Source organism: Pseudochaenichthys georgianus, chromosome 8 (genome assembly GCF_902827115.2).
Source record: "Pseudochaenichthys georgianus chromosome 8, fPseGeo1.2, whole genome shotgun sequence".
NCBI classification, from domain to species: domain Eukaryota; kingdom Metazoa; phylum Chordata; class Actinopteri; order Perciformes; family Channichthyidae; genus Pseudochaenichthys; species Pseudochaenichthys georgianus.
The window spans coordinates 21,467,941-21,611,670 of NC_047510.2; the positions used below are offsets into that span (position 1 = coordinate 21,467,941).

At 40.7% G+C, this 143,730-nt stretch overlaps 9 protein-coding genes across 15 annotated transcripts; 8 read left to right on the top strand and 1 right to left on the bottom strand.

The window, feature by feature from the left end:
- The first annotated feature begins 14,509 nt into the window (after nt 1-14,509).
- notum1a (notum, palmitoleoyl-protein carboxylesterase a) lies at nt 14,510-19,894 on the top strand. The gene is given in 11 exon segments (XM_071204140.1): nt 14,510-15,071; nt 17,639-17,691; nt 17,808-17,903; nt 18,253-18,313; nt 18,400-18,458; nt 18,547-18,576; nt 18,579-18,648; nt 18,727-18,927; nt 19,038-19,135; nt 19,610-19,757; nt 19,843-19,894. Coding segments are annotated over 11 exon segments (1,194 nt in total). The 5' UTR covers nt 14,510-14,745.
- A 3,898-nt stretch (nt 19,895-23,792) lies between these two features.
- LOC117450771 (myeloid-associated differentiation marker-like protein 2) lies at nt 23,793-26,286 on the top strand. Its single transcript, XM_034088728.1, has one exon. The coding sequence runs from the start codon at nt 24,625-24,627 to the stop codon at nt 25,534-25,536; it is 912 nt and encodes a 303-aa protein (XP_033944619.1). The 5' UTR covers nt 23,793-24,624; the 3' UTR covers nt 25,537-26,286.
- A 738-nt stretch (nt 26,287-27,024) lies between these two features.
- On the top strand, nt 27,025-31,723 carry pycr1a (pyrroline-5-carboxylate reductase 1a). The gene is made up of 8 exons (XM_034089105.2): nt 27,025-27,160; nt 27,382-27,453; nt 27,572-27,642; nt 27,785-27,964; nt 29,653-29,874; nt 30,048-30,140; nt 30,478-30,641; nt 30,948-31,723. The coding sequence occupies exons 2-8, from the start codon at nt 27,387-27,389 to the stop codon at nt 31,114-31,116; spliced, it is 966 nt and encodes a 321-aa protein (XP_033944996.1). The 5' UTR covers nt 27,025-27,160; nt 27,382-27,386; the 3' UTR covers nt 31,117-31,723.
- A 28-nt stretch (nt 31,724-31,751) lies between these two features.
- On the top strand, nt 31,752-47,679 carry LOC117451027 (transcription factor MafG). 2 transcript variants are annotated; one of them, XM_034089106.2, is made up of 3 exons: nt 31,752-32,097; nt 43,462-43,534; nt 43,612-47,679. In XM_034089106.2, exons 2-3 carry the CDS (start codon nt 43,499-43,501, stop codon nt 44,062-44,064), a joined length of 489 nt encoding a protein of 162 aa, XP_033944997.1. In that variant the 5' UTR covers nt 31,752-32,097; nt 43,462-43,498; the 3' UTR covers nt 44,065-47,679. The 2 variants fall into 2 exon arrangements, with proteins under 2 accessions (XP_033944997.1, XP_033944998.1); XM_034089107.1 differs by lacking the exon at nt 31,752-32,097 and adding an exon at nt 32,105-32,835.
- Nucleotides 47,680-50,091: 2,412 nt separating this feature from the next.
- Nucleotides 50,092-59,638, top strand: LOC117451358 (ethanolamine-phosphate cytidylyltransferase-like). The gene is made up of 13 exons (XM_034089626.2): nt 50,092-50,409; nt 54,563-54,651; nt 55,515-55,676; nt 55,813-55,879; nt 55,962-56,046; nt 56,128-56,169; nt 56,689-56,821; nt 57,013-57,095; nt 57,198-57,275; nt 57,380-57,445; nt 57,533-57,598; nt 57,713-57,801; nt 57,926-59,638. Exons 1-13 carry the CDS (start codon nt 50,279-50,281, stop codon nt 58,038-58,040), a joined length of 1,206 nt encoding a protein of 401 aa, XP_033945517.1. The 5' UTR covers nt 50,092-50,278; the 3' UTR covers nt 58,041-59,638.
- Nucleotides 59,639-60,523: 885 nt separating this feature from the next.
- LOC117450528 (guanine nucleotide-binding protein G(o) subunit alpha-like) lies at nt 60,524-70,415 on the top strand. 2 transcript variants are annotated; one of them, XM_034088345.2, is made up of 11 exons: nt 60,556-60,642; nt 60,762-60,839; nt 61,158-61,287; nt 61,387-61,478; nt 61,595-61,687; nt 62,316-62,476; nt 64,358-64,486; nt 68,252-68,381; nt 68,516-68,587; nt 69,532-69,619; nt 70,098-70,415. In XM_034088345.2, exons 3-11 carry the CDS (start codon nt 61,164-61,166, stop codon nt 70,286-70,288), a joined length of 1,080 nt encoding a protein of 359 aa, XP_033944236.1. In that variant the 5' UTR covers nt 60,556-60,642; nt 60,762-60,839; nt 61,158-61,163; the 3' UTR covers nt 70,289-70,415. The 2 variants fall into 2 exon arrangements, with proteins under 2 accessions (XP_033944235.1, XP_033944236.1); XM_034088344.2 differs by lacking the exon at nt 60,762-60,839 and having other exon boundaries at nt 60,524-60,642.
- Nucleotides 70,416-70,826: 411 nt separating this feature from the next.
- Nucleotides 70,827-72,422, bottom strand: LOC117450529 (neuropeptide B-like). Its single transcript, XM_034088346.2, has 2 exons — nt 72,068-72,422; nt 70,827-71,142 (listed from the first exon to the last, which is right to left on the bottom strand). The coding sequence occupies exons 1-2, from the start codon at nt 72,323-72,325 to the stop codon at nt 71,014-71,016; spliced, it is 387 nt and encodes a 128-aa protein (XP_033944237.1). The 5' UTR covers nt 72,326-72,422; the 3' UTR covers nt 70,827-71,013.
- On the top strand, nt 72,361-75,789 carry LOC117450527 (B-cell receptor CD22-like). Of its 3 annotated transcripts, none has more exons than XM_034088341.2 (10): nt 72,361-72,459; nt 72,938-73,122; nt 73,205-73,552; nt 73,636-73,893; nt 73,984-74,238; nt 74,477-74,564; nt 74,982-75,036; nt 75,292-75,419; nt 75,505-75,560; nt 75,645-75,789. In XM_034088341.2, the coding sequence occupies exons 2-9, from the start codon at nt 73,068-73,070 to the stop codon at nt 75,533-75,535; spliced, it is 1,218 nt and encodes a 405-aa protein (XP_033944232.1). In that variant the 5' UTR covers nt 72,361-72,459; nt 72,938-73,067; the 3' UTR covers nt 75,536-75,560; nt 75,645-75,789. The 3 variants fall into 3 exon arrangements, with proteins under 3 accessions (XP_033944232.1, XP_033944234.1, XP_033944233.1); XM_034088343.1 differs by having other exon boundaries at nt 72,377-72,459; nt 75,292-75,396; XM_034088342.1 differs by lacking the exon at nt 72,361-72,459 and having other exon boundaries at nt 72,927-73,122.
- Nucleotides 75,790-81,285: 5,496 nt separating this feature from the next.
- rnf213a (ring finger protein 213a) lies at nt 81,286-112,317 on the top strand. 3 transcript variants are annotated; one of them, XM_034088799.1, is made up of 67 exons: nt 81,286-81,381; nt 83,340-83,458; nt 84,213-84,346; nt 85,108-85,788; nt 85,925-86,079; nt 86,173-86,343; nt 86,766-86,971; nt 87,099-87,388; nt 87,485-87,744; nt 87,824-88,039; nt 88,121-88,310; nt 88,401-88,456; nt 88,647-88,818; nt 88,909-89,064; nt 89,171-89,269; nt 89,350-89,472; nt 89,597-89,780; nt 89,985-90,158; nt 90,281-90,433; nt 90,516-91,135; nt 91,252-91,411; nt 91,499-91,716; nt 92,010-92,147; nt 92,261-92,425; nt 92,690-93,974; nt 94,083-94,261; nt 94,373-94,516; nt 94,619-98,227; nt 98,320-98,444; nt 99,027-99,143; nt 99,223-99,347; nt 99,429-99,551; nt 99,636-99,715; nt 100,798-100,948; nt 101,031-101,163; nt 101,254-101,445; nt 101,534-101,664; nt 101,753-101,910; nt 101,997-102,203; nt 102,346-102,533; nt 102,630-102,750; nt 102,868-102,968; nt 103,065-103,247; nt 103,365-103,531; nt 103,783-103,885; nt 103,984-104,098; nt 104,217-104,424; nt 104,541-104,740; nt 104,841-104,963; nt 105,061-105,171; nt 105,314-105,556; nt 105,636-105,711; nt 105,796-105,830; nt 105,952-106,052; nt 106,158-106,314; nt 106,496-106,673; nt 107,145-107,239; nt 107,335-107,586; nt 108,068-108,200; nt 108,753-108,836; nt 108,915-109,095; nt 109,296-109,497; nt 109,585-109,662; nt 110,085-110,282; nt 110,479-110,568; nt 110,664-110,842; nt 111,392-112,317. In XM_034088799.1, the coding sequence occupies exons 2-67, from the start codon at nt 83,359-83,361 to the stop codon at nt 111,546-111,548; spliced, it is 15,639 nt and encodes a 5,212-aa protein (XP_033944690.1). In that variant the 5' UTR covers nt 81,286-81,381; nt 83,340-83,358; the 3' UTR covers nt 111,549-112,317. The 3 variants fall into 3 exon arrangements, with proteins under 3 accessions (XP_033944690.1, XP_033944692.1, XP_033944691.1); XM_034088801.1 differs by having other exon boundaries at nt 104,544-104,740; XM_034088800.1 differs by lacking the exon at nt 81,286-81,381 and adding an exon at nt 83,039-83,146.
- The last annotated feature ends 31,413 nt before the right edge of the window (nt 112,318-143,730 follow it).

Below are 143,730 nucleotides of genomic sequence, written 5' to 3' on the forward strand. Positions count from 1 at the left end.
GACCCGTTCTCACTTCAAAGAGCCAGAGGGATGCTTTTAAAAATCATACCGGCAATAAAACGACAACAGAAGTTCATCGCTTTTCCACAACATGAAAGGGATTTTTAAAGTGACGTCTCCTCAAGTGGCTCCCTCTCTCACTTTCCCCGAAACAAAGTTCATATCAGTGGATTGCTGGTGCATGGAGCTGAGGCTGTTGACATGGGAGATGTTACCATGGCAGCGGCACAATTTTTTACATCTCAAAGACAGGGGACAACACAGTGATGTTTAATGTAAGGATAGAACAAAGACAAGGCCTTAATTCTTAAACATCACTCACAAGCTAACAACTAATCGTAATTGTTTTGAATAATGGGCCGACTTTTGATGCCTTTTATCTTGTTAATCCCGGTTGAAATGCCAGGAATTGAAACAATAAATATACTGGGCTAACTACTACTAGTATATTACAGCAATTACATATCAGAGCAGCCTGACCCCCCCCCCCCCTCCCTCATATAACTTTCTGAGGTAATTTCAGGCAGGAAGTAAAAGAGGTGTATTTTCCTGCAAACAAAATACTTACATTACATAATACGATCTATTCACTGATTTCAAAAGGATAAATATGAAAAAGAAATGGTGACACAGGTGTAGAATTACACATAATGTGGACAGCAAAAAGTAAGACACAGTTTTTCACCTGGAGGAAGTCTTCCAGCTGGTTTTCAAAGTCAGACTCTCTTGTCATGGGAGCACACAACGGGCCAATAACAGAGAAGGTACTGGCAGGACAAAAGAGAGAAAAGAAGATCTGATGTGCTGTCAGACTGCTGTCATTTTATTTGTTTCTAACCATACAAGCAATGCTGTTGCTTACATTGTATAATGGGAGAGGGAATTAGGCGGCACGCACAAAGGTGAGCAGGTCGAGAACAAGGTGACAGAGCCTGCCGTATAGCTGTATCTGAAATTAGAGCAGAATCCTGAGCAGTTGCAGCTCCCTCCTGAGGTCGCTGTTTGAAACAGCATAAGCTGCTTGACACTATTACTTTCTATTTCATTTGAGATCCAGCATCAGGAAATTAGAAAATAACTTTAAGAAGTGATTTTTAAGACAGTATTCTATCTGTGTTATGAGGTGGAGGGCTGAAGTCCTGCAGGGTTTTGTTGAATACAAGATATATATATGGCAATTGCTTTAAATGTTAATGAACGTTCATGATGTAGACATGTGCCATTGAGAACTGGTTATATGTAAACAAATATTTAGACCAAAATGTTATCATTCTGATAAACTCAAGGGGGGAAGGAAACCACCTGTTGTAGAGACAAGTTGTTAAAAAAACAAATTTTTTGAGATTTGGGAATTTTCTTTCCCCATACGACAATGCAACCTTTACTTCTGTTTCATTTTGAAATGCTTGCGGCAACTCAATCCATCCCGTATGACAAATTCATTATGAAAAGATGTGAATTGAAAATCATTTGAGTAGGAAATGAAGAGCAACGACACACATAGTGAGACCAGCGGTCTGAGCACCCGTCATTCACTCTTGTGTTAAATTTTACCCTGCCGCATTCCACGGCTTCCTTTGATTCCCGCTCTTCATATGTGGCAGTCACTCTGTGCCGAAAGAGAAATTAGAGGTAAAGATGACAAAAGCATTCTGCAAATTACAAGGCTTTGTGTTTACTATTCTGAGCTCAAACATGACATTCGGTCCAGCAGCATGCTAGTCTTTTGGCTTTTTCTTTGCTTCACAAAAAAACAAAACAAGAAAATACCACAGCCGACTGGAAGTACAGAGTGAAAAAAAGAAAGGCCATAATTATAGCAGAGTATAAAGAGAGAGAGAGTGAAACTCTCATCTGCTCATCTTCATTTGTCCCTCACACGAGAGCTCTGGTCTTGTTTATCGGAACTTGTCAACAGTCATTCCAGTAATGACTGTATACGCCGATGTCACAGTGTTGGGCCCTTGATGGCAAACTCTGAAGAATGAAATACACTCACTCAGTCAGATAAATACAAAACATGATTATAATAGCTTTGTAACACCATTCTCAAAGAGCCAATCAGATGAGAGCGGGTTTGGCTCATGAGCCAAATCTAGATCGAATATTTACAATTGTTTACAGTTTTAAGCATGTTGTCCAATCAATTTTGTTTATTTCTAAGTCTGCCATCTGGACACGGATAAAAATAGTCATGTTGACTAAATACTTACAGCCGCAGGAATAAATGACATCTGCAGGGACACAAAAAGTCCACTCAATGACAACACAGACTCTTAGCTCTCCCATCACTGTTGCATGTGTTAATGATGAAAGTTCAATTCTTTATTCCTACTTTTTCATTTATTTTATTTAAACTACCCTTTTTCTAACATACCTCTACAATTCGCTCCTGCGAGAAAGTAACCAACTTCTTTTTTGTCTCCATGACTTTGTCTCATCATCTCAGTATTGAACTTGGATGGTTTTACAGCCTTTACTCAGGCAAAATATCTGAGTGCAAGCAGACAACACTGAGTTATCCAGGTACAAACAGATAATGCTATTGATTTGAAATTAAAAACAGAAGATGTTATGAAAGACAATTCTAAAATAATCTCTTCATCAAGGGAAAGTGACCACTTATATATTTACAGTTAATACAAAGCGGCAGCCAGCAGCCTTAGCTTAGCTTTGCTTAGCTTAGCACAAAGACTGGAAACGTGGGAAACATCTAGCCTGGCTAAAAGTTACCTGAAATCTTAATTATTCATATATTATTTTCCTTTGCAATGTTTGAATCTGTCAAAAACGTTGTATGTGTAAATGTTGTGTTTCTACAGGCAAGCTACACAGTCGCTACTTAGTTAATTGTAGTTATGTCGCTAACCCTAACTGGGAGATGGCTATCAGCATTTGTTTTTTATAGAAAATACAATTTTAAACTAAAATATATGATTGGTTGATGCATAACTGAGTTATTGGAGTGCTAAAATGATTTAGCTCAATTAGCGCAAATGTTTAATGAGCTTTAAAGTTGATGCTTTGTGGATTTTGTTACGACAGAGACAGGCTAGCTGCTTCTACATTTCTTTTTTTTTATTAAAACAAAAGCTTGACACAGAAGGAAGAATTGAGAAGCGTTCATCAGCAGTCCTCCATAAATGTTTCCTGAATTGAGTTCTGAGAGGTTAAAATATCATTGTGTCACAGCTTTTATCAGGAAGTCATAACCATGTTTCCTTGACCTCTGCCATTGGTGCCTTGTCTGTCTGTCTGTGTGCACACACATGCTAAGATGCCTGACCTTTATTGTATTTCCCTTCAGGCTCAACCTCCCGCTCTCAAGCAGATATCAAAGGCCTGCATTTACAGTTATCTCTGCTTGGCTGCGCCACGGAAGTAATCACTGGAGGTCGGGGGTCAGTGCTCTGGCTCAAGACAAAAACATCAACTGACTGACATCGACTTCAAAGGAAAGTGATCCTCTGACAGACTGTTGTTTTAGCCGGGAACTGTAGATATCATAATCAGGAGCGTGGAAAGGGACAGTAGGAAGAGAGAGCGGTGGAGTGTGTTGTCAAAATGGGTTGGGGGACTTGTGTCTCAGAAGAGAAGTACAAGAGAGAAAGGCTATATTTGAATAATTATAGCGAATAACATCAAAGAAAAGCCTCAAGTTTGGTCTGCTTAACCTCTGTAACACAGAAACGGAGCAACAACAAAACATTTTTTATTCCGTCCTGTTTGCTCTATTTCTCTGGTTGGCGAAACCCAAAACCATGTCAAACATAATGGGAAATAATTGAGGTCTTCTTTTATTAACCAGGATCAGCTTTGATGTTTGACGTCTTTATTTGTTTTAGAAGAAGAAAGGAAAGGGGCAATATGGCATGCAAACGATCTTCTTTTGGAGAGAGCACACAAGGAAGGGGAGGAATGAATGATACAGAGCAAACCAAGCTTGTTCATTCTACATAATCAATTAAACATCATTATCGGCCCTTTCAAGAGCACCAAGATCAAAGACCAGTAGGAAATGATCAAAGTGACACATTTTGTTTGAGCCCTAACCCCTTCCTGCTACTGTCTCTCACTCTCCATCAAGCTTTGCTACAGATGCGATGAAATTACAAACGTCCAAAAGCTGCTTTGCTACAGTGTGTATTTAAAAGGGTGTTGATGCTGCAAAGATGATGACTGAATAAATTGATTCAAATGTGCTGTACCATTTGCATGCATGTGATTTGTTAGTTCTTGGCATTGTAAAAACTAAAAAAGTCTAGAGAATGTTGGGAATTGCAGATTTCAGAAATCTGGCCAACTGATTTGGTTGATTTTACAAAGGCTCAGGGGAAAACAAACTGCTTTATTATTGTAGAGTGGGAATTATCCACACCAGTTTTGACAAACTACGGGCACAGTGTGGAGTAGGTGGCTTTCATCACCTCTATTTGAATTGCAATTAAGCAAAGCTTGGTGAATTACAGCAGGTTAAGTGGAAAAATGCGATGAGAAGCAACGCTATACAAAGCCACTCTTATTCTGTAAAACTGGAAACTAAATTGCCTTAGGGTTTGGTGCATTCAGACCTGTAGCTGTGTAAGAAAATACAAAACAGCATTCCAGCTATCAAAGGCACAAACCACAGACCATCTTGGGTGTATGTTTTCAGCAACTGGACACTTCAAATGCATAGCAACGGCATGAAAAGGAGCCTCTTCAGCTTGCTGGGTGTGAAAACAGGTGGAGGGGGGCGAGAGGGAGTCTTTCATGGACATCCTGTCAAGAGAGAAGGGTGCACGGGTGGACCAGCATCCCAGCGGGCGTAAGAAAAGTCAGCATTTCAGGGTGGTCAGCTGGAAAGTTCAGGAGGTCGGAGAAACAGTGTGAACTATTCTACAGCAGGCTACACCATCCAGGTCTTATCACTGCTTCCTTGTTGGCTTTGAGTTTCCTAGCTGATGGGGGGCCATTGACTCTGTGACAAATCTAAAAAATTGACACTTATATGGCACCTGGTACTAACACGCTTCCTCGGGTGATCCAATCACAAAAGGACAGCTTTCAGTTCACACCTGCCGTTTAATGTATCGCCACATCATTTCCAGTGCATAATTGGGATTGAAATCTCTCTTCAAATAAACCCTTCGCAACTGCAAATAAAAATCGAAATAATTGCCATTCGTAAGACCTAATGTGTAGTTGTATTTAAACAGAGGGAGGCAGAAATGCACTTCATTTCTGGAAATTTAAAAAAGAATAAAAAGAATACAGACTGGGTCTATTCCTAACTCCATGGGATCCTTTAAAACTGTTCAGACCTTGTGGATACACCAGCTTACATGATTTGAGAACTAACTTTAAATGAGAAAATGGAGAAACAAAAGCAGAGTGTCTTTGTTTGAGCATTTGGATGCAATAAAGTTTACACCACAAAAGAAATGTGGTCAAATGCATCCCAGACCACCTTTGCAAATGGTTTGAGTGATCAGATAACAATGTGTCGTGATTATTTGTGTATAATTGATCGCACAAAGACGCATCTAAAACAACATTTATTGTCAGTTTTAGCTCTGCTTTGTCACAGTGGTGGAGCTTGAAGAAAGCTCTAACCCCATATTTTTTTATTTAACAATTATCCTAAACTTCCGCACTCCTTTTTGTGATTGGACTGATTTTATGTTTTTATCTGTTTGTTTTTATCTGTTTAGCTTTTTATCTTATTTATTGATGAGTGTTTTGTCTTTTTGTGATATGGACCTTGAGTCTGAAATAAAGATTGGATATTGACTGCATTCTGTGTCAGGCTGCCAAGATGACAATATGTGGCTATGAGCGCTATAAGTGAACAATGCAATGTGGGCCTTTCTCTCACGCTTTGTCTTCATTTTCAGATGTGCCTTTATTCTTGTCAGGTTAAATAAGATCGTTCCTTAAAAGTGAAGCTCAGTTTTCCAAGAGGCTTGTGTATCCTTAAAGTATCCACAATTATTAATGTGTAAAGTTATTTGTAGCATTGAAAATATCAAATTACAGATGTAAACGTCCAAGTAAATTAATACAGCAACCTTTTATGGGAGCCAATGATATGACAAGGAAAATATCTTGTGGGTTTACCAAAGTCAGGTCAGATCATCTGCTGTGTAAACCTGTCAAAATAACATTGGTTGTACTTTGGTGTTGCTTTAGTGCATAAGCTCTTATGCAGTGCATTATAGGAGCACAAGAGGGAAGACATTTGATCTAAATCCCAAGTGGTGGTCTCTTTTGTCTGTAACAATTCACACACATACACATTCATTCCCGAACATAAGGATACTGCTGAATCATTCCAAAAAGGCTATTTGATCAGCGTCAGACCCGGGAGAGGTGACGTCCCATTCAACAGGATTCACACGCTCCCGGCTCTTCAGCACAAAAGGGCAGAACAACAATATTATGGTGTCCACTGAGTGCCTACCCCCCAGTAAAAACATTTCTGTGAGAGTGGGCTTGACCTACCTCTTCTCTCATATAAAAACACAAAGCCGAGTGTATTCCGACAGCTGCTGCCCGGGTGCCCTGTGGAGAACAGAAGGAGTGCTTTGAAGATCTTGACCTTCTGGAACAATAAAACGCAATCATCAAACACTCTCCTGAGACAGACTGCTGACCCACGGATCCAAGTGTCTGCTTGAGATCATTCATATTAAACTGTAAGGATCACTGTGCCTGTGTATATATGGCTCTGCATGTGTGTTTGATGCCTGCAGGGGCACAGGCCATGGAGATCTGGAGCTGTCCAACCGACAATATGTTAAGTATCGTTCACTACTGCTACCTGAATCTGAATTGAACCACCTTCTTGTGCTTTTACATGATTATCTAATACATTGTGAATTCAGCATCAAAGTATCAATTTTTTACCAAGAAATGTATCTTCCCTAAGATAAGATTTACTTTCATTATTTTCCTACTAGAATCAGAGTTCACAATGACCCAAACCAACACATGTCCAAGCAAATAATCATTGCACCAGCAATCATGAGGCTTGGTTATAAGGGTACTTTTCAACAATGAAAATACCCCATTACTCCTAAATTATAACATGGACTTTATGTTGTATTTATTATATATTATCCCTTGATTTTGGAAAAGGATATTAAAGGAACAGTTTGGGGAATATTCATATTTATTTTCTAGCTTAGAAATCATACCACTCTCTTCACTGTACAGTAAACGTTGCTTAGCCTAAAAACTGCAAACTAGGATAAAACTAGTCTGTCTCTACCACCAAGCACCTGTAAACTATCCACCACGGGCCAAGACCTCAAGGACACTTTGGCCGTGTCCAGGAAGCAAACTGGCACCTCTTCAGGTAACAGTCCACTCTCTGTACTTGATCTGTTCAGGGACTTGAACCAGTGGATCTCCAGTTCCCAACAAACTGTCCCCAGGTTACATGCTAATAAAGTACAACAGATTGCTTTTGGTTACATTTGTTTTGCCCGTTTTGCTCTCCACATGGATTGTTAACCTAGCCCACTCGAACATAATTCATTTAAATGCAAATATCTGTTGTCAGAGATTAAAGTTTTGCTTATAAAACAGAATGTATAACCAATGAAACAATGATGGTATCAGAGTAATCACTTACGTGATGTATAGGATGCTACACAGGTCACTGCAGTATCTACTGGGAGAGAGATCAGAGGGTTTTGGTGGGAAAAAGCGGCTCAAATATCTTTCTTTTGATGGCAAAAGAAGAGAGAAAGTGCAACGATTTACCTCGAGAAAAATATGCCAGGTTGTAGGGTTTAGAACAAAGTAAAAGTGTGCTTCAAAACATTAAAGCAGAATATCCAAAAAAACTGCTCATTGTGATGAATATTAAGAAACGCCTTTCTGATCTCCACCCACTGCTGTTGCACTTTTAGTCAGAAAACCTCAGTAAAAATGAATAAAACAGTCCTTTGATCTTACATAACCTCTTATATTAGCATAATGGGCAAAAGGTGAATCCCGGCAGATGCCAGCTAGGTTCTCTTGCTCATCGCGCAGGGGTCCGCAGGCCCCCTGTCTCTGTCCACATGTTCATCTTTACAGGGCACTCAGGGAAGTGGCGTTGACAGCCTAGATTTGAGGTCACGAGGGGGCCAGGGGTCAAGCACTTCCTGCTGACATGAAAGCACATCCAAGCACACCTTGCTCTAGGTATCTGTCGTCCGCCCCCCCTGACCATCTGTACCTACATAATCTGGGGCTCATCGGGCCCAAACAAAAGCCATGTGTTAATTACCTTTGAAGGTGTAATGACTTCAGGGCTGCAGCCGATCTTCATCTGGTTTCAAAGCTAGGGCCGGAGAACAGGTTACGCTTCAGACACGTTACAGTTGTCCTTTCCTCTACCTGCCCAACATGCTTTCATTTTAGAGCAATAACCATGCATTTCAGGTTTCCTAAAAATGGAATATTGTCCCGTATCAAATCCAGAGGTACACAAACCACTTCCCTCTCGCTTTTGTGGATTCTTAAATAAGTAAATTAAGGAGAAAGTTCTGACACGTGAATTAGGCTGACACCTGTCCTCCAGATGTGAGAGCATTCGCTTTGAAGGAATTTTATTTTATTTTCCCGGCTTAATTGTTTTCGTAGACCTTACTTTAGGAATATTACTTGATAGAAGTATTTAGCTCTACTTTTTCTTTATTTTCATTCGAAACTTTCTAAGTTTTAGAACTACAGGGAAGAGACAAATGTGGAATTACTCATAGATTGACTAACAACCTATATAAAGTCCACATGCATTGGCCTCTCTACCCTTTTTAGAAGAGTGTCCAAAACAAGCCCCCTTTCCCTGATTCCAGTGATGGGAGTTATTAACAGATCAAAACCAGATAGACATAGCGAAGGTGCTGGTAGTAATTGCTCATTATTCATCACAAAAACAAGATGTGTGGCAGTGACAGCTCTTCATAAACCCTTTGTGAGTAAAGCCTGAGTAACACTTTCTTCATTCCATAAATGACCACCTTCTTCCTGCCGCAAGAGAAAGGGAAGTGGGTGTTGCATATTTCCAAACAGATATGTTACCTTGTTTTGAAAAGGCCGACCACATGTGACCTCATGAGCAAAGAGGACATCTTTGTGGGAAGACACCCAGATTTCAATGGCTTAGGTGGTACTTAAGAAGTCTCTATTTTACCTCGGTTAAATCAACTTTCATGTATCTCAGTCAATGTTTCTAATTACATCGCACAGTGATAATTATACCAAATGTTGTTTGTAAGAGGATATGTGCTGTATGCATCCGACTACATCAAAGAGCAGTACAGCAACATGAGTTATGTAGCGTCATTCTCTGCATCCTTCCTTTTTAAAACAAACAAACACACTCTCTAATCCTTTGGAAAAAAAAATGTCTCTAGGAAATCCTTAACTCTAGTTTCCAGTCGGAGAAAGGACGCTCAGGGGCTGCACACACCTCTTCATGCTTGGGGAATCCACAGGAGAGTGTGTGATGTGGGGAGGGCGTCTGCTCGTGACCTACAGGTGAAAACAGAAAGCGCTCCTGTGAAGCCGACGCTGGGCAGAGTGGTAAAGCTGCCAGCCAGAGAAGTTGGATATAAATATCCACCACACAGCAGTTTCCTCAATTTCTTCCGAAAGCAAACACTTCAGATTCAACCTTTTAATCTATCACGTCTCTCTCTTCCCCTTTGAACAGAAAATCAGGGAGTGCAAAGCTTCCTCTATTTCCCTAGCATCTCTATATTAAAGAGTCTTAAGAAATGCCTGGCAAAATCTTGGGGCAACTAACTCACACTGCTAACAGTAACTGTACAATTACTTTCTGTATGTATGCCACACAAGCTTATGTATGTCTCAGATGTGTGTTTCTTTTATTTTGAGACTAAGGGTGTAAAGGCGTGGGATGACGATTTCAGATTCCTAGGAGAAAATTCCCATGCCTGGAAGAGCCTTTGGAAAAAATCAAGTAGAAGAGTGATGTCATTCTGATGAAAGGCAGCCTGTCAGACAGTTGGCGACTATGGGTGCTTTTTGGCATGGGCCACAGCCCGCTTATACACCAAAATATGACATCAAAGCAGGTACCAGGCCAGGCCATGAGGCTGGCACTGATCATTGTCTTCTTCGATTACAGTAGTCTCATCTTCTTACTGAGAGGATAAAAGAAAGCGGCTGCTTGGTGTTAAGAGAGTGTCAAAAATAATAAGGCCTGCGCCGTGTTCTAATAGTGTCCCAGTGGCTCGGTGGAGGGAAGACATACCGTGTGCTCTCACAACATTATGGGCAGAGTTCCCAGACAGGGATTAGTACTAAGACTATGCCACTTTTTAGTTGATAATTCCAACAAATGTTGCCTTTAGTGTAGATCAGGTCTTATTCCCTGTTTGAAAAACTGGCACCAGGAGTTTTGACCGAACATCAATTTAGATTATTTTTCTTTTTTATATCTGTATTTTCCACAAAACAGAAATGTTCAAAAACATAATGGAAATCCTCGATTCCTTTTACACAGATTCTGAAAACAGCCTCAAATACAGCTCTCACATAACTGAATAAGTACCATGTTTTACAGCAGGGTGTGGACTTCAAAAGCATTTCCACATAGAGACAACTAGGTTAAAGGATAGAAAATGAATCGTGTGTTGTGGCTCTACTGTCATGACCTGTAATAAGGGCTTTTCCATGTCCTTTGGCACATCTCTGGCATAAATAAACATTTCCGAGACAAAAGGGCTTGATTCTCATCCTGTCTCGCTAGAGATGAGAATAGGCGCAGGGGAAGGAGGGCTGCCGCCTCTCTGATGATGATAATAATAGCAGGTTTCCAATGGTAATTGGTCTCTGCTCCCTGCTCTGTCGCTACCTGGCAGAGGGCATTGCAGAGGGTGATTCAGTCTCGAGGCATGGATGGAAAACGCCTCCAGAGGAAGGCCGAACACTCGCGCACCGTTACCTCTGAGGAGGTTCGTTTGACTTCACTAAATCTCCGGTACAACAACACATTCCTACAAAAATGCAGGAAAACATGCATGCACCCCCACCTTGACACACACAACAACATCTCGTTTAGTATGAATGACATGACAGAACTGTTTACAGGCAACAACAGCTATTTTGTGACCATCATTCCGGTGAAAGATCAGCAACAAACAGCTGACCTGTCAGCTGAACGATTTGATTACCCCTTGGTGCCAGGGAGCCCCTAATGCAAGTCGTCCTATCTTGAAAGATTACATTTTTATCAAACAGGGCATCATCTGTAACCAATACACAGCCTCCTCTACGAAATGAGAGCCTGCTCGACAGATGTCTCCAGCCTCTCTTATTCTCTCTTACTCTCCATTTACATCCACATCTTAGATGGCACCTCTTGACTTAAGTCAGGATCAAGGTTGTTTACAGATTCTCTGGGTAATATCAGGAACATGTGGTGGGGGCACATGAAAGGAACTCTACAGTGTGTTGACACCCAAAACCTCTGTACATGTTTCCTTTGCGTTTTAAACAATAGTTTCAACATGAAATTAAGGGGACCTGCTTCTGAAGGTTTGCGTCAAAGTGACAGAGAACAGAAGCTAAAATGCTTTAACAGGGAAGGAAAGCGGAAAACGTCACAGCTCTCTAACATTTAAGTCAGATTTACCTGTTAATGAGGCTGTCTTTCAAATAATGCAAACGAATAGTTTTTGCTTGAAAAATATCTACAATATTGAATCTAAACCTGAGACAGGCAATACAGAAAACATCTAAACCTGGTACTTGCCACAGGAGAAATGACTACAATATACTCAAAACCTCTGAAGGTTTCAACAACTTTTCAACTAACTCAGAACACCTGAGTCGTATCCCATGCATTTCCAGTTCCTTTTTTGTCCTGGCTTTTAGCAGATTTCCACACTTAAACACGTTGTGGCATGATACCACTAAGTCTCAGGCTTTGCTGTGTGACCTTTATGGGCTTTAGTGCTGCGGTTGAGTCCCACAATCCCTAACCTGATATCTTATGTTTTATGCTGGTGCTGACTAGTGCTAATGCTCTGTGTAGGAGAGGGGTGGCAATGTAACGGAACTTAAAGAAAGTCTTCTATGAAATACAAACGTTTTATAGATGGTGATCTCTCCTTTGTTCTTCCAATGAGGACCTCCACCTGTTTCTGATGATATGAGCCAGAGCCTGTCCCTTTCAAGAGGCTGATCCCTCCTGATCTCTTTGATGTAACCTGACCTAACAGTTCCAATAGCGGGATTTGATGATCACGGATGGACCCTCGACAACAGCATGTGCAAATCAAAACTAACAGGCATTGGGAGACGGACGATGGGGATGTGTGAGCAGAACTGTCAGGCTGTGGAGACAGAAAGAGCGCTCCCAGAGCTATGATGTGTCTAAACGCTAGGCAGGCAACGGTCACATGATCAATGCTGCCAGCCCAGACTTAAGCAGTAAAACCTGTGGATCTGTGAGGGCACATGCAACTGATCGGAGATGAAAGACAGGCTTTGACTTTCACAGGAGGCCTGGAGTCAGGGTGGGGGCTACAGGGGCACTTCTGAGGGACTGCCATCAGAACAGCTGGGTCATTTTCAAATGACCTAATTCTGGGATTAATCCGTTCGTACTTGCATGGTTACATTTGTGTCTGCGCTACACACAAGCGATGGGAGGCAAAGAAAAAAGGGAGAGAGAGAGAATTACCAGTGAAAGCCAGAAGGGCTTAGCACTTGGAGTTCAAACAAGGTGCACAGTAGAGAACAAACCACTGTGCACCAACAGTAGCAAGGCTAACCAGCGTTTCTGTCTCCAGCCTCATACTGTATGGACATGGACACATCGTCTACACGTCTAGTTCAGTCGAAGTGCAGGCATCTCCCGCTCACACTTTTCACTCACTGGGTTGGTGGACGTTTCCACACACCGCCGGGGCATCTCTTCATGGTAGCGTGTGTGTCAGAGGCCAACGTCCATCTGCAAGTGATTTAAGGGTTACATTTTTGGGGATGACGTGTGATAAAACAGGGAGGTATGGGTCAAAGTGACTAGACTCAATCTGTGACAGAGCCTCTCCTCCTGGGCCCTACCACATGTTTTAATCTATACAAGCATCCGTTTGAAGTTCCCAATGAATACCATCGGCCCTGCAGCTGACTTCATATCCATCTTACCTGGTTCAGAACAGTTTGCACCCTTTAGGACCATCGATTTACCACGGGCCAAAAGGATATTTTTCTAAGAAGTTGTGAAACTGTTTTTATGTTGTTGAGCTGACAACTATGTGAGCATGTTTAAACATTTCCAAATGTGTGGTAGATTTACTATCAATGTTTTTGACAGACAGCACACAATAGATATCTGAATAAACAGTCCTACCCCCATATCAGGCCCCAGGGCTCTTTCCAATCTCACTGCCAAAACAGAGACCGCATCAATAAGACATTATCAATAAGCTTTGAGTCTGTGTATGACAGCAACTTTACCACTGCTCAGAGATACATGACACAAGATAAGAATTATCCTCTTAAACTGTTCGCATATTGTTGGTTTTATACATGTACAGGTAGTGACAGTAATGCCCAGTCTGTTACAACTACACTAATTCAAAAAGTTAGTCCGTCTCACATGAGAAGAATGAGCTCAATCAAAGACAAAAGTCACCACAAAGTGTCACAGTGATGAGTAATCACTGTTATTGTTATGCAATCACTGCGGGCTACTCTTTTAACTTAAATGTGTCCTTAAAATGAGAGGTTGTTCAAGGGAAGCCTACCTCAACCGTAACAAGGCATTCCTGTGTTAAAAAGTTGGCTCCCCATCAGGATGCTCTGCTCGACTTAAAATATACAGTAGAGGAACGTTTGGAAGAGACTGAAGTGGGAGGGAGGAGGCGAGGAGAGGGGGGAGAAAGAGTGATGGTTGCTTTGATCTCTGGAGGCCCCGTCTGGATACAAAAAAAGAAAAAACAAGTGTCCAAGTCCCTTTTTCTAAACCTTAAGAAAACAAGAGCAACTCAACTATGTCAGAACTCCTTTTAAGGAGGAGTTTGTGGGGTTTTTGTAAGGTGTAGGAATCTCTGATGGATTTAAATGCCTTATAAAATAAATGAAATATACAATAATGATAAGTCTGTTGAGATTATTATTTATTTTCTCGGTCAAATATTGTTGGATCTCAGCACGACTCTTGTTTTTCCCCACTTGATTTTCAGGAAAGTGTGTAACAAGATGACTATTCTCACTTCATACATTTGTGGTGGAATGGGAAATGGGCATTTCAAGGCCAATAAAAGCCACCACATCAAATAAAACATCGCGGATCAAAAGAACCAACGCATGGACATTTTTTTTCCCTCTATAAATTAAAAAAAGGGGGGTAGTCTGCCACGCTTGATCATGCCCTGAGTCCTTCCCCGCGCCTGCGATTGGCTGGACGGACACACAAGGGGGGAAAGTTTGAATAAAATACAAGAGCATGGCACTAGTGTTGTCGTTCAAGCTTGTGCGCTTGGTCCAGCAGCGCTTGAGTTGTACTAGATAGATGGGCACATATTTGTAGGCTCTTTGAAAGTTTGAAATATATCCAGATAATCAGTTGATGACTGTGTTGCTCTAAAACGACTTCAGTTAACATTGCTTGGAGTTGAAGACAAGAGTTGAGGCGTATTTTAAACCGTGCGTAATTTATTTCTCAGCTCCATCAGTAAAAGTTTGAGTTTCCCTGATGAGACATTGCATTTGGACATTTAACACCGGGATAAGATGACAGCGATCAGAATGATTTCATCAATGCTGCTGCTGATGCTGATGCAGTCCGGAGTTCTTTGCGCACGGAGGTTCCGGGGTGGCCGCAACCCACAACCACGCCGCACACCTCCTCCCACATACCGGGCGGACCGGGGGGACACCACGGAGAGCTTCCCTCTGGATTTCACCGCCGTGGAGGAGAACATGGATAACTTCATGACACAGGTGAAGAACCTTGCGCAGTCCCTCTACCCGTGTTCGGCGCAGAAGCTCGACTATGACATGAAGCTCAACTTTTTGGAGAATACATCAGTCACCTGCAACGATGGGAGTCCTGCGGGGTATGTACCAACTGTGATCACAGTGTGATCGATCATGATTCCCATGTGATTGGATCACCGGCAGGTCAGAGCAGGGTCAGGTGTGCGCCCTGAGGCTAGAATGAATGGTTATGTACTTCAGCAGGGCGTCTCGCTGGTCATCCTGCTACCCGAAGTAACCCACATGTATCTGGCCAGAGGCGGCGAGTGTGCGCCCTGGTTTATTGCTTATGTTCAAAAATGGTAATCTTGAAAAAGAAATAGAAAATATGTACAATGACAAAAATAAACAAAATAAATGGGGGGGGGGTTAAAAAGAGAGCAATGTCCTAGGACAGTATAACGGAATGAGATAAACAGCTGCTTTGTGTCAGTGAAGCATGACATTTGCGGATAGCCATGGCCTATGCTTCATTTCCTTTGCTTCAAATTAGAATGCAGGATTTGCTCTGCAGAAAGTTTAAATGCAACCTTTAAGACCCCCGCCCATATCTATTCTTTGTTGCCATTTGACAGTATGTCTTGTCTACTTGGCTACTTTAGAATTTGATGTCAATGGCTCCTTGTAGTTTTTGATTGAATGGGGTAATCAGTACATTGTTTGCCATATCCATAATTTTTCAGCAGAAATCCATTTCCCGGCAACAAAGCCTGCATAATTTGTCAATATGAAAGCAGGATGACACTAAAAGCATATCAAACAGATGCACTGCCTCTCATATTGCATAATGCTTAGTACTCTATGTTATGTTCAATTTGAAATAAGTCAAATCAGGAGCTGAAATTTCAAAATATATTTTTATAAAAGTAATATTGATAGGCACATTTAGTCATGGAAGGAGGGGGTGAATCAAATAAAACGCTGGTGTAAAATATATAATTAATCTTAGTTATTATACTTCTTAAATGACTCAAACTGCCAATGTATTCCTCTGCATCACAAGAAAAGAGTTTGAAAGCCTCATAAAAACTGTGATGAGCCCCTAATTTAGTATTGATATAGGAAAATATAAAGCACTGCTGAATTGTTATCATAGGTATTATTATTTGCAAGTATTATATAAAAGCTTTACTGTTAATGTTGTATCTGGTGGCTTTGATGTCTGTGCATCAGAAATGATCTAGGACCTGTTCAGTGATGGGCAGACCTGACTAAAAGGGGTTTTCTCTATACATTTCTCTTTATGGATTTACTAGTCTAATTCCTGTAAAACCTCAAAGTGCCTGGTGGAAAGAGAGGTCTGTTGGCGGGGTAAAGCTCTTAACCCTCTAGATACGCAGCTAGGGATGGTGACTGGCAGATGGCGTTTCAGTCACTTGTCAGTCAGTTTAGATGCTTATCCATCAGCTGCTAACAGTATTTTGCGAGAGGTATTTTATCACATATGACAGATTAACAACAATGCAATGAGAAAATAATTCACTGTTTGACTCTGATGTTCCGGAGTTGTACTTGTTACCGTGAGTGGGTTGATCTAGCATGCCTTCACATTGTTATTGGAAGTAGTGAGTAGAGTATACCATCCTCAGCCTACATTAATGACTGTACAAGATATTATATGCAGCCAAAGTGTGATTCAGAGTCTGGGCATACAGCTCAGAACTCCAGCCAAGGCTGTTTTTTTTTTTTAAGTAACTCACATGTTTTTGGCAATCCGTGGAGTTTAGTCATTGGTGAAGTGCGGTGAATACTCATCCGTTAGAATCACAGAAGCACATTTGTAACATCTGGATTATGTGGCTAAAGCTACTCTACACATTAGAAAGTCCTGTGATCTGGTATTATTATTTGAAACAAAATCCTGTTGCAAATAGGATGATGTGTCAGCCTTGAGAACATCCATCAGTATGGGAGAATCATGTTAGCATTGCCCTCTCCTGGGCTGATAACATACAGCACACATCTTATATTGTGACATGTATTCACTTATTTGTATAGACAGCCTGGCAAAATAATATCACTTACCCAGGTTGGATCTGAGGGGCATTTTGGGATAAAGGTTTTGACAACTACATACGTCAAAAATGTCCTCATGTCTCTTATCCTTCCTATGGGCTGGAGCCTTGATTTATCAATGTCATGTGTTTATATGGGATGAGCTCAGAGTGATGAGACTATGATTACTTAGCAGTGTTGCATTACACATGAGAAACATCATCTACTGGCATCTACAGCACAAACAAAGGATAGGGGACCGTGTATCGCCCGTATGATCACCATATCAGTTTCCTGAGAATAAACTATAAACACACAACAACACATTGTTCTCTGTTGTCCCTGGGCAGAATTCCATTTTTGCTCCCGTCTGTCACCTTTGAGAGATAGGGATCAACAAGACATCGTTGTTAAGATTAATTATCATGTGGTATGTGTTTATATGTCATGCTTGGATACCGTCACAGATGGTAGAAACAGTGCGGGTATTACTTTCAGTGTTTACCTCATCTCTCTGAAGCACACAACTGTGGAATGTGGTTGTATCTTTCTGTTGTTTAAATAGATTATTATGTTGGCGGTAAATAAACCTTGAGGAACATAGAATCATATTTTTGTCGGCTATAATTTATTATTATTTGTTTTCTCATAGTTACTACCTGAAAGAGTCTCGAGGCAGCAGACGGTGGTTGATATTCCTAGAGGGTGAGTATTCATTTATCTAATTTCATTATGTTTCTCCTTTCATGCCCACATTTAGAATAATGAGTAATTGTAGACTAAGAATGACACATATATTGTTGGTGTGTGTTTATATCCAGGTGGCTGGTACTGCTTCAACAAGGAGAACTGTGACAGCCGATACGAGACCATGAGGAGATTGATGAGCTCATCCACGTGGCCCCAAACTAAAACAGGTCAGCATCAGCTATTCTGTATTCCAACCACTACTCTGCTATAAGCACCACTGTTACGCCACCAATGGCTATAGCAAGTCCTGACCCCCAACATGGTAGAAAAAGAAGCCAGATCCCACCGTAATGTCCCAGTAATTTAAAGGATCGGATGTATCTGTCACCCCGTCATAATGTAGTTGCGGTGTAGGGCTACCTGGCGCCCCCGCTGCTGTAGGAACAGAGACGCCTCACTCTCTCTCATTTCAGTGTAATAACTGTAATCCATGTGGTAATGATGATGAGGAAGAAGAGGATGTATCTGGGAGTGCCAGGATGGCTAATGATACATGTTGATCTGTCTCTGCTGCAGGCACAGGGATCCTGTCTCCGCTGCCTGAGGAAAACCCTCACTGGTGGAACGCCAACATGGTGTAAGTTGATTAATGTTTGTGTGTTTATCAAAGCTTGATTTATAATTATGGCCCAGCAGCTTTTTAACTTTGTGTTGGTTGCGCAGGTTCATCCCGTACTGCTCCAGTGATGTGTGGAGTGGCGCTACAGCCAAAACAGAGCAGAGTAAGACACGAGTGAATCATCAAAACAAACGTGACATGTAACCCTCTTTGAGAAAAGTGACATTCTAATGTGTTTGTGTTGTGTGTAGGTGGCTATGCCTTCATGGGCTCACTCATCATACAGAGGTTGTGAAGGACCTGCTGAACAAAGGCCTGGACAACGCCAAAGTTCTCCTATTAGCAGGAAGCAGGTGTGTGAATATTGTGATTTTCAAATAGAAAATGTTATGATAGGTATTTATAGCAATATGTCGTATTCATGAGTGCAGTGCTGGTGGTACTGGGGTCCTTCTGAACGTGGACCATGTGGCGGAGCTGCTGGAGGGACTGGGGCATACTGGGATACAAGTGCGAGGCCTGTCTGATTCGGGTTGGTTCCTGGACAACAAGCAGTACAGTTGCACGGACTGCACGGAGTGCTTGGACGCCATCACCTGCGCCCCCACTGAGACCATCAAGAGAGGCATCAAGTAAGGGAGCCGGTGATATTATCATTGAAGAATGTGTAAGATGGACTTATTTCAGTAAGGTTGCTAACATAGACATCATGTCCTATCTGTCTTTCTCACCTGCTCATCAGGTACTGGGGAGGAGTGGTTCCAGAGAGGTGCAGGCAAACCCACGAAGGAGAGGAGTGGAACTGTTTCTTTGGATATAGAGTCTTCCCATCGATAAAAAGTAAGCTTGGAGTCTCATTCTGTATTATGTAAAATGTACCTTCTGTACATGCAAGCCCAACATACGTGTGTGGCATAATAATAATAATAATAATAAGCAGATTTTTAGCATATGCTTATTATGGCTGCATTATAGGAGGAACAAAATGCACTAACAATATTACTTGTGTTGAATAAACCGAAAATAGATTATAAGAGTTCTGCCTATACTGTTAAAGTTCATCAAATGTATTGTTGAATATATAAATGTTTCTAACTTTCTTTTATTATACACTGAACTAAACACTAAAGGCACCAATCAAAAGTTTTCTTCTACTTCAACTAACTCAACAAATCTCTTAAAGGAATTTAGCAGTCGTTTATTGTGCAAGTTGACATTGAAGTAGCTATTCAAATAATGATATAGTATGCAGCCACACTGTAAATGCACACTATGAACCTATATTAATCTTCTTCTTTCATTCTCCCTGTGCAGGCCCAGTTTTTGTTGTCCAGTGGCTGTTTGACGAGGCCCAGTTGGCAGTAGACAACATCCAGCTAACAGGCCAGCCTGTGCAGGAGGGCCAGTGGCGCTACATTCAAAATCTGGGCATTGAGCTGAGGAACACACTCAAAGATGTCCCGTAAGAACATTTCTCTGCTTTTTAGGAAGACCATTCAAGTATTGGTTAATGTTTCATGTTTTGTTTTCTTCATTCTTTTTTCCAGAGCTATGTTTGCTCCAGCCTGCCTTTCGCATGAAGTTATCACCAGAAAGTAAGTATACATTTTCAAACCTCCTGTTTCCAGTGTTTCAATATCACGGAGCACGAAGCTGTGTTTGAGACCCTCTACTTGTGAGCTGCACACACACACACGCACACCCGCACACCCCCCCACACACACACACACACACACACACACACACACACACACACACACACACACACACACACACACACACACACACACACACACACACACACACACACACACACACACACACACACAGCATCTCCAAGCTAAGCCCAACCACGGCTGGCTGGTCTCTCTGACCGGCCCCCATGTCTGATACCTCCAACTCCACCTTCACAACCCATTCTACCTGTAGTCTACTCACAGGGGCTTAGATTTGTCCCATAATTCCTTTCCTCACAACTGGTGACAAGTAACAGGGGCAACACAATACCAAGAAAAGGCACAACTCTCTGCTACTCTTCTTTTAAATTATCTTTTGCTTTGTAAAAAGAAAAATATCACGAATGTAATCCAGTTTTAAGGATGCTCATTGATGTTTTGTTTTTTTATATTTTATTCATTCTACTTTATAGATTATATTTTGTCATTGTTTAACGAGAAAAGAGGAGACACCATAAGGACGTAAGGATGCTGTCTTTGTTACTATAGAGTATATAACGTTTTTATTTTTGTTTAATACTGTTTAATAGTTTCTCATTACACAAAAACTAGGCAGGGGCATATGATAAGGTGAGGAAGGCACTGGATCGGAAAAAACATTTTGTATTTGTCTAAGAAATAATGGCAAGAAGGATAGAAATAAACCTAGATTCCGATAATCAGCCTGCGGTAAAAGACCAGGTTAACTTAACACACCCTCAAAGTTAGGCTGAAAATAAAGCTGAAAACATATCATATTTTATTCTTTGTTAATGAAAGTACCCAGAATAATAAGTCAAACAAGAACCAAATACAGACAATGCCATATACTTTATATATGCTTTTTGATATTATCATGGATTAAAATAACTATTATGGTACGAATTAGCATATATTCTACAGCTGTAAAGACAATGGCTGGTTTGGTGGTTTGAAGTTGATTGTGGTTCTAACCTGGAAACACTAACAGTCTATCATTAGATATACATAAACCACATTACATCTCATCTTTACCTAATTGTCACATGCTACATCATCACAAGACTGTTGAAGACTTTGAGTACTCATTCTTGTTGGGTCAGCAGTAGTCAGTAACAATCCTCAAATCAATGGAATGAACATTTAAAGGGAGACAAATATTGTGTATTGTATATTTGTATAGGTTCTTTCAAGTGTTCACTATTGTAACTCCCTTCTTATATATCATAATAGAGATCACTTTTTAATATAATGATAGTGTTGTATCTAATGATGTCCTTATAAATGATGTTTTCAAAGGACCTCTATTTTGCATCACACCAGAGAAGGAAAGGTATTACTAATAGTAATTTTATTCTGTAACATATTTTTTCACAGAAAGAAACTCAAGCTACATTGGTAATTTACATATTTATTTTGTTATGTAAATCATATTTATAAGTGCTATTTACACAGAGAAGTGATTCTTTGTAAATTGTAAATACATTGCTGTTTTTTCTCTTTGTGTTGATTGCATGTCTTTGTATCCGACCTAAAAGAAAAGACACATTACATATACTACAAGCTAAATATTGCTGTGAAGTCTTGTTATTATTATTATTATTATTATTATTATTATTATTATTATTATATTATAGATAGAAGTATTTGTAAGAGCAGAAGTTGTAGTAGAATATAGGCATCAGTAGTATTTGCACATTCTCCATTCTTCCATGACTTGCAGGAGGTAAGGTCAGCCGCTACCTCAGGCTCCACACAGTGTTTTACCCCACTGATAACTATCATCATCTGATAATAGATATAAGGCTTAGTGTATACAAAGTCAGCTAAAGGTTTTTCAACAATTTATATTTTAGCAGCTTTGCAAAAGATCGGGGGGGAAAAATGTGGCTAATTTCAAGAAGTAGTTGAGGTGAAAACGAGAAATATTGGCTTTTATTTAGAAAATAATTACCCATAACTAACTGGTCATATGAAACTTCAAATAACTGTTCTACAATACATTCAAATGTCTTATATAATAACTTGCTAAAGCAATCCCTGCTTTGACATATCCCATCAGCGCTTTTACATAACAGTTACAAAATCTGCACTGTTAATAAGGTGACTTTTATATGTCAACTAATATGTTACAACAATCTTGTGACCCCTATAGCTGTGTCTTCTGTTTACCGCACTCACTATTTTTATGAAGAATTTATTTTGATTAAAATGTGGGTTTTAATGACCTATTCACACATGCACTCACATGTCAATGAAAGGCACTTCCCTAACCATCACAAGTAATTTGGGCTCATAATCCTCTAATGTGCCAAACATATGACTGAAAGATAATTAAGATCCAAGGAAGAGACGACATTTCAACACGACTGTCAGAATGGGGAAACACATAGAAAACCTGTTGATATCAAGGCAACAGTACACCCCAGCACGTGCACTCCGCTCTGCATCAACAAAACGGCTCGCTGCACCCTCGCTGCGAACGGGACCCAAGTTCCCATCAGCAAAAACACGTGGGTTTGCTGAAACTCATCTCTTTCGACTCCACTTAGAGCGATAGAACTATTAACAAAGCACTTATATACTAATAAAAGACTGGCTTACCTAAAGCCAGTTGAGTAGCACTTGAAATGTTTTTGCTCTATGAAACCTGATGTACTTATATGATTCTGTTTTCTTCAAGTTTGTATTTTGTTGGTCGAACGCACTTATTGTAAGTCGCTTTGGATAAAAGCGTCAGCTAAATGCAATGTAATGTAATGTAACAGCTGTACTGTTATCAATGGATTATCTGTTTAATGACTATTTCAAACGTAATGGATAATGGATCCATTAGGTTTCCTTTGCAATATAATCACTTCAGAAACAAAACAACATAGCAAAATCGTAAAATGAAAATATACAAGTACATGCACTGCCTCAATCAAGTGTAATAAATTGTAGGGTTAGGGTAAGGAGGATAGGAGGCAAATACAAGTTTCATGCTGTTGTAGTTAGCAGTAGAATTGATATAAAGTCAGTCATCTCTCCTGTCTCTCCATGACTATCATCAATGTATCTTTTCACAAAGAAATCGAGGACAAGAATGTGTTAAGGTTGGATTAGAAATGAATTTCTCTTCCTGTAGACCTGTATCAAGACAAGCACAAGATGGGACACTGGCCATTGGGGTCTTATCGATGGATTTTGTAGTTTGGACAGGCTAATTGGGCATAACAAAACATGACATATCGGTCACTGTACTAACAGGAAGTGTTGTTTTTTTATATTCTAGCACCTTTGAAAGGTAACATCTTTTTGTATTATTTTGTATTTGAAATGGTCATCCTCCAACAAGAAATCTGAATACCACACAACTGATAGCAAATTAGTGGAAAAGGATTGAGCTGTAATAAACTAGACTTCACATGCTGTTAAAATGAATATTTTCACCTTGCACACTGTAACTCAAAAATCCCAGCATACTAATATCACAGGTTGGCGTATTTTAAGTAACTACTAATTTATTTCCACTTCCCTCTCACATGCATCGCTCAAATCTGCCAGCACTTGTACATAATCATCCTTCTGGCCCTGTATGTAATTTTTGCCTCTAATGGGAGTCTTAGCCTCACTCCCTGTCATTACACTGCGCATAAATGCCAGTTTCTTTCTGAGGGTGCTCTGACTCAGCCTCCCTGGGTGCTCCCTAGAAATACGACTCCCATACTGCCTGCCACATGTAGCCTCCCACCCTTCTGTGGAATATAGACCCCCTATTTATAGAGCTGGCGGGGCCTGTAACCCTGGTCTCGGCACAAACTTTCATTTAAACAACTCCTTGAGTGCGCACTGACACACACAGCAGGAAGAGGGTGTGTGTTTGTGTGCGCAAGAAAGAGTGGGAGACTAAATCCAAGAGGGAAAAGGATACAGAAACAGCAAGACAAAGAGCAAGAGACAGAGCCAACAGTTTGAGTTATTTGGACGGGCAGTTGGGGGCCTACTGTGAACAATGTACAAGGACTGAGTTGCAGAGTAATGGAACTTGACTGACAGGACAACAAACCAGTCCACCTGTCCAGCACTGCCGGCTATTGTTGGAAGATTGATCACTGTATACGACTTTTAGAGGACCTTCGACACTTTGAACTTTTCATACACTGGACAATTTGGGGATTGAAGAGAGCACGCAAGGAAAAACCACGATTTCTGAGGACAAACACTACAGCTTTGAGTAAGAACCGGAGCAAATTCGTCATTATAACATAAACTGTATAAAAGCACTGATTCCAGTGTTATATGATTTACAGAAATAATATTCTGTATTCATAATGTATAGGCTTGTGCAGCCAATAAAAGACATTCAGATCTTAGATAATCTTATGTTAAGGTCTCAATAAATATCCTTTACGTTTACTGTGAAAACTTCTACATAACAGTGTATAGTTGTGTCTTGATGTTAAGCACACTACTGTAATTACAAAGCAAGCTTAGGCGAACATTACAGACATTTATAATTAAGGACCATCTATAAAAAGGCAACCAAGGAAAGGGTGAAGTCTGTGCCCAACAAAAAAAGAGTGGGCCACAAGGACAGCACGTCAAGAATCTCACCAAGAAAAACAGCTGCTTCTGGGAGCCTCGACACACAAGATGGATTCTAATGGAGGACATTACCTCAACAAAGAAGCTGTGCTGTCACCTTTAGGTATATCCCGAATGTGCCAGCTGCTCCTCGGTTGCACCATAATGGCCCTTGTCTCCCACAGCGCAGGCTACAGCGCCAGCTATGGACAATTTTGCATGTTTGTGTGGTGCTTCTGCTTTGCTGTCACACTGGTTGTGTTCACCCTGGATATCACACGGCTCCACGCATGCATGCCTATTTCCTGGGATAACTTCACCGTGGCCTTTGCCATGCTGGCAACACTCATGTATATCACTGCCTCCGTGGTCTACCCTGTTTACTTCCTCCAAACAGAGTGCCCTGATGAAAGCTGTGAGGTTCAATTCTACCGCATTGCTGTCACTGTCTGCTCCAGTGTCTGCTGCTTCCCCTACGGTGCTGAGGTTTTCCTAACTCGAGCAAAGACGGGAGCCGTGGTGGGTTACATGGCTACTGTTTCCGGTCTACTCAAGGTGGTCCAGGGTTTTGTGGCCTGTATCATTTTCGGGGCCCTGGCCAATGACAGTGAGTACACCCTCCACATTGCCACTCAGTACTGTGTGGTGGTGTACAGCCTGTGCTTCACTATTACTGTCATAGTAGTGGGAGTGACAGTTTCCGGTAAGACCTCTGCCCTGCGGTTCCCCTTTGACCGGTTTGTGATCGTTTACACCTTCTTCGCTGTGATGCTTTACCTCAGCACTGCCCTCATCTGGCCCATCTTCAGCTTTGACAGGAAGTACGGCACCTCAACTCGTCCTGAGGATTGCCCACGTGGAGAATGTCCCTGGGACAGTAAACTCGTTGTGGCTGTGTTCACCAACGTAAACATGATCCTTTATTTTGTTGACCTTGTTTACTCCCAGAGGATTCGCTTCGTCTCCAGCTCTGCTGTCTGAACCTAAAGACTCTCCTAAAGACTATAGACTCAAAAACCACATCCACCTTGCTCTCCTCATTCAAGTGTCTGTGAAGGACTCAATCCCTTGGATCCATAGATCTATGCTACCGTATCTATGTGGAATTTTTTATCAGTATTAATTAAACTGCCTATAGGCAGCAAAATTAACAGTATTATCCTATTCTAACAACAAATAAAGGCTTTTCCCAAGGTTCAGCAGTGACTTACCAGGAAGACCAGGTGCGCCGACGATCTAATCGTAGCAACTTTGTTCAAAGAGGATTCGGGGAAGTTTGTCCAGTTTTGCACCAAATACATCCCTCTGCTCCAGATTCCTTTGCTGGTTGCAAACAGGAAGGACCTACGGGTGTGTTCAGAGTACAGAGGCTGAACCATAAATGTCTGTATGACTCAAATGAAGGAAGATATATCTTACAAATAGCATAGGCTAAGTTTACAGTATGCACTGAACATAGCTTTTGGTTCAGCTTTTTGACCATTGTGTTGTATCTTGTCCCACAGTTTGTCATCATACACTGCATGCAATGCAAAAGTTGAAGGTCATCAGGCTTTCCTGTCTTCGGCTGAATGTTAAATGTATCTGATACATGATTTTTTGAAAACAAGACTTTAACAGCAGTATTACATTTTATTTGAATTGAGAAAGCACATGCAACGGTTCGATATCTCTTATTTTGCTATATTTCTGATAGATAATGTTTCATATTTAATAAAATATCTAAAAGTATGTTTTGTTGGTCATTTTATTTCTTTGCCCTTTGCTGTATGAGTAAGGTTATGTTTTGATATGTGAACCTTCACTTTCACTTTCAACAACTCTTCCTAAACAGTGACATGATTATTAGCAAGGGTTCAAATCAAAATCAAAATTGGTAGTTATGTTGATTGTTAAAGCAGTAATGATTCAAAGTCTGAGTAGGCTAAATGAAATGAACATATTTCAATATTAAATAGCACACCAGAGTAATTTATAAATATGTTAAACTGAATGGTGTATGTAGATTACAGTGTTAGAAAACATGCTTCTCAGAAATATTGTCCCTTGTCCATTCACATAGGAAGGAATTCCGTTCTCTGCATCGGTGGGTTTGGGTTTTGTTGACATAAAATTAATGGACAAGACAAAATGTAAAATGTTCAGGCACTGAAGAGTAACGCAAACATGTTATTTACTCCGGGGTGTTAACTAGGCGACTTCGGTCAGACTACTTGTCTGTCTCCTTGAAAGTGTTAGTTCTTTACCGTGACATGCCTTTCAAAATGTCCCACAGTAGATGATAGTTTATTTTATTACCTACCGGCATACTCAACAACCTTTCTCACCCTGGCGAAACCTGACGCAGCTAAGCTTTCGGGTTTTTAAGAACCCGCCTCAAAGTGACTACCAACAACTCTGTGATTGGTCAGAGGCGCTACGTATTGCCTAAACGTGCATGCTCATTGGCTTATTAACTTGTCAGTCAAATATACCTCAACAGGTACAGTAGAGCGCGACACAGATGAGCCACGTTGACAGAGTACAGATTTTAGGTGTTTCTGTTAAAAGGTTGCTTTATTTGTCGGTCTGTCGGTCAACTTCGCGGCGACTTCAGGATATATTTGTAAGTTTACCTACTGTATAACAATATGGCTGCTGTGTATTCATAAATGTCGTTCGCTTCGCTTAATACGGAAGTAGGGGTTTGTTTACTACTACAGCACAACGTACGTGGCTGTCAGAAGGATATAGGCTGCACACCATTTGTTAGACCTCGTCGTTATCACCTGTCTATGTTGAGAGATAATTAATTCATCCATAAAGTTTTGCTCTGAACACACACAGGTACAATGAGTGTGGGTTTCATTGGAGCAGGCCAGCTGACCCACGCTCTGGTCAGAGGCTTCTCAGCTGCAGGTGAGTTTAAAATATACTTTACCATGTTTGTATTTTAAAGATTGCACTTGTGTTGTTAGTGTATGTTGATTGCAATCAGACACTGAAATGATTTTTTGGACATTTTGTCCACTTTAAGGCGTGATTGCCACCCACAGAATCACAGCCAGTTCCCCAGACACAGATCTCCCCACAGTACTGGCCCTAAGGGTAGGTAGACAATTAAGAATCAATACTTTGGTAAATCAACAATTCTGTTAATTTATGCATGTGTTTTTGAGATGGAAAACATTCCTTTACTTGCATTTTATAATGTCCAACAAAGTAGAAACGTGTATCTTTTTTTTTACAGAAATTGGGTGTCAATTTCACAACAAGCAACAAAGAGACAGTGAGCAAGACCGATGTTATCTTCCTGGCCGTGAAGCCCCACATCATCCCTTTTGTACTGGATGAGATAGGACCAGACATTGAAGATCGTCATCTTATTGTGTCCTGTGCGGCAGGTGTCACCATCAGCTCTATAGAGAAGGCAAGTCAAAGCCATCTGCATCCACGTGTTACAAACTGTAAATAGTCAAACTTGATATCATTTACAATATATATATATTATGTATATTCACTCAATATTTCATTATACATATGAAACATATCTTGGATAATGCCCATTATTGCATGTACAAATATTACTTGTATGAACATAAAGGTGATGTGGTTTGTATACAGCATACACCTGAAAAAGTCAAATAACTATGTACTTTACAGCTATAGTATAGATCAGGGATGGGCAACTTGGATGGTTGTGGGGGCCACATAATGTATGTACTGGCCACCAGGGGGCCGCAGGTTCACTTGGAATACACACACACACATTCCATGTATTGTATGTAATTATTAACAAATATACTACGTCTAACATCTTCATTGACATTTTACAATCTTTCAGGGAACATCCTAATTCTAATAAAATATCACATATCAGTTCACATAAATGTTATTTGATTTTTGCAAGTGGCATGTTTGTATTGAACAGGTTATTTAACAGTGGAATACAACTATTGGAAAGCACGGAAAATGTGTGTGCATTAAGATGACATAAACATGAATTCATGAACACTAACCCAGACATTAGTTGTCTAACTTGAACCTAAGATACAATAAGGGGAATGTCAACACAGGTACCTGTCAACCCGCACTCTGCTGTTCCTCAGCGCCGCTTCGCCTCCCGCTGAAATTATGAATGAAAAGCGTATAGTAATCATAGATAACACGGCAGGGTCCGTGCCAGTTTTTTTCCATCTGATTTCAAATAAACAAAGTCTTGGTTTTTAGAATATTAAACTTGTTTTCGCCAAATTCAGATGATAAATACAACTTTTAAGCTTGTGAAGGCATGATTACAAGCGGTAACTTAACGTCACAGCAGGCATTACAACAGCCGGTGTTTCTTGTGAGTGTTTCCCCGGGAAACGCGTCACAGATTATTTTGCGGTATTTGGCTGCCGAACGCATGCGGCCCCCGGGCCGCCATTTGCCCATCCCTGGTATAGATGATGGCTAAAGCTTGTAAAATGTTGGTTATTTCGTTTTTTTACCACAAGGCTCTCCCTGTATTTCTGCTCTCATACGCTGCAGACCCTCAGGCAGCACAATCACATGCTGTAACATGACAGTAGTTAGCTGCTTGAACCCTAAACACCCATGCCTGCAAGCCTTTGTACTGAATTCTGAATTATTGCTCTGATCTGATTTTGTTGAAAGGCTGTTCACATTGTTTTTTTGTAAACATAACCAATTCGAGTCAGAGCAGAGGCTGGTGGAATTGTGACGTAATCAGTTTCATTGAAACCGATTGACAGATCTGTCATTACCACTACCTCTGCAAAAGACAACAAAAGAATGGTGACAAAAGTTGATCGAAAGTAAAATAAAAGTCTCATGAGTTCCCACATACAGTAGATTGTCAGACTGAGGTTGCTTTGCAAAATATCAGACCTGTATCTAGTTTAGGACCACATATAATCATCTGCATTGTGCATAGCCAAAGATATGTTGTCTTTAAAATGATATTATATGGCATAACAAAGCAAATGAAATGTCAACTACTTTGATTGACTATTAACATTTTACTTTTACTAAGAGGAGTGCAAATGATCCTATCAGCGCCATTTTCCCTATATTTTCAGGACAATTTATTCAGTACATTGTTTTCCCCTACAGAAGCTGCAGCTGTATCGCGCTTTTCCCAAGGTAATGCGGTGCATGACAAACACTCCGGTGGTGGTGCGTGAGGGGGCCACCGTGTACGCCACAGGCACCCATGCAAAAGTAGAGGATGGACAGCTTCTGGAGCTGCTGATGGCCAGTGTGGGATACTGCACTGAGGTAGAGGAGGACCTGATCGATGCCGTCACCGGTCTCAGCGGCAGTGGTCCTGCTTACGTGAGTCATTTATATAATGTTCAGCGTGTTTTTCAATGTTGCTTGATCATTTGTAATCACATGCTACTGTGGGGATTTTCCACAGTATTGAGTATGTAAGTCACTTTGGATTTAAAGCATCTAACAAGTGACATGTAATGTAATGAGAAGTTTAATAACTATGCAACTTGCAGGCATTTACGGCTGTAGATGCTCTTGCTGATGGTGGAGTGAAAATGGGCCTTCCCAGGAGACTGGCTGTACGCCTCGGAGCCCAAGCCTTGCTGGTATTACTTTTATTTATCTTTTAACACATGTATGTGTTACATGTACATTTCCTTGTATGGTATTTGATTCCTTTTAGAATGTTACTATTGGGGTGGTTTAAATGATGTTTTCCAAGCTTTGCTGTGATGTATTCATATACAAATGTCTCCGTCTTAATTCACTCTGGTACATTTTCAGTTTAATTGTATTGGTACAATCTATAAATCAAGATTCAGCTTTGACAGGTGTTGACCTCAGTCTGTCTCGGTTGGCTATGGACACAGTATGAATATATAAGTTGGATATGACATCAATGGTGTGTTAGTCTAATGTGCATCTTGTTGTGTTTCTTTCAAGGGGGCTGCTAAAATGCTGTTAGACTCAGATCAACACCCTGGCCAGCTCAAGGACAATGTGTGTTCACCAGGGGGCGCCACCATCCACGCCCTGCACGTCATGGAGAGTGGTGGCTTCCGCAGCCTCCTTATCAACGCTGTAGAGGCATCCTGTGTTAGGACTAGGTAAGTTGATAAGGAAAGAGGGAGACAAACAAAATAACAAATCATATTTCCTGTCACGGGGATACAGAACAAATGCTTTTAAGTTAATTGTCATATTCAAATGACCAAAGGGTGATATATTGTATAACTTAGACCGTAAATGGAGCTATATTAAGCATTAAATAATGTTATGGCGAGAGTTTGTCCTTTTCATAGTTACCTAGTGATGAGATTATTATTATTAGGCTACTATACTATGATTTGCTAAATATGTATGTTTCTTACTATCTTGTAAATATATTGTCTTTTCCTGCCCTTCTCTAAAAGGGAACTTCAGTTTTTGGCCGACCAAGAGAAAATCTCCTCAGCTGCCATTAAGAAGACAACTCTGGACCAAGTGTTGCAGCAGCCAGGATTGATTCCAGAGGGTGTCGAAGTCAAATCTCATGGGATCAGTATGTTCCACAACAGTAAGCCCAGGACCAGAAAGAAGTGATTTATTGTCAAGCTTTGAAACAGTACATTTGATATGCTCTGCATTTTATGCTGTGAATTAACCACTACTGGCAGATGTTGTGGGAACAAAAGATAACCTTTGGGTTATGTTTTTATAATAAAACATCAATATTTGGGATGATGCTGTAAAAACTGTTAGCTATATTTCTTTCTCTAATTAAATAATGTTCCTTTGTCAGGCGTGGAGACTAGCCTATAATAGCTGTTGCAATATCTGTTGTTACTATGGCTTGAACAAATTCAGTCAGGCGTTGCTGGTGTTAGTTGGCCAAGTTAGTTTTACTAAATAACAATGTCTTTCAGTGGTATGCAGTAAATCAGTGAGCCCTTATTCCCTGAAAGTGCAATTACAAATACACGTGTATTCATGCAATCTCACAATTACTTTGTTATAAAAAAAATGTACATTGCATATCAAACCTTTATTTAATCAGATTGGTCCCTTGAGATCATAGATCTCTTTTTCAACGGAGACCTGCAGCATATAGGTTCCACATGAAACATAAAACAATAAAGGACATCATATATTATGATGAAATGAAACTGTGAGATTGTATGGTTTTATTAATAAAAAACAAAAACAAATAGTAATTGTGTGGTTATTTGAGTGCCATTGGCTCGTGTTAGATACAGTGAAAGCCAACAATAGTTTTTACCAGTTTATACAGTCATTAGAAGCTCCTATGTACCAAAAGGTGGTATATTTTTGGTTAAAATATGTTCTTCTTGTGCGGAAAGAAGATCCTTCATGAATGAAGGCACGTGACCAAACACGATGACGTCTGGCTTCAATACAAGAGAAAGGAATCAACAAGGAGAGCACGAGCTGGCATTTGGAAGCGCTGCCGCTTCTGTCAGTGAACCCGACATTTAACTGTCTCTAATGTTTGCTCACCGCCGTGACGGTGTAAGAAGAGGTCCCTGACGGAAACAACTTAAGAAAGCGTAATTTTTAAGTCAGGTGGGTGTGTAAACCAAACCGAGTCGGTGTTGTTATGCTGAGTGTGCATGCCTTCGCCTCGCCGCTGACAAGCTGGCCGCGGCTAGCTGTAGGGTTAGCATACCTAGCTTCTTCTATCTCTCCTGGTCAAGTTTGCCCGATTCATTCCAGCCTTGGTTTTTCAAAATACGAGCGCCCGTACTATTCAAGAGGTTTAACACACGTGTTCTCACAAGTGTTGGCTTTATTTTGAAACCTACAACCGGAAGTGTGTGTGTAGCCGATGGGAACTGAACGGTTCGGGCTCCTACTATGCTGAGATGGCAGCTCGTAATCTGTTTTACACACATGAGCAGCGAATAAAACATGTCAAAAATATTTTCTTTTTATATAGATTTATGGCCGACTGTTTGGAGGTAAAACGGTGATTGTGTCGATTATTGAATGGCTCGTGGTGCTGTGTTGCTACTGTTATAGTAGAAAGGCTGAACACGGGGATTTCCTCGCCTGCTTGTTTTGTAGGCGGGGAGTTGTTTGCCACTTTCACAAGCAGGCGTAGAGAGGTTGCAGACAGCCGTGGAATGTCAAAAACGGTGCAACTAGGTTTCCTTTGTGATAAACAGTTTGGTGTCCACTGTATCACAGCGCTTCTTGCTGGTTTGTCAACTCATGCGCTTCTCGCTGTTCAAACCTGCTGCTTCATCACCTCGTTGTGAAGAGAAGCGAGAGCCAGCCGAGGCAGCGGGTTAGCCGGATCAGGTTGGTGTTCAATATTTCTCCTCATGTTATTCCTGTCAAACGTGAATGTGATTGACAAATATGTGCATTGTGGTGTGCTTTCGTGCAGCTTTTGAAATGCTTGCATGTTTAAATATTCTAGGAAATGCTTCCAAACCATCGTTTCCGATTGAATGGGTTCACCTGAAGTGACTATTCATTAAACCACTGGTTACATTGTAACAATGGCAATGGCAAACCCGCCGTCCTTGGCTTTATTACCACAGCCAGGCAGTTAACCACATTGATGCTTTAATGTCAAAGGCAACAAACAAGCAGCGGTATTCTTTTATCGTGCTGAATCATCATATTGATGTATTTAGACGTTCTCAGAATCCACCCCGAAATATGGCACCACCGGACAAAGGTCTGCTCGGTGGATAAGGGTCGATGTTTATCACCAAGCCGCCGTTATTAAAGAGATGGATCGAAAGGGTGCTAATCTGTCGTGCAACTCAGTCATCAAGCCATGAGCATCAAGTGATGACCATCATGCATTTATCAATAGCCTCATCTACATTCAGTTCCGAATGTGCATTTTATTGCAGTGCTGTCATGATGTACTTCAACAAGTCAGGGTGCGAGTACATTTATATTAAGTGCTTAGATGTCAACTGCGATGTCAAATCCATCTAAAGAAATGCATGATAAGCAATATATTATGCCTGTGTTGTTATAATGGAGTCCCGCAATAAGTGACTGTTTAATTTGGGTCATGTGTAATCATGGGAAGTTTATAAAAGAACACCTAATGTAGGCAGTATTTGAAATAAAATGCCGGTAGAAATCATTGAATGGGTCGTGTGCTTTTTTAATTTTTGTTATTGAATAGTTGAATTACGGGGTGCCAGCTTGCTTGTGATATTATTCAACGCAATATAACACTTAATTCCTTTTATTTTTGGTTGGCAGATGCTCTTGTTTCCCTGTGTGTGACATGATGAAATGTGCTGCCTATTAGAGTGCACGCTTATGGAGGGCAGGTGATGAATTATCCATGGCGAATCTCTGTGCAATTGGAAAAGTCACCTTGGAAACTGTTGCGCATATATAGGCAGGGCTAAACAGATAGAAGTTGCCCATTCTTGCTCAGATATCCAACTTGTTTCATCATCTCTGTTCATGCAAGCAGGGCATTGAAGTGTGCTTAGCAGACAGGCCAGTCCAACATCGGAAGCTTGGCTTTGCAATAAAGCGTAATGCCTCTCTCTGCAGGTAACAGGAACAGATGAGGGCCCATATAAGAGCCCAATGGGGCTGACAATGCTGTGAGGATGGAGGCAGGGAGTGGTGGAGATCAGCTCTGAGATTTATCACCACTTGCATTGAGTTAGCCATGATACAATAAGGCTGGGTACCACAGAGGTGAACCGAGTGCACAACTCATACCCAGTGGCGTTGCTCAGACTGGGCAGGCGGTGGAGGGTGGAAGGGGATATTTGAGGTTGATGAAACACAAGGCAAGACTTTGCACAGAACACTGGCCACCAGCACCTCTGTATGGCCAACACAGCTGTGCCTTGGGAGCAGTTACGCCTATCCAGGACAATTAATAGCCTCCAGAAAGAAACACAAATGTGGGATTTGCCCACAAAAGCACTGCTTAAGCTGCACGGGGAAATGGGGATGCCTGGAAGCAAGGGAGAAAAAGATCAATATAGTTTCTTTCCCCCCTTTTTTTGCAATAGGGAGGGAGTGTTGGTGATGAAACCTCTTGCAAGTGTAGTGCAGATTATGATTGCTTAGCATTGCGATATGCCCGCTCCACTTCTCAAAGTAATACTTTCATCCAGTGTGAAAGTGTGTTTGATGATTTTCTGTTTGGAACTTGAGTTAGACTTGGCATGTTCATTACTGCTCTCTGTGTGTTCATTATTTAGATTAGCCAATATTGGACAGAAAAGCATAAGCGTGGAACTGCCTGCTGTTTCTCATGTAACCTACTTTTATCTCGGCTGATTAATGTTTGAGGCACATCAGTGGTGAACTGACATTAAAAACAAGTGATTTAACTATACATGTATTTGTGTAAGGGGCTATGTCAAAAAGAAAACGAGCCAGGGAAGAAGTTGTCAGGTTTCATGCCTTTCTGAGAATGGGAGAATGTTCTGATATGTTCTCGGCTGGATATGGATACGATTTTCTAAGGAGGTTAAAGATAGCAAGACCTTGTTCTAAGATAAGCAGTGTATAACCCACATTGGAAAGGAGCTCACGCAGATCATTAGACTAACATTAGTAGGCCTACTGTCTGTTTTGGTCAAAAGGTAACAGATCATTTGATTAAACAATGCTATACTTGCAAAAGGACACAGACACATTGGCATTATTCAAATGTTATAAATGAGGTATTTATTTGAAAAACATTTGAAAAACTACAAAAGAGAAGGGACACAAATGAAGTCAATACGAATCTCCCTGTGTAATGTCTATTGCTGAATACAACATGCCGTTATTAATTTATATATTTATTAACGATTTGTCTGAAGCGCCACAGATGGAGCAGGTTGAGGTTCAGTTTCTTGCTCAGGAAAAGATATTTCAGAATCAACTGTTGCGACCAAACTGGGTGCTTTGGGGATCAAACTTTTGACATAACTCAAAACAACAAAAGAATCTTCCTCTTTCTAACTATTTTGATATTTGACATCTGTTCCAGTATTCTTAGTTTGAGTTCAGGCTAAAATATGTGAGGAGCAAACAGTAGCATTACATCGACAATCTTTTATAGTTATAATTATTAGTACTGATGCATGATTAGTAAGTCAGACTGCATTCTACAGCGATGTCATTGTAAATTCTTTAATTTAGTTTTTTGGACAAAACGCATGGAGTGTGAGGCTCCATGAAATATCCTGTCGGCAGACCTCATCCATCACAAGCGGACATTTGAACTGAGTGGTGAGGATGTTATTAATAGAAATTAGCATCTTTGGTATTTCCAGGTAATAACTTTAGCTAAGTCAGTGGTTCCCAAACGGTGTGCCGCGGCACACTGGTGTGCCGTGAGGCAAGTCCGGGTGTGCCGTGGGATTTTGTGACAACCATACGTTATTATTGCAATATACAACTACATAAAAATAATTATTTTTTTATTTACTATATCAGTACTTTGTAGGTTTATATGTACGTAATCTGCGCGACTACATCTCCACCTGCAGTGCTGCATAAACATGGCTGAGTCAGCGATAACTCTCGAGGGGTGGAGGACGTATGCCCATTATTTTGAGTTCATCCGAAGAATAGACAGGAATGTGACGGTGAGGTGCAAACTGTGTCCAGGCCAGAAGCTGTTATCCACTGCTGTAAACACAACGTCAAACCTCAACAAGCACCTGCAAATAACACATGCTATGGTGGAGCTACCGCACACGCTATGTTTTTGTTTATATCACAGTCTGTTCTTCTTCTCTGTTTTCCGGTTGTTGCCTGTTTTGAATGACGAATACACACTACCGCCGCCTGCTGGTAAGGAGAGTTATTGCCACTCACGCATGCGCAGTTCGTACGTGCTCGGCTGAAGTCTTTGCGGTGTCTGGTTCCAGTGCAACACGCAGGAGAACACGCCGACGCAACAGAGTGAGCAGAGATAGACTGCGCAAAATATACAGATAGCAGGAGACAGAGGACAGCCATGGTCAGATAGGAAAACATTCAGGATGGAAACTGAACTAAAGAGAACATTTGAAACGTTAGCAGTCTGCGTGATCTGCCTGCAGGGAGGGGCGGGCCGGCCCTGCGAGTAAAGTAACGAGTTACTTTATGTAGAGAGTAACGAAGTAGTGTAATACTTAAGTAATATGTAATATATTACTTTTTTTTAGTAACGACTCTGCTGAAATGTTACATTTATAATTTGTAGTTCAGGACCATGGACAATGCAGCTTCCTTGCATTGACAGTTATCTGTGCTGAATTTCCTTTGTCTCATTTTTAATGTTGTGACCTGTCTGGTTTAAATGAGTGTGTTGCTGCTTTGATGAAGCCTAATTTGATAACGTTTCAAATTCATTTCTGAAATATTTCGTTACTAAATATTTCATGAGTAATATAGTTGTCTTTGTTACATTTTATTTGGCATTTGTAAATAATTATGCACATTTACAGATATTTTACATATGAGTGATAACACGTGTTATCAGGGCTATTTTGCACAATAGGTGTGCCTTGAGATTTTGACTTGTCCTTTGGTGTGCCTTGGGCACAAAAAGTTTGGGAACCACTGAGCTAAGTGACTGCATTGGAATCGAAGCACTCCACAGGAATGAAAGATGATTAATTTGTTATTCTTTTTGTTTGTTTTTTACACTGTGATGCTGCTAAGCTCTGTTGGTTTGATGGCCATAGCACACAATTGTTTTGAATGTAAGAGAATCCAGCTAAAATCCTAGCCGTTCAGTGGTACCAGTCTTCAGCGGGAATCATTTAGATTTGACTTTAAGTAGCATTAAAATGTGTTGAACTGCTCTAGTCTCTGAGTGCTGCAAAGACTGCCTGTTTGCTGTTAGCTCATTGCAAAATGCATTTAATATGTATGCAGCTAGTGTAGTAAAGCTCCTGGATATTTTTGCCAATGTGTGGGCAGCCTGAAACCCTTACTTCCTCTGCCAGTGCAAGGCCGCAGTATCAATTCTCTTCCTGTTTAATCAAGTCCTCCAGGCAGATAGTGGGAGGCCAATGAAGTCTCTCCTCCTGTCATACAGCTTGTACTGACAGAGCGGCTCGGAGAGTAAACAGCAACTGGGCTTGGAAATAGATTATGCATGTATCGAAAACATTGGTTAATGCAGACCAGTCTAACCCGAGTCATTTTAAATAAGCTTCACATTATCGGTGACTTCAGAACATACACAATCCCTTGAGGTGCTGTGATTCATCTTCTCACTTTAAACCACATGAACTGCCTGCAAATTCCAGACATGCATGCACCAACTGCTCGTGTGCACGGTAGAACATACTAGCCTCCATATGGGAGTTGTTCAGAGCCAGCGTTTTTCATAGGACTTCCTGTTAGGGTGTATGAATGTGGAATATTGTGCACATATTTACAGATATCTCACTTTCTCTGCTTTCCTCGTCTGATGTTTGTCTCCGTGGGACAACTCCAGATACTTTATACTTTGTGGTTAATATCAAAGAGAGCAATAATGACAAATGTCTTTGAAGTTAAGTGGACATCTGACATCAGATTTGGAACATGTTTGACAAGATAATTATCAGCCTAAAACTATTTGCAAAAAAAAAAGGAAACATTTTTGGATGGTTGAACAATTTGGCATTTTGGAGTTTTTGTGTTGTAAGGGTTGTTTACTTCTTTACATTGACTGATCACAAAACTAATATTTCAAACGTTAACAAAACCTTTACCCTGATCTTCGTTCAAATTCGAAACAGGTCTAGGTTAATAATACGTTCAATCATAAGCAGCCATTTCATTTGTCTCTCGTTGTATTATTCATTGTTCAGTCTGCATTTTTCAAATCTTCATTTATGGGGTAATTAATCCCTTCGTTTCAGAACACACTTTTCTCTTGCAATTTTAGTGTGTTTTGATAACAAAACATTCAGCATCTCTCTTGGCACCGAGCATGACGTTATTTTCCAGGTGACAACAATATCTGGAAAATATTCAGACTGTTGCTACCAACCACTTTACCCTTCCAATTATAGCCACACTGTGTTTGTTCTAAAAGACCAGTCCTTCAAAAAGGAGCATAAGATTTGAGCTAACTGCTATTTTAGTGATGCGCCGATCCTCCACTGGTCAAAACGATTGGCTTAGTATTTCCCCTCTACTACAAGCGTATCAGATTTCCCTCTGAAAGCTGCTGAATGATTTCCCCTCTCCCTCTTTTTGTCACTCTTATTTCACGCTCTGAATACTTAGCAGTTAATAGCTTCCCTCCCCTCTTCCCATCGTACCTATCTCTCACACACACACACACACACACACACACACACACACACACACACACACACACACACACACACACACACACACACACACACACACACACACACACACACACACACACACACACACACACACACACACACACACACACACACACACACACACTCTTTTTCCCCACACACAACTTTACACCAGTCTTCCCGTACTCTTCCAGAGCTATCAGAGGAGTCTGAGTTTTAATTTGCGGTTAAATGGCGCCCAACACATGCAGCTTGCTTGATAATTGACTTCACTCAGCTGAAGGGAGGAATGATTAGATCTGAATATCTAGACCATCTTTTCCACTCTGAATTACAAAGGAAGGAGTAAAAGGAGAGGCTCCGATCAGGCATGAAGTGTTGAGAATGTTGTGGAGCACAGGGTGAAAATGCGTTGAGCAGATCACTCCTGAAAGAACAAGTGAACAAATAATCTGAAAGTCTAAATAAATGAGCTAAAGCATGATGGGAACGTCCTTGGGAACATTTCTTTTATTTGTCATGCCCTTACCCCCTCGTGTGCTTGTCGGTATGTTCGTGGTTATCATCATTCCTGTGGAAAGTCCACGATAATGGAGCGGGAAGGCTACCTCCACTATTGATCCGAGAAACTGAATAGGTGATCATTCTGATTCCACATCCAGCTCTCTTCGTGTGTGTTTTGTTAATCCTCTTAGATGTTAGCAAAGACAATTAATAATACAAATCATCTAAAGCCTAATTTACATCTGGGCCGAAGCGTGTGACTGGACAGATCTTTACAAGTCTGGACTGGTCATGTCAGAGGAGGTACTTTGGGAGTGAAATGCATTATCTGGCGATCATATCCACAGAACTGAGTTTCCATTGTCGGATAGCGCCTCTGTTGTCCTGAAAACAAGCTTTCATCAGCATGCACCTCCACTGTCGAGTTGTATTCACTTCATTAGCAAGCTGCCAGTGCCAAGTCCTCAGACGCTTCTTTTCAAGAATCAATCATGACAACTTAAATGTAGATGTGCTTGTATGTCTTTGGTAATCTGTCCGTGTGTGTGTGGGTACATGTGCATGTGATTAGTTACGTGATATGCAATCCACTGTCATGTCTCAGTGAAGCCCGCGCCCCCCGTTAGTCCTCCCCAGCCGTGTTTAGTATTCACAGTGCAGGCGCTGTCGTAATCTGGATTCTGAGGCCGGTTGCTGGGGCTTTTTTGTTTGCTCTTATGGCCCTGATAATCTTGTTACACCGCTGTCAAGTGGAGCAGGCTCTCCCGGCAGCCCTGAACCACCATCAGTGCCACCTCCAGTACCAGAAATCAAACCCCCTCCCCCCTCATCACCCCCCAACCAGCCTACCGCCATTTTGAGACAGCCGTTGATGGAAGAGCCTTGGATGTATCCTTGAAGAATCACCTCCTGAGCATCTTTATTCAGCCTCCCACCCCCACCCCCGTCTCCCACCCCCACCTTAGGCGGCGGCGGAACGACAGTGATAAATATTCATCAGGGGACTCATGCTGTAGCCTCGGTTTCCCCTAAACAAAGGGTCCCCTAGCTAATGGTGTCCATCCTTGGCAGCCCCCCTGGAGAGATCCTGTGGAGGGGATGAGATCATTAAAGCATGACACGGGCTCAAGGCCGGACCTATCATGTCACATCAGCATTTATCCAACCAGAGCCCCCCGACCCCCCCCACCCCCTTAAGTCTCAACCTAAGCCGACCCCACCTTCGCTCGCTGCCCTCTATAGATTTAGACGAACACAGACAGCTTTTGAAGGTTGGCTGGGCTGCTCTCGTCGTGTTAGTTCAACTTCACAACTTCCTAATTGGCACCTTGGTTTTGGTCCTTGCTGAGATCAGTGTTTTTTTTTTTTACCTCAACTTGTTCTTCTCAAGCTCCTCCAAATGTGTCGAGCGTGCATTTTTTTTCACAAGGCTGTTTGCTCTCTCTTGCTTTCTTCTCACCCTCTCTTTCCATATCACTCTTTCTCTGTCCCTCTCTCTCTCTCTCTCTCTCTCACATCCCCTCCTTCTCTTTCTCTGGGTGACCACACTCAGCGATTTCTATTTCCTGTGGGTGTGATGTCTCTCCTCCACAAGCAATCAGCTCTGATTTGTCAGCGTTCTTCCAGGCGATTCATAGAAATTCAGCACGCACCTACAAAAGACGTCTGTGTCCCCGCTCCCTACCTCTACTGCCCCTGTGCTCCAAGCTGCGGCTCCTGCCTCACGCACCCTTTGCCAGACACTCACAAAAGACCTGAACTCATTTATAAAAGGAAACATGTGTGGAAGGAAGTAGAGTGTCCTTTAATTGCCACAATTAAGAGAGTGAACTTGTCAAATGAAGGGCATTCTGTGCAATCAAATTTAAGGCTGGGAAATATGGATTATAACTATCACAATATATTTGACCAAAAACCTAGGGTTGACCTTTTTCTGGTGCTTTAATAAAATATTTACACACAAGAGCTTTCAATACTATGGTATAGATATAATACATCAATAAGAGAAATTAGAAAATGTACTTTAACATGATGCTGCCTTTACAAGGAAAAGACAGCACATATGCCATAAGAAAATGATGATAACCAAACGCAACATCTAGTCTGAAATCACTATCATTTTCGTATTGATATATCACCCAGCCCTAAATCAGACAAGTGCTCATTGGGAAATTCCTCTATTGCGGTTTTCTTTTTTTTGGTGTTTTTTTCTCATCCCAATGTGTTTGTGTGAGTCTGCCTCTTTGTCTCAGTGAGGTATGACATGCCCGGTAGTGGAAGGGAGCAGCTGTGCGTTGGACCTTGTCTGTGTTGTGCTGCCATGCCCTGTCATTGGTAGCCGTCTGTCGGCGGCAGCCTGAGCTGGAGGGTTGCAGCCGGGCTCAATCATTCCACAGTGTCATATGGCGAGCTTTCAGCCATGCCAAGCCATGCCAAGCCATGCCTACTACGTTACCCTACACAGCTGTGGGACAGAATAGCCTCTTCAACCTGGACAATGTGCCATCTCTCTGCAATTTCAAGATTGCAAGTGTTTTTTGAACAATGTAGCATCTTGGCGGCTGAGGGGAAAATGATAGGCTTATATGAAATTTGGAAGAAGCAGCCTTTTTTGTTCTACTCTCATCCCGGGAAGCTATTAGTGGAGTACTTTCCTGTCTATTTGTCCATTATCTGTGCATCATCAGGCAGACCATTATCCCATTATGTTTTGCATCTGTGGTCCAAATGCTTACTGGAAATGAGTCACCACAAAGGCCGGTGAAAGGTAGGTGTTACTATCAGTGAGCTATTCATAGCCAGCCCCACATGGATGAAAGTATCGCATTTAAAAAGTCCTCCGCAGAACGCGAAAGGCTTTTTTCCTGTGGGCATTTGCAGCGAAAGCATCAAGAATGCGAGTCACAATCTGACCTCATGTTATGTCCCCAGCCTCTGTGATAGTGTCGTATTCAGGTCATTTTTAACAAGCGTCTGTCTCTGCCTGTTTGGCTCAGGTGACCGGTCCACCTGTAGCACCCTTTTGTTGCCATGGAAATATCCTGGCCGTCTTAGTGCACTTTAGAGCTACGACTCTTCTCTTTCTTCTCTTCTCGGCATACACATGAACACTATCTTAGTGACACAAGCACACACTCTTTTCAAGATTGTTTCCTTTGTTTTCTGTTTCGATGCTAAAAGGTTGTAAAGGCCCACATGCATTTGTTTATGTGCCTAGTACAAACACACACTGCTGGGCTGAGTACATCGGCTTACAGAGGCAATGTGCTGCCTGGGCTGACTGTGGTGGGTGCCGGTGTCGCTGACACAGCATTTTATGTGTGTAGTGTAAAGCACCCTGGGCCATGACTGTGTGTGTTTGTGTGTGTGCGCAGACTTATCCTGTGGCAGAGCGCACACAGTGGAAGCCCCCCCGCCTTCTGTCCGTCTTAATACCAGCAGGTTAGATTTCTGGTGTGCGCAGCTTTTCTTGGTGTTCCCTCAGTACAGACATGACACAATACACTGCAGTGCAGCCCTGTTGTTCTGCATGGTAACCAAGGCTCTGCAGTAGTTACAGCATATTCCCTTCTCATTGATTTATGGGGTTATTGTCGCACACTAGCCGAATGTAGACAGGTATGAGTGTATAGCTGCCACAGTAGATGAAAGCTTGCCTTGTGTCCCTCTGTGCTTTATGTTAGCTGAGCTAAACGGTAAAGTAGAAAGGCTGAATGCTTTGCTTTAATCCATCCACATCCTCTGCTGTTTCTTCTCTGAGAGGCTGCACTTAACAGAAGTGACTTCTCTTGAGTTTTGTTTATCCAAGAAAAACAGAAAAGGTGAATTGCTGCCAGACAACTAAATGTTATCCTCCTCCTGACTCGCCGCGCTGCTGGTGGAGTGCAGCGCAGTACTGAAGTGAGAGACCTGTGGTGGATTGGGAAATGCATACCACCAAGGTATTTGTTCATAGTGACAGGTGCAGTAATGGTCCACTCACTGAACGGACTTGGCATCACTTGAAAGGAAGTCCTTGACCCACTTTGTGCTTTGTGGTTTCAAAGGAGTTTGTCATGCTGTAGCCTCATTGTCTGAAAACACATTTGGTGCATTTCACAGAAATCTTCCTTCGAGGTCTTTCTCTTGTGATCGTTTTCTATATGCTGATATTGACTTTGCTTCCTTACAGACAAACCAGCAGTACAGGTGGACGCGGCTCTCGGGGCATGACTACCACAAATAAGGGAAACAAGGCCTTGAAGGTAAAAATCGCTTGACACCAAATGAAAACGGTGAAATGCAAATACTAAAACTAACGCTAACTAATCCCCGTCGGCAGGTGAAGCGGGAGCCAGGGGAAAATGGCACCACCCTGACAGACGACGAGCTGGTGACCATGTCGGTGCGGGAGCTTAACGCGCACCTACGGGGCCTGACGAAAGATGAAATCCTTCAGCTGAAGCAGCGGCGGCGCACCCTGAAGAACCGCGGCTACGCTGCCAGCTGCAGGGTGAAGAGGGTCACCCAGAAAGAAGAGCTGGAGAAGCAAAAGGGTCTGCTGCAACAGGAAGTGGACAAGCTTGCCTCAGAGAACGCCAGCATGAAGGTGGAGCTGGATGCTCTGCGTTCAAAGTATGAGGCCCTCCAGAGCTTTGCTAGGACTGTGGCCCGCAACCCTGTCATCTCAGCCAGGGGGCCCATGGCCTCCGTCATAGGGCCCCTCATCCCTGGTAAAGTAGCTGCCACCAGCGTCATCACCATCATCAAATCCAAAACACAGGCTAGGTCGTAGTAGCAGAAAGGGCGGGAGGAAGATCTTAAAACTAGTCAGTGCATTGTAACATGCCGCAGGATTACCTGTCTGTTGTAACCCTTGGCACTAACACTAACAATATGCTTCCCAAATTCACTCTGAAAGTATGACTCAGCCGTCTGCTCCCGTCAGCAGATATATTGTGCTTCAGAGTGACACAATCAAATTGTACGATTTAGGAAGAATGGAGACGTTTAATTGAAAAAGCAGATTGTGGTTACAGAAACTCAGTAATATTGGTTGGAAGAGGTACAAAGTCGATTGATCCAATTTAGACTGTTAATACATGTTGTATGTATAAGGTAATGCAAGTGTATTTAAGGCTGAGCTCTAAAGATGTTTCCGTCCTAAGAATTGGCCTTTTTAGAGTCTCACAACCAGTACAAATATATTGTTTAACTAACCCCTTGCCTGTTATTATGCACTGACTTATAGTTGGTTAAAAAACAATCGGTTACAAACTATTAGTGTGGATGCTACAGGTGTCGACATAACAGCCTGACTAACCCAAACTAGTAAATGAGTCAAAATTGTGATTTTGTCGCTCGTCTGTCAACAATATAAGCACGAAATAATGCTCCCAAATCTAGCATTCATTTCTGTTTATCTGTGACGGGCTTTAATGAACTTGTCATTATCAGTATGACTGGTAGATGCAATAATATATGTATGCACTGAAAATACAAAGAGGTCTTGCATATTTATGGTTTAGGAGAAACGTTTAGAAATGATCAGCAGTTCTTATTGTTCCAGAGCTGAGTGCCATTCCAATATGACAAGATTCTTCTTCTTCAATATCTGAAAACATGAATGTTATAACAGTAATATCCTCGTGTTTTGTGGAAAACAGTGAAATCCACGAACATTTTGAAACATCATTTTTGCTCATAGAGAGAATATGTTCAAGTTGTTTTGTTTTGAAAGATATATATTGCATTTTTTTTTGTAATTACTTGTTAACAGGGCCGTGAGATCTTTCCAAGAGAAAATCTTTACACAAGCTTTACTGTTTGAATTGTTAAGGTGTAGAAAACTTTGTCTAATGTTGAGTTCTTGGTTTTTATTACTAGGTAGATTACCTTCCATCGTTTCTAGAAATACAGATACAGAAAACATAAAAAAAAAAAATTCCTGTGACATCTTTTTTGCAATTGTACCGAAAGTGGCTTACTATTGAAGTCTGATAGCTTTTTTCTAGTGACTAGGCGCGTACTGTGGGGTAGCGCGTGATGTGATGTGTAAGTGACAAGTTGGCAGTGTCGTTCACTGTATAGATGTCAATGCTGTGCTATTTAAAACAAATCTGTAGAGCTAAACTAGGTGGTGTAAACAAGGTCAATTGTCTTTGTGCGTATTGGCATCTGTGATATCCTCCGCTTCCTTGGTGTTAGTTACAAATCATATTGTCATTAGAAGTTTACCACATTGAGCCATTTAAGACAGAATTGGGTGAAAAGGCATTATTGACTTTTTACTTTAAGCTTAACGTGATACTGTCATTGCAGAATCTGAATTATGGTTGCCCCTGGTGATGGATGCCCTCTAAAAACATGTCGGGAAGACTTTATGATCGTATCCATTCTAAATTGGTTTGAATTAGATTGTCGGGATATAAATAATAACCCTTTTTAAATGAAGCTTTTTAAAGTCTAAATGAAATGTGAAGTCAACAGTGTGGTTCCCCTCCACTTGTTAGACTATATTGATAAGGTTGCATCATTGAACTTAAACCTCCAAATGGTGCAGCATTACTTTTGTGAATTTACCCACTGGACTTTCAGATTAAAAGCGCTAGCTAGGGTTTGACTGAGGGTTTGTATGCACTAAGCTCCTGCTTGTTTTGCTCAGGACAAAACAGGTCACTCTAAAAAATGAACAAACTATTCTAGAAGAGATGTAGGGGATGGCAGCTCTGTTCATTTTTTCCCGCCCTTATTTTTATGTCATAAAGGGCTTCAATCCACACTCGGAAAGACACACAGCAAGACCACGTAGAATTACAATCATCAACTGCTGCCAGCAGCGCTCCTATTGTGCCAAGTGTCGCATCACTCTCCTCTGAAAAGGTATTTAACAGTGGAGTTAAACGAAAGTAGTAGAAACGTGAACAGTATGCACTTCATGGGGATCTCACTCTCACGCTGGTCCGAATGTCTTACAGTGTCGGCGAGGTGTTAATCTGCAGTCACTCAAAAACTACGCCTCAGCAAAACTCCTGGGTGCTGGTTCTACTGTCTGTGTGCAAGTATCCTATCCTCAAAACGCTTAGCTCTCTACATTGACTGGTTAACTGTGGGAAAATATATATCTGACTCTTGACATAGCCCAGTATCGATGTTGGCGTCCTTATTGCTGTGGCAGTCTTGTGGAGTGAATCTTTTTCGTGTCAAGTGTCTTTTAAGGTGTTCTAGCAACGCCGTCGACCAATCTCAATCTCCGCTAGAGATGACGACTCTCTTTCTCACACATACAGGTGTATAGTATGTAGCTACAGTAGGTAATAAAGACCATTGTGAAAAAGTGACCCTTAATATGCAACTCAGTGGAAAGGTGTGAAAGAGTAGATGTAAGAATAATCAATATTGTCAAAGTAACTATGGTCTGTTATTTAATAATTCTTGCTGTTTTGTATTTTTTTTTGTAAAATGTGTTTTTTTATTTCGCCCTCAGACTTTTGAAATGGAAGAGCAATTGGCCCTTGTTTGTAGTAGCTAACATTAAACAGTGTTTTAAAGGAATCGTGGGACCTTACTTTCTAATTTCTCTGGTCTAAAAGTGATTTACAGGATCTATGAATTGGACTTGGATATCTGACTGAAAGCTATTATATATTAATGTTTGTACACTGAGTGAAATTGTTACAATAGATTCTGTCACAAGGGCCTCTTGCAATATCGTATTTTCTTTGGTATGCGTGTGTGCGTGTGTGTTTTGTACATTTGAGGTTCCTCTGCTGCTACACCAGTCATTAATGCTCGTTGTTTGCTGTAGCATCATCCACAGCATTTCTGTTCTCATTATGTGTTGGGTGTGTTTTTTAAATTGATCTTAACACTGTAATTTATTCTGCAGATTTTATTTTTAATTGGTTATGGCTTTTTTTTCTTCTATTTTTTGTTTTGTTTTTGCAAGCAACAAGGTAGAGAGGAAAAATAACAGCACTTGTGTTGCAGATGAATTTAATAGCTCTTACCACATTGGCTTTTTTCATGAAATGATGCTTTGAAAACAGCCGACTGTGCAGGTTTCTTGCTCTTACTCCATGGAGTAGGACTGTTTCAAAGGTATAAGGATCTGACTAAAGCGTGTAATGCAAAGTAAATTATCTGTTTTTGTTATTTTTCTGTATGGGTTGTAATAAAATATTGCAGTACTTTGTATGCAAACAGACAATAGTTAATTGTAACTATTTATAAATTAAATTATTGTACTTTTTGCAATCTGTAGATAAGTACTATGTATTCATATATACAGTAACAACTGTGGATTTAAATGTGATTCTGAGGTGTCTAAGTTATTGATGTATATATTGTATGTTTGTTGATACAGCTTACTTTATTTTCTATAAGACCAATAAAATGTTTTGGAAAATGATTTTATGCCCTACTACTCTGTCTTTTGAGGCTTTTAAACACTGTTGAAATGGGGTTTTATCATATTCTGTGGCGTCATTGACCCAGTTTGAAACCAGTAAAAATAAACTAGTGGGGAAGGCTCTCTGCCGTCCAGGGTGGGTTTTAGAAGACAGCGATCATTTAGATGGCACGATTTCTTTTTCTGTGATCCAAAAAAAGCCATTGGGCGACCCACTTTGGCTAACCTCAGTGGACGTATTTTTGGCCCGACACGAGTAAAACATTAGAGTCATGAAGGATGTCTAGGTGTGCTTGTCCTAGATTGGGAGGTGTAGTGAGTTAGTCATCTGTGCTCCCTGTGGGCCTCCTAAACCCCCTCTGTCTCCTTGCACCTCATCAAACATCAGCAGCGTTTCAACCCCAGCACATTCAAAACACATCTCGAGAGAACACGGGGAGACAAAGAGACAGATGGCTGAAGATGAGCTAAATCTTACCCCTCCATCCTGCAGGGCAAGTCTAACCCCCAGTGCCTCTGCACCAATGCAGCGTGGTATTGTCCCCCCCCCCTTCTCCTAAATTGAAGTGGCTCCTACAAGTTTGTGTGACCTGTGCCTTAAAAACAGGCTCCTCTCCTCCTCTGGATGCCTGCCCCAGACAACCGGATGGCCTCTGAAGAGTTGATTAATTTGGTGGGTTGGGTTAAGGTAAGCTGGTGGGCAATCTAGGACAGCATTCTTCATCTTCACCCACTTCTGCAGCAGGTGCCTGGCCCACTTCTCAGATCGCAGCTCCGCTGTACAATTAATGTTGCCATCCCCATCAGCAAGGACGTTCATTTAGCACGTCTACCCTGCCAGAGCTTGGCACGGGGCCCCGCTCTGCAAATGTCAGCATAGCAGAGGAGGACATGTCGGTTTATAAGAGGTGTTGGGTGAGAAGTGCATTTCTCCTTGATCACATCAGCATAATGGTTCTTATTCTCCTATTTAACACTTTTTTACAAATTCAGAATCATCGCCTACAAGCCAGATAAAGGACTCCTGCACGGGAGAGACAGAAGACACCAGGATATTAAATATATCTGCTTGTGTGCAGTAAGTTAACCTTGCCCCACTTTATAGGCAATACGTGGGTATGGGTTTCCCTCTGCTGGTGCCTCTGTGTAAATACTATGTGAGATTTAACAGGGTGTTTCCACAAGATGACGCCAAACACTCCTAACAGAAGGATTTCCCCTCCAATGCATATCTTTATCAAACGGGAAGTCATTTATCACCCGACTTGTTGCATTTTGAAACTATGACCCAAATGTACACATTATGTTGTTATTATAGTACAGGGCTGGTCCTTATTGAGATTTTAGGATTTGGAATATCTGTGCAATGTTATACAAACTAATAACAGCAATGCAGTAAAGGTATGTGTTCAGATTTTGTCGACTAAAGCATTGCTCAACATCGTTTTGAGTGCATGGTTGTACTGGACTATAACACACATCTTTCACTTAAAATAAAACACACCACAAAATGATCTTTACACAGACTGAGGATAGTGAGCACTGCAATCTTTATTAAAATAAAGATGCACTGCAGCCTGCAGGTCTGATGGGTTGCATCATTTGTATTGATTCCACATAACATATGTAAACTGGAACGTTTAGTTTAATTAAATGTAGGCCTATTATGTATTTGGCAAGCGTTTATGTATGGCCTATATTTTTATTTATACATTTAAATGCATTTATTTATTATATTAGACTAGATTACATTCACCTTTTATTGTCATTGCACAACGAAATGTGTTTGCATCCAACCAGAAAGTGGAAATAGTAGTAAAGTGCATTCAATACATTCACATAAGATTCACAAATGTTGTAGTAATGTACATACATGTATAGTTATATGAATACATATTGTAATCATAATTTTACTTTTATATTAGGCTATTATATCATTCTTATTGATACATTTCCACGAAGCTAAAGGGAAGATTATCTCCAACACCATAGGCTAATTATTTTTGTCAAAGCATGTTTAAATACCTTAAAGATTAAAGGACAGGGGGGTTACAGGGGTAACTTGCAGAAAATTGAATTGAACATACAGACCAAACATTGGCCTCTCATCAAAGACAGCTTTGGCAGACAGCCTGCCATATCTGTGGGAATCCAGATATTGTCACATGACCGAGGAAATTCGCCGCTATTATGTAACAACATGTCGGTTGCTTGCACCGGCCACTCATCGTACGATTCATCCTGCGTCAAGCTTGCCATCAAGAACACATTATTTTCATGTTCGGTCTTTTCAAAATAAAACCAGTGACGACCAATATGTGTTGGACGGACTTTTATTAACAGGACTTCCTTTTCTTTGGGATGTATCTGCTTTCTTCGGCCGACTTGACGTAGCGCGTCGTGCGTCGTTGCGTCGCGGGTCGAGGAGGCGTTGGCGCATCGCACGACTGCTGCCGCTGGTGCTGCTGCTGCGGACACACAACCCGGCTGTCCTGCACTGAAACGGGGGACGCAACTGACACTGTCACCATCTTAACTGGAGGGGCTCGCTCTGTGGATACAGTTGCACTTTAATTTATCACTCACCAGCTTCACCACAATGATCAAAAACGGTCATCACAACCACCAAGTGAGCACGGCAGCCGGGAAAGACGCAGGGACGACCCCCGGAGCTGCAGCCTGCAGTCCCGAGAAGAGGAGGAGAAGAATCCGGGTGTGGTGTGACGGATGGTGAGTAATTTACCGGATGAATGATGGTGGGATGGAGATGGTAACAACGTTGGTTAGTCGTGCGCATCGAGCCCGTGTGAATGAATGTGTCAGCTTATCATCCACCGCCGGGACAGGCCTGCTGCACAGCTCTCACATGACTGCTGCTCCATTCTTCAGAGACATCCGTTTACACACAACTTTTAGTTGAATAGTTTCCTTTAAATATACTATCATGTGAGTTGCAATGACCATACACATAGTCTATGTGGATCAAGATGTATTATCACGTTGCATTACTCTTTTTTTTAAATGACCACTGGGCCATCATATCTCAATTGTTCTCCTCAGGACAGATTTACATTGATCTTTACTGCTGCATTTTATCACACTGTCATGTAGATGGAGCCTTACTATGACCAGCGATGTGAATACTCCATGTGTATGCTGTAAATAACATAGTATAGTAAGTGCTTTAGATACAAGTGTCTGTCAAATCCATTTTAGAGGCAAACAAAAACAAATTAAAACACAATTCACATTTTGCCAGTAAGATGGCGAAATGTCTAAAGTTGTACATATGTTATACTAACAATCAATGGCTGTAGCCACAAAATGTTTCTCTGTTTCATCCTCTAAACTGTTCTCATTGAATTAATTTAACTCATAATAACTGACTAATACTGGTAGGAAATAGGGTTAGCTTAAGGATAGCTTCACAACGTATAATTATCCAGATCTAAACTTTGGGACAAAACCAAGAAGGTCATACTGCCACAGAGGTGTTAAGCTAGTGATACAATGAAATAGGTAAAGCAAAATTAGTTTAATTCACTGCTAAATATTGCCGATTGTATCAATTCTATACATTTTAAAACCAGATTAATTACAGCGCATGCACCATTTCTCAGTTTCAGGGTTCAGGTATGTTGCATGCTGGCTCACTGTCACTGTGATAACTGAATATAACAATGTTAACATTGTTAGTAACATCTGTTCTTCAAACTCAAACTTTTTATATTACACGCACAGAATGATAACGTACACATACATTTTTTAAATACATACTTAATTGCTTTGAAAATGTATTTACAATCGATAGACTATGATGTTCAAACCCAGAACAATAACACACTATACACCTCAGATCACTTGTTTACCAGTTCCACTCTGAACCTACTTAGTTTGACTATTCAAGGTATTACTTTCATGAAGACATAATGACACCTCCACAAACAAGGTGTCTTCTTTCAGCAGTGTAATGGAATAAAAACAATTATGATAGAGTTGAGCAAGGCGCTCGCAGAGCACCAGGCACGGCCTTTAATGCAATACAGGTGATTAATGTTAACACAGCTGTGGGAAGGGCAAGGCTAACCAGAAATTGCTCTTGTGGTCACATCAGTTGAAAAACAATCACATCAAATGCCAAAAACAAAGACACCTTTTTTCTATTGTGCTCCTCCAGCTAAATGTCTAATATTATAGTTTTTTTAGACTACATTTATTTACATTTAAGCATCAATGTATCGCCCAACTTTATTCATGACCACTCTTCATGTGAGGGACATGCCTAATGATTCTGAACACACTGAACAGGTTTGATGGACAGCAGATATTGTGTCAGCTGTATATACCTCACAAATTTAGAGTAACTGATATATTGAAAGACTTTTTAGAAATGTATTGCCAACTATTTTGACAACCGATCACTCATTGAGACACTGTTTCCAGCCTGTCAAAATCAAGGTGATTGAATGCCTTTTATTTGAAATTATAAAAGGCATGGTTCACAATTTTTACGATGCATAAAACTATAAATTGATAGTGAAAGTAATTGTGAGCTGCAGCTCTAGAACTGCCTTCTCTGTGAGAAACACCAAGCCCTGGTGGACAGTCTGGCTCCATGGTGCAGTGGAAAAATACATGTTTTTAATTTCTGTGCATGAAGACCAGGATTATGGTGTCTTTCTCTAGTAGAATTCCCGCTATTTAGGTGGGGCTGTCTGTCTTTGCTTTGATGGAATGTTGCAGAATAATTGGGATGCCAGAATATTAACCGGTGGGATGAGCATGCAAAGAGAGCCAATGTCAACAGAGCCCTTGTCATTAACCCACTCCAACCCCTCCGGCCCACACCTGCTACGGCCATTATATCTCGCCACTGAGCACATTGTTTCGCAAAGCCCTGCTGGACACCACCCTCTTACTGACATCCAGCATTGTCAGCAGTATGTTAGGAAAAGTCCCAAGAGAAGAGCATAGTCACTTCATCTGTTGAGACAGCTTTGACTCTGCCCCTTCTCCTCTGCACAAAGCAACGATTCGTCACAATGAAAAGAGGTGATGGGGGCTAAAGATCAGTTCTCAGAGAAGCATCATCAAGGCAAGTGTATTCATCACTAGAGTGTAAGGTCCACTTCCACTGTGTTTCAGCTGAGGGAGTGTATACAAACATGAGCTATTTAAAGCGTCAGTGAAGGTCAAATGATTCAATAAAGAAACAAAAACAATACACTCTACTTTTAGTTTTTCTTCAGGTATTTTAATCTTTAATTTGACTTGAAAACCTCACCAAAATGTCAAGAATATACTCTCTTTAAAGGTATTTCCCACCCATTTGTTTCTATCACTGTGTCTACAGGTGTCTGTCTGGTGTTGTTCTTGAGAGGTGCTGTTTAGGTGTCCGTTAACAGGCTAAGCTAATTAATATTTCATCATCCCACAGTCATGATCCAACCCTGCTAAAAAATACAACAGGAATACGGTAACACACATTGGGCATCCAGCTAGTGTAACACTCACAGAAACAGCCTCCTGGTTTTATATAACTCCGTCTGGTTCTCCAAGTTTCCTTATTCATCCACCTCCAAATGCTCCCCCTGACATTCTGCCGACCCTGCACTATCCCCTCAGACCTGAACACGTGGATCCCATTTTCACACATTGACAGCACACACAGAACATCTTGCTTCCTCCTAAACAAGCCTCTTCTTGTATTTTTCAAGTATTCGATACTGAATCGCATAGACAAGCCCTGCAGCATAGTAATGGTTGTGTTTGTGTTACAATACACTCAAGTGCAGTCCAGGCTGTTTTCAGTCAGGCTGTGTATAGTGACACCACAGATGCTGTCTTTCATTAGCATAGCCTGGGGCTGAAAACACATGGGCTTCTGTTACTGTTGTGGCTGTGTACATACTGCAGCTCTGGCAGTGCTCATCTGTTTTCTTATTGATTCTTCAAAATGCTATTTATAGTGGTGTTTTGCACTTGACTCCTGGGAGAGCTCACGTGTAATTTAATGTACTTAAATTACACAGATGCCAATTTTTTTGTAATTAATTATTGGGAATCTTCAAGTGAATTGCTGATGGTTATAGTTGCTACAGTAACTTAATGACTCTGTGGTCAGATCTTAATAAAGTCAATGCATCTTCAGTGGCACCTGGAGACACTTTCATCAGTCATTGAACTTTCCTCTCTTTCTTTGTTCATGTTTAATTAGAGCAGAGAGAAAAACGACTGATGTCAGCTGTTGGCAGTAGTACCAGTGATGGAAGGCTAGTGCCCATCTGTTTTCTATTACTATGCTAGATTACCATGTTACAATCTCCGTCTACAATCTGTGCTAATCTAATTATCTACAGATGGTACCATGATAGCCTGGGTGGAGTGTGATGGGAGGAAAAACACACTGCTTTTGCCTTTTATATGTTTAGACTTTTATCCGACCACATGATTACATTGGTGGGTCGATAATATCAGGAATATCAGCGTTTTAGCATGATCTGTTGCATACATATCAGTTGGTGATTTCTTTTTATTGATTTATGCAGTGTTTTGATTCTTCTTTTGGTCAAAGTTACTGCAAGTTGTCAGAACACCTTGTTGGTGTACTTACATACACTCATCTGAGTGTTAAAGAGAAGCTGCCGATTTTAACTTTGAGACCAGTGTTAAACTCACCACAATGCTTCATTCTCCATATGTGTTTGACTGGAATCAAGCATGGTGTACTGAAAAAGAGTTGTGCAATGTGTTTTCATTTTGATAAAAATAGCAACTACCTTACCTTATTACTGTATTTCAAGACATGCTTTGTCTTACAGCTCCTGTAACTCGCTACCTTGCTGTAACTTTAATGTGACATCTTATCTTCTTATCCTCCTAGCTATGACATGGTTCATTATGGCCACTCCAACCAGCTGCGACAGGCCAAGGCCATGGGAGATTACCTCATCGTTGGAGTACACACAGATAGTAAGACTCAGAACTATGGACTTAAGTTGTTGAATTAAAGCCTTCTCTTTAAAGGAATACACCAAAACGGATAATTTGTATCTCAATTGCTCACCGTGTGTTACCCTGCATTTGTAAAGAAAACCTCTGCATTCTACATGTTGAATAAAAAAATTTAAAATACAGTCTTCATCAATTGGAGTAAATCTTTAATTCCATCCAAGGGAAAATACTTAGGTTGAAAAAAGTGTGTGTTTGAAAACTACTGTTCATTTAAATGGATAAATAACAGTTGGGTTACACAAGTGCACATGTCGAGTGAAAGGTTCTGAACAAATGTGTTCTTCTCTGTTCACCATGGAGGCTAGACAGAAAGATACAACGTTTTCTCCAAGAATGCAAGGACACATGATAAGTCACTGATTGACAAATTAACATTTTGAGGGTGGAGTATTCCTTTGAGGTCTAGCTCATCTGTACATGCTGTTTTAATAACTCTGGAGCTCCCTCCCTTCTCTTGCACGATTCAGCCTGTATCTGCTGAGTCTGGAGATCCATGCTACCTGTAGCCTCTGCTTATGTTCCTCAAGTTTCTTTGTAAAGCGACCTTGAGGTTATGAAAGGTGCTATATAAATTCAAGTTATTATTATTATTAAGTTAGTTGGCTTTGTTGACCTAGTTTTGACAGTAGTTCAACGACTCAGTGATTTTGCCTCACCCTCCTATGGAACCCTTTTCTGAAACTGTGAGACACCCGAATGATGTCATAGTCAGTGCAAGCAGATATCAGTAATCTATCCCACTACATACGTGATAATACATTATGGCATTATGTCTCTCTTTTCCAACAGTATCCTTAACGTGTACATGTTTTGTTTTCAAGGTGAGATTGCGAAGCACAAGGGTCCTCCCGTCTTCACTCAGGCAGAAAGATACAAGATGGTGCGGGCCATCAAATGGGTGGATGAGGTTGTGGAAGGAGCGCCTTACGTCACCACCCTCCAGACCCTCGACAAGTACAACTGTGACTTCTGTGTGCACGGAGGTACAGGATATCACTATATCATGTCCTCATTCAGACATAAAAACAAATAAAGTCATAAACACTTCCAAGTAATTAGTTGATATAACAGTCCTTGATTCATTTCTACACACATATGTCATTAATGCTGTTATTTCAGATGATATAACACTAACAGTTGATGGAAAAGACACATACAAAGAGGTGAAGAAGTCAGGGCGGTACAGGTGAGTTCCCCTAGCAGGAGATTCAATAAGACGCTCTCTCTGTGTCTCTGAGAGTGTTTCATTGTGTGTTATGTTGTTCCAGGGAGTGTAAGAGAACCCAGGGAGTTTCAACTACAGATCTGGTCGGCAGGATGCTACTGATGACCAAAGCACACCACAGCAACATTGTGAGTACAACCTTGTTCTCTCTGTATGCGCCTATTAAACAGCACACGTCTAATACAACCTCTCTTTCTTTCTTTCTTTAGGATAGTTCAGACTATCAGCAGCACACAGACAACTTTGGAAAGGTAGGTACCAAACATATTCACAGCTTGTGTTAGGCCATCAACTAGTTATTATCAAACCCTCAGCTTACTACCAAACGTTCAATAATAATATATTTTAAATTATTTTGATCTTCCTCTTACTTAACAGTTTTGTCATTCAAGTAGTGGCTATGTGTTCAGATGTCAACCATTCTTGCACAAAGGCCTCTACTGGGGACCCACTTTATAATCAAGTTATAGGCCTTGCCAATAAAACAGTCAATGCCACTTCTGTTCCTGGATGGTTCAAGTAGCTTAGAGTCAACATGCTGGGGATTGAAATAGTGTGATGGCAGTAGAGGGTCACTTTGCATTTGAACATTTAAGAATTTGGCGATGGTTGAATAAATGTGCTGGGGATTTGTGGGGCAGCCTTGTGTTAGCGATAAAGCAAAGGTGACATTGCAAACTTGCACCACTAGGTGGCGATAATGTAGCGTTGTGATTATTTTTGGCACACTGCTTGTACTCATTGTGCCTGTTTCTGGATTACATGGTCAGAAGGGCCACAGTCCCTGGACAGGGGTGTCTCAGTTCCTGCAGACTTCACAGAAGATCATCCAGTTTGCTTCAGGACAAGAGCCCCAACCCGGAGACACAATTATCTACGTGGCAGGAGCCTTTGACCTCTTCCGTATCTTTTAAGAACCTCACTCTAAATATTGTTGGATTTCTGAACTTTTTGATTAAACTTAACTCACCGCCATTTCTGAACTAGTGGTATCATGCACACATTGTGTAAAATATTCATAATTCTATGATTTGTTGCTAGAAAAATCATTAGCTTTTAAAAAAATGCCTAGTCCTTGACTTGTGCCCATTAAGACATTGGCCATGTGGACTTCCTGGAAGCAGTGCATAAGCTCGCAGAAAAGCCATACATTATAGTCGGGTTGCACTTTGATCAAGTGAGTCACCTCGCCTTTTCACCTTTATGTTGCATTTACTGCCTGCCTGAGTCTAGTGTTGACATTTCACTTTTGCATTTTCTCTTTGTTCATATTTTTCAGGAGGTGAACCGCTACAAAGGGAAAAACTACCCCATTATGAATGTCCATGAGAGAACGCTCAGCGTGCTGGCCTGTCGAGTAGGTTCTTCTTCCACCATCAAAACAGTGCAATGCAGAATTATTATTGATCTGCAAACAATTTGTGTGCAATCGGTTTCTAATTTATTTTTGTGTCCTTACAGTATGTGTCAGAAGTGGTGATTGGTGCGCCCTTTGCAGTCACAAAAGATTTACTGGACCATTTCAAGGTGAATACAAGCAATTACAGTATCCTCATCACTATATTCTCTTCAATTAAGGATAAATAAAACAGCAACCTATTTGTCCCCATGCAGGTGGATATTGTATGCCATGGGAAGACAGTAATATATCCTGACAAAGATGGATCCGACCCTAATGCTGTAAGAGTCCAATCACAGTCACATCTAGCTTTTTTAAAAACATCTTTATGAAATACTATGATCTGCACACATGATGAATCACATTCATATGGCATTAATTTCCTTCATTTCCAGGAGCCGAGGAGAAAAGAAATCCTGCGGACTGTTGACAGTGAGAACAGCCTGACCACAGATGCCATTGTGCAAAGAATAATTAAAAACAGGTGAACTTCTCGGAAGAAATAGACCATTTTATGTTATAAACACAGGTCAAAACATATTGTTCTTAGTTTAAATAAATCGGCACTTATTAAATCGGCATAAACTATTTCATTTGTTTGGATCCAGGTTGCTATTTGAAGCAAGGAATCAGAAGAAAGAGGCCAAAGAGATTGCTGTGATCCAGGCCATGAAGCGACAAGAAGAGGAGAAAACTAAAGAAAGACCTCAGGCTGTCGTGTAGGAAGGCTCTAAACAAGCACCATCGACTAAGTGTTATCATACTGACAATGAATCTAAACTCAACATAACACTGACAATGAATCTAAACTCAACATAACACTGACAATTCATCTAAACTCAACATAACACTGACAATGAATCTAAACTCAACATAACACTGACAATTAATCTAAACTCAACATAACACTGACAATGAATCTAAACTCAACATAACACTGACAATTCATCTAAACTCAACATAACACTGACAATTAATCTAAACTCAACATAACACTGGCAATTAATCTAAACTCAACATAACACTGACAATTAATCTAAACTCATGTACAATGAAATCAGCTCTTATATGTGTTATGACACCGTCAGCACAACAATCCTGGCTGATAACAGCAGTCCTTAGGGCAGCCTGTTTATAGCCAGGAGGATATAGTCTGCTGTGTGATCATCAGGTATACACTGTGTGTGTGTGTGTGTGTGTGTGTGTGTGTGTGTGTGTGTGTGTGTGTGTGTGTGTGTGTGTGTGTGTGTGTGTGTGTGTGTGTGTGTGTGTGTGTGTGTGTGTGTGTGTGTGTGTGTGTGTGCGTGCATGCGCGCACGCGTGTGTGTGTGTGTGTGTGCGTGCGTGTATTATATTCGGCATATGCAATTACATGTTCATGTCAGTCACATATACAAACTATGAGGTTATGGACTGTAAAGGTTGGAGCAAGAAAGACAAAACTGTGTCTCTAAATGTCCTTTTTTTGCCTTCAGAAATATGAGGGGATTTGGACCATATGAAGGGCAAGTGTGTGGACTTGAGATGTGGGCAGGCATTAAACTGTAACAAGGAAGTGATTTGATTAATCAATACCAGTTGCTGCTTTCTACCCAGCAATGTGTGTAGACCCACATCTGATCGATTTACTTATAAATTGTATGTACTGTATATTATAGAGTGATTACTGGCTCTCTCTGGATGATGCTAAAAACACTAGAGAATTGCTTCACTGAATCTAACTTGGGTTGTTTGAATGTGAGAAGCTGTTGAAACTCTTCCGGGACCTCATGTAAATATCAGACCTTTCTCCAGACTGCACTGAATGCTCAGAAAGTCATCAGAACTGTTCAGTTTTATAGCAGAAAAGTTTAACTCAAAAAAGCACATTGTCCAGACTTGCACGCCTGGCCTTTTGAGTGGAATTGTAATGTTTTCTTTTAACACTCCTTATCCTAATAGAACACCACAGAGTTTTAACAGACTGCTTTTAATCATTAATTCGTTTTCTTCGTATAACTAGAGAACTATGACAGATGCTCAGTGATGTTAACTTTATCATAAAATAGACATATTACTGTCATTGAGCCCTGAACAAACATCTGTCTCTATATCAAATGCGATTAAATACTATATTTTTTGTAAATGTATATTTTACTCACACCTTCTCCATTAACTACTGTATACTATAGATGGTTTCATATTGTTAAAAAATAATATGTATGTTGGAATGTATTCAGTGTAGAGTATAATGTATTGTGCTATTGAGATCTCCCAGTTGATTAGGAACTGATTGGACTACAGTATACTATTGCTGGTAATAACAACACTTTAATCTGAAAGGCTATGTGTCATCCCTTTTCCCCTGAAACAGAACATGTCTTGCTATACTGTAGGTACACTTCAATGTTTTACTTTTTTATTTTTTTATTTAGTAGGCCTACGTTAAAAAGCATGGATTTTTGGACACAAAAAGGACATTTGATCAGGATGTTTTTTTCTGCGTTTTGTATCATATAAGTCACACAGGTTGGTAAATGTCAGGCCATTAAGAGGAGTTTTCTTCAGTAGCTGCTTGGTACACCGAAAAGATCTGAAAGCTTTTTCCAAGAGTGTAAAAGTGCATCTGCATTATGATCAATGTGAATGTTTGTTTAATCAGAACCATATCTCTTGCTGGCCTCTGCTGTTTATATAACAAGCATACTGCAATGCTTTTAGTGACATTTAGAGAGATTTTACAGCAAGCAATGTACTGTATGAGGCCAACCTCACGGCATTTCGTGTTATCGTCACGAAATATTATGTAATCTATTGATTCCTGTTCACCGACACCATTTTCCGATTGTATTCATGTCACACAGAACGAAAAGCAATGTATTTCTATTGGCAATAGAATTACATTGCTTTTGAACACGAATCAATAGATTACATTTCGTGACTATAACACGAAATGCCGTGAGACTGGGTTGATGAGGCAGTGTGGTGGAAGTAGTAGGCTAGTATTGTTTTGTTTTTTAACTCAAGTAAAAGAGGCAACGGCAAAGAAATAATACTCTATCAAAAGTAGGCTACAAGGCATCCATGCATGTGCCCAGGGCCCCAGTACGTTTTCTAGTATATTTAGACGTCTGCGCCCTAACGTGAAATTATGCTCTTATTTTGAAGGACAGGTGTTCTTCCTCTTCAGAGTAGCTCTGCTTTTAAAAGACAGGCTGTGCACACTTTCCTCTAATTAAGCTAATTAGCCCTTCCGTGTCTTGCTAGCTCTGTTGGCAGTTCAGGCTGTGACTCAAACGACACCGTCATGTTTTGTTGTCTAAATATACTGCCAGTCCCACTGCAGGTAGAGAATTTAATCAAATTGTACAACTAATTTGTAAATGGAATGCTTTCTGATACAACTAGCCATGAGAGGTTCATGGTCAAAAGTAATCATCTTTAAACGTTTTGGTTTCCTAACAGTGTAAATTGTCTTCCAATCTAAATTGAGCTATGGAGTAAAACTTCAGGTAGCAGTTCAAGTATAACTTTTTCTCAAATGTAAGTTTGACTACTGCTCCACATTTATTGAATTTCCTGAGTCTTTTACATGTAATTTTACATCACAAAATGTAGTAGAAATAAACGAAATAGCCTACCATTAAAGGAGGCTAGTTAGCTTATTTTGAGCTAGTCAAACTTGCTTGCTGCAGTCCAACTAGTTTATAGATTACATTTATGATGTATATGAGTGCCAGAAAATATTTTCTTGATGCTTCTTTTTTGAGGAATGTCATTTACAAATGTGTTAAGTTAGTTTCGTATTTTATTTAGAAGTAGTCCCAAGGTATACATATCCAAATAAAAAATCTTCCTCAGGTCTGCATGGGATTGTGCCCGGATATCACAGAAGAGGGCAAAAAGGCTAAACTGCGGAGCTCTAAAATAGAGCAAGACATTTTTGAGCATGCAAGGACTGAGATGAATGTGGTGAAAATCCTCATGCTTGGTAAGTTAAAAGCATTTAAACACTACTGCAATGCATCAGGTTTCCCTCGAGGCCTATTGGCCTTTTGAAGTAAAATCATGTATCTGGTTTGTGTGGTAGGAGCTGCAGAGAGCGGAAAAAGCACCCTCATCAAACAGATTAAGATTATCCACAGTCATGGCTTCTCCAAACAGGACCTCATGAGTTTCAAGGTACTGGAGAGCTGTAAATCAAAAGAAAATGAGCATTAATTGTAACACCCTGAATCTCAAACAACTTGAAGCGCATGAATTATGTGGGAAAAGTTTGATTGTCATTCCCTTCACAGCCCGCGGTACTAGACAATTTGCTGACCTCTATGAAGTTTGTTCTTCGAGGAATGGGGATGCTGAGGATTAACCTAGCTAACAAGAAAAACAAGGTAAGGAATAAAGACACAGTTTTAGATTAAAGTCCTGCAAAGTCTGTTTGCAGTGCCTCTTTGTCACACTAGATGTCAGTCTTCATCTGTATACTACACTTGTCAGTAGATGATTGATAGAGATTGTAGTCATTATAACTTCTGATATTGAACAAATGAGATATTGAGCACCTCTTCTTTGGAATAGTCTTCCATTTCAGATCTGCAAAGCTATTTCCGTTGACTCCTTTAAAAGAAAACTGAAAAACCATCTCTTCGCATCTGTCTTCCTTTTAAACTAATTTCCATCAACTAGTTTCGGCTCATCATTACCATCACTTCAGTTGCATGCTTTTATCCCATGGTAATACTTATGTTGATGTATAATACTTATATAATTGTTATGCTATGACTTTTGTAATTTGTTTTTGTCTTTGCTTTTGTTTGCTTTGTACAGCCCTTTGAGGCATTTCTTGTGATTTGGGGCTATAATACATTTTGATTTGATTTGAAAGGCACAACATATTGGTCCAGTTTTACCTTCAGGCATTACATTACTTTTACATTTGGGGGAGAAAAAATGACATTGACTTCAAATGTAAATGTATATCGGGTCATCTAATTACCTTTTTTGTCCCATTTACTACAGATGCATGCTCGCTCCATCTTGTCCTGCAGTCAGTGTTTGGGAGACGACGACGAGCTGCTTCCTTTCGTGGCTCATGCCATATCTGCACTTTGGGCCGATCAAGGGGTGCGGGCAGCTGCAGCCAGAGGTTACGAGTTTGAGCTGAATGACTCTGCACTGTAGTGAGTAGAATGACCTTAAGTGACCAATTATGACAGACAGTGGAAATGTCAAGGGAAATTGCACAGTAAGAAGTGTCTTGTCACCCCTGATCAATACAGAGCAACAGTAAAGCAGGTGCTGAAAAAACCTTGTCTTCAGGAAATGATTCATGTGACATTTGTGGATCGGGATGCCTAATTGGGAGCAAATTAAAAAGCAATGTTTGCAGATATCCAGATAGATAGGGAATTAGGGTGGAGAAGATGAAACGGACTATATTAAAGAGTCTTCTTTAATGAGAAAAGGAGTCAAACGGCATCATAGGTGTGAAGCTGTTGGGTAAGGGGGGAATGCTATAGAAGTAGCATTAGCTTCTAATTCAAATATTTTGATATAACTGTATTTTACAACATTACATCTCACTGTGTTCTTTATACACCATTTAACAATTATAAACAATCAACATATGTCCCAGTTAATGTCCTGTTGCAGAGCAAGAAACCCATAAACTACATTTATATATACATTTAGCTGTTGCAGTGTAAGTGAGTAACATCAGCTGACAGGAAGTACATGGACCCAAGCTGTTTCTAGAAAATCTGTTTAGTTAACAAGGTATTTACTAAGAAAGTTTTCCTAAAATTAGATTTGAGAAAACGGCGATATATATCAACCTTGCTTGCAATATAATTGAATAGTATCATTATACGAATTGCCAGATTCTCACCAATACACATCCTAGCAGAACTGTTTTATTTATAACCTGTGTCCTACAGCAGTTGTGCCCTACAATTTGTTTATCAAAAAAGAAACGACCGGCGAGTGTCATGAAATCCAAACCTTCCCACTCTGCATAGATCCTTCTGGTGAGTGTGTTGTGTCATCAGCTGAAGTGTGGAACATTAACTGAAGTGTGGACACATTTTTGCTAAATGGCAATTTTAATTATTTATTAAAAGATACTCCAGCTAACCAGACTGACAGAAATGATGTGACGGACACATAACCGGAACTCGATTAGTTTTGCTGCTGGAGGATGATATGAATCTCCGCTGGCTGTCTTGCGGTGTTCTCACTCTGCTGGACCCCACACTGATTCCCCCTGCAGAAATATTGGATTATACGTATCGTGACACACTTGATTTCCCCAGGACGTGAGGGCACGTCAACGTGTAAAAATACTTCTTGGACATTAGCTTTGGCATGAACCGAACACTCAATGTAGCTGGAAGGAAATTTGAAATTACAGGGAATTAACGATAGATATAATCTGTGTTTTAAACCTTTTAATTTATAAGGTTTCATGAATGTGAAGGGTTCATTCAACAAATGACCCAATGGACACGTCTCACTTTGTAATACCTGACATTCTTACTTATCTGTAATTGGTGGTATTAAATCAATGTTAAAATGTTTATCTATACAACAAGGGTCTAGCATAACAAACCTTCCTGCTGCTAGATCTTCACATCTCGTGGACAGGTCAGGTTACAGCACACATTAGTTCTCTGAATGAAGAGTTTTTTATATATCATATTTGTGCTCCATAACTAGCATTTCACTCCCATAGCATTGTCAAACCCATTATGCACAGCTGGAAAACTAAAAATAAGGATACACATATTATACCTTTTTTATTTTCATCCACGTGTTTTGCCTATCAAAAACACAATGTATGTCGGTTTCATTTAAGTGTATCACTTGAGGGAATTAATCAGATTTCAAACCGCTCCCTCTCGAGTCGCACAATACTTTTTTCCGGCAGTAATACTCCCCAACACCTTTAAGCAGACTTTGTATAAAATGAGTAACACAAGCAAAAACTGGATGTGCATCTCCTAACAATTGACTTTTGATCTTCACTAGTTGATGCAGTTTCTTTCGTTTTCTTCCCTCCGCAGTTTCTTCGAGAACCTGAGTCGAATAATTTCTCCCAAATATGTTCCTATGGTGACGGATGTTCTGAGAGTGAGAGTGAGGACCTGTGGAATCATTGAGACGCAGTTTCAGCTTCATGACGTGATCTTCCGGTAAGGCTTTCTACACTGGCAGGCAAAGCCAGCAGTGGTTGCAGCTTCTTAGCTTAATGAGAGGGTTATGTTTTTGGAAAGTAAAAACCCAAACCAGAGAGGAGGTGTTCCAATTTATACGCCTGTATCTCACAATATTGTAACTGAACAAAAAAAGTACATTTGACAAAATGGTGGCTGTGTTTGTTTTCCTCCAAGCACATTTCACACCTCTTTAATGGAATTTGAACTGAAACTGGTGACAATTCGATATGGAAATATCCACCAATAAATAACTTTTCGGAAATCAGCGACACATTGGTTTTCCAACCAACGGTTTAACAAAGAAAAACCCAAACTCTAGTTTATTGAGGACTTTAATGTTCTTTTCCATCAGAGTTCCTTCACTGTTCACGGAGTTGGTGTACGCTCTATACAATGTCTGCTGTCTGCAGCTAGCTGCTTGTTGAGCCTCTGGAGCTTCAGCCTCAGCACCAACTCTTGAAGGGTCGCTGATAAAGCTGAACTCTCCTGAGCTGAGGGAGGCAGCTGCCTGAGACTCAGACATGAAATATTAATGTCTTCACTGTGCCTGGTTATTCCAGGAATAATAACACACATGTAAAGGAAGTGTAGACATAAAACATACAACAAAAGTCACCCTCCTTTCCCCTTGGACCTTTTTGTTTTCAGAGTAAGCAACCAATCAGGATTCTCCCTGCACCGTGTGCTGTGAAGGCATTCGGTGTGCTTGTTATAATAAATCTAATCCATACAGTCAATGACTTGATATATATTGCACTTTTTCGTGGTTAGAACTGCATCACAATGCTTCACTTAAGAGATGTTAAAGAATTGGACAATGTTGTAACACTCTTTAATTTAGATCGTGTGTCATCAAGATGTATTTTTGAAATAAAATAAAAGTGACACTGTGGAGCCACTGTGTGCTTGAGTGATGAAGAGTGAAGATATTGTGTTCTTGAAAACGAGCATAGCATAATAAGGACACCTCTTACTGGATGCCTTAGGTCAGGGGTCTTCAACTAAAATTCAACGAGGTCCAGTTAGAGAAAATGTCCCCATGCAAAGGTCCGGAACATCAAAATGTCTAACTTGCTTCATGAATTAGTGTGATATATATTGAAGTGACCTGTAGCTTTATCAATGTCTGCATAATCAACAACTGACTGCCAATCAAATAAAGTACAATTTAAAAACAACAATTTATTGTCAATTAACATTAAATACTGTGGATATGTGTAATGTTCCTCTCGGGCTGCATTTACAAATAAAATGGAGAAAATAAATAAAATAGCTTTTGAAAATATGTGCTTAATTTTAGATAAATAAAGTGTAGCAGCAGCGTGAGTGTCCCTTTTTTTCTTTGTTAACCGTTTCACATCATGACTTAATAGTTTCAGCCGATTATAGAACAATATCAGTCTTTACACATCATAACAATTGAACAGTTTCAAAGTTTCTCTTTCTTTCCCTCTTATATTGCAGTCCCCCACTCACTTTTTAAAATTCAGTGTGAGAATTGAGCTTGTCCTGCCAGGAGTTTGTAAATCTGGGCTGACATGGAGTCAAGTTGTACTTTTTACAGTATTACGGCTTCTACAGATGACATTTTTTTATGGATTTTTTGTCAAAGCACTTAAGCTATTCATTGCTATCGGGATGTTAAGAGCATTCCATGGAATATAACAAAAAGTGTATCTCGAGCCGGTTTCTGAAACTTACCTACCCCACCTTTAAGTTAAAAATCAAGGGTTTTTATTATTATTTACAGCAGGGGTGGGGAACCTTTTTCCTTTCAATTTTTACAACATCCTCCGAGGGTCGTACAAATTATTGAACTCAACCTTTGCTTAAAATATTGAAGTTAAAAGCATCAATCTGGTACACTTTGAGAGCAACATTAAGAGATCTATGGATACATCTCTCAACATCCATATGAAACAGAACTGTAAGCATATTTTTCTTTTTGGATATTTTACAAATCACTCCCCTTTTAAACTCTATTCTTGTTATTTTTAACAACTTTTTTGTTACTGTCATATAGTATTTTATACCAGTTTTTCATTTAGTCTCATTAATAACTATAATGACCATATCAAGGTGTGCCTTAACCTCACTGAGCTGAGGATATTTGAGCCTCTCAGGAGATAGCTCTCTTCCACCTGGTTGTAGAAAAGCTCTTTAAATTCGTTAGCATAGCTAGCTAACCAGATGCTAATAACAACAGATCGCCACTGTGTTTACAACTAAAGACACAGCCACGCAAACACTGCGGCATGTGTACGGCTCCTTATGGATTATTATCCTTATATGCAATATTTTAAGGGCTGGAGCGGCGTTCCGGTGCTCAGCACTCCTTTCAGACGAGACATATACCACGTGAAGACACGGAAGACAGGTTACGCTCGTGTTGTGTTCAAGGAACCTGTCCTTGGCCAGGAAAAACAGGTACTCGCTTGTTTAATTATTTTTGCGGTCTATATTTCTTCTTCTTTTGTGAAGTGAGAAGTTGTCCGTCAGTCGAAAACTCTTCGGTTCTCCACGAATTACACAAGTCACCCAAATCAGCGTTAAAAAAGCGCCGAAAAATCGCCGGGAAATCCCCTATTAATGTATTGATTATAGCTCAGGTCCGTATAGGTCGGCGTCCGGATCCGGACCGCGGTCCGCCTGTTGCCGACCCCTGCCCTAGGTGGTTTTCACTTTATGGCTCAATTCAATAGTGATATTTTCCCACGTATTCCGACCTGTATACGTTTCAAGGACTGTTTTTGCTTTCATAGAAAACTCTGAAAAACTTTAAAAGCCTTATTTTGTACAGCATGGACCTTTTTTATTTTTTAACGCAGAAACTACTGCCGTCAAATGCCGTAGTTGAGGCTTGTTGTCCCCCAGTTTGTTAACCCTGACTCTCGCCCCGGAGTAAACGCTTCATTGCCTCTGACATGAGTACTGCAATCATGCACCTGGAGACTGTCTGGCCCAAATGGAAACTCATTACCTGTGTCAGCGAGACCCTCCACTTCACTTTGTGAAAGATCACTTTTTGAAATGGATTGCCCCAATATTTGAAATGGGTTTGGATTATCATTATAATTTTGTATCGAGTCATTTGTTCAACATTTGTCATGTTGCCTATGATTAAACGTTTTATTTTTCGATTAACTCTTATCTAAGATCTTGCAAAATCGGAAACATCTTTTAAATCTCTTCTCAAAACTTCACTTTAAAAAAAGTGCTTTATTTCCAACATGTCTTGTTATTACTTACTTACTACATTTTTATATAGCTTTTTAGGGATTTTGAAAAAAAGGTGTTTTGTTAGTTGTATGATTTTGTTAGTTGTATGTTTTTAAGTTATTGTAGGCCTGAAATGTTTGGTTTCTTTTTAAACTATGAACAAAAATCACTTTGTAACTTTTTTTTGTTGAAAAGTGCTGTATAAATAAAGTGTTTTATTATTGTTCCTTAATTATAATGTGCTCATTTGACCAGTCTCTTGGAAATGGTCATGCACAAAGAATCAAACTTTTTCTATGTTCTTGCACATGTTGTCTATGTGACCATAAGGAACTCATTGTATGATAGACAAGGCAAGTTTATTTATATAGCACTTTTTAACACAAGGCAATTCAAAGTGCTTTACAAAAAATGAAAGACATTTAAGAAAATGGAATTTAAAATCAGTCATTAAAAAGAAAAGCTAATAAAATAAACATTAAAAGAAAAAATACATGGATGGATTGTGTTTGCTTATTGCAGGATGTATGACGTCGGGGGTCAGCGCAGTGAGAGGAGGAAGTGGCTAAGCTGCTTTGACTGTATTCAGGTTGTGCTGTTTGTCGTGGCCCTCAGCAGCTATGATATGACACAGACAAAGGACCCTTCAGAGGTATGTTAGGAAAAACACTAATCCCATAATACTAATGTTTTTTTGTTTTTTGTATTCACTGAATACAAATCGAATTGGGTGCAAACTACATCAATTGTATCTGTTTCTCCCTTCCATATTTTTTATTTTATTAGAATCGACTGCAGGAGAGTCTTGAACTTTTTACATCCATCTCCACCAACACCGTCTTTGGCAGCACCTCACTGGTAAGTTTATTTGCACATATTTCCGATGGCTTTCTGAAAGGGCAGTATGCTAAAAATAAAATAAGGCCTCACTTAAGAGCTTTATGTTTATTGCCTCTGCCTGTGTGTTATGCTCTTACGGTCTGTTTTTTTAAAGCTCATCTAACTCTCTGGAGGTGACTGAAGCACTGAGTGGAGCTTTGAGTAATCCTTCATGCCAAACAGACTGGACACAAACTGGCTAGGATTGACATGCATAATTGGCAAACAACATTTAATTGGGATGTAGGGCATGTGGTTTCTGTTTAGCAAGTTGGCTGTGAGCACTGTTTAACACTGTCATTTAGTTTGATTACCTGTTAATGAGTTGTTGGGGCTATTTAGCACGAATGACTTGTTGCTCAGCAGCACTTATATATGCACTTGATTGACTCGAGACATTTAGGGGGAGGGTTATCGTACAGCCCTGTTTAGGACTTCAAAGTTGTGCTTTCATACACTCCAGTAATGCTGAATCCAGTTTTTAGTGACAGTCTTGTGTTTTCGTGGACTGCTCCATGGACTAGTCTGTTCACCTGCAGTGTATTAGTGTTATAGAGTGTGTGTGGTTTTAGCTGACGCCTCGCAGGGTACTTTCTATGTATGTTATGGACGCATGTATGTACCGTGTCCCTTGTGAGTGGAGAAATTCACAATGTCCTCATTACACAGGATGTATCCTGACATTTCTGTTTGTATACAGCACTACGGGAATTATATTTTATTTATGAGGGTGATGCTTTCATTTCTTATTTTCAAACTAATGTTATGCTTGTGAAACAGCTTTTCAGAATTGTACCGATGTTATACTGTTGAATGATGGAAGACAATCCTCCTGCCAGTACTGGGCCCTTTATAGAGTGTTGTGTACACTGTTAATTTAAACTTTACACTTTTGGTGTATATCGCTCCTCTCTCACCTACAGATTCTGTTCATGAACAAAACTGACCTTTTCCGGGACAAGATCCTACACTCCGGAAGACACTTGAGATATTACCTTTCTAGTTACAAAGGTATGTTGGCGAGGATGGCTTTTTCAAGTTTGAATGACGTGAGAGCTCAACTTTTAATACTCTGGTGGGCACATTGGACATATTTTCTAGTCTTATATTCCTCTAGGAATTAGTTGTATGTGGGTCTCTTTATTTTTTTGCTGGATGTGTCGAAGCATCCCCTCTGTCCGTGGGGTAATCAGAATTCCTCCTGGCCAGAGGCTTCACACACAGTCCTCTTTTTGTTTGTATATAATTTATTCTTCCCTTTCATGGTCATACATATTTTCGACTCAGTCGCAGCAACTCACAGGTGAACTTTGCATCATGTTTTATTTGGGAATTGAGGAAAACTTTTGTACAGAATATCACTGTTAGCCATGTTCTTGTTTTATCAATATTAATGAATCGGACTGAATCAGTGGAGTTTGAACTCTTCACTTTACCGAACACTGTTGGTCTCAAGATCTGTCCTTTGTTTTCCTTGATCCTCCTCCAGGAGCAGATGGTGACGTGGATGCTGCAGCCCACCACATCACCGCCATGTTCTCCTCGTGTAACAGCAGTCCTGACAAACCCGTGTACCACCACTACACCACTGCCACAGACACCTGCAACGTGCAGGTGGTCTTCCACATGGTCATAGATCAGGTCATGAAGGCCAATCTAGCTGATGTCCAGATGCTATAAGTTTCCTGAAGGCTGCTGAGATGTGAATCATTTTAAAGTTAACTTTATTTAGTTTTCCTGTGGAAAAATGTTTTTACTTTTTTTTTCTTCACAATTTTAAATAATTTATTTAAGAAGCTAATATGTTTAATATTATGAGGCTGAACGTTCCCTAGTACATTTTAAATAAAAATATGTATTGATACGCATGGTCTATTTTTTTTAAAGCCATTTATTTACAATATCTCTTCTCCATTCAGCTTTAGTTCTCCATATTTAGCACAATTTATTTACTGACTTGAATGTAAACTATAACTTTAATCAGAGTTTTCCTGGTTTAAATCTTACGCTTATAGTGCTTTTTTAATCCCCCTACATTGAATTCATGACCACAATTATTGTGCTGATTATACAGAATGTAAGACATATTCATGTTTGCAACATTTCTTGTAGATGAGAAGGAAAAATATCATTACGTTCTGATTTGTTTTGCATTCAGTAATTTCAACACATGGCTGCAGTATGATTCATTTATTAATGAAATCTCAGATCAAAAATGTACATTAATACATAACTTTTACAGCTTAATGTTTTAAAGACTTGTATAATAAATAAGTGAAATGGTACATGGAAATTAGCATGTCTTCAATCTAATGCAAAAAGGCGTCAAACTAAGCTAACTCTAAAAGTGAGAGGTGTACAGTTTTATAAAGAAGTAGTCTTCATCCCTGGCCCAGATGTCGGCCTCAGTCTCCTGCACAGTCTGCGGACTCCAGAGTGAGGAGGACGTCCGCTTTGCACTTAAAGGATCCCTTGTTCTCCTGGAACAGTTCGCAGCTCTGCAGGTCAGGTGTGATGTCTTTGATGCAAACAGGCTGTTGGGAGAGAAAAATAGAAATGATGCTCTTATCTTTAAACAAATGTTACCTTTTAAGTAAAGTACACTTAAATCAGTCAAATAGTGTCATTTTGATTCCCTAACATACTATATATTCCTGAAGAATATTATGCCAGTATGGAATTGATATGGACAACATCACAATACTTATTTTTCTCCTCTTCCTCGCACTGCAGCACAATTACTTGGTATGTACTACCTCGATGTTTCCATTTTTTTTTACTTTATTCTAATTCTCATTTGAAATGGAACTTCACTGACCTTTGTTCTATACTAGATTTGACAGTTGCATTTAATACTAACTTTGCAGACTGATTTAACATTTCAAAAACATTATTTCAACTTATTAAATGTAATATTATTCTTTAAAGGACGGTATAAAATGATCTCAACCTCTACCAGCAACATCAGATGCTTAATATATGCCTCAGTAATAAATATAACACCTGAAAGTGCAATTGTGCTAAATAATGAGCCCCTTTATGCTGTTCATTTTATATACAAGACTTTAAATTATAATTAAGTTGTTGTGAATCTTAATGAACTTCTACCATCTTATCCATCCAGCTTTCTTTACATTTGCTAATAGTAAATTCAATGGTGCTGAGTCCTGCCTGAATTACCATGAGTGCAGATGTAGAGGATCTTTGGTTTTATAAAGATATACATTGATACAAATAATGTATAGTTTGGTCATAATATTATTCTACATGCTAGCCTCACCATTGAGTGCAATGTTAATAGTCAAGTAATTTCTAGTTTCAAGCCTGGGCTTTTTATTGAATTTCTTTAGCATCTGATTCTGTAGCATTTGTAATTTGAATGGAAATTGCCTTCGCCAAGTTACCAGTCGCCATGCGTAATGCGTAAAACTGCAAGCCATCCCACCCAACCCCACTCACCATCGTCTTCAGGATGAAATTGTTCCGAGTGAGTTCGGGGAACACGCTGTTGGTCGCCAGCTCGTCGCTGTCTGACGAGTCCAGCTCGGCTCTCCGGGTGTACGGGGATCTGCGGATACCGGACAGCAACCCGGACGCCCTGCCCACCGAGTAGTAGCTCGGGCCAGCCACCTGCTTGTACCATGCCTGCGTCGGACTGCAAGCCACCAGCGCGGAGATGATCACGATGGGCAGCACGAGTTTAGCGTGCATTTCCATGTCGAGAACTGAGGCTTGCTCCTGCGCTCCTCCAACTCTCTGGTGGTCCTTGCTGTCACCGCTTCACTCTTTATAGGGACCCCGTGATCATCCTCTCACACTTTCGTCAACGCAAACGGCTCAGGAGGGATGGGGTGGGGTTGATTTACACACGACGCACCTCAGATAAACCCACTACTCCTGGCTAACTTTAAGCCATGTATTATTTTATAGAAAAGCAATTGGGAAGTCTCGTGTAATAAGTCAAAGCAGGTGGTGTAAAATAACTATTTTTTTTAAATAACATTTTTGTTATTAATAGAGATTTATAGAATACACATTTTCGCCTTCCAATTACTCAAACGTAAAAGTGCACATTATGATGGACTATTTCAGATGTTTTATTATAAGCTCTATAAGTCTGATGTACTGTTAACATTTTTCACCACCAACTATTTAAAAGTAATGTCAACAATACAATATATTTTAAACTGTGCATGACAATGACTGTGCTCAGACCACATCAAAGAAACATAATTTCCACAGGATGTGTTTTCTCCATTCAGTGCTTGTTTCTCACACGGAAACAGAAAAAGCTCAAGTCCTATCTCGATTTGTTTTGTTCCATTACAGGAAACTACACCCCATGAGAAGCAACTGGAGACAGAGATTGTGCATCTTTAGGCCATTAACAATCCATGCATAGCTCTCACAAACAAATCATTTATTTTTTGACTTACTCACTCAAGCTGTCACTGAAAACATGTGCATTGAAAAAAAAAACTTGACATGGACTCTGATTCCACTTTTTCTGGCAGGTAGGTACAACATTTACATAATTTAATGTTTTATTAAAATGATAATAATCTTACAGGATATGAATGAATCAATCTCTTTCAGGTATTTTCTGCAATACATGCAAGGTGATATATCAGCAGCAGCGTATCTGTGCAGTGAAAGGCTCGTCCGTTATCATCCCTTGCTCCTTTTACTGTCCTGAACCCCTGAGAGTGAAAGGATTGAGGTGGGTTCATGCCAAGTCTCATTTAAAGGGAACTTTAATATATGGCAGTAACTTTAAAACAGCTGCCAAAAGGTTCCATTTTATTCAGGACAATCGACAAAATTGTTATTTGAAAATACACCCAGTGGAGCGAAATGATGCAGGAAAATATACGTTCAGGCTTACAACTAACTCCAAAGAGTTCAAATGGAGTCATCAAGTTGGCTCAACATTAAAAGTTGTTGGTAAGTTGCTTTTCCGTAAAATAACTGATGAACACTCTTCAATCTGTCTGGTTTGAAACTAAAGCCATACTTAACTTTTCTAGATTTGAAAGTCTCTGTGACAAATCCTGATGGAAACAGAGCAACGCAGGAAGGCGATTCTTTGAATCTCACTTGCACACACAGCTGTGATGGCGGTAACCTTTCATCGGCCTTCACCTGGTTTAAAAATGGAGAACACATCAATGAAGGATCTATTCTTTATTTAAGCAACATGTCTTCCGAAAACACTGGAAACTACATTTGTTCTCTAAAAACACACACAGGAGCCACTTCAGGAGCCATATATATTGATGTTGAATGTAAGTATGGACACAAGTTCAACACTTTTACATAATTTGAGTTGACTAATTTCAGATATGATTTCTCTGACAGTAAATCTTTTTTTCCAGATGGCCCTAAGAACACATCAGTGTCTGTCAGTCCGTCGATGGAGGTAGACGCCGGGACAAACATCAGCTTGATCTGCAGCAGCCATGCAAACCCCCCAGTGGAGAATTATACTTGGTTTAGAGTAGATGCTAACTTTAGTAAGGATGTCGGACACCAGCCTGTGTTTTTTCCTGATGATGGTGGCAAGTATTTATGCTGTGCCACCAACAAACACGGAAGCCAAAACTCCTCTGTTGTGGTTTTAAAGATAAAAGGTGAGTAGTTTAACATTATTAATATTACCAGCAATTGCAATATTAGCCATGTTGTAAAATAATTAAAAGTTTAAAAGAAATCTAAAAGTTGTCAAAAAACAAAGAAATGTACTGTTATGTTACTTATGTCGGGGATGAATAAGACCCAAGAAAACCTCAAATGAAACATTTTTGTATTATTATTTATTAAATACAGTATAATGTGTTAAAATACTTAGCCCTCTGCCTTGTTTCACAGCATATTGGACAACTCTCCCCAGAGATGTACTTATCATTACTGCTATCGCTGTGCTTCTCATTGTGATTGCTCTTATTGGCATCAGAAGGTAAGCTTTTATTGATTTTTGATGTCACAATTTCCTTTTCTGAAACGTAGATAAGGAAAGGAGCACACTCACTAAGAGGGTGAGGCCTGTATGAAGGACTAGATATTTTTTTGTGTCACTGAGCAGCGGGGAAGTACATGTGTAGAAACATGCAAGTACAGACATTCATACTTAATGAGGAAAGTAATGAGTCTCATCCATTGGCCTCAGATAAACTCAAGTCCCATAAGCAAGTGCCATTGCTGATTGAAAGTATCTCCTGGCTTTCGATAAACATGGCCTGATGTGGCAAAAACTACGACAGACTGAAAATGAGGTCCTTGGAATGTGTTATTCATTGCTCAGTGGTCTGCTGATGTATATCACAGCTTTGGTTATGCCTTCTAGCATTGTCGTGATTCTATTTATCTGTTACAGATTCCACAAAGCAAGTACCTGGACAACAGAGACAGGCTGTGAAGAGGAAATACAGGTCGTTGTTTTTGTTTATTCAAGACTGCATTCTAGTCTATATTATATTACAATTATAGAAATCTGTTGCAGTTCAGTTTGCACAGAGTTCAGCAAAAGAAAGGCACTTCAATCCCTATCTTAAGTCTCTGCTGTATGACAGACACCATGATGGGAAAACACATGACATTGTTTTTGTTGTATGGGTATTACTGAAGCTCATGATAAAACCATAAAGGCAACATTTCACTACATTGTTCAACATATTCTATTTTAGGATTGTATGGAGAATACAGACTATGTCAACTGGCTCAGCTGTGACACTAACCAATCACAAGAGGGACATCCGAGTGAGGGGGGAGCAGAAGTCATCTATACGACTGTATACTTCAATCACAGAAACACGTTTGTATTTTAAAATACATCTTATCAATGTTTTCAATATTGTTGCATTGGAGCTACATGTGTTGATTGATCATATCATCTGCAGGGAGCAGCAGATGGACTTCCATACTGAATAAGATGTATTAGCATCATTGTGTTCAGGTAAAGCTTTTGAAAGATTGACTCATTATTATGTATTTTCTTTTACATAAAACACATTAGAAACATTTTTGTTCTCTTTTTAAGGAACCAACTGTCCAAGCTACCCTTCAGATATAAAGCCTCCCTCACTACGATATGTGAAGAAATTGTGTTTTGATTGGTTTATGAGTTTGTTTGGAAGTATGTGAAATAAATATGTATTTTCTGCAATAAAGGCTTTCCAACTTTTTTCAAATGCAGTTGTTCTTCAAAAAGACTTTGATGTGTTAAATGTATGATATTTAACAGCTGGTGTTCTGTATTAGTACAGTATATACAATGTACAGGTTCAACTACAGATCACATATTGCATGCCTATATTATAATTTTGCATTTGAACACTAAATGACCAAAAGTAAACATAGATAGTGAATACAATAGAAATGCTTAAATAATTGAGTACTTGCTAGATAAGTACTTTGTGTTTTTAAAAAAAATCACAATACCACAGTTCTGTGCTGTGTCGACAAGACAGCAACATCATAACGGCGTGACATTTCCTCTAAGCAGGGCCTGGTTTCATGTTTACCGGCACTCGGGTTACAATTTAAGCCAAGCCAGTCTGTGGTGTGAGTGACCTGATTTGAGGGGATTTTATAAACCGATACAACACTTTACATTACAATAAAGGAAGCTTTGCTCAACAGAAGAAGAAGAAGAATAGGAGAAAATACACGCTAACTCTGGAAACAGTTAATGTAGCCTGCAGAAACTTGAAGATCAAAAAGCATTTTAAGGATTACTTGACTAAACTTGAGTATATGGCATACAGCAGGGGTCGGCAACAGGCGGTCCGGATCCGGACCCAGACGCCGACCTATACGGACCCGAGCTATAATCAATACATTAATAGGGGATTTTTCGGTGCCTCCCGCTTTTGTAACGCTGATTTGGGTGACTTGTATAATTCGTGGAGAACCGAAGAGTTTTCGACTGACGGACAACTTCTCACTTCACAAAAGAAGAAGAAATATAGACCGCAAAAATAATTAAACAAGCGAGTACCTGTTTTTCCTGGCCAAGGACAGGTTCCTTGAACACAACACGAGCGTAACCTGTCTTCCGTGTCTTCACGTGGTATATGTCTCGTCTGAAAGGAGTGCTGAGCACCGGAACGCCGCTCCAGCCCTTAAAATATTGCATATAAGGATAATAATCCATAAAGAGCCGTACACACGCCGCAGTGTTTGCGTGGCTGTGTCTTTAGTTGTAAACACAGTGGCGATCTGTTGTTATTAGCATCTGGTTAGCTAGCTATGCTAACGAATTTAAAGAGCTTTTCTACAACCAGGTGGAAGAGAGCTATCTCCTGAGAGGCTCACATATCCTCAGTGGGGTTAAGGCACACCTTGATATGGTCATTATAGTTATTAATGAGACTAAATGAAAAACTGGTATAAAATACTATATGACAGTAACAAAAAAGTTGTTAAAAATAACAAGAATAGAGTTTAAAAGGGGAGTGATTTGTAAAATATCCAAAAAGAAAAATATGCTTACAGTTCTGTTTCATATGGATGTTGAGAGATGTATCCATAGATCTCTTAATGTTGCTCTCAAAGTGTACCAGATTGATGCTTTTAACTTCAATATTTTAAGCAAAGGTTGAGTTCAATAATTTGTACGACCCTCGGAGGATGTTGTAAAAATTGAAAGGAAAAAGGTTCCCCACCCCTGCTGTAAATAATAATAAAAACCCTTGATTTTTAACTTAAAGGTGGGGTAGGTAAGTTTCAGAAACCGGCTCGAGATACACTTTTTGTTATATTCCATGGAATGCTCTTAACATCCCGATAGCAATGAATAGCTTAAGTGCTTTGACAAAAAATCCATAAAAAAATGTCATCTGTAGAAGCCGTAATACTGTAAAAAGTACAACTTGACTCCATGTCAGCCCAGATTTACAAACTCCTGGCAGGACAAGCTCAATTCTCACACTGAATTTAAAAAAAGTGAGTGGGGGACTGCAATATAAGAGGGAAAGAAAGAGAAACTTTGAAACTGTTCAATTGTTATGATGTGTAAAGACTGATATTGTTCTATAATCGGCTGAAACTGTTAAGTCATGATGTGAAACGGTTAACAAAGAAAAAGGGACACTCAAGCTGCTGCTACACTTTATTTATCTAAAATTAAGCACTTTTAAGATGCACATATTTTCAAAAGCTATTTTATTTATTTTCTCTATTTTATTTGTAAATGCAGCCCGAGAGGAACATTACACATATCCACAGTATTTAATGTTAATTGACAATAAATATTGTTGTTTTTGAATTGTACTTTCTTTATTTGATTGGCAGTCAGTTGTTGATTATGCAGACGTTGATAAAGCTACAGGTCACTTCAATATATATCACACTAATTCATGAAGCAAGTTAGACATTTTGATGTTCCGGACCTTTGCATGGGGACATTTTCTCTAACTGGACCTCGTTGAATTTTAGTTGAAGACCCCTGCCATACAGGTAGCACTGTCATTGTATCTACTATTATCTATACAGCATATGTATACTGTTTGTAATTCATTATAATACTGCTGCACTGAGGTTGTCTGCAAACATGTTAAAGTTATTAGAAGCAATTTAAACCAACTTGAACTTGAACTAAGTCATTTTTTCTTTTGTTCGTTTGTTTAGTTTATTAACATGTTCAATAAATCAACTAACCAAGGGAAGGAAATGGCCAAAGATAACTATTGAGATAACTATGTTAACTGTCAACGATTTTTAAAATAATATTATGTTGCAATGGAGGCATATGTTTTCATTTACTGTATCTCCTGCAGGGGGGAGCAGATGGATTCTCATGATGATGATGAAGGTGTGATTTACTGCACAGTGTGCAGGTAAAGCTCAGCGAGCACTTGCACGTTTCAACAATAAAAGACAGTGCAAATACAATTTTCTTATTTATTTCTCAGGGACCAACTCTTTGAACCTCCATATATTAAAAAAACTCTCTAATTAGACAACACGCATACTTCTTTCACACTAACTGGATACAAAATGTGCCAAAGTATCACAAAATGTTACATCAACAATATTTTGTGTGTCTTTTAGTGTTTCTATCCAGACTAATTACTGTTGATTAAACAGAAGACAAGGGCAACAAAAGCAACTTTAAGATTAATGTTAGCGTTAACAAATATACACCAACCTCACACCTTGAAAATAGTTTTCTGATGGCACCCAAAATGATTGTCAAATAAGCAAACATATCTCAAGGTTTCAAAGAGACAACAAAGTTCAGCTACATGGCATTCAATGTTTTATCTTGATTCAGCTGAGTGGCCAATAGACATGAGTAAACTCCATCTGACACTATCCTTACAGCTTTTCAAGAGTGTCCACTCGGCTGATTTTATTTTAACTTGACTTGTGCGTGCATGTATTTCAGTACATTTTTAATTTATTTGTTGTGTATAGGGACACTTTTTTGAACAAGTTGCAAAGTGAAGACTGGTTTCAACACCTTTGTCACAATCTCCTGACCTGGGAGTGCAGTCTAAGTAACCTTGGTAACACGCCCGCACAAAAGGAACCTGGAACCTTCAAGATAGGTGTTTCAGCAAGATGAGTTAGGTGACTCATCATCGTCCACGTATTAAATCCTTTGGTGAAGAGGAGAAGTCTAGTTTCCGAAAAAACAAAAACTTTCATATATCTGCTCTTTTGCATCTCACCCAGACTTTCTGGTTAGTCTGCCCTCTGCTGACAGTTTAAGAGTATAGCATCCTAAATGGTAAAAGTTGAGCCTTCAAAGTTTTTAAAGCAGGGGTGTCAAACTCATTTTAGTTCAGGGGCCACATACTGTACATCACACAACTTCAAATGGTTCCCTTTGTTTTGGTGCAAGACAGTACAAGTAGCCTACATTCAGAAAATGTTCACATTTAATGAACTGTCTTTTACAAATTGAATTATTTTACATTCATTGTCCCATTTGTGTAGTAATCCTAACCACCTTAATTGACACCACCATACAAACTAAAGTGGGTACTATTAAGGAAAAAGGTTAAGTTAGTGTAGAAAAATGAATACATACTAAATGTAATCTGTAATTTTTACACTTTGCAATGTCATCCCGCAGGACACCCCTGTTCTAAAGCGTGCAACACACAACCTCCCTCAGTGGAAAAGTGGGTGTCATGGGAGAGCTGAAGAGAAGCAAAGCACATAACTGGATTAAAGGATTAAAGGTCATATCAGATGCATCACATGGTCTTAAGACTTAATGTAACTGTTATGGAAATCTTAGACATAGTCAATACTGTGGAGATATACAATTAGAATGATCAATCAATAAACTGGTGAAACAAACAGAGTTGTCTTTCTGGTTCTTTATTCGAAGCTTCGAAGGTACAGGTCTCACAGAGTACAGAGTATTCTGGAAGAGTGCACACAGTGTGTGTAGGTTTTATAGGATCTTGACAGTTCAACAACACTTCGTCACCTGTCACTGTGGCAGGGCTGGATGGAGAGATAACCTGCTTTCCAGAGGAACAGAAACTGTACATTGCTAATATAGTAAATCAGGAACTGGTTAAATACAGATGGAAGTGAGGAAAGCAGGAACTCATTGTGGGTTAAAGACAGATGGAAGTGAGGAAAGCAGGAACTCATTGTGGAACAGGGAAAAAACACATGAACTTGTTCAAGACATTGTGCTTCACCCCCAGACATTCTTAAGGTTAATCATAAGTTGAACAAAGGACATTAACTGAAATACATCATCATGGAACTACTGCATTTGATTTTACCATATTAGGTAACATATAAAGTTTGCACATCATATAAAGTTTGCACTACATATAGAGTTTGCACTACATTATAAAGTTTGCACTACATATACAGTTTGCCACTACACTACTTTGAGGACATGTTATGCCGTGGAAGTCGGCTCACTTAATACGCACACTTTAACACATCATGGAGGAATTTCTAGTAGCCTGAAACCTGAGTTATCTGTGATTTGAACTGCTGTGGTGTCCTTGCTCAAAGTCAAATTCAAAGTAAAAGACAGTCACATGCATCCTTTCTATATGAGCCTTAATGCGCTGTGACCATATAGTGAATGCACTGAACAGAGTAAAAAAATGCATGCATGGTTGGGTAACAATATCCTTGGAACAATCCTAGTTTAGGAGAAAGGTAGGCAAAACTCAAAATGTATCATTTTAAATGCATCAAAAAGTATACATGACTGGACGTCAACAACATGTCACAAAAGGTTTTCTAATGAGAGCACTACAGACTTGATAATATATGAACCAGTGTCTTAAGAAACCTTTTTATCTTCTTAAAAAAATCACACAATCTCCCAAACAAATATGTAACTAAATCACTTGATGGCTCATGACTCCATATCAGCCAACCATGCTTTCCATTGTCCATTCATAATAGGATCGCATAATTACCTCTTTGATTGTGCAATAATCAGATAGTTAGTCTGTTCTTGTGTTAAAAAGTAGCAAAAAGTATTAAAGGCGTACTTGTTTATGTATCAACATTAGAATTATTGAATTGTGTCAGAGTCCTTATAAGTAACCTTGCACACTTGTGCATGCACATTTGCTCTGGCCTTCTACCCATAATTAAAAATACTGATATGAGTAATTCAGAAACATTATTAGCTGACGCCCATTTCCAAGAAAACGAAACTTTATAGCACATGCGGAAATGAAACAACAGTAGACCTGGGACTCTGTCGGAGCATCTACAGCAGATATGACTCCTGAGGGTTTCTTTTCAAAAACAGAAGAAAGATGACGCATCCAGCTCAGGTAGGACTGCTAACAAGGTTGTTACTGCTTTATAGAAAACTACATGTCAAGACGACATATTTCGACAAACAAGAAATAAACGTATTGTCCTATTAGCTAGAGTAGCTATCAGACCTCGCTGTCACTGGACATTTCTAACTAAGGATGTGATCAAATGTGGTGTTATCTCAGATTACACTGTCCTTTCACCTGCAAATGCTATTGCTTTTCTGTTATTTAAGTCAGATAAACAAACAGACCCGGCTAGTGTTAGCTAACGAAACTGTCACGCAGCTAATTAGACAGGCTGTTAAATAACAAGTGGGTAAGCTAAGCTAAGCCAAAATGTAGTAAGGACACTTCTTTATTGTGACATATAACTGTTGCTGCAGTTGATACACGTGTCGTGATTAAACAATGATAATGGTAGAAGATGTGCTGCTGTGTGTTTATATAGTTAGCATGATCCGTTTTGACGCTGGCTTCGAAACAGGAAGTGACGCAACGCAGGATCTTTAGCAAGCAAACATGTGATTGGCGGAACTTTGGAGCCAAAGATCTTTTCGTGAACAAGAGGCATCACTCAAGTGAAATTTGAAGAACATTGTTCCACATTTTAGATTGTAAAGATAAGATGAGATAATTAATTGTATACTTTATTGATCCCAATTATGGAAATGCTTTCGTCACAGCAGCATAGATAAGACATAGCACATGAATTAGAGGTTAATAAAACACAATACAAATAAAAAACCTTTACTTTACACATATCAGCAGCAGTACAACTACATATGCAAAACCGTGAATATATATATCAATAATGAAGGATATATATCTATAGTATAGAGTATATATTGAAATATGATAACTCTCTCACCCCATCCAGATAGTACAATATTTGTCTTTAATAATTATGTAGTTTGGAGTACAAATAAAAACACAATCACCTAGTGTACACTACTCACACTGTCAACCCATATCTCCATATGATTTTCTTCGCATTGGACCTCTAGTTCATGCATATCTATATTGCAACATTAACCATTTGTTGAAGTGATTATGTCAAGCATTTTCATTAGATAAATCATCCCATATTTTCACAGTGAAAGAGAAAGTTGAGAGTCACACGATTTAAATATATTCAAATATGGAAAGTGAGTCTGCCCTATATTTCAAAGGCCCTGATGTTGATTTCTTAGCATGCCATTAAATCTTAGGAACATGTGCTAAATCCTGACCTGAACAGACAAAATGTGTATAACAACAGGAGCAAAGTGCAACATTGGGTTAGTATGAACAAGGCCGATGATAAAGTAGTTGTTTTTTTTACAGCATTGTTTTATAAGTCTTTTGTTTTTTCAACAGTAGCTGATAACTTGTGTGTCTACTATCTAACAGACAAGTAGCAAAGTTAAGACAGCATCCTGCCTTATTAAATGCACTGCCCACCTTGTCTACTGTACTGGCCTTTGCACCCTCAGAAAAAGTAATTTGGTGCAGCAGCATGTGATAAGTATTTCATGAAAAGGAACGTTTATTTATTTGTCTACTTTAGAGTATTTTCCACTTGTTTTGATGTGTTATTATTCTAAAGCATCGGCGTATATTTTAGAGCGCAGTAAGACCTCGCTGTTTCCTTCTCTTTGTCCGCGTGATTTTATTATTCGATGTTAGTTAGCGGGACTAAAGGTGGGCGTGCCCATAGGTGGCATGCAATGGTTCACTGCCACTCTGTTGCTTAGGGGTTATTTACCTTTCAGCCTCAAACCAAACGAAACGCTTATCGGTCAGTATGTGGGGCAAGTCTGCTCAAAGTCCGTGCCCGTGAATGGAACAGCTCTGCTGTTGGCGGTTGGTTTGCCAACTGAGCGCTGTTTCATGAGGCATCGAGTGTCAGAAATGAAAGTGAAAGGATTCTGCAACAGGGTGAGACCTGAATGTACAATTAAAGCAGTTAAACCTGTTACTTTCTTTTGCAGTGAACACTGACTTCTCAAGATGAAGTGCCCAGGTTGTCGCCATACTATTTCGGAGAAGAACGCCAAGTTTTGCAGTGAGTGTGGCCATAAGCTATCTGTTCAACCTGCAAACACTCAGGGTAAGTAACTTAGTAAGACATGTGGTTTAACATGAGTTATTTACATAGAGAAATTGAATGATGAGGTCCACACAATATAATGTTACGTGGTTAGAATGTTTTATTTGTTTATAAAACATCCATAATATGATTTAAAGAAGATAGAGCTTTTTTTATTTAAGCTGGTAGTCTAAATGGCATAATATTACCACAATCTTTGTTTTGAACATAAATAAATGTCACTCACTAAATGAAAAATAAAACAACTTGTTTGTAAAGAAATTACGAAGGATGAAAGCTGATTTAAGAAGTGGGTTCAACTTTTCAAACCCAAAATGTTTTCATATTGTCGTGACATGAACCCATTTGACATCATTTGTACTGTATGGTACTTTTGAATGTAAAATAGTTAGTGCTGGATATTAAATTAATAAAATAGGTTTGTCAAGTGTTAGTGTTATTCTCTTACCTCAAGATGGCATCGTCTCTTCATTATCTGTTCACACATGTTCAGACATCTGGACAAATTGAGATTAAACAAACAGCATGTGACATAATGATCAGGCTTTTGTGGGTTTTTTGTAACTTTTAATGAAAACAGAAGTAAAACAATTAATGTCATTTGGCTGGAATGCAAGTAAGACTTACAATGCACTGCCATTGTTTACCCTCCAAGCAGATGGCGCTTTGTAGTTATAATTCCTTCTAATTGTCACACTGGTTTATACATTTGTTCGGATCTAGTCCGACTTGTAACTCCATATATTTATTCCAGATACAAGAGATGAGCCCAAACCCTTGGTAGCAGACTCAGAAGGTACATCAGAGAAATCAGTTTCAAAAAATGTGGACAACAAAGAGTCCAATAAACAACCAAATGATGAGACCATCAGCAACCCAAAGAAAAAGGTGCGTGTAACTGTCGAACATTTGTTGTTGTTCTACACTACAGTGACTTTATGAGTCACAATGACATGTTAATGTAACGTGTAACCTACCCTTTTGCAATGGAAGTCTGCAAATGGTTATCCACAAGTCTTTGTGCTAGAGTTTAGTCAGAATGACACCTTCCTGTTTTTTATTTGCTATAAATGGAGTTATATGTTTCACCATTGTGCTAATTGTGCTGTTATTGCCTGTGATTATGTTGTACGCCATTTAGAAGAGCAATCAGAAGTAGTTTAGATCTTAAGAAATCTGAAATGTCTGCCATTAAAACAAAAAAACGTTTGACTCTACTTGATTGTGGCATAGTTTTACATTAGCAGTAAAGCAGTGTTTCTCAAACCTTTTCATACCAAGGACCACTTAACCAATAAAAAAACACTCGCGGACCACCTAACTCCACAAATATAAAAAAACACATGGTTTTTCTAGAACAGATTACAAATCGCCTGAAAATGGTACAAACAGGTGGCAACATGTGTGAGGAAGGTGTTGCCCTGAGCTATATCATGCAAACTTAAGCTTGCTCCATTGCGGAGATATTCCCGCCAGAGTGCGGAAACTTAAATGTATTTATTTATTTCAAATTTGAAATGTTACCAATATACTAACGGACCACTAGGGGGCGCTCACGGACCACCAGTGGTCCGCGGACCACACTTTGAGAAGCACTGCAGTAAAGGATGGTTTTGTAAAACTGATTTTCCACTGTCCGGTCTTCATAGAAAAAGAAGAAGAAGAGGAACAAAAAGAAGAAAGAAGACCCCTTGTCATTAGACCAAGACATGTCTCATCTCTCTCTGGGAGGCAGCCAAGGAAAGAAGACTCGGGGCGGGCCAGACTCTTCTGACAGTGAAAGCTCAGAAAATGCAATAAATGAGACACCAGAGTCCCTCCAAGATGGGCCCTCCTCACTAGAGAGCCAGCCTAGTTTAGTAGTAGCTGACATTCCTGCGGGCCCGTCTGAAGACAAGCAAGAGGTTCAGAGTGAAAAGGAGGCTTTAGCATTAGAGGCAAGAACTCCGATTCATTCTGGGGACACTCCAGGTATCACTGTTGAGGGAGAGAGCAATGCACTGAAATCAGCTCAGGATCAGGCTCCCAACACAGCACCAGCTGACACTCCGACTCCCATCTCAAAAGACAGCAAGAGTGAGAGCAAGACAGTAACTTCTCAGGCAGGTTCAGGCAAAGGGAACAAGGCAACAAACCTACAAGATGAAAAGACTGAAAAGAAAGGCTCAAAGAAAAAGAAAGACTTGGACACCACTAAACCACCTGCAATGGACCAGAATGCCAACGTAGAGAAAAATGAGAAGCAGACAGGACAAAGCAAACAGAAGGGAAAGAGTCAGCAGGAGCAGAAACAGAATCCGATGGTGTTTGGGCCTCAAACACCTTCAAAGGTAATGCAGACTAAAATGTATGAAAAGGAAATGTTATTGAATAAAATACGTTTTTTGGTGCAGAATGTTTATTCGTTTTTTTTTATTTGGTTCAAGTTGTATATTTAACATGCATGTTTAATGCTACTTTTTCCAGGCTGACCCCACAGGCTCCAGTGTCGACGCGGAGCAGACCCTGGGGGCTCAGCAGTCTGACAGCGAGAAGGACTCCACAGCAGAACAAACCCCTGACAAGGGAAGTAAACAGGACAGCAAGGAGCCCAGCACCCATGATGAGCCGCCCCCCGAAAGGTGAAGAAGCTCTCTCACACAATGGCACACATTTGCTTTGGATCAGTTTTATGTGTGTTATATAATCTCTTTTTATTTGTTCCTGCTTTTCAGGCTGACCAGGAAGAACAAGAACATTGCTGCACGGGAAAGACTCACAATTTACTTTCATGCAGTTCTCTCAAAGGATTTCAAATTTGATCCTGAAAAAGATCGTATCTTCATCAGGGCTGGGCTCCACATTGGAACGTGGAAAGAAGATGCAGTTGAGCTGTCTGTGACCAGGTATTATGCTTACGCTTATTCTTGGGTGCATCGTCAATTAAGCTCAGATGGTGGCCTAATATATGGGAAACAATAATAAATCCCTAAAATATTTTGTCTAAAGTCAAAGATGAATCTTGATTGGGCCAAATTTGACCCCGAGTCACCCCCAACAATGCTGCTGGGTCTTCCCAGACCTGAACACCAAATTATACACTTTTTGTTTTAGAGACCTTCAGACTTCGCTAAAATTGTCAAAATCAGTTTTTTTAGTGTTTATATAGCTGTTGTGGAGGATATCATGAAGCCTTGTTCCGAATTAAAAAAAACTAGAGCGTAGTTATTATATAATTTTAACTTGAAACGGGTCACGGGAGACCCGAACACAACATAAGGGTTAACACCACATACATTACATTTTACTTCCTTGTCTTCTTTCACAGGAATCTTGGAGAACATGGTTTTCTGGTTGAGGGCAGTCTGCCTACAATCAAAGCTGAAGCTGTATCTGTGTCAATACCGTACAAATATGTTGTCTATAACAAAAAAAAGAGGGAGTACGAGTACGAGTACATATACAAACAGGATTCTACTCACCAAACTACCAACAGGTGTTTGTTTGTGAAACCCGGCCTTGTCAATGAAGATGGTAAATGTAATGTTTACTTGGTTAAATTGTAATCATATTTGCCTGCACCCAAAGGGTATCTTATTGTTCTATAATGATGTATTTACTTTACACACATAACATTTCTGTTGTTTCTCATTTTGTAAAGGGGACTGGCATCAATATGATGACATCATTTGTGCCGAGCCATCGAAGAACATGCTGAAGCGCATTAAAGAAACGTTCTGGCCTGACCAAAGGAAGAATCTGATTGAAGGCAGAGAGATCGCAGGGAACATCATGCTGGAGTCCATATTTGATCTTCTCAGGATCTGGACTGATACCAATTTGAGAAGTTTTTTGATTCAGCTGAATCAGTTCTGTCAAGTTTATGGAGATCCTTTTGTGTATGAAGAAAAACAAAAGAAGTGGTACTCCTTAAACTATGGGGAAGAGGAGGTAAGTTCATAATCATTGTGTAAAGATACTGCATGCCCCCAGGTATGGCTAAACCATCTTACTCCTTACCTCTGCTTCTCTGGTATAATTTCCTAGGTGAGCAAAATGCTGAAAGAATTCATGCTGACAAAGGTTATTCCTCTGAGGAAGGATGGAGGTGGGGAGATGCTCTACACTCAGGATCGCATGAAAGCAGCTGTGATCATGCTCTATGTATGGAGACAGCATAAACTCAGACTGGACAATGGTGAACTCAATCAGCTCTGCAATATGCTCTGTTTACCCAAACGGGACAAAGAAGAGTTCCTCGGTTACTGGGCAGAGTTTTCTCAGGATGTCGCTATTCTCAACAAAAAGTAGGTAGCGATCTACACATTTAAGAGCAGCCAAAGATGTTTTTCTATTCAGATGCTCATACTATTTTCTTTGTTGTAGTCTGACAGATATGTTGGTGTATCTGATAAAAGCTGTGAAAACAGAGGGAATGCCTCGATGGATTCTGGTCCTGCCGCTCCTCCACCTTCTCAAGGGCAACACGAAGCCCTTTGAAGTACCAACTTCTGGAAACTCAAAGTATGGTGCAGCCTGGGCAGGTTTGCAAGGCCTTGACATTGGCACCTCATTATCATACATGAGCAGTCAAGAAAGGAAGTAAGAGTCCGATCTTCCAGTGCTTTTACTCAGAATAGATATTGCTGTACATGCATTTGATTTAATCATCTTTTTTTTTAGGTCTCTAGTGAATCTGATGAAAAGCCACAGTCACTTGATGGAAGTGGATGCACTTTTTGTGCGATCCTGCATGTTCCTGATCCCATTGGATGATCTGATGGAGTGTAACATCATTGACATCGAGCTGTTGGACATGCTTCATGTTTTCACTAACAAGGCTCCTCCGGATATTACGAGCAGTAACTACCAGGTGAAGTGGTAAACTAATCAAAATAATTAATTTCAGGGTTTTAGCAAGTTCCATTAAATTAATTAGTGTTTTTGGATTTCTGCTTTTCAGGCAGTATCTCACATTCTGTCACATATCCAAGGAAATCTTGTCGAAGAAAAGTACAGGTAATTTCCCTTTCTGAATTCAGTGCGTTTACAATTGATAGTTCATATTTTAAGACTTGTGCTTTGTTCTTTCCATATTTTTGAATGACTATTTGGCTTTGCATAACATGTGAATAAAATGGGTATATATGAATGATCTTTATGAACTTTGGTGCTTTAACCTTGTTTACTTTATTTTTCTTTATTATAGTTTGTTCACCGAGGCGTATAGGAGAGAATGCCTTGAAACATCAGTGAAACTGTTAGACAAGCTCTGCAAAGGAGTCAAACCGGCATATAACCAGAGCTACCCGGATATTCCTGTCATTTGCACGAATCTGGTTGCATCAGTGTCAGACTTTGTTCATTGTAACAATCCACAGGTATGTGAAGTGAATTGTTTGGACAAATAACATTTTATACATGATTGAATCTTGGTTATATCAAATACTGTACTATTATTTCTCATGAAGCAAGGAGAAGGAGAAAAAGAGCAGCAATATGTAAAAGACTGGATCTCTCAGGCGAAGGACATTATGAGAGGCTGGATCAGTCGATACTACAAACAGGGTCTGCTCAACAGGGCAATGTTATCCCTGTACCGAGTTGAGACCACAGCAGAGACGCAAGTGAGCAGTTTTATTTTGTAAATGAAACATAAAATGTACAGATAGATGCTCGCAACCAATTACAAAGCTGAACAATTGGTCTTATGTGTTTGATTGTGTTTAACAGATGTGGAACAACATCATGTCCATCGAATTCAAGGATAAAGATTGCACAAAAGTATGGAGAGAGACATTCACAATGGATTTTGAGGGCAAATACAAACAGGTAAGTGATACATCTTTTACACATCACTGTTCATTTTCTGTAATAAAAAAATATGAAATATATTCTCCATCTGCTTTTAGGAATCTCCTGTGGATCAAACTGAGTTTTACTGCACAAAGATAGAGGAACTCATTAAATCCTATCCACTCGTTGCTGCTAGTGTCGAGAGGTGTGCTCTTGAGGCTGTTACATCTTTATGCCAGGTTTGACAATTCTAACTTTACAACAGTCTATAACCTATTATATTGGTTCCTTGTTTTATTACAGTCCTAGCCGGATATAAAAGATTCACAGTAATGTTTACGACTGTTTTTCCTCATAATGTAGACTAAGTCTGAGGGGAAGCTGTTGGAGAAGTTCAAGGTAAACTGGAAGTTCGGAAAACTCATATCAGCCATTATCGAGAAATCCTGGCCAAAGGACCGTCAAGGAAATTATCAGGATGATGAACAATTGGTCCTTCAGCACCTACTCTCCTGGACTGCCGCCAAAGTCTATTTCAATCTACATGGTATCTCCGCTTGAATATATAAACCAATTTAAACATGTACACACCAAATAGAAATAATCTGTAGAGTTATGAGGTTTAATATACTTGTAAAAAAAGCCAGCTAACAGAAATAGACTCACTTAATGACCTCATGGCAAAAGATAAGCATTAGAATATTTATGTGGTTTTAGACAAAAAACTGCCATGTCATTTCTCTCATTGCAGGCGCAGATGAGAAGCTGATCAATGAGCTCTCTCAAGATGCCAGGGACCAAATCGCCATTGCAATATCATCATTCACAGCCATCAACAATCAACTGGTCCGTGGAACCATAAAGACCAGCCTGCTGAAAATCATTTTGGACAGGAGAGCCGCCTTCTTAGATCTGCTGAAGATTGGTAACACAGTCTGCTTCACATCACACCTATAACAAAATAAATAACCCCCCAAAAAATGCTATTTCATTTATCAAGCATAATTGTAACGTTGCGATGTGTGTGTTTGAATTGATATTTGACAGAATGCCTCTCTGAGAATGAACAATACAGGGATAATGGCAAAATGAAGAGGCTGTTACAATGCAGAGAGGATGAATTGAACAATGTGTACCATGAGAAGGAGCTTGTGGACATTGTCTTAACAATGAGCCACAAACTTGGGGAACATATGACAGGTATGGTGGAAAAACCTTCTGTTTGGTTTCCTTATCATAGTTGCAGCAGAGCTAACATATGCTTATTTCATTTCCATGACAGTTGATCTTGAGGACATGGAAGAGAGAAAGCATGTGGACGTGGAATCGATGCAGCTGGACCATTTTATGGAGGTTCATCCATTTGAACAGCTGTCCTCACCTAATGCGGGTGTTGTCACCTACTTTAATCTGGGTAAAAAAATCAAATACATGGGCGAGATCCTGTTGACCTTCAGAGACAGTCATATATTCAAAGTGTGTTGGGAGAATCAAGCCAAACTCATGGTTGCAGAAGAAATGGCAGACGCCGACCCTGGTGCACTTCAAATAGCGGACATTAATGCAACACCAGAAATGATACACGATGACATTTTCGAGCCTTGCTATGGTGAATACGAAGGCATCTACACTCGTCTGAAGAATGGCAGTATAAGGCTCGAGGAGGTAAACCAGCTTTTCCATGATTACAAGGGCAGGTACGAAGAGCTTGCAAAGGACCTGGACATCATGTGCAGAATTGATAAATCCACTGACAAACAGTGGATCCACGGCAGGGTTCAACAGATCGAGCAGTATCACGAACTTCATCTAGCTGTGGCCTCGGCTCAAATCATCATGAAGGTCAAAGAGGCGCTTTGCCTCCAGGGGGACTTCAGGGTTCTGGAGACACTCACTGAAGTTGTAAGTGGCTATGAACTAAGTATATTGCACCCAACAAAGATTCCACATTATGTGAAAATCAATACAGCTATATCTATTTTTTTTAATATTGTCTTTTCACATTCTTCTCCCTTCAGAGCCATGCAGACTTCCAGAACGAGCCGCTGAATCGGATTGACAATCACTTGATCCAGGCAAAGATAGTGCTGGTGGACATCACTGAGGCTCGCAGACTGTGCCTGCAGGAGCTGGGACTCCGAGGACACTTTGTAAACTGGGTTAAAGATTCACTTGAAGGTTAGAACAGTTACAATATGCTGTATTCACAAGGCTTTTATTGCTGATTCAGGCAAATTAGCTAAAACAATTATTATTTGCTTTCAGATATCAATGAGTTGAAGGTGTTCGTTGACCTGGCTTCCATCTCCGCGGGAGAGAATGACATGGATGTGGATCGTGTCGCCTGCTTCCATGATGCTGTCCAAGGATATTCTTCAATGCTTTATGAGCTCAAACAAGATGCTGGTTTCAACATCTTCAAAGAGGTGCTCGAGAAGCTCTGGAAAGCTTTGAAGAATGACAGCAAACTACCAGATAAACTGGTGAGAAAGCCAATACTTCTGAAATATTAAAGCTTAAAACGTACTTTTGTTAAAAATAACCCGTGTTGACATTGTTTCTCTGTTGTTATTGTACAATTTACTTTGTTACAAATGTGTTGAAGGAGACAATCCTCTGACATAAAATAATAATAGCGATCGCAAACAGTAAATTAACTACAAACACTCGTGTGAACGTGTTTATCATACAGTTAGGCTAATTGGGTTAACCCCGAGTATTTGTAATAGAAACGGAATATTAATCGGCACATTGCCAATCTTATCTTATCTTTTAGCGGGACAGTGCACGGCATTTGGAATGGCTGAAGACTGTGAAGGACAGTCATGGATCGGTGGAGCTGTCATCTCTTTCCTTAGCATCAGCCATCAACAGCAAGGGTATCTACCTCATCAGTGCACAAAATGTAAAAAAGGTAAATAACAAAATCCAAGATGATGGCAAACTTACATACATGACGTAGAGGTTGTCTCTGAGAAAGTTCCTACAGAATTATTTATGAGATTATATTTCTGTTTTTCGTTCCAGTTGAGTCTTGACTCCGCCCTGAAGCTGCAGATTCCAGAGGAGAATGATGAGGGTCAGAGGATGCGCTGCTATTCTCTTGAGGACCTGCGAGAGCTGCAGAACAAACTTATGCTCATGTCTGGCAAAGGGGATCAAGGGCAGAATGAAGTTGATCACTTTGCAGAGGTATATTGAAATTGTTCCATCATCGTTTATCAGCTAGGTCATTTCAGTTTACCATAGAACCACTTCTTCTATACAGTATGGGCTCATAATAATAATAATAACAATCCTATAATATTTTTTTTTCCAGTTTTTTCTATCTTTCAAAGTTCAACACATTTCTTAAAATATTGAATATACCATATACAGTATGTCTCCTGACTACCAAGTACATACAAAAGATGATTCAATGTATAATCTGACGATAGGTTTGTCTTTATTTTTCAGGTTTTTGCTAGTGTTCAAAGACTAGCTGAGGCATTCATTGCCCTCTACACTGCTGGGAATCCTCTTTTCAGGCACTGGGAAGCACAGATCAACTGCAGTTTGAGCAGTAAGGAACCCAGCATTATGATGGACTTCAACCTGGGCAGTGTGCTCAGTGTTGTCATTGTGGAGGGCAGCATAGTAGAGCAGCTTCCTGAATTTTGCAGGAAAATTGAGAAATGCCTAGATTATTGGATGAACTTTGTGGACAAACAGAGGTCCGAGCATTACTACCTGAACTACTACACAGCCGAACAGATCGTCTACCTCTGCAGCCAGTTGACTCAGCGAAATGTGGCCAAAATTGAGGACCAAGTTCTCATGATGCTCTCATTTGTCAAGCCAAATTGCACAGCTTCAGACTTGAGGCAGGTCTGGCATACACTCCAGTATGAGATCCTCACAAAACCACAAGAGCAAAATGAAGAAATTGAGTTTCAGACTTTTGTTATTGTGCCAACAAGTGAGCTGGGAGACACAGACTTTGCCAATGAGATGGATTCTCTCAGTCTTGTGGTCCAAGCAAATGGTGTGCAAACATTTTATCAGATATGGAATGCTTATATGAAAGACATGAAAACGTATCTTCCACACATTCTTGATATACAAAGTCTTGGAAGACTGTTGGAATTACTAGCCAACAAAAAAGAAGATAGTGAAGAAGATGAGAGTGATGAAGACATTTCTGATGATGACACCAGACATTTAATACTGAGGCAGCTACCCAAAGGCCTGGCCGCCGGAAATCCAAACCTCATTGTTTGCCCGCATGATGAGGTGTTGACATCTTGCATCTCCATTTACATGAGTAGTGAAGCAGAGTCACTTCCCACCTATGATGAAGTCCTTCTGTGCAACTCCTCAACATCGTACGAACAGGTGGAGCTATTCTTCAGACGCTGTCTCAGCCAAGGGTACAGGGGACATAAAATATACACTCTGCTGTACGGAGATCTGCTCACTTATGATGTGAGCTCTAAAGTTGAGAACTTTTTTCAGAGAAGGAAAATGCAGAGCCGAAAAGACTATAGACTTGTCCTCATCTGCAGCTCTGAAAGAGAACATGCCTATCTTCCTTCAGCCTTCAGCCAGTACAGATTGCACATGGTTCCCCAGGAGCCATTGGACGGGATCGAGAGATACCTCCACAAACACTACGTTGTTCCAGCAGATCAATGCAGCGCTGCAGCTGTGTTCAAAGACCGCCTGCGCGTCGGAGTTGTGTCATCCAAAAGGGCTGGTGTTGGTTAGTACATGTGTACAGTACTCAGCTGTTTCAAAATGATGATGGTGAACTTAAGTGAACTCTTATGAGTATTAATACCCATAATAAAAACTTTCTTTTTAAATGCAGGTAAATCTCTCTACATCAAGAGGCTGTATGAAAAACTGAAACACTCCAAAAAGCCATCAAGGATGAAATGCATTCGCCTGATTGAACCAAATGTTGACGAGAATGTCATCCTTCAATCTTTGTTGAACACCCCCAAAGGTGAAGAACTCACGATGTTCCATTTTGACGTCACATCATCGGTAAATATGAATCTTAATGCTTATCTTGGTTTAATATTGCCTAATAAATATTTAGTATCTCGAAAGCTTACATATAAGGTTAATTGGGCTATGTTTTATGTGATTCAAAAGGTGCAGAAAGGTCTCCATGAGTTTCTTTTCAAATTGTTGATCCTGCGCTATTTGATGGACTCTGAGGGAAAGACGTGGAAGTGCAGTGACAAGCAGCTGTATCTCATTGAGATGTTAGAGCCGACTAGAAATGTTTCACGGCAGGTAAAACTTTTAACTTTTTGGGAATTATGCTAATCATTCGTCATCTGATTCTTAAACCGTTGCCGATGCTTTGTGTTTTTTATTTTCTCTTTTTCTGCATAGGCCGAAACTTTGAACAGCACATTCACAGGTGTGTTTCCAAATATTTTCTGCCGACCACCCAAAGAAGTGCTAATGTTGGAGATCAAGAAGCAAGATGATCCTTATTTTGAGACCAATGAAGAACCACTAATGGATAAAGAAGAATACAGGAGTGCAGCCTTTCAGCGGCCATACCAGTATCTCACACGGTTTCATAACCACAATGATCTTGATTTGTTCAAATACCAGGACGTTGAAGGGTCGCAGGTTGAATGCCTTCAGATGCTTCTCATGTTCTGTGGAATGATGGATCCATCCTGGGCAGAGCTGAGAAATTTCGCATGGTTCCTCAATCTTCAGCTGAAAGACTGTGAGTCATCAGTTTTTTGTGACCCTGAGTTAACAGGAGACACTGGATTGACTGGTTTCAAAACCTTTGTGGTGGACTTCATGATTCTGATGGCAAAAGACTTTGCCACTCCATCACTAAGCATCTCTGACCAGAGTCCTGGCAGGCTGCAGATGGACATGACTGGTGTCAAAGATGAAGACTTGGCTCCTTTTCTGATCAGAAAGAGATGGGAAACAGAACCACATCCATACATCTTCTTTAATGATGACCATGTGTCCATGACCTTTATTGGCTTCCATCTTGAGCCCAATGGACCGAACTCTGTTGATGCCATCGATCCCACTTCTGGAAGGGTGATAAAAAAGAATGTCATGACAAAGACATTGTATGAAGGCCTCAAACTACAGAGAGTCCCTTTCAACATGGACTTTGATCTCCTTCCAAGAGGAGAGAAAATAGAGCGACTCTGCAATGTTCTTGGTATCCAGTGGCCCCTTGACCCTGATGAAACCTATGAGCTTACCACTGATAACATACTGAAGATGTTAGCGATCCATATGCGCTTCAGGTGTGGCATCCCTGTCATTATCATGGGAGAGACAGGTTGTGGTAAGACGAGGCTCATTAAATTCCTTTGTGAGTTGCGAAGGAGTGGAGTGGCCACTGAGAACATGAAACTGGTCAAGGTGCATGGGGGCACAACTTCTGAGATGATTTACACCAAGATCAGAGAAGCTCAAGACCTTGCTTCTATCAACAAGGGAGACTATGGATTTGAATCTGTTCTCTTTTTTGATGAAGCCAACACAACCGATGCCATTAGCAGTATTAAGGAGGTCCTCTGTGACAAGACAGTCAAGGGAGAAAGTTTGACATCCGACTGTGGATTGCAGATCATTGCAGCATGCAACCCTTACCGAAAGCACACGGATGAGATGATTCAGAGGTTAGAATCTGCCGGCCTTGGGTACAGAGTTCGGGCTGAAGAGTCAGATGAAAAGCTTGGGTCCATTCCCCTCCGCCAGTTAGTCTACAGAGTTCAAGCATTACCACCAAGCATGATTCCTCTGGTGTGGGACTTTGGACAGTTAAACGATCAAACAGAGAAAATATACATCCAGCAGATTGTGCAAAGAGTGGTTGAAAAAAAGGCCATTCATCAAACTTACATCAAGTGCATCACTGATGTCCTCTCAGCTTCACAGAAGTACATGCGGACAAAAAAGGATGAATGCAGCTTTGTCAGCCTGAGAGATGTCGAACGCTGCATGCAGTCTTTTGTTTGGTTCCACGACAACCACATCAAGTTGTTTGCAGAGCTAAAAGATTTTGAGAGTAAACCGAAAGCTGAGAAGAATGAAAGGCATCACAGACCGCAGGAGGTCAGAGACCCTGTTCTCTGGTCTCTAGTCATGGCCATTGGAGTGTGCTACCATGCCTGCTTAGAGAAAAAGGACAAATACAGACAGAAAATCAGCAGAAGACTACCACCACAATACAGCTCAGAAAAATTAATGCAGGAAATCACACTAATGCAGGATTTGCTTTTGAGCGGTGTTCCAATGGGGGATACCATTGCGAGAAACAGTGCACTGAAAGAGAATGTCTTCATGATGGTCATCTGCATTGAGCTAAAAATCCCTCTCTTCCTAGTTGGGAAACCTGGCAGTTCAAAATCTCTGTCTAAAACTCTTGTGGCTGATGCAATGCAGGGCCAAGCTTCTCATTCAGATCTCTACAAAGGGTTTAAACAAATCCATCTGGTCTCCTTCCAGTGTAGCCCTCATTCAACACCAGAAGGCATCATTAATACATTCAAACAATGCGGACGCTTCCAGGAAGGAAAGAACCTGGCTGAGTACATTTCAGTTGTGGTTCTTGATGAGATTGGGCTGGCTGAGGACTCTCCAAAAATGCCACTGAAAACCCTCCATCCACTGCTAGAAGAGGGATGCATTGATGATGAGCCACTACCACACAAAAAGGTTGGATTCATTGGCATCTCAAACTGGGCTTTAGACCCTGCAAAGATGAACAGAGGCATTTTTGTCTCCCGTGGTGACCCTGATGAGAGGGAACTCATTGAGAGTGCTAAAGGCATATGCAAATCTGATGCAATGGTTTTGGAGAGAGTCAGGGATTTATTCCAGCCCTTTGCAAGAGCCTACTTGAACATCTGCCACAAAAAAGGCAAAGGCTTTTTTGGCCTACGTGACTATTACAGCTTGATTAAGATGATTTTTGCAGTGGCCAAGGCTTCTCAAAGGAATCCCACTCCAGAAGAAACCATAAAGGCAGTGTTGAGAAATTTCAGTGGAAAGGATGATGTTGACGCAGTTTCCGTCTTTACCAAAAGACTGCATTTTCCACAGGACCTGGATAACATCAGTGCCATTGAGTTTGTGAAGGAAAACATTCAGTCGGTTGGACAAGAAGAATGTCGTTACCTGCTGGTACTGACAAAAAACTATGCAGCGCTACAAATCTTGCAGCAAACCTTCTTTTCAGAAAAAGGTCAGCCAGAAATAATCTTTGGATCCAGTTTCCCAAAAGACCAAGAGTACACCCAAATCTGCCGCAACATCAACAGAGTAAAGGTCTGCATGGAGACAGGTCAAACGGTTGTTCTCCTAAACTTGCAAAACCTCTATGAAAGCCTGTACGATGCCCTCAACCAATACTATGTTTGGTTGGGAGGACAGAAATATGTGGATCTTGGACTGGGAACCCACCGTGTGAAATGTCGGGTGCACAGGGACTTCCGGCTGATTGTCATTGAGGAAAGAGAGGTTGTCTACAAACAGTTTCCAATACCTCTCATCAACAGGCTGGAGAAACATTACATGGACATCCACACTGTCCTTAAAACCGAGCAGACAAAGATTGCGGAAGAACTGGAGAGATGGTTGAGACTCTTTGTCTCTCTCAGCAATCAACACGCAACAGTAGCTCAGGCTTACAAGTACCAACCGCCAGACGTCTTTATCGGCTACCACTCAGACACATGTGCTTCAGTGGTACTACAAGTTGCAGAAACGCAGAAGGGCAGTTTGGACATCTCAGATCCTGAGAGGAGAGTACTGGACGAGGCAAAACTCATACTGCTCAGATGTGCCACACCAGACTCAGTTGTGCGGTTGGACTGCACAGGCCTTCCCAAAGTGGAGAGTGAAAATCTGGCCAGAGTTTACTTCGAAGAGCAGAATAACAGCTGCTTAGCCGACTTCATTCTTGCACACACAATGCAGGAAGTCCATTGCCACTCCTTCTTCACAGAGGTAACCTACAATTTGTTATGTTGTTATAGCGGTTTCAAATACATGCTCGCAAGCATTTATAAGGCCTTGATACTTCTCATTTCAAACCACAGGTGACGACATTCTCCAGACTTCTGACAGCTTCTGACCTTGATACACTCGAACAAGTGTTGAATAGTGTTGAGCTTCTGTCACTCCAGCAGTTTGACACGGAGTACTCGTTCTTGAAGAAAATTAGGTTTGTTGATATTTTGAGAAATGTATTAGTTTAGATTTTCTAAAATATGTGGCTCTGTTAAACTGAAATAACCTGAAACGTGTTGGTATTGTCATAGAGTAAACTGCAATAAACACAATTATGCAGAAAGTAAATGTTCTTCTTAATAAGGGTATGGTAAGTTGTAAAAAAAACAATACAACGGAGAAACATTTTGTTAGGCGAGAGGGAAATAAAATACAAATGTAATACAGTTGGCTGGAATTTGGCATACAACATTTTTTTCCGAAAGGAAACTGCTCCAACATGACTGTTAATCAACATCTTGACTAACAGGTTCATAATATATGGACATATGGCTGTTGCCATTTTATCCAAGCTTCAACAACGTGCAACAAAACAATCTATATTGATAACACTATAGGAAAATTAATTTTGTTCTTGGGGTGAACTTTCTTTTTTTTAATGTCCATATATCCTTTGTTACAGTATTTTTAAGAGGTATAATGTATGTTCAGAAAAGCATTGTTATTACCAAGAACATACACTTCTGATCTTTTAGTATGTTATCAGTCTCAACTTCAATTCCCTGTTTTCTTGTAGGAACTTCCTCACAGCTGATAATGGAAGCAGTAACACTGGACCCCCCAACAAGATCCTCCTCATTCAGAGTGATTTTGACGAAGCCTCTCACAGTGCCAATCTCATTGCATCTGCAAAGTAGGTCAAACATTTCCTCTTTGTTGGTTATATGTCCATCTTGGGATTCGCCATATTTAGTTTTGCCGTTTACTTTTAGATATTCATCCATGAATGAAATCAACAAGATGACTCACGAGAGCAACGGAAGCAGGGTGTTTGTCTACTTTATCACCAGACTGCCAAGAATGGAAGGAGGGACTTCCTACATCGGCTTTCATGGAGGTAAAGTTAATAAGAGTTGTGATTTTTTTATTTTGTATCGAATGGTTTGAAGAATAATCCGACACATGTTAATATTTACAGGCCCCTGGAGATCAGTTCACATTGATGACCTCAGACGGTCAAAGGACATTGTTTCAGACATCAAAGCCTTGCAAAACATGACAATCAGTCAAATGTTTGAAACAAAGATGAGCCAGCCTGAAGGTAACGATTCATAATCGATAGCAAATAATAATTTCCTCTATATATAATCTTTGTGGCATTAAGTTACAACCTTTTTTTCTATAGCCATGGAAGTGGATGACATGTATACTGAGAATGAGCATGAGGAAGCAGAGGAAAATGCAGAGGAAAATGCAGAAGGAAATGTGAGTACAGACGGATGCAACATGTGTTGTTGTGGGAAAAACACACACTCAAAGGTCCCATGTCATGCTTTTCCGGTTATTACCCGTCCCCTTGTGTGTTATGAAGGTTTTTATGCATGTAAACAGTCTGCAAAGTCACAAACCCTCAAAGTACACCCTGTAGCAAGTAAAACTCTAACACAGAAAAGACCTGTCTATGCTGCCCCAGAATGCCTCGTTGGAGATTTCTCTTTTTCTTCCTGGGTACAGTGACGTGACCATACCCAAATGGACCAATCCGTGGAGCTCCTCACACACACACACTCAGCGGTGAAACTGTGATGCGCTGGGGTGCGGGTGCTAGTGGAGCTTCGCAGATGGGGGTGCTGCAGCCCCCTCAGCACCCCCCCCTTCCCGCGCCCATTCGCGATGTCTCGTTGTCTCAGGAAATGAACCCAGCTCACACTGTCCGCTCCTCGCAGCAGCGAGCCGCGCAACATCCCGCCAACACGGCACCCAGACCCCACGCAGCATTCTCATCCGTTTGTCATTACTTGTGTCATTTTCTGGTTGCTAACGCCATTGTAACACATAATCACTGATGTTCCACTGTAACGGTGGTGGACTCATCAGAACATAGTGGGCGAGCTGACCAATCAGAGCACAGTGGGCTCACAGGGGGGGGGTGCAGGAGCTCCAACAAGCCGTGTAGGACAAAGAGTGAATACACATACTATACAGTGATGCTGAATGAGAAACCAATGTGAGTTTGGAAAATTGCACAATATAAATCTATTCTAGTAGACCTCAACAATGGAATTATGATCAGTAGAAATGGCCATGACATGGGAGCTTTTTAAAATGTGTTTTTTAATTTGCCATTAATTAAAAAAAATCTACACTTACAGTTTAATCTAGGTTTACATATACGAAAGCAAATTCCCCGTATGTGTAAACCTACTTGGTAATAACCTACTTGGTAATAAAACCGATTCTTAATGTTGGATAGATGTGCTTTCAGTCAGTTGTCTGACAAAGATTATATGTCATGTTATTTTGGGTTGCTTGTGCTACCAGCTTTTAACCACTGTTTCCTGCTGCAGGGCTGGGAAAACGCTGTGGACACGACAGCGCTGGTGCGGAGCTGCGTGCAGAGTGCAGTCGGCATGCTCAGGGACCAGGTGGAAGGTGGCCGCAGTACTCGGAGAGTTGAGATCCTGCTGACACTCCTCAGTGACAACGACGAAGTAAAAGGTACTAACAACACTTTTCTTTCGCTGGTGTTGTTATTTTTACAGCAGTTGCAGTGTTCATGATCTTATCTTTCTATTCTCAGGGGAATTTCTGCAAACTGTAAAGAAGCATCTTCACTCATTGCTGGCGACTCATGATGGTTTATCCATCAAAAGCAACTGGGTTATTAAGGAGGCCTCAAACATTGACGCATTGCAAGAGGGAGGCACTTTCAGGTTAGTGCCACAGAATACACATGTTCTGTTTGCCTAAACAATCATATTTTTGTATGAACTGCACTGTTAACATTTTGTCTGTTGTGACAGGCACACCTTATGGAAGCGCGTTCAGGCTGTGATCATTCCCCTCTTGGCTCAACTGGTTTCAGTCATTGACCGTGATCAAAACATGAACATCCTACTCGATGAAAAGTGTGGTGGATTTGTCAAGAGACTTTGGTTAGATATCTTTGGCAATGATAAGCTGCTGGAAATCCCACACCTAACACTGGACCCCAAGTGAGTTATGGTTATGATGAATAAAGGTCATAGGATTTAACAAACTGTTAACATATTTAAACTTGTTGTTGTTTTTCTCTTTTGACAGCTCTGAGACAAAAACAATCCTGGTGCAGAACTACATTGCCCAAGACAGGAACATGAGCTGCAGCATGCCCTTCAGCTGGAGGATCAAGGACTACCTGGAGGAACTCTGGGTTCATGCCCTTCAACGTGAAGGTAATGGCCTGTTATCAGGTACTCTACATTAGTGCTATGTTATCACCATGATGTTGATGTTGTGTAAACAAATGTGTATGTCTGTTAGGCCAAACCCAACAAGATTTCGATGAGTTCTTTTGGAAGACACCACTGGGGCGATACATTGAGAAAGCAGACCGAGAGATGCAGACAGAGTTTTTCCAACGCTACCTTCAGGATTTCATCTCCATGACAATGAACGTGACATGTCAGGAAGATTTGGAGGTTGTTTTGACTTGCAGCCATTGTTCATCTAGATCCGTGTGGTGTTGGTGCATGTTAATACTCATGCACGTCGTGCTCTTTTGCAGCTCCTGTGTGGTGCCCTGAACTGTTGCGTCAATGAGCTGCGTTTGCAGCTCAATAGTACGGATACAGTGACATCTCTTCCATGGGTCCATGCTGCTTATCATAAGTTCAAGAACCGTCTTCAGAACTTCTCCAGAATGATTTGCATTGAGCCCCAGGTGACCCAGCATCTGTTGAAGAATCATCATACCAGAGACGGGGTTGAACTGGTGAGCCTCAAAAGACCGTTTTCTTCAAGGTTTTTGAAATTGCCAAGCATGCGACTTATGAATGTTTGGTATTTTAGTATTATTAACGTTGTCTGTTTAGTGGCCTGTGATGTGTAGTAATACATTTCCCTCTGTCTTCAAGGTACTTGATGTGTATGCTGCTTTCGCATGTGTGGAGTACCTGGAGCCTAGATCCCTAGACACAGATGCCCAAAGACAAGACTGGCTCAGACAGGTCAAAAAACTCCATGTTCCCATTGAGTTGATCTGCTCTGAGGACAGTGTGAGAAGCTATGGAGACAGGTGCAAGGCTATCGTCCACAGAGTACAGTAAGTCAAGCTTAATACAATTGTATATCCAACATTTACCAGTAGAAAGTGCTTCAGCTACATTAAGATTGCTCGTTTCTATTTCTTTATTCTTAGAGCTGGATGGAATCGGATATTCTCTCTCTCTCTGTTTGTGGAACATATGTTGCTGGGCATTGAGCTGGTAGAGCAGAAGCTGACACCTCTGCTTTTGAAGCATACAAAAGGGCTTTGCCAGGTTGATACGTGTTCTTTTATATTTTTAAGAATTTTAATAACACCAATTAATTAAATTGCCATCAACCACAGTAATTCCTCTGTTTATAGACAAAGTATTATGTTTCCTTTCTCGTAGATTCTGGAAAAAAATGCAGACCTCAAAACTCAGGAGTCCTTTGAGGCAGTAATCACTTTGCTCAAGAACTGCAAAGATGGAGCCATTGAATGCATCTTCAGGTAAAAACTCAGATTTCACTGTCTGCATTTCATCGGAATCACCCCTACTGTTCTTCGCCTCCACCTGATGTCTTCACCTCATTTTTTTTGTTTCAGGTTTGGTCTTACGCTGTGCCCAGTGTGTATGGGAGACGCCCAAGATCCGGTCTGCCTGCCATGTGAACACATCTACTGTTTAGCCTGTATCAGACAGTGGTTGGTTCCCGGTCAGATGTACTGTCCCCTCTGCATGCAGCCAGTTAACGACGACTTCCCCATGGTTCCTTCAGATGCCATAAGGTTGGTTACTCCTTTGATGAACTGTACTGTTATTAGAAGCTTCATGCGTTGTGAATCTGGCATGTAGTGAATTTGACCTCAAAACTGTTAAACTATTGCGTCTCTTATTTTCTGCAGGATTCTTATCAAACAACATGCTCAGTTCAGGAAGCAGTGCAACGCTTTCTTCATTGACCTGGTGTCCACCGTGTGCTTCAAAGACAACTCTCCCCCCTGTTCAGCTGTCATTCGTCATTTGCTGTCCTTTCTCATGGTGGAGGCCAACCATGTTACAACTCTCGGAGGTAAGACACTTGTTGTTTTTGTTTATTTTAAAGATATTTTTTGGGCCAGAGAGTGCCTTTATTTGAGATATAGAGTGAAATGGGGAAATAGCTCGGGACTTGAACCATCTTGATTGGCAGCGGTCTCCTAATATGGGCCACTAGCTCTAACCACTAAGCTATCAGGCGGCCCAGGCAGGACCCTCGTGTCCACAACCATGTCTTTGCCTATACATGCTTCATCAGCTCTGACTATACTTTTTTCTCTCCAGTCAATCGGCAAATTCTGACAAAGGTGCTCTCTCCGTTTGATGACTCTGTGGATAAAAATCCAGTGGTTCGGTCAGTGGTGCTCAAACTTCTGATGAAGTACAGGTGAGGTGATGTTGTGGCACATTGCATAAAGCCTACTTAATGTATGTACAATTCTAAGATTGTTTGTGTTGTTTATCATTTTTGTCCTTTTTCTGAAGCTTCGATGAAGTTAAAGGTTACCTGCAGCAGCATCTGGTGGCAGTTGAGCAGAGCATCATCTTGGAGGAGTCAGACAAAAATGAACTCTACTCGTTGTACTTGAACTGCCTGGAGGTACTCAATAATTCTTGGTCTGCTGTATATTTCAAATAAAGCCTGTCAGCATCAGTCAATTAAATGCAAATGTGCTTATCGCACATGTGAATAGTAGTGTCTCTTTTCATTTCTTTAGGATTCCATGTTTGAAAGGTTGCAGTTCAGGTCCATTGCAGACCAACAGCGGTGTCTGAAGGATGAAAGTGCCTTCCTGACTGACTACCTGCAATCACATGACCAGTCTGCTGAAAAAGCCACTGTGGAGTATCTGCAGCAAATGGCCAGAGTGCGTATGGACCTGGATATGGCGGCAACCCTCATTATGGAAAAACTCAGAAACCCTGGTGCGTAATTTAAATGACATATTGTATTCGTTACACACATACTGCACAATTTGTGATTTGTGTGTGTTTTAGAATGCGTGCAGTTTAACAAAATGTAATTCTTGTTTTTGTCAAAGCAGAGGCTAAGGATAATGGTCAAAGTGGAACCGCAGCCTTCCTGGCCAGTGTGGTAAGCTTGTGTAGGCGCAGTGGAAACGACTGGTATCGAGTCTACTTGATCCGTAAGATCTGCAGTCAACATGGAGTGGAGTTTGTCCTGAAACAACTCAAAGTGGACGACATGCGCTGGCTCTTCCCCGTGGAAGTGCTGCAAAAGGTTCAACATTGTGATTTTTAAGTGTTAGTACCCAGATAAAAGCAATGTTGTATTCCAAAGCTGAAACTAAATAGTGTGGATTTATTTATGTTACACCCAGAGTGAAGAAGCCATCCCAATAGACCAGTTTCTTGTGTGTGGGGACGACTACAAGATCATCAGGGATGCTGTTGCAAAGGGAATAATGGACTGCAAAGTGGACGGACTGGACAAGATCTGTGAGGTAACGTTACTTACTTGTTGGTAACTGAGCATTTGGTAAGGACTCTGCTTTTAATTGTGAGTTTACATGGATATCTTGTTGCTCTTTTTCTTTATAGGGGTGCAGATGCTCACCACAGGGTAAAACAGTTAATCTTCTGTTGGCGTTGTACAGAGAAGTCACCACTCTCTACAGAGAAGCCAATGCTAGCTTCCACCCCAAGCCCAAGGTAGATCTTCACACCCCCTGATATAACTATTTGTTTATGTAATTTGGGAACGGTTACCCACGCTTTTCTTAACTGGACTCTTTTCTGTCTTTGTCAGTAAACTATACATCTATATATATTAATGAATCTATTTTACCTGCAGCAATTGGAAGCCCTAATGGCCTACATCCAGAACTCCAAAGTCCTTGCCAGCCCACAGGTAAAGGTCTTTGCCAAAGCTCTAGTGACCAACCAGGTGGGGCCGTTGGTTGTTTGTCCCGGGGCTTCTGGTGCAAAGTGTGTGCTGGCGGACTTAACCATTCACCTGGCAGCTGTCTTGCTCATCAGTAACCAGGGGATCTTGGCCCCCCTGCAGCAGCTGGCCATGGCGCCTGCCAACATGCAGGTATGCATATTGTCAACAGCTTCCAGTATTGGCTTTGTCTTCTTGGAAGCCCACCTCATATTTGTATGTTTTGTTACAGGCAGCCTTCTTGCCAACTATGCCTGAGGACATGTTAGCAGTGGCTCAACAAGCTATGGGGCCGTTGCAGTGGTACCGTAAGTCACAGACAAAATGACACTCACATTTTAAATATCATTGAAAATACTATACAAGTAATTTTGTATTTACTCTTACCATAGATTGCCCAAATGGTCACCCATGCACCATTGGAGAGGTATGTTATGTTCTGTCTGAATCATAAAAATGTTGCAATCTAGTTGAGTCTCTTTTTTGGAGTATGCTTTTCATACATTGAAAAATACGTTGTTGCGTCTTCTTTCTTTTTTTTTCTCCAGTGCGGCCAGCCCATGCAAACAAGTGAATGTCCGGACTGTGGTGTTAAAATAGGAGGCGACAACCACATTCCTGTGGCGGGATTTCATGTTGTTCAGTTGCAGTGAGTGTTCTGTGATATAATTCGAGCCAAAAATCTAATATAAACAGTCACTTAGTGTATGTTTTGTTTTAATTTCAATTTATTTTTGTTATCTTCCTCTCACAGAGGTGACCGCACTCAGACAGGTCACATCCTCGGTGACCACAGACGCAGGGACAATCCAGACATGTTGGACACCAAGAGCATGTCCCCGGTTCCCTTCACCATGGCCCGCATGCTCAATCACATGGCCATGCTACTGGGTGCCCACAGCTGCCCACAGGTACTGGAAAGTTATCATGCACACCCTCTCTTCCGGCAAATTATTCTTGATTGTTTGGAGAATCTCCAGAAAACATGCTCACAAACCATACAAACCCCATCATGTATGTGTTATAGAACTGTGCTTTTAGCAGTTAAGGGAATGGGGTCTGGTCAGTCATCCACTGTATTTGTGTTTCTAGTCTATTTCGGCCATCATCAAGCCACCAGTCCATGACCCAGGTGCATTTATACTTGCTCACCTGCAAAAGGACTTGAAACATCTCATCAGATCTCTGGGTAAAGGGACAGATGACACAGTCAGCACTGTTCACCTGCTCATCAGCAGCCTCGTGGAACCACAACAACAACAACAATCATGTAAGGAACAACAAACCTGTAAAACAGTCACACGCTTTGAGAGTGTTTTGAGATACATAATGATACCAACATCTCTATCAATATCCGAATATCAGTCTGCCACTTTAGAGCAGCTTTCTCACCGTTTTCATTTCTATTCTAACGGTAGTTAGTTTATTGCTCTTAAACCTTGCTCTTATCTTGTTATATTGTTCATTTGCAAGCTGCAGGACAGTGACAGAAAATAGGAAAAAGAGAGGTGTCGCATTAAAATAAAGTACTTTTAAATCACTCCAAAGAAATATGACGTGTAAGTCCAGATTGGTATTTGCAGTTCTAATTCTAGCTTTTTGATGCGATGTCAGTGTATCTTAGTATAGACACTTTTATTACCTGTCCTACTAAGTTAAATGTTGGACTTTTTTTAAAAAGGACACAATCGATTTACTGGATTACCTTCTACTATTTAACACAGCAGGTCTTTCCTTTCAGGGCCTGTTCCTTTTGACAATCTGCTCTCCACCAAAGACGCTAGAAATGGATGGGAGATGGAAGTGAGCAACACCATCATCACACCTCAGCTGAAGGTATAGAAATAATGTATTTCTTCTACACAAATAATACGCATTATTACATTCCAGGATTTTATTTTTAAAATTCCATGTCATGCTCTCCTCCACAGCACTTGGATAGACGGCTTAAGGAAGTGAACAAATTCCTCCAGGCTGATTCTCGCGTCTCGGCCAATCCAATCATGAAGCTAATGTTTGGAAATCCCAGCCTCTTCTTGACCTCACTTCCCCAGAACTCTCTGATCCACGGCTCTGCGGTGTGGAGCTGCCGGGAGAAAGTGTCTCTGCTGAGCCTCACTCACATTGTGGAGCAGAATGATGGCAAAGACATGCTGCCGGTGCTCTGGAGATTTCTGCATAGGGTAAGGAAACAATGACAGGATTTCAAAAAGCTTTGTCAGGAACTGGACAAAAAAAATGTATGCAATGTATCTAAGAGACTGGGTGTTATGGCAACCACAATAATTAAATACTGCTTGCATTACATTAAAGAGCACACTTTTGCCCCTATTTGTGCAGTACACACACTAAAAGACACAATGTGCAGAATTACAAATAATGTTTTACTATTATATATCTATATAATTGTATTTTTGTTGAAAGACCTCTGACTTCATTGTTAATGGTTCCAGAATGACCAGAAATGAAACATCGTTTTGTATGCCACAATATCTGTGTTGATAAATAAAAATATGAATGTAAGGATACTGATGGGGCAAGACCGGCTTAAACACAACACATTTTCCTAATTTGTGGCTTCTTTAATATTCACATACTTAACCAGATCTTAAACATAATATTACAAGCGATTATCTGAACACATCCATTCTTTTTTTTGTTTAGGAAGCAGAGCTCAGACTAGTGAAGCACCTTCCTGATATCCTCACGCTCCAGAGAGATCTGGTCAAGAAGTTTCAAAACATCACTGAGCTGACTTGTGGCACCATTACGGAGTTCCTCCACAGTCAGAAAGCAGGTACTGAAACTAGCTGCCAATGCCAGTGATTCTCAACTTTGTCAAGTATGACTCACTTGCTAAGAGTTGCACATCGTTCCTACTTACCTCTTTCTCGGAAATGGCATAGCAAAGGAGCTGGCGGCGTACCGTTCAAAAACCTGCCTGTCAAGGAATGAGTTGTTTTAACCAGGAAAGAGACAAAGAGCTGTTAGACGCATGAGAGGTTTTAATATGCTATAGTCAATCCTCTGTACTGCGGGTCATGTCTCGAATTAATCAGAAACACGTTTAATGCCAAGTAGGTTTACACAAAAGAGACATTTGCTTTGGTTTCCAATAAACACAGAAATAAAGTTGGAAAATAAAAGCAATTATAGTAAAAACTTACAAAAAATATTATAAATGAACAAGAACATACAAGATACAAGCAGTATTTCAGATTTCTGATGGAAGTTGAAGAGCTGTGCAGTTAGCAGAGTAGCATTGTGGAGAACATGTAAAATAGCCAGAGGACACAAAGATATGTTTACACTTGGTATTACAATTATGTTTTTTTTTTCATGTATGCAGTTTCGCTGAAAGCCTGGTATGATAAATACATCAACATCTTCCTAACAACCTGGAATCAGCTCAGAGTGTCTTTGGCCACTAATGGTAAATACAAACAGTTTTATACACTGACACTGATGTCCAACATGATGATCCTACCTAAATTGAAATGTTGTCGCTCAGGTGAAATCAAGATCCCAGCAGAGTTCTGCCAGAATGACCTGGACCACAACAGTGACTTAAAGGTGCTGTTACCACGACGACAAGGCCCAGGCCTGTGCTCCACAGCTCTTGTCAGCTACCTCATCACCCTGCATAATGACCTGGTGTACTGTGTGGATAAGCACACTGGAGAGGAGACCAGGTGGGGGCGCTCATGCCACATTTTTCGGTTTAACTTCTGCCTCAAACATATACACTACATTAAAGTGTTGGCTTCACTGAGAGACCAATACAAGGATTGAAACATGACTACAAAACATGTTTGCAGATATAGTCACATAATACTTTAAGCACAAGCTGCACAGATACTGTCTGACTGGCCTTTTTTCCCCCTCTACCCAGCTACAAAGTGAGTCCTGCCGATCTGACTGAACTGCACGTAATTCGGTACGAGCTGGACAGAGACCTGATGCCCCTGGTTCTGTCCAACACACAGTACAGCATAGAGAAAGGCCAGGAGACTCTTCATGAGTACGACTTGCCCAAGATCCAGCAACAGATAATCTCCCGCTACCTATTGGGCAAACCTCTAATCACTCTCAATGTGAGTAGTAAAGGAAAGCACTAGAAAATCACAGAATTTTGTTGGGAAATGTGTTAATACAACAATCCTTGTGCCCTTTTCCCACAGGGCATTCCAACACTGGTGACCAGACATGACCGCAACTACGAGGTCATCCTGAAGGATGTAAAAGCAAAAGTCCAGCAAGTAAGTACTACAACTATCATTCATTTTCCACATATGGTATATAAAACCTGTTGGCTCAGGATATGCTTCATCATATTTTCTGATTACTGTCATCTGATCAAAAATACGTTTCTGTTTCTGCTTTGAAAAAGATTCCAGGCTATACATTATGTCTGCATCCAATTTTCCCCTCGGGTTACCTGCACCCTACTTGTCATCAGAATTAGAATCAGAATTCCTTTATCATCCCACAGAGGGGACATTTACAATGATACAGCAAAGAGACAAACAAAAATAGAACACTATAATATAAAAGTCATGCACACAATATTTGGAATAAAAATGCTTGCATCTTACAGTACACATTAAAGCCCACACTTAAGCACTACTGTTGTAAATAATGTCCTCATGAGTTGATACGACCTGTGACTGTATGCCAACAGGAGCCTCTTCAGACTCTCACCCTGTCTGCCATGGCTGGGGAGCTGCACTCCTACAGTGAAGTGTGTGAGGCCTTGTCCACACTGGAAGTGGCCCTCGGTTTCCTCGCCACGACTGGGGGAGAGCCTCTCATGCAGCTGTCCTGCTACTTGGAGGAGGTGCTGCAGATGGGGAACCAGATGGCTCCACATATCTTCAAGGTCAGCCTATCTGGGACACTGATAATTTTATCCTGTTGCATGTTCTCCCGCTACAACAGATATTTCTTTAACAATGTACATAACCCTTAGAATTTGCCAAATCTGCCCCAAAGAGCTACTTTTCTTGTTTTTTTGGTGGATGAAAATGAACTGATTTATGAGATCTTACTTAATGGTCTCCCTGTTTTGCTTACAGGCCATGAGCATGTGCTGTCTTAAGCATTGTGTGGCTCTGTGGCAGCTGCTCGCCTCGCTCAAATCAGAAAATATGCTACGGCTCAAGAGGGTAAGACATCAGTATACAAACACACAGGTGGAAATGGTTTCATTATTCATTAAAAAAAAACTTAAAATCATAAATGCTTTCTCTTTCTTCTTCAGGATCCATTTGTGGAAGTCTCAGTGAAGTACAAACAGGCCCTGAGCGAGGAGGAGCACAGGCTGCTCATCGACTTCTTCTCTAAGAGCAGCGCTGACAGTTTCCTGCTGGAGATGCACGAGTTCCTGGTGCTTGTTCTTAAAAAGTCCAATGCACCTGAAACCTACAGGCCTGTCTGGAGGTAAAAACTAAAGGTTTTTGTGAAATGATGTATTATTTGCAGATGTCTATCTTTTCTTAAAAGTATGTCTTAAATAGAGGCCGGTTCATTCAGGATGAAAGATAGAGATTAGAGGGGAAACCCATCAGCTAAAACAAAGTGGATGGTTTCATACTCCCCCTTTGAGACACCTTGACTGAATTGAACATGTTGCACACACTAACAAACATGAAGTTCACTTTGGTTAGACTTGGTTCTATATATTACAACTTTTTACATTTTAGCATTGCAATATTTTCCAATGGAACCATAAAGTTGATATATTATGATGACTAAGTATAAACTGCACAATTGTGTAACATAGCTATTCACTTAATGTTATATGGATCACAAACTTTCAAAATGTACCTTAAGTCTTAAATCAAGTGTGAAAAAACATATTATTTATTTCATTTAGGGAAAAAAATGAATGAAAACAAATTGTATAGACTGGAACATTTATATTTAGGTGTGTGTACGTTAGTGTGACGTCAGTTCACATGTATAATTGATATGTTTGTCTTTTAAAAGCCTGAAAGACACACTGGTGTCTTACATGGAGCGCAAAGACCTGGACACCCCCCCTGATGTGGAGGAGCTATTCCCGGGGGAGATCTGTCTGTCCCAGTATGTTGAAGCCTGGAAGTTCATCGTGGCCTTCAAGCAGGAGCGCGGCCAGCGACAATGAGAATGATGAAAGGGATGTTTTTTTGTATGCCTTCATTGTGTGATACTATCAAATCCCTAAACTTGAAGTTTACAATCATGATGATTCCACAGAATTGAAGTCAGTGTTTTATTTTACACAAATATATGCAGAGCTGATGTGCCTTTTTTAGAGCACTGCTGTTAAGATTCATAATGACTCAAAATATAAATATCATAAAGATTAAAAAGTGTGCAGTTCACATTTACAGCTCAGCTGTATGAAGATGTGATCTTTGCAGATGTATTTATTGTCTTCTATTTTTCTAACCGCCAACATGTTGACAGTTTCCATACAGTTTAAAGTCTTCTTTCTTGCACTTTAGTTGTGAACATGTCTGTCCCTAAGAGGCAGAGAACAATCTAAATTCTACTCAGGAACATGTGGAATACCTCTGGGCTCTGAAAATCACTTTGACTTGAGTAACTGTACTGAAAGTTCAGTATAATATATCTTTTCACTTTGCTTAAACAAATTGTTTTGTAATTTCCATCCTTTTTTTATCACTGTTCATTCATGTTATTTTGATGTTCCTAGAAGTTGTATTTTGCCTTTCTTTCACTTTTTTAATTTCATTTAAAGCAAGAGGTTCTTTAAGGTTAATAACCTTTTCTTCACATAACTCTTTTTATGTTATGTTCAGCATATTTACAGAATACAATATACTCTTATTGTCTTACATTCCTATTTTATTATTCCTGGTATTTGCATGGTAAAAGATACTGCTTATAATAAATGATTCCACCTTCTGCATGCTTGTTTTGTGTGTTTTGAGATGATACAATCACATGATATACATGTTTTAAATGTGCATTTTACTCACATTATGCTGGTTGCCTAGTACAGTATTACTTTGCCAATACGTTATGGCAGCATTTTGATGGATTGTAAATGTTTCCATCTGCCATTGTTGACAGAATTATTTCCTAACTCGACTATAAATTGGTCTTACATCCTGTAGTCATGGTGGAGTGTTAAAGTAGAATACTTTGCTCAGCAGGGGTTTAGCAACAAGAACACTGATGAAATGTGGATATCGTGCTTAGATTTACCTCCTGTGAGACTAACATCATTTATGGGAATAAGCAGATTCAATTGTTTTTGTGTGTCATGTTGCCATCCGCTTAAAGGGCACAACAAATAACAAAAAAAACGTAACATATTTTCTCAGTTATCTCAGTATCTGCCCATAGAGAACGTTTCTGTTTTACTTTACATGGTTTTGAGATATCCATGATCTGCGGTTCTGTTAATGGCCCCTATATAATTCCATGTGTATGTCTACAGTTGTACAGAGAATGTTTTACAGAACATTCTCAACAGCATTACTAGCCTACTGTAGCTCACAAGTAAATGACTCTTTATTTACATGTTACATCACTACCAAAAGCCAACAGAGTGTTTCCATGATGGAGTGCTCAGGAAATGGCTGCATGCCTAAGGTTACGTGACTTTCTGACCCTCTGTTGGTGGCAGCTCAATGTGTTTCTGATCAGGCTGATGGAAATGATAAGGGCAAGCCTGCTGCTGGATGGCTTCTTAATTCAATTTCCTCTATACCAAAGCAGTGTTTAGCATAACAATGACAAATGGAAGCATGCTCCTGCGAAAGTAAACCATGTCAGTCAGAGACCACCCTCTAGTAGTCTGCAGTCAGTAAATACGATATTCGCTAAGGTCCTGAAGTCGATTAACCGACATGGGCCCTTTCTCATTTCATCAAATCCCTCTCCTCGACTCCTCGGTCCTCCGGTAGTGACCCGGAAATGAATTTCAGCGCGCCATGTTGAAGGACATCTAATTTATCTAAATGCAGGAGGAGCTCTAACCGAGGATACACTGATGGGTCCTCCACGGCTCCTTCGTGGATGCATTTCCGGCAACAGAGATGTTTCAAAGAGTCGTGACGCACGGCCGGACTTATCTCAGCCAATGAAAGCTCTGCATGCATCCCCTGGATATTATTTCTGCTTTCATCGCGACGCGATGTTTCCAGAGAGAACAGCTGTGAGGTCCGCGCAGAAAGCAGAGCAGTGTGTGTAATATATATCACTCAGTATAACAGGCCTACTCTCTTTATTTGCTGTAGTTTAGTAGATATCTACAAACAAAGAGTCCATATTTTTCTAAAACTATTTAGTGCTTCACATAATAAAATACACAACGGCTGTTAGGCTGTTAGCTGTAGGTGCGTGCATGTGGTACAGTGTGTGTAGATGCAGCGGACAGACAGGTCTCAGTTGGTTTGGTGTCCTCTGCTTACTTTTAATACTTGTAAATAAAACTTTTGGCCCGTAATTTATTTTCCTCATTGTAGCGACCAGAGGGGGGGGGGGGGATATATCCAGTCTCTGATAGTGTTACGTTATTATGCTCTGTTTGATTCTGAAATTGTATATAAATCCCCGCATCTGTAGCCTGTTATTGTCTCATTATACCGCACTGTGAATGAATCAAAGTAAATATATAAGTGGTCATGAACACATCTGTCCATCAGACAGAGGGCTGCTGTGCTTCCTGTCATCATTAATGGACGTCTCTAAAATGACCGCTCAGGGGAGAGGAGTTCTCATTTCTCTAACTGCCTGCTGCTTCCCCTCCTCTCTCCTCGGTTCCCCTCCTCGGCTCCTCGGCTCGCATCTCCTGTGGGCGGGACTAAATCTCGAGGATAGGAGTCGAGGAGGGGAGTTAGAGAAATGAGAAAGGGCCATGGTCGAGTTGGAGGCCTCGATGAGCGTGAGTCGGGACCATAGGTCAGGACCTTCCACGGCAAAATAAATCAATGATTGGCTGAGCCAATCAGCGAAGGGGAAGGGAAATGGACGAGAGGAAAACAAACAACTCAAGTCATGAGGGAACACACGGGGCCTTTCTTATTTCTCTAATTTCTCCTCCTCGACTCCTCGGCTCCTCCGCTCGCATCTCCTGTGGGCGGGACTAAGACACAAGGATAGGAGTCGAGGAGGGGACATTAGTGAAATGAGAGGCCCACGGAGGCTTTTCCTGTTTTAAAATATTCATCTCATATGATCATTTTAATAATCGAAAAGGTGCAGGTCTTCATGGCTGTCTTGATTCAAATTAAGTGGTGAGTAAGAGTGGTGTGGACATGGTTAAATGCTGCTTTTTTAAATGTCTGTAACAATGGCTTGTGTATCTAAGTATGTAAGTCGCTTTGGATAAAAGCGTTGAACAAGTGACATGTGATGTAATGTATCTGTTTTCTGGTTTACATTTTTCCCTGCCCATACCGCATTTCCTCTCATGCTGGTGCAGAGAGAAGGCAACGTGATTGTTGGCCATAATGTTGTTGTTTTTGCTGTGTGTTTGGTTCAAATGCGTCTTGTTGGCCTAGCTGCATGCAAAATTAGGCTTGTTTGTGATGTTGGTTTGGTGTGTCAGGGCCTATAGACTGCCAGGTTCCCGGATATTACCCTGGAAAGCCCATGTGTTTACTTTATCTCAGTGGCATAATGATTAATCTATCATCAAATAATTGTTATGTTCACAGACTGAAAACCAGCCCTAAGGTGATGCTTACATGCACATCTAGACGTGTTGCTCATTAGCAAACCCAAAATGTGGAAATACTGTACATGGGGTTAATAAACATCCACAAATGGGTCATGATGCATGATTTGCGCAACTTGTACTGTAGAACAAGCTTCACTGAGCAAGTTCAATCACTTTCACTTCCACTCCTGTAGGCTTCAAAGCCACCATGCCAAGGGTACAAAAGGAAGGATACAAAGGGGCCAATTGTTGTTGTCTCTTGATGAGGAAGAATTAGGGGCACAATTACTGTGGTGGCTCACATTTAATGATATTCATCGTTGATGGACAGTTGGGATCAGGTCACAAGCATGAGGGTTTTTCTGATTAACATAACTGGATAATAATTTGCAAAAACGTCCCCTTTTGGTTTGCATGTTGGAGTATTTTACTGCTGTGTATTACGGGCATTACAAGTCTTCAATAACTCTGCTGGGTCATTAATATGCCATTAATCACTTTAGCCAGTTTTATCCATACTTCAAACCATTAAATACCATGGGAAAACTGAACACTTAAAAACACATCTGTTTTCTAGTTTGTTGGAGACATGCTTGGTTTAAATGTATCCAGCAAACTTTTTGAATCTAGTCATTCATTTTTTCTCCAAGTGGTCCCTCTGTTGCTCTCTTTGTGAAGCCTTAAGGAAAGGTTAATGTCACAAAATATGACTTAAATCTAGGTCAGCAGACTTAATAATTTCTCCCCTGTATACATGCCCTATGAGCTTTACAGTCTAGTTAAAATAATAGAAAGTTCATTCTTGAATCGTCAATGTGCCTTGATCTGTGGAGGAGCTTCAACCTTAACCCTTTGTAAAACAGCCTCAGATATTCATCATGTTTACACCTTGGAGATCCAATATAATTTGCAGGCGCCGTCGCCAGTCAGGCGCTCTCAGCCAAAAAGGAGCTAAGATTTTAATGATTGTGGTATAAAAGCAGCACCCTGAAATACCCCTGAGACCTCACAAAGAAACCTAACAGGCTACTGTATTTTCAATGGGGCATTACATATGCTTTACCGCCAGTGTGGGAAAATTAAATTAAATTAGCCCTAGGTTGCTGCTGTTATTGTATTATTATCAAATTAGTGTATTTTAATGACTACGTCATCTGCAATGTATGTGCCAGAAGGTCACAGCGGGGTGAGAGCGTGTCCAGACTCTCAGGTGGCTCAGCTTGTGTGCAATGCTGAAATGACTGAGAGAAAGAAAAGAAAGTCTCAGTGAACACATCTGTGAATTATATTAGTTAATTGTGTGCACTTCTCCTTGCACTCAACACTAGGGTTGTGCTCCAAGCACAAGGAAGACATTAAGAGCCCTGCTGCCATGTTGTTCTATTAAATATGTGAAGAAAAAATACAATTACTAGTTAAGTGGGAACATACCGCATGGGATTATGAGAGGCACAGCATTTGACGATTGCAGAGGGAGTTCATGTTTTGCCATGCACATAATCAGGTTTCCAAGCTACACCATTGAAAGATCTACATGCATCACGTACAGAACATTAATTCAAATATCATTGCATTTCAAATGTTTGTCCAGTCAAGAAATTTACCAATTCTGATTTGAAACATGTTTGTTGGTCACTGTGAACTTAAAGATAAAACAGATAAAACAATTAAAAGTATTTAAAAAAAAATATTACCGACAAAATGATGGGCATTCCTCAATGGAAAATAGTTGTTTTTGAAAAATACTGAGGCTCTAGTCCAAGTGGAGCCTGCTACAAAATCGTAAATCCATTCGATGCATAACTACAGCTTGAATTTCAATACCTAACTTTCTACAGGCAGGCAGCTCAGCCTTTTCCATAACAATAAAACCACATATTGTATCAGATTGTTATGGTAAGATGAGATCACATTTGAGAAGCTCAGATATATGTCAAGCATTTCAATAATGAGAAGAAGCAAAGGCAAGACAGGGTTATGGGGTACTGAGTTACATGCACATTGTAAGAAGCGCTTGCTGCTGCTACTGACTTTTGTTTTTGGAAAAGGCGCTGTGAAAAAAGGGAAAGGGATTTTATAATCCGTGCATTGTGTTTGGAAAACAATTTGGGGCGGTGTCACAAGGCTTGGAGACAAACTCTCGTTATGTTACAGAATGGGTTTCTGCTGTGCTCTAATACCAGTGTCTTGTCCCTTTAGGTATTCACATTTGATATCAGGTGCCAGTGAGTTTTAGCAGAATCACGCTGCTGGCTAATGTTCCTACCGTCATTGACACAACGTCTGCATTTTTCTTTGCAAGAAGTCCAACAGGGCCTATGTAAAAAGATACATTTCTTTGACTTGTTTTTACTCGTATATAACCATATCTACGCTTGTATTAACAGCAACAAGCTAAAAGTCCTGTTTTTGCTGACCTCTTGTGGTTCAAGTTCTGGCATTGACCATCAAATATGTATTTGTAAGGACTATTACTGATCAACATGACGACATAGGCACTTCCCTTTTTCACTGACCTGCAACACAGTCTAGGCTAGCACTGCAGATGTTAATCATTCTGCTACTCTTCAGCAGATCCTCATATGTTCCCAACATGTACACTTTACCTCATCTGCCTGGGCTGGACACCACACAGAAAAAATGATTATAGATGCTGCCTCGAGCCACCTACCTTTTTTGGCTTATGACACGCATGTCTAAATTTGACTGAGGAGGACTTAGCTGTTAGGTTCCCCACCCAGTTCCTGCCTCTCCACTGTGTGCGTTTGTCCCTGAAAGCCCTGACTATATTTCTCTTTTCTGCCAAGGGGTGCATTGCTGTTTTTTTTTAAATACTCAAGGGCTTGCCATCTTTATAGTTTTACGGTTTTATTTCACTAAACTTTTGTTATGTAAGATTTCCAGAAAATAGACAGTGTAGGGTTTTCAATCTTGGAGGGGTAAGTATTTTGTAATACAAATCAGCAACAGAGTATCATCCTACATCAAGGCTGAGAAATGCCTGGAGCTTTTACAACACGAAACTCTCCTTTGAAAGAGAGAAAGAAGTTGCTGTCTGGCACACAGCAATGAGTGTTATATAATACAATTAAATACTGTTCTCTCTTTCTCTTCTTTGTCTCCTTGTCTTTTTTCCAGTTTGCTTTCTCTCACACTCTTCTCTCTTACTTCTCCTGAACTTTCTTGCATCTCCCTTCATTCTTTCTCTTCTCCATGATCTGCTTTGTTATCTGACGGCTTTTGGCTGTGAATAGATAATGACTGTGCAAGAGGTTTTGTTTACCATGGATACCAAAGGATTAGAGTGATTACTACTGGTGCCAGTATTGTAACAAGCTGAGGAAGCCTTCCACTTTCTATGGAGGTGCTGACAGTGATCCTGTACAAGATTAGAGAACTAGGATTATGGGTTGTTATTCTTCACCTGGTGATGAGAGACTAGAACAAAAGGCTGAACATTACAATGCCAATTCTCCGGGAGCAGCGCGAGCCTGGGTGAAAGTATACCACCAGCCTCCATGTTTGTATTATACATTGGGTTGTTCATTCTTTAGAGTTGTGTTAGCTCTAGCCAACGATACGCAGTCTTAGTCGTGGAAATGACGTCACTTTTTACCTTGACCTTCCACCTTGATATTCCCTGATGCTTGCGGTGGTCCACTGAGGAAGATGCCTCCAACTAAGCTCTCCTGTGGTAAGGGCCCAAACCGGTGTTCAGTTTCCCAGGGGCTCTCTGCTTAGCCCCAGCACAAATACACAACACCCTCTCGGATTGCACTTGATAATATTTATCCTCAATTATAATTCCAAAGATATGGATTCTTGAGTGGAGTACAGTGGCAGCAGACAGAGCAGAGCGGCCTTGAGCCTCCAACTACGCCGTGCTAAGGTGGTTTCCTGCGTGAACTCCAGACAATTCATGTTCTCTTTAGCAGTGGGGCAAAATAAGCAATGTAGCCATTAAGAGCTCCAATGCAATGGAGAAGCACTTGGTTGTATATTTGGTCATGTGTTGAGTGCATGCATTGCTATAGTGAAATAGGAAACCAGCGAGAATACACTCTAAGTGTCACACGTTAGGGGTGGTCACAGTTTATATAAGCCTCTTGTGAGCTAAAGCTTCATCTGCAAACTCAAAGATAAGTGTATTAATGACTTTAGTTGAACAGAACGAATAAACCATGAAGTACTCAATCGGTAAAACAAACAAAGGCATAACAATCAGGTGTAAACGGAGAGACTAACGCAGTCTTAGGCATAATGATATGAGTAACAAAAATTAGATGATACATCATTTTCAGAGTAGAAACAACACGGTCAGACTGTTGATTTTGCATGCAGATTCATGTTTAAATACGTTTTAGGGCAAAAGGAATGTCAACATTTAAATGTGTGTGAAATCTAAAGGGCATCACTCACCGGTTTCTCAAGATTATCTCTCTTTTAGCAGTTTTTCTTGTCTCAGAGAAATATTGGGCAATACAGCTGCTAAAAATCAGAGCAGTAAACCAAAACATTGAGCTGATAAACGCTACAATGCTGGGTACAAAAAGGAAACTAGAGTTGCGTGATTGTTGATACGAGTGACCCCTTTCATCAACAATAATGCAAAATAACTGTTATGAAACTAGTTATTGTGGCAGTATATGTTTGAGCAGTTTTTACATTGTCAGGTGTACCTAAAGTGCTGCATTGAACTCATAGAACCAAATATCATGTTAGATATAGCTCTTTACTACATGAAGTAAGACTTACCTACATGTGAACGAGACCAAAACATGTATTTTGGATAAGACTCCAATCGCTGTTATACATACAGAGTAACATTTAACAAATCAGAAAGTAAATACATGTTATTATGGGCCTTATTCCCTCAAAGTGTGGCACTCCATATGTCTTGAGATCAACTCATTTCTGGTTCTCGGGCATTCAGTGTAAGCTGGAGCTCGTATTGAGGATCAGCCTGTGATTTGTTGGTTGTCTTGGCTATCAGAGATGGCATCAGAGCATTGAGGATTTTCTAGCAGGGGAAGTAGATGGAAATAATGAGGGGAAGGAATGGCTGCCAGCTCCGGCTTTTTTAACCTGCGCATACATAGAGAGATCTGTGTGTAATATTGTTGTTGCTGGCAGGGCCTATTTTGGGTAAGTCAGCACTACACAGTGATGCCCAGGAACGACATGCATGTCATTTCCTGCCAGGGTCAGTCATTTGGTTATTACTGCTGCTCACCGGCAGCCCGCTCATGTTCTGTCTTTGATTTACAAAATGAAACATGTATATTTTTCTTTTGTCGACAGCAGCAATATTTCCAAGCAAATCAAGATCGAGGTTTGGGGTTTTAGAAAAACTTCAGCTATAATGAAACATATGAAATGTCTGAAGCGGACCATTTATAAATATTCTCCTGAAGTGCTCATGGCTTTGAGAAATAGCATGTTTACTCTACCCTGTAGTGCCCCTTAGGTTGAATTTCCAAACTGTAAACATTAAACTTACACAAACAATACAGACTAATTACAATGTATCTTGAGTTACATGATGTTTAGCTGGTGATAACAGGAACGTTGCATGTACTTAAATGTTATTAATGAGCATACTGACTAAAATGAATGTTGTTTGAACCTTTGGTATCTAAAGTAAATCAGCTCCACCTTTTTTTTTTTTTAACAAATGTATTTTGTAAAATTCATCAGCCTGATGGAGCCAGTGTCCGCTTACATTACATCAAACCATTATAGAAACAGAAATAATGTTTGGATACATTTTTGAAGCACATTGAGAGATCACTGTTCTGTTAGTGTACAATTACTATCTTGTTTTTGTGTTTATATTATTTCGGGTGGGACATAAGACTATTTGTCTGCATCTGCCGGATTGTTTATTCTATTCTAATCGTTTTATTTTAATACATTTTTCCATTTAATTTAATTCTCAGTGAGATCAATTCCTAGTGTCTGACAAAACGATTAATTGTAAATGTAGCTTTGTGGATTTACATTTTAAGAACGCTATGCATTTGTGCAAAGCAAAAATGACAATTTAAAAAATGTTGGTGGTTATGACTTCCACATTCCCAATACCGGACTCAGTCATATTTTTTCAACCGGACATGGCACAACAAAACAAGTTTGAATGGATCAAACGCAGAGTGTAAAATCCACTCAATAATGTGTAAGCGTCGACTTGTTCCACCCAGTTTAATGGCAGTTTGTTTAATTATGGTCACTCAGTATTAACAAAACAAAACAAAAAACAAAGGTGACTGACACAAAAACTGGGCCTTGAATGTTTTGCCTTGAAGAGGCAGAAGCTTCACCCTCACAGAGCCCCACAGCTGAGCATCAGTATTCCACAGCCATCAGATAGTTGGCTTGGTCCAAAGCACAGCCGGGTGGGCTGTTAGCCAACAAAGGACAAATGGCTGAATTACCGGCCACAAGCAGCTCGGCCCATCAACTAATAGACACAATGATTATGTGTTTGCACTCTATGCACTTTTAAAATCATGATCATGGAAGAAAGTCAGCTGCTGAAAGTAGTGGAGCCACTCTGTGTTCTGTAACATTACGTGGTGTGAGGTGAGGGGACACGATGTGATACAGCAGGGAAACTGTCAGAAAGATGTCAGAATACACTCAAACTGTTAAAACATGGGAGGAAAGATCATGGTAGCCTCTTGACCTCAGGGTCTGAGGCTCAGCTGAGAGGTTCTGCAGGATAACAGCCATGAGCTCACGGAAAAAACAAGATACCATACATGAAGTTTGAGCACATTATGAAGCCTTTACAACAAGAGTTTTTCAAATGAAACAAAAACAGATGCATTCTGAAACTTCTGCAGGTTACACCCATGTTGTTTTGTTAGTTTTAAACATGTCTACAGCAACTGAGGGTTCTGTAATTGCCAAAGGGCAGCAACAAACTCTGAGTTGAACCACTGTACTGAATAACACACATCATGACTGTTTGTCGTATCTCTGAGCAGACGGAAATGAAGGTCATATTGTAGTTTGTGACTTACCCCCCTTGACTAATTGAATAGGCTTTATCAGTCGGCCCGGCCCGGGGCTCTCTGCAAACTGTTAGACTCCTCAAGGCGGAGAGGATAAGCAGCGGTGGAGGAGGCACAGGTGATAAACTAGGAAGGCCTCTCGCCCACGCAGATATCGCACAGCTCGCTCCTAACTCAGCGATAACCAAGGTCAGCTTATGTGGAAGAAAATGTTGTTGTTCAAGCTATATGAGCCACGTTGAATAAGTATTAATTTGGTATTGGTTGTGTGTGTCATTCAAGGCCATGTACTTTGACGAAACGCATACTTTTACATCAAAGTACATGATTCTGATATTGATTTTAGGGTATGTCTTTCTCACAAACAGACAGTGCCCCTCTTAATATTATTTATATTTGTTTACACTCACACTTTCCACTTCCTTACACATTACCTTACAGCCATCAGATCTGTTTGTCAATGGTTGATGGTCCTCAAAATACTGTATATATTTTCAAACGGGTGTGTCATAATCCTAGATTTGCACATTACATTTCTATAATCACCAATAATATTCCATCTTTCCAGAAATCAGGTGGATTTTCAGTATATCGTTGTAAAATATAACCGCTGCTTTGTGCATGATAGTGAAAACAACTTTAAGATTCCACAGGGAGGAGACCAGCAGTTTGTCATTATGTGGGCATGTAGACACATCGGTAGATCCTTTTCAATCCTCTGGGTCAAACTAAGGACTCAGCCGCTCTCTGAGTCAGACTCACTATGTCAGACTTTGACACTTGACCAAAACATGATCAGCCATTTAAATCTCTTACATAAGTTATGCAGACAATCTCAAGAATAACATCAATAAATCTGGTAATGGTCAGGATGGGGGCGCTTGGGGCAAAAAGTGAAACAGAAATCATATAAGAATTTCATTTCCTTTTGAACTTGAAGTGGAGAAGCCCCGGCGTGCGCCTGCTTTACATCACCATGTGATGACTTTACCACACAGCCTTCATCCTCCTTTTGCACTCATCCATCTGTAGGTCTTTAGTGCAGATAGGCAGACAATGAGGGATCAGAGTTCATGCCAGAGAAGTGTTTAACATACCGCCTTCCTCACTGCAGACCAAGAGCTGCTATTAAGTCGTAAGGAGAGACACATAGAGATAAGGGCTATTTCATTTGTCATGCTTATACGATTTATACTCACCATGGCCCTTGTGCTGAAAAGTATATTCTGTTGATCTGTTTCTAGGTTGCAAACATGTAAATCTATCATTCGAACTAATAACTAATAGTTCAACAACTTGTTTCCATTAGGGATGCTTCTCTGAGTTCAGAGGAGATTTATACCTACCATACATCTTCTCCCTGCACTCCTTATGATCTTTATCTATGATAACAGACTATTCATCTCCCCATTTCTTTACTGACGGGACCCATTCCTCCCAGCACATTAAATAAACCTCACAGCTCTGTTAAGTTTCTGCAGTACATATCAAAACAAACACGGGGTAAATGTATGACTCTGTTAGGAGCAGCAGAGAAAGGAGTCAACATGACAGATGTACTCTTTGATAATGATTAGAGACCCTTTCAATTGTTATTCTGTAAACTCGACACATTTTAGCCTTAAATCTGTGGAACCAAAATATATCTGTTTGTTTTATTTTGTGATTAACCTTTCTTGTAAATGTAATGTATTGAGCCATCTCAAACTTTAAGTAATCTTTTGAATTTGATGATTTAAGTGATTTTATATATTTTCTTTTTCAGCAGAATTGACCAAATAAAACGTAATCGTAGAGTTGATGAAATAAAGTCCACTTCCTGCCTCCTCTGCACACATCTTAATAATAACGTACTGGTTCGACCCCAGATACCAACAGTATATCAGTTAATACATTACCTTCCAGCACACACACACACAAACACCAAACAGCAGTAATGTGTGTCCTGTTGCGCACACACACTAGTTATTCCCAAACGGTGGCTCAGATTCCAGTAAGCGAGCTTCTATTAACAAACAGAAATGACATTTTGTCTTGTTTTTTCAGACCCTTTGTCCAGTAATCAGCAGAGATGTGGAAAGGTTGTTGATACTAATGCTGTACGGCAGAGCCTTCCGACGCGCTGCTGATGGACTGTTTGCTTGGACAGTTCTCCTGCGATTGAGAGGTGATGATGGCCAGAGGGAAGTTGTCAGTCAGAGTTGGCCGGTGCTGCCGGTGCTAACAGGTGTGAATGTGTCACCATTTTCATGCATTTAGCTGAGCTGCATGAAAATGCACATGTTGAACAGCTGCAGGGACACGGTGTGTATATACGTATCCTAATGGTAGGATGGTTGGATTATACGTGGAGGTGAGGAAGCCCTGTATCCCTCCCTCTATTTTCTGTCAGCGCGGCAGCTCCTCAGGGTCTCCATATAGGGAAGCAATATGTCAGCTAAATTCTGCTCCTAAATGCGAGTGTGTGCAACCTCGCTACAGGAAAGCTTGTGTCACCCTGTATGTCCCCCATAAATAATACGAGTCAGTTAACTGTGACGGCGGTTGTGTTGCAGGCTATTGGAAAAGTCAACTTGACTTCCCCCGTGTCAGCCACGAGAAGCTCTGGGTTTTCAGCAGATTTTTGTAATATAAATAAAATAACTTGCGGTTTTGGATTGGCCAGCCATATTATCTACGGCCCTGGCTGACCTCACAGAAGCAGCAACTTGAGCTTTATACTACACAGATTGTGGTCCACGGCCCTTAGCTCCTTAAGTCTTAAGGAATACACTGCTATCTATGACTATAAATAACATTTAGGCCTTATACTTTAAAGGCTAGTGGTCTGAACAAAAATGATAATAAAGCAATATTTGAGAAGGTTGGATACATGTAGGATTCATCTCCAATGCATGCTCCATGAATTATGAATAACCTTTGACACAGCACGTTTTGGAATATGATTAGAAAGGTTTTTTAAAAGTACCCTCTTGCATAACACGCTGCAGTCAGAGTGATTTCTGGCAACTGGATCTGACAAGAGACATTTATTGAATATCATTTGCAGTTTTTTTGCCATGAAAACTGCCGGTGGTATATTGGTACGTCAGTCTTGCTAATCCTCACATCATCCTGAGGAAGCTTGAAGGCGCCAGGGAATGATGGCATGCCTGCTGTCACAGCATGGGACAGCATGAAGTCATCTGTCATCTAGAGAACTCTTTGACTCAGCAGGAGCCAGTTATACGAAGTATGACTTTCTTCTTTCTCCATGACTATTGGTATCCTTGACGTCAATATTTGGTTTTATTTTTATTATAATGAAAGGCTCATTTGGATTTAGCTAAGACTCTTAACATTTCTACATTATTAGTACATTGCACGGTGGATTCTAAAAGCTGGAGACTTTATTCTCCAATCCTTATCGACAGCATTAACTGTTGTTTTAAGACACAGGTACAAACACATTTGCATCTCCTAATTTTCCATTTAAAGGCTTTCACTAACAGAAAGTATCCCCCCCCATCCCACCCTTCAAACAAGTATTTTAAACTGACCTTGATGAGAGTATTGGCTGCAGTTAATTTTCTTTGAGGAAATAATGATCTGTGCAAAGCAAAGGCTGTGGGCCCACCAAGAAAAACGAATGGCACTGTTAAAACATCGATTAGACACCTCCCAGAAACAAAACAAATGCAGGGAACATTAATTCATCTCAATGGTATTGTTCTTGTTACAGGAATGTGTGAGAGTGACAGAAAGAATGTAGGAAATGTGGGCCTTGAGGCAAAACTGTAACACCACAACCGTTTCACTTGAAGAAGCAAAACACTCAACTTAATCCTGCCTATGAAATGTAACTATAAATTGAAAATGATTATGACTGAATATATGCATTGCCTTTTCCAGCAATAGTGCACATGTTCTTTAGGGGTGAATAACGGGGTGAACACATCTAATTACACGCAGTATGATTAATGTGCTCGTTTTGGGCTTGTACCGTTTGGACTTCAGATTAGTAGCCACATTAAATAAACACATTTGCCATAAATCTGTTTGCCAATATATATGCACAAAACCCTAAATGTCTTTCTTTCCATTCACAAAAGGAGTGATTTAAACTACGATAACAAGTTGAGTCTCAGCTTTACTGCCTTGTTGTAAAATGAAATAGGTTGTGTCTCTCCTGCAGTACCCTTGCTGATCTAGTGATGGCAATCTGGCTCCATTCAAACAGGTACACTTACACGGCTTGACACTTTTTAAATGGGCCTCTGTCCCAGCATGTTCAGTCAAGCAAAAGGAGAATTACAATAAGTTATTAAGATGTATTGACACCAGATGTGCCCTGGACCTGTTCTCGAGCTGGAGCAGAAAGGTTCAAGCTCTAATTGGCCATCCGACCAGCCAACATGGTTCATAAGCAGTCATTGACACAGGCACATATGAATACTTACCTGTATGTTAACACACATGTGTTTCTGTAGCGTTGTGCTTGCATTTTTCAATAAGACACACTGATATCAAAAAGTAGCCAACAAAAAAACAGGAACAATACAGAAAAGATCTACTAAATGATTTATGTAATGTGAATATAATGCATTTATACATTTGACTTATGTGAAGAGAAGTAACATTATACAATTGTTAGAAATGACCTTTGACAAACTAATGAGCCCTGGGTCCATTAATAAATAAAACATTACATTATATTGTTTCCTTTTATGATTTAAGATCATCAATGAGATTTACTCCTATTTAGATACACACAGAAACTAAGAGGGAACCTCTTTCAAAAGAATATAATTGAACACAGCAATACTACAAATGAATTAAAATTGGATTACAGTCTCTGGTCACACATTTTTTGTTTTAAATGTAGTTCACACACACACACACACACACACACACACACACACACACACACACACACACACACACACACACACACACACACACACACACACACACACACACACACACACACACACACACACACACACACACACACACACACACACACACACACACACACACACACACACTCAGTTGTAAACCTTGGCTGTTACTATAACGGATGGCAACATTTGGGGTCAAAGGTTATCAGCGACAGCCTCCCCTCTGAGATGATGAGTTTTAACATAAACACAAGCTGACAACAAATATCCCACCCCTGACACACATTTATACATTTCCCCATTCAGTTTATGTACAGTAGAGCTGTGTTTGGGATGTGTTCATTTACATATTGTTTTTTTGTTTTTTTATATATATATATTTTTTTCAGTTATAAAATAAACAGCCATTGCTCCAGATAACAGAACATACAACAAAACATGTAACAACAAACAACTAAACAAAACGTAACGGGGGGGGGGGTGAAGGATGACTTCCTAAAACAGCTGATTGTGACATACAGTACACAGGACATTACATACACAATACATTATACATTACACAGGAGATGCCATATTGACAGGGTCAGATAGGAGAGCTGCGGACAGTGAACCGCAATCCTCCTGTCTCCCCTCAAAATCCCCCAGCAGAGAAGCTGCACGCTCCATGTTCAGTAGGTCCAGATACTCCCTCAGCCATGAGTCCCTAGTAAAGCAGGCTGGTTTGCGTTCCTTCCAGTTTAGTAGGATGAGTCTTTTTGTGGCTAAACAGCCCAATGTCCAGAGCCGATCGGCAGTCCTTGCAACATTGCCATCTGGCTTGAGACGAGACATGCAATGGGACATGTAGGGAAATTAACTTTTAAAGATTCAGACATTAAGGATATTACTTCTGACCAAAGTTTTTTTACCGCTGGGCATTCCCAGAGTAGGTGCAACAATGTACCTCGCTTGCCACATTCATGCCAGCATAAGTCTCTGTGTTTATTGTCCATCTTGGATTTTGTAACAGGGGTGATGTAAGCTCTATTGAGAATTTTGAACTGTATGATCCTGAATCTTACACATTTAGAAGAGAACATAGCTGACCTCCAAATGGAGTTCCATTGCAAAGCAGACAGAGAGATATTCAAGGCATGCTCCCAGGACAGTTGGACAGGAGAATAGGTATTCGGGGCAGCCCTAGATAATAATTTATAAATGTTAGAGACCACACCGGATGATATGATTGCTTTCTTGAGGCGCTGGTCCTCTTCCATACATGAAGCAGGCATGGCTCCCTCCTTACATGTTGTACTAATAATAGATGCTAGTTGTGCATATGATAGAAAAGATGAGTCTGAGAGACCATACTGATTTTTGAGTTGTTGAAATGGAAGGGTTTGGTCTCTATATATCTGTCCAATTGTAGTAATACCAGCCCTCTGCCAGATATTATTACTTAAGGTGCCTCCTCCTGCAGAAAGACAGGGGTTACTCCAAATGGGGCAAGATGGCAAAGAGAGCCCCTCTATGTTGAGTCTCCTGTGCAGTTGCTTTACAATAGAGCATGAAAAGCGGATGATGGTATTATCCATTGAGGGTGGTGGTTTTGGGCAGTACCACATTGATGCCAGAGATATGTTTTGGTTTACAGACATGATGGATTGCTCCAGCCATTGCCAACTGCCTACCGGAGAGGCACTTTTGTACGCCCACGATAATGGATACTTTGCGTTGAAGGACAGATAATACTGGAATACATCCGGGACTCCCAAACCTCCCATTGATCTTGGAATGATCAACTTATTGTGCGATTCTGGGTTTTTTATTATTCCAAAAGAACTGAGTGAATAGGGATTTGATATCTTTAAACCATTTTAGTGGGAATTCAAGAGAGATAGAGGAGATAATGAGAAAGCCTTGGGAGAACATTCATTTTCAAGGTTTCTGCTCTGCCCCATAGAGAAAGTGGTATGGCCATCCATCTGTTGATGTCCTCTTTAATGGACTGGAAAATAGCAGGGCCGTTAAGGCTAACGTTTTTAGAGATAGGAGAGACGATGTTAATTCCCAAATACCTCATTCCATTTGTTTTCCAAATAAAGGGGGTGTTCATTAGGTTGTGCTTATATGTGTATGAGTTAAGTGGGATTGCTTCACTCTTGTTCCAATGTATCTTATATCCAGAGAAGCTGCCAAATAAATGTATCATATCAAGAACTGCGGGTATAGAGAGTGCTGGCTTGCTCAAAGTAAGAAGTATATCGTCAGCGTACATATTTAATTTGAAATCGTTTCCATGAATGTTCACACCATGTATGTCACCATTGGAGCTAATTGCACAGGCTAATGGTTCTAGAGCCATCATTTACATATTGTTTGAGGGGTGGTGTTACGATGTGTGAAGCAGGTAGGACCCAAATGCAGATTTACGTGAAATTCCTTTATTTCAAGGCTATAAGGACAATGACAGAACAGAACACTCACCGTGGACAAGCCAATACACAAGACGAACCGACAAAGACAGACAGAAACTAGGGCCACCAGGGTGGGTGGAGGGGGTCCGGAGGACGGGTCTGGGCTGACAACCCAGGGGCACAGCAGAGGACCAGGAAGGGATCTCGGGCGGACGGCCCGGGGGCAAAGCAGAGGACCAGGAAGGGATCTCGGGCGGACGGCCCGGGGGCAAAGCAGAGGACCAGGAAGGGCATCTCGGGCGGACGGCTCGGGGGCAAGGCAGAGTTCAAAAAGGGGTTCTCGGGCGGACGGCCCGGGGGCAAGGCAGAGTTCGAGGAGGGCGATGACCACAGCTCTCAGGGGACCGGGCAGGAGCCGGTGTTGACCGGACAGTAACCAGAGCCGGTGGGACAGTTGTCGGCAAGATTCCCCACGGAAGAGGACAAGGAGTTGGCAGGACCCCCGGCGAGACATGTAATGTCGAGGCCTCCAACGAAACAGGACACAGGGTTGGCAGGACCCCCGGCGGGAAAGCAGTCGGCGGGGCCTCCAACGGCACAGGACACAGGACCGGCAGGACCCCCGGCAGGAGAGTTGACGGCGGGGCCTCCAACGAGACAGGACACAGGGTTGGCAGGACCACCGGAAGGAGAGTAGTCGGCGGGGCCTCCAACGAGACAGGACACAGGGTTGGCAGGACCACCGGAAGGAGAGTAGTCGGCGGGGCCTCCAAAGGCACAGGACATAGGATTGGCAGGACCCCCGGCAGGAGAGTTGTCGGCGGGGCCTCCAACGGCACAGGACACAGGACTGGCAGGACCCCCGGCAGGAGAGTAGACGGCGGGACCTCCAACGGTACAGGACACAGGGATGGCAGGACCCCCAGCAGAAGAGTAGTCAGCGGGGCCTCCAACGGCACAGGACACAGGGTTGGCAGTACCCGCGGCAGAAGAGTAGTCGGCGGGGCCTCCAACGGCACAGGACATGGAGTTGGCAGGACCCCCGGCAGACGAGCAGTCTGCGGGACCTCCAACGGCTCAGGACATGGAGTTGGCAGGACCCCCAGCAGAAGAGCAGTCTGCGGGACCTCCAACGGCTCAGGACATGGAGTTGGGACTCGAGAGAGGGCTCGAGAGGGAACTCGAGATGGGACCTGAGAGGGAACTCGAGAGGGAACTCGAGCAGTGACTTGAGAGGGAATTCGAGAGATGACTTGAGAGGGAACTCGAGAGGAGACTCGAGAGGGGACTCGAGAGGGGACTCGAGAGGGGACTCGAGAAGAGACTCGAAAAGAGACTTGAGAGGGGACTTGAGAGGGGACTCGAGAGGAGACTTGAGAGGGAACTCGAGAGGAGACTTGAGAGGGAACTCGAGAGGAGACTTGAGAGGGAACTCGAGAGGAGACTTGAGAGGGAACTCGAGAGGAGACTTGAGAGGGAACTCGAGAGAGGACTCGAAAAGGGACTCGAGATGGGACCTGAGAGGGAACTCGAGAGGGGACTCGAGAGGGAACTCGAGAGGGAACTCGAGAGGGAACTCGGGTAGGAACTTGAGAGGAGACTTGAGAGGTGACTGGAGAGGGAACTTGAGAGGGGACCTGAGAGGGAACTCGAGAGGGAACTTGGGAGGGGACTCGAGAGAGGACCTGGGAGGGGACTTGAGAAGAGTCTTGAGAAGAGACCTGAGAGGAGACTCGAGAAGAGACTTGAAAGGGGACCTGAGAGGAATCTTGAGAGGGGACTTGGGTAGGAACTTGAGAGGGGACTAGAGAGGGGACTTGAGAGGGGACTTGAGAGGGAACTGGAGAGGAGACTTGAGAGTGGACTCGAGAGTGGACTCGAGAGTGGACTCGAGAGGGAACTCGAGAGGGAACTGGAGGGGTGACTTGAAAGGAGACTCGAGAGGGAACTGGAGAGGAAACTTGAGAGATGATTCGAGAGGGGACTTGAGAGGTAACTCGAGAGGAGACTCGAGAGGGAACTGGAGGGGTGACTTGAGAGAGTTGGTTCGCCAACAGAACACGGGGGGCTGGAGTCGGCCGGTATGCTGACTGGACTCGGGGAGCTGGCGTCGGCTGGAGAGCCAGCAGGAGACGAGGTGCTGGGGTCGGCCGGTACGCCGACAGGACACGGGGAGCTGGCGTCGGCCAGAGACGAGGGGCTGGAGTCGAAACCATGGCTGCAGGGGCCAGAACTGGGGCTGAAATCATGGCTGCTGGGGCCGGCACTGGAGCCGGAACCATGGCTGTTGGGGCTCGGGCTGCTAGCCTGGCCTTGCGACGACTCCTCTTAGCAGCCGCCTGAATACTCTGTGGACCTCCATAAGCCAGACGAGTTCCGGAATACGACTCCTGGACAGGAGCAGGAACTGGGGCAGAAGCACGGGTTGACTTCAGGCGGAACCCACCAAGGCGTATGGTGCCAGATTGGGAATTGGGAGACATGGAGCTAGCATGCCTAGGGCTAGCAGGCCGGGAATCACATGCTTGAAGGAAGTCCAAAATCCAGTCAGGTAAGAACTCAACAAATCATGGTTTCTCTGCTGCCAACCGGAGCGCCTCTACCAGAGCGGCCCTCTTCTGCCGAACACTGGACGCTCCCTTCCACCAATCGAAGCAGCAAGCCAGATAGAAGGTTAAATGCTGCAATTCAACCTCCCATGGATCATCTGCTGGGTCCATTTGTGGTCGGTTCGTAATGTTACGATGTGTGAAGCAGGTAGGACCCAAATGCAGAGTTACGTGAAATTCCTTTACTTTCAAGGCTATAAGGACAATGACCGCACAGAACACTCACCGTGGACAAGCCAATACACAAGACGAACCGACAAAGACAGACAGGAAAAACCAGAACTTAAATACACACAAGACTAATCACACAAACAAGACACAGGTGAGGAGGGAGGAGAAAACACAGGGGCCACAGGTGAACACAATCGGGTAATCAGACACACCAGGGAAACTAACGACAGGGAACCACAGACAGATCTAAACAAGACAAAACACAACGCAGACAGAAAACCAAAAACAGATATAGACAAGACAAAACACCATAAAGACAGATCGTGACAGGTGGTCTCTTTAAACATTTACATATTGTTTAAAGAAACCAACTCTCAAACAAGATGATATCTCTCAAAGTATCCTTTAACTGCTATTCCTTCTCCAAACTGTCACAGAGAAACTGTCCAGATAACACCCTGGTTTGTTCGAGTGTGTTTTGCTGTAACATTTTAAACTGACAATGCATTTGATAAACAGAGCTGAACATGCTTTTACTGCTTTTACACAAACCAGCGTCTATAGCTGTCGGTAGTTACGTTTTAAACAAAGCATGCACATTTAAACTAAAAGTGCAGCATTACCAAAGGCTTTTATTTGATTATAAGTATTATCCTTAACCTCATTGAAGTGGCATAATTTGAAAATAAACTATTTAAACTACTGTTAAATACTAGGATCTGCTAATGTGCATTAGCGCAATGTTCAGGACACTCAGCAGGACGTCTTTTTATTGCTCGTAATATGGTTAAAAATCATTTGTTCAACAGTAGTTGAAAACCTCCTTGGATTGTAGCGGGCAGGAGGGGGCTGGACTTGGCCAGCGTTAAAACGTCAATGTGGGCCCAAGGTGCCATTAGTGGCTGTGAAGCAGCTGGAAGTGATTCCAGAAACATGGCGAGGAGGAGGCCGTTTAAAACCACATGGTTTCAACTGGGTTTTCACACTGTTCTTGGCAATTTACAACAAACGCTTCTACGCAGCCTCGATGTAACTTTGTTTGTGTTTGACAAGAAAGACAACAGTGACCACCGAATGAAATATGTGCAACCACGGTTTAATGCACAGTACAGCAGTACTGCTACTGTATGGTAGGTGTTAATGGGCTTATGCAGGGTATATGATCCCACATGGAGAGTGAAGCAAGGCCATCTGCTTCCTGGCCCTGACTCAGAGAGAGTTGGAGTTGAGTGTCCAAAAGTGTTTCCCTGAGTTTCTTGTATATTTAGCACAAGCCAAATGTTGATTTTGATTTCTTTGAAGAGTCATTTTCGTGTATTCAAAAATGTAACTGATGAAAGCAATAGTTTGTACAAAGAAAGGGACATACCATGATTAATCTATATTTTTAGAAAGTGGTGATAAAACCTGAATCTTAATGTGTGTGGAGCCACAGAGTTGATGGTTGTGTACCAGTGGAAAGCACCTACACATCTCTCATTTCGATGCTTTTATGCTCGGCTGTCTCTCATACAGTACAGAAGGTATACAGGCCTGTTTAAAAAGCCCACCTGAATAAACTTCCTGTGCTATCTGCTCCAATTATGGGATTATCCTTCAGGAATTCCTATGAGTACAGCAACACACAGAGATACACACAAGGAAACAGACGCACACAGTTTTGGTCATATTTTACAAATTGTGTAACATGTAAGTATAATATAAAATATTATAAATAACTTTTACAATTAAATTCAAGTGTAATTTAAGTGACTTTAATTACGTGCTTGTCATTTCTTATTTAATAAAGCAACAGGTCTACAAAAAATAGTCTGCGTAAAGGAAAACATGATTGGACTCATCCTGTAAATTACTTTGAAAAACCTTTCAGTGCCCCTAATCTGTTGGTCGAAACTAAATGACCATTTTTCAGTGTTAAATTGACCGGATCCAATAGGCTATGAGTTAGATTGCATTTATCAGATGTGCAATGTTATTATCCAATCTAAAACAAGAATATTTTTCTCTCAGTTTGGAACTCACACACACAGGCCCCCCACTGTAGATTGAAATGAGGGTGGTGCAATGTCAAACTAATCAGCTTGTTGTTTCCATCTCTTTGAAAATAAATGGTCCTAATAGCACATAAATGTAGCCTGTTTTGTTAATAGCTGGACTGGCTATTTCATCCACAGTTCAAAGAATTTGTTCAGTATCTCCGTGATGTTTATCTTGCATGTTTGCAGTCCATTTGCACAAGGTGGTTAGAGATTCAGATGTGTGTGTTTAAACACTGTTTTCTGTCATTCATGAGCTAAAAACCTTGCTAGCAACCATGTCACAAACTATAACTATCTGATCTTAGATTCCAAATACTCCAGTGATTTCAACTCAGGCCACTAGCTCTTTAAATGACCTATGGAATTATCTCAAGATTTGCAAACATTTGTAATGTATTGTTGTGTGGTTTGTATAAACAGTAGCAACATTATATATAGCTTGCATAAGAAGAGGACAAGGGCACGCGCGCACGCACACGCGCACGCACACACACACACACACACACACACACACACACACACACACACACACACACACACACACACACACACACACACACACACACACACACACACACACACACACACACACTCGCACACACAGGTTTCTGGGTCATTGCTTTCAGTCCCAGGTCCACAGTGAACACTTCTTTTCCTCTGAGTCTTTTAAGCATTAAAATGAGTGAGATGCATTGCTTCAGGGTTTTCTCATGAGAGCCAATAAGCTTCTGTAGGAAAGCTCTTTACTGTAAATGCTCTTTACAGTCAGTAGCAAACAGCAGAAAAGATCCACTTCCAATGATTTAAAATCATATTTCTTTCATAATTGTATTTCTTAGCGGAGCTCAGACCGCCAACATTGCCTGACTTGTTGCCTCATCTTGAGATATGCTTCTAGAGTGAAGCAAATCCTCAGAGGCCTCTGCTGAAACCAGACCATATATTTCTCTCTCAGAAAAGCCATGCTGATTTACATTTATGGACCATGGCAGCCTTACTGTATACAGTCCCACTGCATCAGTACAAAAACAGACTTCTCCTCTGAATGTGCAAATGTTTTTATCTCTAGCTTCAATCCTTTTATTGTATCCCTGTCAGCACAAATGAAACAGAGGATCTTATTGTAAAAAACAAAGATATCCTTTTTAAAACTCAAGATTAGAAAATTACAATATGTCTTCCTTGTTTTTACAGAAATAGCTAAACACTTTTTGTATTAGTACTTGCAGTAACAGAAAAACGCCCAAGCATAGTTATTGTTTGTTAAACGTGAGTAATTTCCTTAATTTGTTATTAATCGTTGATTCATTTAATATAATTAAAATGTTATGTTATGTCCTCTTTATACATTTCCAGGTTAAATGTTATTTTAAATGTTTCAAAAAATAATTGTATTGAGTTTTCATTCGTTTTTTGGATGAAATACTTTCAAATATGTCAGATATATTGAAAATAGCTGCGCGGACAGAGTGTTTTAGGTTTTGTTTAGTACATTGTAGATGTTTTCCTTGTGGTTATGGTTGAAAGAATAGTGATTTATATTATTTATATCACACAGGGCCAGTGAAATTAATGCTTTGAGTGACTTTAACTGCCACAAAATGACCCATTTAAGCTTTAAACAACTTTCAGGAATTTTGATTTAAATTTGTTTGCATGGCAACCGTGTGTTGCAGGCATTTAGTTGAGACCTTTTGATAATAACCCAGATACAATTATTAAGATATAAGATAGCAAATGATGTAACCCAGCTTAATGTCGGACTAGATATTCAAAGGGCTGTTTTCGGTTTTTACTTTAGACTTGACTCAGAGATAAATGTTGTTCAGTGTTAGCATGACCCACAATCGCCCTCTTTCATACAAAATACGTGAGGGTGAAATGAACCAGGATTTCCTCCTATGCGTCTATTTCATCTTAGGGGTGTGATGACTAAAGATGAGGTCCGCAGTTTGCTTATGGGAGAGGAGATGGAGGTTAAGGGGGGGGGTGTAATTTGGGGTAGCGGTGTAAGACATGTGTCTGTCATGCTGGCAGTTTCCTGGCCTTGACTAGTGTCTCCACCACCTGGGGATGATGGGATATTTACAGAGCGTGTGGGGCGGATGGAGTGAGACCAGAGGGCGGCGAGGCGCCCCGGCTCCTGCATCTCGCACGCATGTGCAAGAACTTCTGTATTTTTAACATATGATGTGTTTGGGGGAGCGCATGAACGTCCAAATATTTTCCTAACTGATTTTCTGTCAGCAGCTTTCTTCAAATTATGCATCTGATTCATTCCGTCATGGATGAAAAGGTCCTTTCAGTGTGAGTGCATGCAAGTCATGACCAACCTGAGCTTCAGACAGAAACACTGAAAACATTTTAATTTTAAAACTTTACTTAATCTTATCCAATACTTTAAGAAGCGTATGAAACTTTATTTTATGTTTTAAATAGTAAACTTATTGTCCTCACTTTTTCTGGCATTAATGTGACTTGCTGATTGAAGAACACACACCATGCCATGTTTACTGCCAGCAATGCTTTCTTTATTTGATTGTTGTTGCTAGGCAGATCTCAAATATTTAAACATTGATTTATTCGGCCACTTGGAAAATCTCCTTAAATGATGTGTAGGCTGTAAAGATGACAATCGCAGAGGAGTGCTTTATAGGAGTGTGAAATGCCAGAGCCAGGCAGGGAGATGTATTTCACTTTAATTTCCTCCGCAGACGGCTGCTGCTGCCCTGGCGAGGCAAACTCAAGGATGTTATTGCTCCACTTTCACAGTCTGATACTGTACATGATAAGAAAATAGAGTCTCTTGGCCGAGAGGGTACAGTGTAGTTATTTAACGAGCTGCTGAATGTGGCACTTCAACAGATATTTTAAATCGTAACATTATATCTTAGAAAAGTGCTTGTGTTTATCTTATACTGTAAAAACCAAACTGCTGATATGCCTAAAACAACTTTACAGATATTATTTTACTAGGAAAACGCTAGGAACGTTTTTGGAGGGTAAAATATAATGAAATATAAAATGTTTGACTTAAACATGCACTACATTTTTCATCATTGCTTATGGGAATTTCATGGGAACTCTTTAAGGTCGCTTATGTTTAGGATCTCTGGGTGACTTGACAATTAATGATGCTTTCAGGAGCCTACATTCCTCTGTGAAAGGAGAAATGAGGGGTCACAGCCTCGGATGACTGAACCTTCGATTTACACAACAGGCCAACCTTTCAGACAAGTCGGATATGTATTTGCCTTGAACTAATACGATTTTGTTTCCATTTTATATCAGACAAGCAATTTCAGGTTTGCAAAGTTTCTCTTTTTTATAAAAATGTGTTGACGATTTGAAAATGTCTTCCCTCAATTGATATCATTTATTTTGTATGTGCAAGCTAAACAGGCCCTTCTAATAATTTGGTACAATGGTTGCATTCACACTTGAATGCACCACGTTCCCACAACTTAGTTCCTAGCTAAAAGGAAACAAACAATATATTGTGTTTCCTCATGAGAAAAACTTTACTAGCGTCCGTTACTGATTCTGTTGACCTGGAAATCTGTTTTTTTTATCAATAAAAAATAGGTGCTGGTAAAATGATCACATCTGCTGTCGTTAACTTCAACACAGAGATACTAGTTGTGCCACTGGTTGAATGGGAGGGCATGCATGCTGCCATGCGTCAAGGATTACTATCCAGAAGTAGTGAATGTAGCAATTAACGCCCGGCGCAGTGGTGTTGTCAACGTTATGAGGTGAGTGACATGAGGCAGACCATGACTATAACAGGTGGAAGCAAAGGTCAGGAGGCAGCAGGTTTCTGGAAGAGGCCGTTATCAACATGTAGAGTGGGAAAGGAAATTGAATTTCCTTACTAGCCACTGTTAAACTACTGTTGGCTACCTTCACAGTAGCCTACATTTACCTGACTACCAGGTCACATTTGTGTTGATGGAGCTCCACCACTGTAATATCACTCTTGAAGTCAGAAATGTGTGGCTTCTGTTACCCCGTTACAATGAAGTTATGGCATTTGTTACCACTCTGTCCCCTATACTGACTAGCAAGTAAACAAGGTAGTTTCCCCAGTTTCTTTCACGTTTATAACCCAGGTCAGAATAGTCTAAAATGTTGAATTGGCCTTCACAGTTCTCTAGGGACCTGTATGGCTCTTTTGTGCAGTATGCTGCCGTCCTGCCCTGCATGTCTAGACAGAGGAAAAGGCAGAATTATCTGCCAGCATGTACTGTAAAAGGACTCATTCTGAGGGGAGGGAGTTTAATTACTTTTTCCTTCCCGATAACCTCTTATTAACTCTGACATTTATTCTCTCTTGCCAAAAACTAAAATAGACATAGTTAATACTTCATTTTGTTGGAAAACATAACAATTCGGTGCAAAGCTTGATTAATGCACTAGACATTTGTTGACACGCCGCATCAACGTTGGTCACCAAATGTGACTAAGCTCACTTAGTTGGACGAGGACACAGAACATGTGTCATCTATACATAGTGGTTTCAAAATGACATAAAAGCCTTGTCAAAGCCTTACTCTTTGATTCCTGGGCAATACAAGTGTATATATTACTCTTTTAGCCAATTGAACAATTACAACAATTTTCCAACAAATGCAAATGCTCAGATTTTCCTCTATCGCTAATTAATTAATACTTTGTACGTAAATATGAATACTACTACTACAGTACTAATCTGTGGCACTCACTGTGGCCTCTGGATTTTAAATGCCACAAAATTAACCTAAAAATAAGAAGCATAAAGTTTATAAAGTAAATGAGTTCAATGTGATCTGAATGTGGCAGTGTTTTCTTCATCTCTGTCAGTAGTCTATAGCTTTCTCAGCCAACCTAGACAGATCAACTTTCCGTCGGTACACATTTTAAATGACTGACAGACTGAACAGACGCTGTCCTGCCTCTCCCTCGGTCTCACTGGCCTCTGAGCATCTCCTGTCACCAGGCCTCGCAGAGTAAAACCACCGTCTGAGTCGGCGCGTCATGACTGGCAGCGGAGAAAAAATAAACAGCCTGGATTATGATAATTGGTGGGTCAGCTACAGCTCGAGTGCCGCACTGGAGACATGCTCAATTAATCAACTGTTCTGCTGAAACCGTTTATAATGGGCACAACAATAACCTTTTAACAGATGGGAATCATTTTCCTTAATTAAATGTAGAAATAAATATTGCCCTATGACAACAAATCCACCCTGGTTGTTACACACACTTAAGCCTTCTCCTCAAGATTGTTCTAGCTAAACCAGAGTAATCATGGCAATTGCAGTGTGTCTTTTTATGAACTTGATTGGAGCATAAATGTCACTACCTTTTAAAATATACACAGTCATAGAAGACTCAGAAAGCAAAGTTGGGAGGGGGAAACACATTTGAATAAGTGTGACATTAGAACTAAACACTGCAATATTACTATAGCTTTTACCGTCAAGCAATAAAGGATCAGTGCAAACGTTATTAGTGTGTGATAGCCGCAGGTATTATCATTTAGTTGAATATTTATCTTAACTGTAACATCGAGCAGCATTTTTATTAAGTCTCATCTGTGTGAACTGTGAGAAATATTAGACTAAACTTCATTGTTACTACACACATTAAAATACAGTGAAATAGTGTTAAATATATAACCAGGCATTATAAACAGTATGACAATTGTAAGTACATACATAAATGTAACATGAGTGTACAAAATGAACATTAAATCCTTCATGTAGTTTAGGTAAGAAGGTTTTAGCTTTGATACAACTTTACAATACAACTTTATGTATAAAGCACTTTAAACCTCCAGACCAAAGTGCTGTACAGGCAAATAGATAAAACAAAGCATACAAAAAAGTAACACAGCTCAGCTCACACACCATAAAACAAGTAGGCCTACAAGTAAAAACAAAAAACAATTTAAATGCAAAAAAGCAACACTCTAAAAGATGTTGAAACGCCAAATGTTAAAACGTTAAGGAGAAGAGGTGGGTTTTAAGAATTGATTTAAAAGCAGGCAGTGTGGAGGCCTGTCTGATCTCCAGGGGCAGAGCGTTCCATAGTGTGGGAGCCGCTGCAGAGAAGCAACGGTCCCCTCTGAGCTTTGACCTGGTTTTAGGCACATTCAGGAGCAGCTGGTCCGCTGACCTGAGAGGGCGGTTCGTCGTGTGATGCTGTAGCAGCTCAGCAAGGTATGGTGGGGTCATGCCATTTAGGGATTTAAAAGTAAATAAAATAATTTAAAAATGGATCCTAAAATAAATTGGCAGCCAGTGGAGGGAAGCTAAAACAGGGGAAATGTGGTCATACTTCCGTGTGCCAGTTAAGAGCCTTGCTGCGGCATGTTGCACCCGCTGCAGTCGTGCGAGGGAGGACCCATTCAGGATAATGAATAAAAGAAAGGGGGTATTTAATCTTAAACTTTATTGAAGTCAGAGTTGCACCATTACGGAGAATTATCTTAACACTAAGAGAAAGTTGTGTTAAAAACAGTCCTGTTTACTCAACTATTCAGTTCAGTTTGTGTGTACTACAACACCTTTAATCTCCCTCTCAGGGTGGAGCTGTTAGCAGTGAACCAAAGGCTACTGTTAGACTGTCAGGACAGTATCTGAATACTAAAAGCTGTAAATAAGTTTAGGATTGGAATTAATACTTGCAACTTTACATTTACCCATCGCAAAAACTGTATTTTCAGTGTGCAGCGTTGAATAAAGATGCTTTGTGATAAAAGATTCTGGCCCAACAGAATGAACTATAGTAACTTTGTTGCTTGTTTTTACCTGAGCTTGCAACTCACTAAACCAATATGCCGAAAGTACCACTCTGGTCTTGTAACACGTACATTTCATTCATAAATGAATATCATGGGAGTTTTTAAGCATTTGTATACAGTGATAGAGCGCCTCCATCAGTGTCAAAACGGTCTTGTCACCACAGCCTCAGTCCACAAACTGGCTGCCCACCAACAGACAGGACTAGTCGCTCTGTAGAGGTCACAGGCACATGTTGATGATGGTCACTCCCTGTCTGGGTGTCATATATCACTCCACCTTTCGTCCTCACACACACCCTCTCTCTTCTCTCCTTCTCTCTCAATCAACCCCTCTCCCTCAGTGGTTAAATACAAAAGAGAAAGCCACTGTGACACTGAAACCACACTCAGTCAGACACACTGTAGGGTCTCTTTGAAAGAACCTCTCTCACCAACTCTATTTCTTCAGAGTGACCTGGCCTTCTGGCGCTGGGCTAGTTTAGAGCGGACTTTGGGAGGAGACAGACTGTAATCTCACCCATAATCCATTTTAATCAACAATAACACTCTACCTTCAGTCCCAGGGCGAGGCCACAGAGCCTTTCTGAGCCCCAGATTTACATCTGTAAATGAGGCAACACTGAACTATGGCTTTGATTTATTCAGGTTTTATTTGGCACAAATTGTCTAAGGTACAGATCACATCCCCTTTCCCCCAGGCATTAATAGAAAGAGCTCTGAGTTGTGCATAATTGCAAAAAAAGAATTTCACCCATGCAGTATGCTAGTTTCCAGTGGCGGCCGGCCCATAGGGGCGCTAGGGGCGCCGCCCCACCTCTTGCCACATACAAAAAATAAAAATAAATATTAAATAAAAAAATATATATTTAAAAAAAATATATTTAAAAAAAATATATATTATTATTATATATATTTTTATTTTTAATGAACAAGGTAAATATCATACAATTGGTATCACACAAATGTATAATCTACAATACAATCTCGTTTAAAATTGTGTTACGATGTCTAAAGTTACTGATAAGTCACATGTTTCCTGCCTGGCCTTGCCCATGGCATGAGTTTATCATTACCGGGCGGAGCCCCCGAGCCAAACAGCAGCAACCAGCACGTTGCAAAAGTCTCAATAGTAAACTGTGCCGCTGAAACATAATTTCAGCCAATCAGCGCCGTCAAATATTTTGGTCACGTGGGCGCTCACGTTGGCGCCCATGTTGCTTACGTGCGTTGACGTGAGTTGTTTTTTTAGACTGGTGACGCAGTATTTGGATGAGAATGGTGTGCAGGTGGAGTCGCCGGACCTCGGTCCGCACCCAATTCCGTGCAAGAGCTACTCTCCAATCCTTTCGAAAGGAGAAGTTTGGGAGATAAATTGATACTTAAAGACCTTGGACCGGACCAACCCGATTTGTATATATCACAGCAAGCTCGTGAAAAAGACAAAACGTATCAACGAGGCAGGCTTCTCATGTTGCTGGATGCAAACAGGTAAATGCTATCTTTTGTTTCCCATGCTTGCTCTTCAAACAGCCGGGGACAGATATGATCTGTTTAGAAACTAGACAAAATTTAAACAAGTACAAACCACAGACTGCCTGTGTCATGGAGAATACAGTCGCTGGTTTATTTATGTCTGTATAGGCCGTTGTTGTGAGTGTGGACGGTCGGAGCATATATAGCGTTAGCTTAGCCAAGCTCCATTCAGAAAACAAGCATTCTAAAAAGTGTTTCGCCTGCCGTCTGTCTGCAGACTTGTCAAAGCATTAATTCATGGTTTTTACTAACCGGTATCAGTATGTTGTTAAGTCGGCATCATTTAGAAACGTGTATTACAATTTAATCACGGTAAAATATGTTCATTTTGTTGTAGTTGTAGCTCCCGAGCCAGCGCATCTTGTTTGAATGATGCGAGTAAACACAGCTGGCAGCCGCGGTGAAACTCGAGCGACTAGAGCGATGCGATAGGAGCGTTTAGAGCGAAGCGAATATTCGCATCGCGTCCGGTCTGAACGCAGCATAGCGAGCTCCGCGCTGCACTGGAAACGCGCCATTACATCACCAGAAGTCCTAATTTAAGGGGTCATTTCTCCCCAAATTTTTTTATTTACTCACTATAAACAAGTGATCAACAGCCCCACCAAAAATATTTTCCACCAGCCGCCACTGCTAGTTTCTAATGTGGCAGCTTGGATTCTAAAACTGACATTCAAGTAATACATTATTTTCCACAGACTAACTTCAGACTTAAACTAACAGGTATTAAGGAATTTGAATAAGATCTTTGATGTTTCATGGAAACTTTAGTTGTCTCAGGAAGATTTATATTATATTTCAGCTATTATCATTTTCCTGATCACCATTAAATATAACTCAAATAATCATTATATCAGTCCTTCTGTAATTGCTGGTGTGTTGATCATGTCGGATTAGACCAAGCAAATATGATTTATAGTCATGTCAGAAGCACCTTCATGCCAGTAATTCTTACAGGTAAATCATTTTGTCCAAATCTGTAAACTAATATTTCTTCTCAAATCTTGTATCAACCTGAAGAAATTGTAGATTTTAGAGACCTTTTATGTGCACATTTATGTCAATGTCAATCAATACATTACCTTCCACAAATGCTAGAATGTGCAACTTTATAATATATTTGTTTTATCGTACAGACCTCTATAAATTGAAAGTCAATCAAAGTTTGTACAATTCCTGACCCCCTTTACTATGTCAGCCCCTCTATATTTTTGAAATAT

Coding starts and splice junctions, on each gene's coding strand:
- LOC117451027 (XM_034089106.2), top strand. CDS start 43,499: ATGACTACCACAAATAAGGGAAACAAGGCCTTGAAG. Junction 43,535..43,611: donor AGGGAAACAAGGCCTTGAAG/GTAAAAATCGCT, acceptor CCCCGTCGGCAG/GTGAAGCGGGAGCCAGGGGA.
- LOC117450771 (XM_034088728.1), top strand. CDS start 24,625: ATGGATTCTAATGGAGGACATTACCTCAACAAAGAAGCTGTGCTGTCA.
- rnf213a (XM_034088799.1), top strand. CDS start 83,359: ATGAAGTGCCCAGGTTGTCGCCATACTATTTCGGAGAAGAACGCCAAG. Junction 104,964..105,060: donor GACTGGACAAGATCTGTGAG/GTAACGTTACTT, acceptor TTTTCTTTATAG/GGGTGCAGATGCTCACCACA. Junction 107,587..108,067: donor TCTGGAGATTTCTGCATAGG/GTAAGGAAACAA, acceptor TTTTTTGTTTAG/GAAGCAGAGCTCAGACTAGT.
- LOC117450527 (XM_034088341.2), top strand. CDS start 73,068: ATGTGCATTGAAAAAAAAAACTTGACATGGACTCTGATTCCACTTTTT. Junction 73,894..73,983: donor CATATATATTGATGTTGAAT/GTAAGTATGGAC, acceptor CTTTTTTTCCAG/ATGGCCCTAAGAACACATCA. Junction 75,420..75,504: donor TACTTCAATCACAGAAACAC/GTTTGTATTTTA, acceptor TATCATCTGCAG/GGAGCAGCAGATGGACTTCC.
- LOC117451358 (XM_034089626.2), top strand. CDS start 50,279: ATGATCAAAAACGGTCATCACAACCACCAAGTGAGCACGGCAGCCGGG. Junction 56,170..56,688: donor ACACAGACAACTTTGGAAAG/GTAGGTACCAAA, acceptor TTACATGGTCAG/AAGGGCCACAGTCCCTGGAC. Junction 57,802..57,925: donor CAAAGAATAATTAAAAACAG/GTGAACTTCTCG, acceptor GTTTGGATCCAG/GTTGCTATTTGAAGCAAGGA.
- LOC117450528 (XM_034088344.2), top strand. CDS start 60,604: ATGTTTTGTTGTCTAAATATACTGCCAGTCCCACTGCAG. Junction 64,487..68,251: donor CTTCATGACGTGATCTTCCG/GTAAGGCTTTCT, acceptor TGCTTATTGCAG/GATGTATGACGTCGGGGGTC. Junction 68,382..68,515: donor AGACAAAGGACCCTTCAGAG/GTATGTTAGGAA, acceptor TTATTTTATTAG/AATCGACTGCAGGAGAGTCT.
- LOC117450529 (XM_034088346.2), bottom strand. CDS start 72,325: ATGGAAATGCACGCTAAACTCGTGCTGCCCATCGTGATCATCTCCGCG. Junction 71,143..72,067: donor ATTTCATCCTGAAGACGATG/GTGAGTGGGGTT, acceptor CTCTCCCAACAG/CCTGTTTGCATCAAAGACAT.
- pycr1a (XM_034089105.2), top strand. CDS start 27,387: ATGAGTGTGGGTTTCATTGGAGCAGGCCAGCTGACCCACGCTCTGGTC. Junction 27,643..27,784: donor CCACAGTACTGGCCCTAAGG/GTAGGTAGACAA, acceptor TTTTTTTTACAG/AAATTGGGTGTCAATTTCAC. Junction 30,642..30,947: donor GCATCCTGTGTTAGGACTAG/GTAAGTTGATAA, acceptor CTTCTCTAAAAG/GGAACTTCAGTTTTTGGCCG.